The following is a 144179-nucleotide window of genomic DNA, read 5'->3' on the forward strand; positions in this document are numbered from 1 at the left end:
TCTTTCTTTCTTTTTTGAGACAGAATCTTGCTGTGATGTCCAGGCTGGAGTGCAATGGGACGATCTTGGCTCACTGCAACTTCCGCCCTCCCAGGTTCAAGCGATTCTCCTGCCTCAGCCTCCCAAGTAACTGGGATTACAGGCAGATACCATCATGCCTGGCTAATTTTTGTATTTTCAGGTATATTTATAGCAATACCCCACTCCTGCTACCAATTTTCTGTATTAGTCTATTCTCACACTGCTCTAAAGAAATATCTGAGACTGTGTAATTTATAAAGAAAAGAGGCTTAATTCAGTCATGGTTCTGCAGGCTGTACAGGAAGCATGACCTTCTGAGGAGGCCTCAGGAAACTTACAATCATGGTGGAAAATGAAGGGAAAGCAGGAACATCTTACATGGCTGGAACAGGGGGAAGGGAGAGAGGGGAGAGGTGCCACACACTTTTAAACAACCGGATCTCGTGAGAACTCTATCACGAGATAGCACTAGAGGGATGATGCTAAACCATTAGAAACTGCCCCCATGATCTAACCACCTCCTGCCAGGCCCCACCTTTAACACTGGGGACTATAATTCAACATGAGATTTGGGTACAGCCATATATCCAAACCATATCAGACATGAAGAGACATTTCACTAAAGAGGGTATACAGATGGCATATAAACACATGAAACAATGTTTAGCATCATTCCCCATCTAAGAAATACAAATTAAAACCATAATGAGATATTGCTATATGCCTATCAGAATGGCTAAAATTAAAAATGCTAACAATATAAAATGCTGGTGAGTGTGTAGAGAAACTAGATAAATCTTATATTGCTGGCAGAACTGTAAAATGATACTACCACTCTGGAAATCAGTTTGGCGATTTCTAAAACTAAGCATACAACTACTATACGATCCAGGAATCACACTCCTGGGCATCCACCCCAGAGAAATTAAAACTTTTTTTTATACAAAAATCTATAGATGATTGTTTATAGCTGCTTTGCTTACAATAGTCAAAAACTGGAACCAACCCAGATATCCTTCAGTGGGTGAATGGTTGAACACCGGGCGGATCCACACCATAGAAAACTGCTCAGTAATCAAAAGGAATCAGCTATGATACACACAACGACCTGGATGAATCTCAAGACAACTTTGCTGAGTGAAAAAAGTCAATCCCAAAATATTTCATACTGTATGATTCAGTTTATTTGACTTGTCTTCGGAAAAACAAAAATTCTAAATGGAGAACAGTTTGGTGATTGCCAAAGGTTAAGGGATAGTGAGGGTAGGAAGAGAGTGGGTACAGCTATGAAAGAGCATCAGGAGGGATCACCTGGTGATGCAATATTTGTAACTCGACGCACATTTCCATATCCTAGTTCTGATATGATACTATAATTTTGCAAGATGTTACCATTTGAGAAACTAGTTAAAGGGTTCATGGGACCGGGCACGGAGGTTCATGCCTGTAATCCCAGCACTTTGGGAGGCCGACGGGGGCAGATCACAAGGTCAGGAGCTCGAGACCATCCTGGCCAACATGGTGAAACCCCATCTCTACTAAAAATACAAAAAATTAGCCAGGCGTGGTGGCACCTGCCTGTAATCGCAGCTACTTGGGAGGCTGAGGCAGGAGAATCGCTTGAACCCAGGAGGTGGAGGTTGTGGTGAGCAGGGATCATGCCATTGTACTCCAGCCTGGGCAGCAGAGCAAGACTCCATCTCAAAAAAAAAAAAAAAAAAGTACATGGGATCTCTCTGTATTGTTTTTTGCAAGTGAATGTGAATCTACAATTATCTCAGAATAAAAAGTTTAACTAAAAATAATCATATAGTTGTTTGCAGCACTGCTTGTATTTGGGGTGGTGGGAGGACTCGGAAACAGCCTAAATATCCCTCAGCACAGGAAGGGTTGAGTATAATGTTAGTTCCTTAAAATGCAACATTGTGCGGAACCAAAGAAACAAAGCATCTTTGATTTGAAAATCATAAAGAGTTAGCCTTCTTGTGTCTAAAGGATAGATAAAAGTCTTACCCTTCTTGTGTCTGAAGCATAGATATGCACAGAGCACGTCAGCAGATATGCAATGTATCTGTAGTATTACTACACTTACGGTGGGGGAGGATTGGGGGGAAAATGTCTTTAAACTCCTCTTAGGAGAGGGATAGCAGGGGAAAAAACCAGAAACGTTAAGAACCCTTGGCCTGTCCCAGAATTCCTCAACTTCAGCATTGTGGATGCTTTGGACTAGACAATTCTTCACTGCAGGGGCTATCCAGTGCATTGCAGGATGTTTAGCAGCATCCCTAGCCTCTATGCACGAGATGCCAGTGGCACCAACACTCAATTGTGATTATCAACTACGTCTCCCAGGCACTGCCAAATGCCCCTGGAGGACACGGTGGCCCCCGGTTGAGAACTACTAGACAGATGACTGGAAAGCATACAACAAACCCCAGCCAGGGGACATCAGGAGTGATGGATCCATTGCGCTTTCGTTTTTGACAGGAAGAATATATTCAGGGCTTACTCGTGTCATTAAAAATTAATTTTTCAAAAATGGCTCTCACTGGGAAATGCAGTCCTGGAGTAGGGAAGAGGCCCAGACAGGCCCTGGGACCCCAGACTTTAATCCCAGCCCTGCCCCTGCTTGCTCTAGGACCACCAGCCAGCCTCCCCACTATGGGCCCCATTTCCCCCTCTTGCATACGGAGTCCATGCTGACACTTTCCACTACGCCTCCATAGTCCATGCTTCTCTCCCACACCTCCGTGCTCAGGCAGCTGTCAGGAATGCTGTCTGCCTCTCTGCCTCTCCAGGGCCTGGAAAACTCTGGCTCATCCCTGGACTCCAATGCCCTACCCTTGAGGAAATCCTCATTATCTCCCACCAGTGTGCAAGCAGCCCTGGCTATGACCCCACAAGCTCTTGGGCATCCCTACACACAGATGTGTACCCTGCTCACAGCTGTCTACAGAGCATGCTGAGTATTTGCCATTTATCATCTTCCTCATCCATTCCTCTCCACCAGCTCTCAGCCAGACTCCTTTGCCCTCTGACCTCTGGTTGGCTCAACAAATATTGGGCACCGGCAAAGGATCAGGGAGCAGGGAGGACAGGGAGGACAGGGAGGCAGGCATTTAGTCTCCTGCTTCTCCTCTTCCGGGCCCCTCTTGAGCAGTACCTGGGTCCCTCTTCCTGTGGCCATAGCTCTTGCAGGCTTCCAGTAGCTGCTCCTTCTTCTGGTCCCTTGAGACCTAGGGTAGTACAGCTTCCTGCATGCACATTCATCTCCTTAGTTCCTTAACTTGGTCTACATCGTATAAACACTCCCTTCGCTGAATCCTGGTATGCTTCTTAAAGAGTTCCCAACAGGGTTCTATCTGATCCACATACCCTAACTCGAACACAAGCAACTTGAGCAAACATGCATACGAGAGCTGCATATTGCTGCTTCGTTCTGTTTTGGATCTCAGGAACCCCAGGGGCCAATACGGATGGGACCTAGAATGTGGGCAGAGCTCAGTAAATAAGTGAACAAATGAGTGAAGAATGGATGGATGGATGGATGGACCGACAGACAGGCAGACGAAGGGGTGGATGGATTGGTGAATGTTTGCACAGACCCTGCTTCTGCAGACATGAGTAACAGCTGAAATCCCTTAAGTGCTTACTGCTTTTTGGGCACAATGCCAAGTCCTTTATATACATTAACAGTAAAGGTAAAAAGACAAACTGTTTTTCCTTCTACTCACACTCAATACAACACTCAGCACACAAACACTTCTCCTCTAGTCACCAAAAGGTGTGTGAGTTTTCTCTCCACTAACATGTAATTCTCCAGCAGACACTGACTGGGTCCTACAACTTAATTCATTTCTAACACTACCTACCTGAAATTAGCGTCAGATTCTTTTCTGCAGGATGAGGGCTCAGTCCCACAAGACTGCCCCCTACCTCCAGACATCAATCAAAAGTGGTAAGTTGTCATCTATACTTCCGACCAACTGGCTGAAAAATCAACATTTCCACAACCCCCTCCCTGTGTTCAATTAATAAATCAAGGTTCCCACAACCCCCTCCTCGGGTTCAATTAATTTGCTAGAGCAGCTCACAGAACTCAAGGAAACACTCTATATACATTGGCCCATTTATTATAAAGGATATTAGAAAGGTTACAGCTGAACAGCCAGATGGAAGAGATGCAGAGGGCAAGGTATGGGAAGGGGTGCGAGGCTTCCATGCCCTCTACACCATGCCACCCTCCTGGCACCTCTGCATTGAACACGCAGCAATCCAGAAGCTCTCCAAACTTTGTCCTTTGAAGTTTTTATGGAACTTCTAGACATAGGCATGACTGATTAAATCTTTGGCCATTGTTGACCGATTCAGCTTTCAGTTCCCCTGTCCTTGGAGGTCAAAGGTGAGGCTGAAAGTTCCCACCTCTACTGACAGGATTGTTTCCTGGCAACCGAAGCTCTCCAGGAGCCCACCAAGAGTTGCCTCAATAGAACAAAAGAGGCTCCTATCACCCAGAAAATTCCAAGGGATTAGGAGCTCTGTGTCAGGAACTGGGATCAAAGACCAAATATCAGAACCAAAGATCCTCCTATGACCTCTGTCTACAGGGCTTTCAGGAGTTCTATGTCAGGAATAGGCTGGCAGAGACCAATTTATGTATTTAGTAATATATCACAATATCACTTTCACCCAATCTCCATAACCAGTCTGAGGCAGGAATATTATGAAAAAAGAGACACTCATAAGGGTTAGGTCACTTGCTCCAGGTTACAGGAGGCGACAAGGCCAGGACTCAGCCCAGTGCCACTGGCCTCCAGAGCTTGCAGTCCTGATAACACAAAGATGTGACTAAAGGACTGCATGGTCCAGCTTTGCCAGCAGGGATTCCCACCGGGGGCCTCTCCTGTGCCACGCCTGTCCCCGCCCTCCAGGCCCTGGGTGGACTTAGTCCTGGCCACAGTGGCCACAGCTTTGGCACACTTCCCTCTGAGGCCACACTCCACCCCGCCCCACCAACCCAGAGAACGCTGGGTTTGTGAGTGGGAGGCCTAGGGAGGCACCAAGCCCCTCCCGCTCCAAGCCGACACGCCCAGGTTTATGCCTTGAGCAGGTGGGAGCCTCGCAGGTCTGTGGGTTTCTTTCTCAAAAGGAAATTGCTGGGCTCGTGAAGAACAGCCTCGGGCATTTGTTCTCCTTGGACTTTCCTAGGTGGGAAAGGGTGAAGAGCGCGGGCTTTAGACCCCTAGGAGCGCCGCAGTCCCAGCTCTGGGTGTGGCGCGGGACACCTCCTGCCCAGGGTTGGTAAACCGAGACTCCCCGCGCGAGGAGCGAATGGAACCGCACCAGCTGCCTGCAGCCCGCGCCATGGCGCGCTCGTCCGACCTGGTTCACCTTCTCGCACTTTCCCAACACTCCTGCAGATCCCTGTGATTTGGCCGTCTCTGTGAGGACAGCCAGTCTTTCTTCCCATTTTGCAAATTAGGAAATCGAAGCCCTTCAGAGCCGGGTCGAGGTGACGCGGCAGGGCAGAGGCAGAGCTGGGTCCAAACTCTGGCCGTCGCAGCGGCTCCCGGCCCCGCTTCCCCCGCGCCTGGGGCTCTGCGGGGCGGCTTTGTTGGGGCAGCAGCAGGCGGGATTTATTTCCGGCGTTGTTTATGCGCGGCACGTCTGGAACAGGGCCCTTGGTGATTAAAACGCCTCGGGACAGAAAAGCCAAGCTGAAACATTCGTGAAAACACAAAAAGGAAAACAAAACAAACGGCATCAACAGGGACTTCTCAAGGCGGAAGCGCAGGAGTGCCACCAGGGACAGCACCTTGTCCCGAGGCTTGGGGGTGGCCGCTTCACCTTGGGCCTGACCCCCTCCTGGATTCCCGCCACCCCGGGACCAAGCCAATCATCATCATTATTAACAGCAGCAGCGCCATCCCTTGCCATTTGGGGGTCAGGCACACCTGGCTTACACCCCAGGACTGCCGGTTCTGGCTGTGTGACCTTGGGCAGATAAACTAACCTCTCTGAGCTGCAGCCTACTGGGCCCTGCTTCCCAGGGTGGTTGGGGAATATGCGGAATGATACATGGGAAGCTACAGGCTAAAGGTCTGGCACATCGCAGCCGCAATAAACAATAGATATCTGTTCTTTTACATTCTAAAAAGTCCTTTTATATACATTTTAGAGCGGAGCAAGCAGGCAGGCTCTGGCGCTGGCGGCCGGCAGGCAATGCAGCCCAGCTCCAACTCTGACTGTGTTATTCCGACAAAGTTATATAACCCTTTAAAGCCTGGTTTTCCGCAGCTTCTATAATAGATGAGGTTAACGACCCCTACCTCCTACGGTTGTGTGAGGTTTTGTTAGGAGGTTACGCACAAGGGGTTTATCATAGCACCTGTCACAGAACAAGCACTCTGCAACTGTTATGAATAATTTTCATCCCCTGAGACAGGAATAATACAGGGTGGTCCCAGGAGAATAGAAAATTTCAGGCTGCAGTTTCACATGACTAGCAAAAGGAAACTTGAAATCCCTGCAGAAGCTAGTGGCTGGTAGGACCCTGAAAACCAGGGTGTGGACTAAGCTGGTTGAGACCCACTGGACCCAACACGAAGCTGGATTTGACCTAGGTTTCTCCTAGGACCCCATTATCTGCTCATTAACATAATCACACACCCACCAGCATCTTGACAGTTCCAAGATCACCCAAATTTAGTGTAAAAATGGGTGGCACCACAGTTCTGAGAAATAACCTTTTTCCAGGAATCTTCAGGAATATTCCACCCCTTGGGCAGATACCCATAAAAGTAGTAGCCCCGGTCCCCCTTGCGTGACTCTCTGAATACACCTGGGATCTCCTTCCTTGAGGAGGGGAGCTTTCGGCTTTGCAGTAAATCTGCTTTTTGCTTTGCAATAAATCTCCCTACTTTAACTAATTCTTGACTCATCCTTGAATTCCTTCTCCTGATGATATCAAGAGCCTGGACACTAGCCGGGGTTGAGGTTCCACCAGCATTTGGGGACCTGGGCCAGCCCACCAGTATCATTCCCAGCTTGCCTGCTTGTTAGTCAAGATAAGTATCATTGCTCCCATGTTATACATGCTGGAAGTAAGGCTCTGGGAGGTGAAGTGACTTGACTAAGGTCACACTACCAGGAAAGAGCAAAACAGGAACTTCTGCACTGGGCTCCCAGTTCTAAGTCAGCACCCCTTCCATTGCAGGGGCCCCAAGGTTGTACATTTAAAATGGCCCAGCAGCCTTGTCAGCTCTGCCCAACAGAATGGACTGAAAGACCCCTTGTGAAAAAACTCCAGCCCACAGCTTCAGATTGATCTGGTTTCCAATCCTCTTCCTAGCTGTGTGTCCTTGGCCAGGGCACTCAGCTTCTCTGGGCTTCAGTCTCTTACCTTTAGCTCAGTGGGAGTTAGCCCTACTCCTCGGGGTCACTGTGAGCAGGAAATGAGGATGGGTGTAGACATGCCCAGCATTGTGCCAAAAACCCAGCAGGTACCCAGGAAAAATTGTCTCCCTCTGCTGCCCCATCAGTGCATCTGTTGTCATCTCTCTTGGGGCTTCTGGCTCCAGCTTCATTCCCAGCCAGAGGGACCTGAGTGACTGACAGGCCCTGACATTCCAGTTGACAGAGCAGCGTCATCCCCACCAGCCTACCTCAGCCTCCCAGGTATCTGCCATAGCAGCATCCTATCACCTGGGCTCCGAGAGCTAATGAGGCCACCGATGGGTAAGGACAGGCCCATCCAGATGCTCCAGGCCCTGCCTTTCACTCTTCCCCCTTATCCTTCTCTGTCCCCTATCCTTTTCCAAACTCTGTCTCTTTCACTCTCCTTCCCCTCATCCTCCCTGAAACTTTCAAGGAAGCAGCCCAAGGCCTCTAAAAATGATCCAAAAATGACAACCAACATCAAAAAAGTACAAGATGATTTATTCGTGCTACAAACTCTTAGCACATTCTTATACCTATCAAGGGACACTGAGAGGACAAAGCTGAACAAGACACAGTCCAGCCTTGGGATCTCAGGAAGAAAATGATGCATCAGCAGAAATGTACAACCCAATAGGATGCACGTATTAAATAAGAATTCCGACAGCTGCCATTTATTCAGCAGTTTATACATGTTCTGGCTCACTGTTGCAGCTCAGCTTCAGGGAGGTCATGAGTCTTATCCAAGGTCACACAGCCAGGAAGGGACAGTGTTGAGATTCAAACCCAAGTCTGTCTGGTCTCAAAACTTGGGCTCCTTTTGTTTCATCGATCCTTGCCTCTATTGGGAATGTCCAAACAGAGAAAATTAATTACCATGCAATGTGAAACTTGATGTGAAAATACAAACAGCAGAGTGAATTATCTGGGAAGGGATTCTTATGAGCTGGATATTAAAAGATGGTGATCATATATGTACATATCCAAGTCTATGCCTATATTTCTACATCTACGTATTTATGCCTATGTGTATGTCTATATCTACCTCTATAGCTAACTATAACCTGGTCCCCCATCTCCCAGGATCCCTGAACAACACTGTAGCTCCATTCTTCCCTCCAAATAGTAATATAATTGAGTTGGCTAGGCACAAGGTTCACAGCAGTAATCCCAGGTCAAGGAGGGAGGATTGCTTGCATCCAGGAGATCGAGACCAGGCTCGGCAACATAGCGAGATCCTGTCTTTACAAAAAATGAAAAATTATCTGGGCGTGGTGGCACAAGACTGTAGTCCCAGCTACTCAAAAGACTGAGGTGGGAGGATCACTTAAACTGGGAGTTTGAGGCTGCAGTGAGCCATAATCATACCACTGCACTCAGCATGGGTGACAGAGTGAGACCCTATGCCCCTATGTATATATATGTATGTATTTGAGTTCACACAGTTGGGGTCCAGATTTGACTGGTAATTGAAAACGTCTGTTATAGCAGGAAATAATTTAAGTAATAAACTACATACTGCTAAACGTCTCTCTTTAACTTGAAGTATATAAATGTGCATGTATCCAAATAATTTTAGATGAATGCCTCTGATGCCTCTCAGAATAGCTCTGTTGATGGGATTCTGCATTCTCCTTTTTCTGTAAACCATAGCCTTAATACAATTAGCACTCATGCTTCAGGTACTGTTTAAGTAAACAAGAAAATATAATTTGAGTGCAGAATCATGGACAGTGGTTTTTTTTTCCCCCTAATACTTTGTAGGTCTCTAACCCACACGTATTCGTACAGAATTTTTTTTTGTAAGCAACTGACTTTTATGGGGTCTTTTCAAATCATTCAAGTTAGTGCTCATAGAAAACAGAGCTTTTTTTCTGATATATTATAGATACTGAACTCACTATTATAATTATGTTATTTAGTTAAATATATTGTGAACTGCTGAAATATGAGTACAGAAAAGAATGTCTGCTCCTGTGAAAGCTGAGCTGAGTTCTTTAGAAACACTCCACAGAAATGAGTTGCTGCAGGGTAGCAAATACAGCTGATTCCTGCTAAGCAGCAAGTTGACTGACGAAAGCAGAAAGACATGGGTCATCTCAATGGGAGAGAAAGCTAATGGCCTTGGGGCTCCACCTGCCACCAACGTCAGGCAAGAGGGTTGCAGGTGAAAAGCCATTGATCCAGTGAGACAGTTAAGTGGAGGCCAAGTGGACAACTTCCACTGCACCTACTTTATATTTCTGATCCTAACAACGTCCAGGGGGAGTGGAACCCTGTCCACACTCTGGCCCACCCCTCATCCCCCTTCTTGTTCTCCCAAGAGGAGGAATGCAGTTCCAACTAGCAAGATCCCATGACACTGAACACACCTTTTTTCTCTTCTCTTCTTCATCTCACTCTTCAGTACTCACCTCTTGTCTTCTGCCTCATCCTGGTGACAAAAAGTTATAAGGGCCTGCACTTTGAGGGAGTGCCAAGATAAGAGGGTGTGGTGATGAGGCTGGGGATGGGGGCGAGTGTCAGTCTGTGGACGTTGGACTAAGGTATTTGCACGTTACCTTGTATGCAATGAGGAGTAACTGAGATCAGATCTGCGCCAAAGAAAGGTCACTCGTGCAATTGATGTGGAGAATAAATTGGAGGAAAAGGAAGGCAGGAAGGCCAGTGAGGAGCCCACTGCGTTCAGCAGGGAAAGAGATGGTGATACCTAAACTGATATGGAAAGCTGAGGTGGGGATGAGGGTCCGCATAGTACCAGATCTAACAATGAGTTAAACCTGAAGAATAAAAGGGAAAAAGTCTCCGAGAATGCCCAGGCTTTTGTGTCGGCCAACTGACTTCAGCCAGTAAAATCAGGAAGACAGGAATGGGAGTGGGTTTGGAGTCAGAAAGATTAAGCCTTCTGCACTGGCCATTTGAGCTTGTGTTTCCTTTGAGTCATGCAGAAGGAGAAAGCCAGGAGTCGAAATACATTTAAACCTGGACTGGAAGAAATGGAGCTCTCCTAGCTGCTTGAATCAAGTGAAAACTACCAACTGCCTTAAGGATTTTTTTTTTTTTAAGACAAAGTCTCTCTCTGTCTCCCAGGCTGGAGTGCAGTTGTACTATCACGGCTCCCTGCAGCCTGGGCTCAAGTAATTTTCCCACCTCAGCCTCCGAAGCAGCTGGAACTACAGGCATGTACCACCATGCCTGGCTGATTTTTTAATCTGTTTGTACAGGTGAGGTCCCACTTTGGTGCCTAGGCTAATTTTGAACTCCTGAGCTTAAGCAATCCTCCCTCCTTGGCCTTCCAAAGCGCTGGGATTAGAGGTGTGAGCTGCCATGGCCTGCCTGCCTTAGGGACTTCTGATTACTCTTGTTCCATTCAATACTTGGCAACAGAACAGGTAGAGTGGAAAAAGCCATGGCTTTGAGGCCATCCAGTTCTGGGTGGAAATTCCTAGTTCTGCAGATATGCGTTATTTGTGGCTTCAGATATGTGATTTAATGTCCTTGTGCCTCTGTTTCTTCATCTATATATAAAACAAATAATGACACATTCTTCATAGGCTATAACGAGAATCAAATGCAGTCATAAACATAAGGCACTGAGCTAGTGTCTGATACATAATAATTGTTCTGCAAATGGTGATAACTAGTAGTGGGGGTATTTTATTTGTAATCTATAGAATGTCATTTATTAATTTATTAATTATACAAAAATCAAATAATTGTAATTCTGGAGTGGAGAGTCTAGTAACTTGAGGGGATTTGAAAAACAGATATTTGTTCATCTTAATTCAACAAGACATTTTTCGGGCTCCTCTGGGTGTGATAGGCCCTAGAAATTTAGAAGGAGCCTCCAGAATTTTTCATGCTTCCCTCTGCAAACACACACACACATTTAAGCAAACAGTCACCATCACCAAAGGGGGTTCCCTCCAATCGTGTAGGAGCTCTCAAAATCTGAGTTAAACAGACATTCCACGCTGGGCACTGGGCACATAAAGAGAAGTCGTGCCAAACCTTGGCTCTGGAGGCTTGGAGCCCAGTGCTGGGCATCAGTGAGTCTTGAATGAGCTTTTTCTCCAAGAACCAGTGTCCACCCCCGCCTTAGGCTCCCTGCCCAGAGCACAAGGCTGCCAGCCCATCTGTGTCCTTGAGAACATGCTGGGCTCCTGACCCAGGCAGCAGCTGGTCCACTACCTGCTGCCCCCGACCTGGCACCTACCCAATTCTGAGACAGTGAGCACAGAGAGATCAAATCTGAGAGCTGGAAGGGAACATGGAACTCGCCCAGGGCAGGGAATGTGCAACTCACAGAACCCAGAGCCAGAAAAGGGTTTGATTTTTATTGAGTTTGGCCCTTTGCCAGCTGTGTGGGTTGAAGCTGTCACTTTTCACTCTGAGCCTCAGTTTTCTTATCTGCAAAAGAGGGATAATAAATGTCTACCTCATGGGATTATTGTAAGGATTGTAAATGACAGACTGACAGATACCCATCTAATGGCATGTTAAGCAAAAAACTATAAACTAAACCAGAAAGCAATGAGGTGGATGTTTATTGGTCCAAAGTGCTGCTGAAAAGTTTAAGAGTGGATATAATTTCAAACACACCTGAAATTACATGCTCAAACATCATCAGAAATCCCTCTCTCTCTCTCTCTCTCTCTCACACACACACACACACACACACGCGCGCGCGCACACAGAGTTGGCTCTATTTTCATATAAGCCTTCTAATATTGTTTGCATATTTGCCCCCCACCCACCCAATCTCATGTTGAAACTTGATTCCTAAAGTTGAAGGTGGGGCCTAGTGGCAGGTGTGTAGGTCAATGGCTTGGTGTCATCCCCATGGTAACAAGTGAGTTCTTGCTCTATTAGTTCACATGAGAGCTTGGTGCTTAAAAGAGCGTGGCACCTTTCCCCTCTCTTTCGTGCTGCCTCCTCTCTCATCATGTGCCGTGCCTGCTGCCCCTTCATCTTCCACCACGATTAGAAGCTTCCTGAGGCCCTCATCAGAAGTAGATGCTGGCGCCGTGCTTCTTGTACAGCCTGAAGAACCGTGAGCTAAATAAACCTCTTTCTTTACAAATGACTCGGACTCAGATATTCCTTTAGAGCAACACAAAACAGGCTAAGACACCCTCCCTTCAAGGTGACAAACGGACCTCCAGCAGCATTAAGCTTTCTCTAATGCAGAAAGAGTGCTTCTTTCCCAGTAGTCTTAAGACTGGCCCTCAATGACTCTGACTGGACCACTTTTGGTTATATATTTACTCCTCCATCGATCACTGTGCCTGGGGAGATATCATATTACCCTTGGCCAACATTGGGTCATGTGTCCATGTCTGGAATCCTGAGTTCCAAATTGGCTCTACTCTACCTAGATAACAGGGACCGATAGAGGAGAAAGAAGTATCCAGAAAAAATCAAGATGCTTTCACAGATAAAAGGGAGAATGCATACTGGGCATGCCAAGACAGCAGACATCGTGACAAGATAGCAGACATCCATAAATATGTGTAGAGGTTAATTTTCAAAAAATGCTATTATCTTCATCAACATCATCATCATCATTGTTTATCATTGTCACCATAATTAACAACATCATTGTCACCATCATCGTCACAGATGAATAATACATTGTGCCTGTGTGCCTGGGATCTACTGCTTCCTACGCAGCCTCTTCTACATCCATTTTGTACCTAGAAGAGAGGTCTGTTGGCACTCAAGCAGGGTTTCTCAGAGCCTGAGCCTCCCTTGTTGCCTTCCCCTTAAAAATGCCCGGCCCTGCAGCCATCCTTTCTCTGTATTCTGAAATGGATCTACTCCAGGCACGGTCTCTTCTCTCCCCAGCATCAGGCTCCAACCTTTACTCTCCGCTATTTCTCATGGCTGTGGTCTCCTGACCACCACTTTTTGCTGACCCAGTTCTGCTTCAGTCATGGACAAAAGCAAGGGGGGTTGAAAGAACACCAGCCTCATTCTCTAGGGCTCATCAAACACTGTACTACACTTCTGGTCCTGAAATAGGGACCTTTTTTCATCACTGGAATTTACCCTTGGCCCTATATCCTGAGACCCTATGTGGGTACCCATATTGAATATATATTAGCAAACTTTTTATTGAAAATAACAGAGAACCTAATTTAAACTGACTAAAAATTAAAGGAATTCATTAGCTGATGGGCATAAAACCTCAGAAGTAGTTCAGACTTCAGGCAAAGCTAGATCCAGCAGCAGCTCAATGACATCACCAAGGATCTGGTTTCTTTCTCTCTGCTAGCTCTATCTTTATCAGTGTTGACCTCATCTTAAGGCTATTTCCCTGGTATTCCCAAGATAGTTTCAAGTGCATCCTAAGGCTATATGTTTCCAATTTTCTGTCCTGGGGGAAGAATAGCTCTTTATACAAGAATTCCTAGCATAATCTGAACAAATTCACTCTTACTAGACCAGCTTAGGCCCCATCTTTTGTTGGTTCAAGAGAACCATGGTGGGGTTAATTCCAAATAAACCACATGTTGTAAAATGGAGAAGAGATAGTTTCCCAAGGGAAATGTGGGATCCTATTACCCTAAAAGAAGGGGGAAGCTTCCTGGCCAACAGTCAAAAGATGTCCATTATCAGAATTTTGAAAGAGTTACGCTCAAGTTGTACCTGGAGGTGAGCCCAAAATTTGTCTGTATTCTCAGAGACATTCAGCTCTTTCCTTTTACCTAAACTCTTTTTTGGAATTTGGAGGTAATTCATTGAAATTATTCATCTTGAGTCTGGGTAAGGAGTATATTGGAGTTCTTTGTACTATTCTGGCAAATTTTCTGTAACCCTGAAACTATTTCCAATAAAAGAATTTGTTAAAGTAATATGGTAGTGCAGAATCACCATTCTTTCCCCTTAACCATAGGAAAGAGACATGTAATATTGACACTTGCCTCATCTTTGCTTCAGAAATCATGGAAAAGTTTCAGGGGAGAATTCACCCAACTTGGCTGGGATACTGGGAGCACTGGTCTGGAAAAGAACTTCTGAGCTTTAGGCGACTGAATGTGCATAAAGTAACACACATACCAAAGTCTTCCAAAAAAGATTAAGGGATGGGACCTCTCAGATAAACTCCTCCAACTTGGGACCAAATGTTGCAGTTTCAGGATCACATCTCCTGTCCCAGTTACCCCATTGCTTAACATGGGATGTGAGTTGTCAGGGTGAAGTTCTTTTAGCAATTATCCTGTGTTTGCCTCATTATGTAAGGAGGGGACATAACTTACCTGTTTAGTTCCCTGGCCTTTAGATTAAGAGGAATAGTACTCAAAGAACTATACCCAATGCACTGCACCTGAGGACAGCCTCATCGACAGCTAAACCTGATTTAGATGACAAGATTCTAGATCTTGAGCCTGTACCTGATGATGTAATAGATGGGACTTGGGGGAAGCATTAGTAGAAGTGAATATATTTTGCACATGGGAAAACATAAATAATTTATGGCCAGAGGGTGAACTGTAGTTGTTTTAAAACATTGCCCCCCAATTTTTAAAATCCTTCTCATAGAGAAATAGAATCCATTTCCCTTGAATCAGTGATTGGTTGACAAATAGAATAGGGCAAAAGACACTTTGACTTTTTTTTTTTTTTTTGCATTACCTCACGTACTTATTCATTCATGACAAGAACACTTGAAATCTACCCTCCTAGTAATTTTTCATTATACAATTCATTATTACTAACTGTAGTCACTATGTTGTACACTGGGTCTCTTGAGCTCACCCTTTTGTCCATTATTTGACTTTTGGGGCTAGATGAGAAAAAGCCATGTGACTCAGCCTGGTTTCCTTGAGATGCTCATTCTTGGAATCCAGACAAGGAGAAGAATGGCCAGCCTGTGGAGAGGTTTACAGGGAGAGGCCCAAGCTAGAGAGAAACAAGGGCACCCTCCCTTCTCAGCTCCCACTGGGCTCCCAACTGAGAGTCAACACCTACTTGCCCACCATGCAAGTGAGCAATTCTGCAAGTGGACCCTCTAGTCCTATCAAGCATCCCCATGTGGAGCAGAGACTACGCTTCTCTACCAGCCCCTGACTAAATGGCAGATTTGTGAGCTACAAAGATAACTGTTGTTTTTTACAAGCCACTAGGTTTTGGGATGGTTTATTATGTAGCCAAAGTAACTGAAACACCATGCAAATGAATGCAAAAGCACTTGAGAGAGAATACTTGTGATCTCAAAGTATTAAGAGATACCCTTGTGAACAATTTTAAAGTCCATGAATATTTGTGCAAGAATGATTGTTTTGATAAGTGTACTGCAAAAATCGAATGAAAAACACAGGCAGTAGTAACGAGCTGTCCAATAACTTTACCGGAAAAAATATATACTCTCAAGAACATCAACATTTGATTCAATTCTTGTTTGTCCTTAAAATCAGCTCATAGTTTCAATTATGAGCTATGATTTGTTAAATATAGGCTATCATTACTCTTTCCCATTTTTGACTGTTGACAAAGCCCAAGTCAAATCTATGAACCTGCCTTTATGCCAAAATTTTAATCCCTACTCAAAGTGGTTTGTATTGAGTGGGAACTTTTTTTCTAGTTTCCAGTTATTCTTAGGAAACTTTATTAGTCAGGGTTCTCCAGAGAGACAGAACATATTTATATATAAGTGTGTGCATAAATGTGTGTATGTATATATATACATATACATATATATATATAGGTTCTGTTTCTCTGGAAACCACACACACACATATATATATTCATATATATGAAGAGATTTATTATAAGGTTTTGGCTCACACAGTTATGAGGGCTGAGAAGTCCCACTATCTGCCATCTGCAAGCTAGAGACCCAGGAAAGCTGGTGGTGTAGTTTGAATGCCTGAGAACCAGAAAGCTGATGGCATAGATTTGAGTCAGGTCTGAAGGCCTGAGAACTAGGTGTGCAGACAGCAGAAGATTGATGTCTCAGCTCAGGCAGTCAGGCAGAGTTAATATGCCCCTCCTCCCCTTTCTCATTCTATTCAGGTCTTCAATAGATGGGTGATGCCCACACATACTGGGGAGGCCATCTGCTTTACTTGATCAACCAATTCAAATGCTAATCACTTCCAGAAACATCATCCCAGACACACCTAGAAATAATGTTTAACCATTTGTCTGGGCATCCTAAGGCCCAGTCAAGTTGATGGGTTGATAAAATTAGCCATAACAGAAACCAATAACCTCTTCTACATGCCTGGACCACAACCTATTGTTGTGTCTTTGGCTGTGGCGTTTTGCCTGCCAAACTTGTTTTTCCCTAGTACCAGAGGAAAAGGACATTCCCCAACCTCTCAGGATCCTCTTTCAGCCCCAGCTTTCCCATCCTTCAGCAAATGCCCAGCTCCTGCTTGTATTCACTGAGGAAGAGCATCAAAGATGGCTGCCTCACTCCAAAGCTCCAGGAGCACTCTACTCCCCCATCCTGCCTTCCACTCTGCCTCCCACCTGTCTCCACCTGCTTGGTTCATCTTTCTTCATCCTCTTCCCTTGTGCTATCCTTGGCTCTGCTTTTCATTCTGTATGTATACTTGGATTATATCAGCCTCATCCAGGAAATAACCCAGACCAATTCCATCCAGTCCTCAATGCCACAACACAATGCTGAAAATGCTGAAATTTCTGCCAGATGGGTCCCAATTATCACAAAGAGAAGAAAGCAGCAACTTATGATGCCATAGTCAAGGGAACCTGATACAAGTTGAACATCCCTTATCTGAAAATCTTGGGACCAGAAGTGTTTCAGGCTCTTTTGGACTTAGAATGTTTACTTAATACTTATCAGTTGAGCATTCCTAATTTGAAAATCTAAAGTCTGAAATGCTCCAATGAGCATTTTGTTTACTCTAAAAGTTTTCAGATTTTGAAGCATTTTTTATTTCAACTTTTTAGATTTAGAATGCTCAACCTGAATTGACAAATTTCACACTGCCTTGGGGATGGGTCTTTGGGCAGGAAGTTTACGAATACAACTTCACATTAGGAAATTGTAAATCCAAACTTTTTTAAAAATACCAAACTTTGGGGCCTCAGAACCCACTTTATAGCAGTTAGAACTCATTATACTGGAAGTATCAGAAAACCCAACTCAAACTGGTTAAACAATGAAAGAAATTAGGCACTGATAGAATTGCAAAAGACAGAGGTAGATCTACTAGCTTCAGGTAAGGCTTGATCCAGACACTCAATGATGCCACCAAGAATTCAGTACCCTCATCCTAAAGATCTCATCCTAAAGCTGGCTCCCCTCCAGGTCACAGGATTATCTGTCAGTATCTTGAAGAGTTACACAAGTCCACTCCCCAATGACTCAATGCAAGTGTCAGAATTGAGTCTTATTGTCTTGGTTGGCTAATTTGGATGCTATGTCCTTGGTTAATGGGCATGTAATCTCTGTGGTCAGAAGGATGAGAGATACTGGTTGGTTTAAGTTAATTAGGTTTACCCTCTGGAAATGGAATCAATAATAATCAACCTACATGGATGAGAAATGCAAGATACTCTTAGGAAGGGGAAATGAATGTTAGAAAGCTAGAAATTGGGTCCAAACTACAAGCTCCACATGTATCCTGGATGGAGAACACATTAAAATATTAAACTGACCTCAAAATGGTCATCATAATCCATGTTTGAGCAACTCTTAAATATATATATAGTTTAATGTTTACACAGAAAGATTGAGTGAACGTACAGAGATATCTTATATTCCCTCTGTAAGGGTTCTTGGGTTCTTGCCGAGTTTAAAAAGAAGAAACTGAGACCAGCACAAGAAGATCCAATGCGAATTTATTCAGCTCCCTGGCGAGGTTCTGCGGTCCGACAGGAGAGGCCGGAGAAGTCACACAGACTCCTCTCAGACGTGGGGTTTTATAGGGAGTGGAGGCGTTTGATTGGTTGTGGGAGAGCAGGGCGTGGGCAAAGCAAGCTTGCTATTGGCAGGTAGGCAGGGTTTCAATGCTATTGGGTAGATTTACAAGACTCGACTGCTATTGGGTAGCTAAGACTCGAATGCTATTGGGTAGATTTACAAGACTTCTTTTGCATTTTGGCAGGGTTCTTTAAGGGAGAGCTAGGTGCTGTGTGAGGGAGGGGGTGTGTGTCCGAGCTCCCGGCAAGGCGACCGGCCTTACACTCTCTGCACTCACACATGCATTGCCTCCCTAGTTATCAATATTCCCCACCAGAGGGTACATTTGTTCCATTTGATGAGCCTACATTGACACATCATTATCACCCAAAGCCCGTCGTTTACATTTGGGTTCACTCAGTGTTGTTCCTTCTGTGGGTTTGGACATATGTATGATGACATGTATCCACCATTGTAATATCATACAGAGTAGTTTCACTGCCCTAAAAATCCTGTGTTCCACTGATTCATTCCTCCCTCCCCCAACCCCTGGTAGCCTCTGATCTTTTTATTGTCTCCATAGTTTTGCCTTTTCCAGAATGTCATATAGTTGGGATTATACAAAATGTAGCCTTTTCAGACTGGTTTCCTTCACTTAGTATGCATTTAAGTTTCCTTCATGTCTATTCATGGTTTGACAGCTCATTTCTTTTTAGCACTGAATAATATTCATTGTCTGGATGTTCCGTAGTTTATTTAGCCATTCACCTACTGAAGGACATCTTAGCTGCTTCCAAGTTTTTGCAAAATCATGAATAAAGGGGCTGTAAACATCTGTGTTCAGGTTTTTGTATGAAGGTAAGTTTTCATGCACACTTTTGAACAGTTCCTTTTCATCCATTACTTCTTTGGAGCCCCACATTTTCTCTGAAAGGTAGATGCTAGTAACTCCAATGTATAGATTACCAAATGGAGGTTCTGGCCAAGAACACATAGCTGATCAGTGACAGAGATGAGACTTGAACTCCTAAAGTCTATATTTTTTTCCTGGCATTGTCATTGACTTCCTGGGAGATGAGTTTCTAGAAAACCAAACTCAAAGCTGCCCCCAACTGGATAAACACAGGCTGATCCCAAGTTCTTCATCCCCTACTCGGTACACACATTTGCCCACTAGGACAGCCAGTTCCATGCTGCCCTTGGTTCTGGGCACGCTGAATTCCATCATTGGTGAGTCTGGCTGATGGCATGACCCACTCTCAGACCCCATGATAGTATGATTATTTTCCACTAGGCAGATTCCCTGGCTGTATCCAAACCAACTCCAACCATACTCTAAGTCCCTTGCCTCCCTCCTTTCCTCTGTTCTTGCCTCTCATCATCCAGTGTTTATTGAATACCGCCTAAGACCCAATGTCCTTATCACAGCATTTAAGCTCCCTCACTTCCATTCCTCTGACTCTCCCTGCAACCACTTTCCCCTCATTCCCTCCACTCCAGCCATATGCACTCTTCACAGTTCCACAGATGCATGGGGCACACTCCACCTGGTCCCTGCTTCTTACCCACAGGGCCTATTCCCTCATTTCCTTCAAGTTTCTACTTAAATATCACCTTAGAAGCAAGGTCTTCTCTGTACCACACCCCCCCAGGAAAAAAAATCAACATCTCCAGTACTTCCAGCATCATCTCTATTTTAACTTTTCCCATAACAATTATCACAACAAATGTCTTACATATTTATGGATGTATTGTATGTCTCCTGGCTCCATGAGAAGATGAGTGCCTCAAACACAGAGATTTTCATTTGTTTTGTTCATTGATGAATTCTAAGTATCTAGAATTATTCTTGGCCCCCTAGGGTAGTCAGCAAATATTTGTTGAAATAATGAATCCTATCAAGACTGTCATCTAACAGCTACTCTCTTCCAGACAGGGGTGACACCAGCCCAAGGACTCCTCTCCAAGAGCTATCTTTGAACCCCTTTCACTTTTTTCTTGTTTTAAGAAATGGGATCTTGCACCGTCCCCCAGGCTGGTTGCAGTGGCACAATCACAGATCACTGCAACTTTGAACTCTTGGGTTCAAGCAATTCTCCAAATTCAGCCTTCCAAGAAGCTAGGACTGCAGGCATGCACCAAATGTATATACGTATATTTTGTAGAGATGAGGTCTCACTATGTTGTTGAGGCTGGTCTTAAACTCCTGACCTAAAGTGGTCCTCCCGCCTGGGCCCCCCAAAGCACTGGGATTATAGGTGTAAACTACCACTTCCAGCCTCCCTCTCACTCTTGGGGTGCTCCTCTCCCTCCCCGTGTCAGTGATGGGGTGGCATGATGCCCAGCACTCCACTAATTCCAAATAATTCCCCTCTCCTTCTCTCTTTAACTTCAACTTTGTATGCCCTCAAGGCTGGTCAAAATTGTTTCAAAATCAATTCGCATACCCTTCATTGGTAGACTGGCACTTCACTTTGCCTGAGGCTACTTGGCATATACATTTTATTTCTGGTTTCTGTGGCTTCAGCTGACACTGAAATATAAACAGTCCACTAACACCCTGCTACACATACATCATATCACTGAATGTTCACAAGGACCATGCAACACAAATGTCTTTGTTTGGATTTTGCAGATATGGAAACTGAGGCTCAGAGAGCTATTACTCCCTCACTGGATAAATGCTCACAAAGTACTTGTCTCTCAGTTGACAGAGCTATGGATATTACGGTCCTCTGGCCCCTCAATGCCACCCCTAAACTGTGAGTCAGGGTCTGGTTGTCTGCTGTTTCCACTGTAGGGCTCTGCCTCCCAGCCAGTCCTTAGAACATTCCCTATTCCCAGCCAGGCAGAGCCCAGAGAGGCTGTGGACCCTGATCAGCAGACCTCTTATCCACCGCTGCAATAAGCCGCTTGGAGAGGAGATAAATGGATGTGATTATTGGCTTCAAATGAGGTTTAGGGATTATCTGTGGATTTTCTTTATCCTTGTGGCAGACACAGTGGAGAAAGGAGGGGCTGTGATTTCAGAACCCAGGGGAGGGGATCAAGCACCTTCGTGACTTGAATTGTACCAAAACTTGAGAGTCAGACGAATCTGGGCATGAATTCAAGCTCTGTGACCTTGGGTATGTCATTTCACCTCTCTGAACCTGCTACCTTCCTGTGCACAAGGAGTGGAGACATGCTAAGAATGTTCTTCTTTCCCATCGAAAGAGGATCACTCGCTCGAGTACTGGTTTGAAGGAGTTTACATACAACCGTAAACCTGTATTAATTACCTCTAGGTGTCTTATCTCCTATTGCAACTCCTCAGAAACATCTTGAAAGAGCAAACTGAAATTACTGTATACAACACTGACAGTAGTCATAGCAGCCTATGTATACTGAGCTCTTCTTAAATGCCAGCACTTTATAATATTACCATTTAGTCCTCTCAATAATGCTAAGAAGTAGTTTGATTCTATTCCCATTTTACAGAGAGGAAACTGAGTTCCATGTGGCTTGCCCAATGCCACAGAGTTGGTGAGGGGTAAGACCACGCCTAGAACCCAGGTTTAGGGTCCCCAAAGCCAATATTGAAACCCTCTGCTGAAAGCCTCCACTGCGTGTGCCATGATTTCAATAGCATATTCTGAAATGGGTTTGAACCAGCTTCATTAGAGTAATTTTATGTAATCCAACTACTTTTGTGAGCACTAACTATACTTGTCTCTGAATCGTCATTTCTTCATCTGCTAACTGGGGGTGATAACGCCTTCTTTCATATGGCTGTTTTGAGGATTGAATGAGATATAATAAACACTCAAGAAGCATCGGTTTTCCTTCTTTTCACCTCAAAAATAACTAATATAAATTGATTTGCTGAAATTATAACAACGGGGATTTAAGAACATCAATAACAATAGGAAAATTAGTCCAGTGCAAAATTGATGATGTTGGAAATTGTCTACCTACCTGGTCGTGTGGCGCACAATGCTAGAATGCTGTTTATTCCACTGACGCCAGAGCTACATGACATGGAAATTAGAGTGGAAAAAGTGTCATTCTCACTGATTCAACAAACATGCATTGAGCTTCTTTTGCCAGCACTGTGGGCGCTATGGTGTGTATGTGTCCCCAAAATACATGTGCTAGAAATTTAATCCCCAGTGCAGAAGCACTGGGAGGTGGGGCCTTTGAGGAGGGTTTTTAGGTCATGAGGCCTTGCCCTCGTGAACAGATTAAAGCCACTACAAAAAGGGCTTGTGGGAGTGAGTTCTCTCTCTTCTGCCATGTAAGAACAGAATTCATCCCTTTTGTCCTTCCACCTTCTGCCATGTGAGGGTACAGCAAGGGGGCCCTCACCAGATGCTGGTGCCTTCATCTTGCACTTCCCAGCCTCCAAAACTATGAGAAAACAAGCTTCTTTATAAGTTACTCAGTCTCAGGTATTTTGCTGTAGCAACACAAAACGGACTAAGACATTTGGTTCCCATCTAAACAAAACAGATATGGTCCTTGCTCTCATGGACACTACATTCTAGTGAAAGAAACAGAAAAGGAACATAAATAAGATGTTTTGAGGAGTAGCATGTGTTATCAAAATTAAAACAAAGTAATCATATAGTGTAACTTGGGGCAAGAAGAGGCTATTTTAGAGAACTCAAGCAGTTCAACTTTCTCTGAGAAATAAACACTGACACAAAAGCCTGAATATTGAAAAATAGGCACTGCTGGAAGGAGCTGAGTCCCAGAGCTGAGAATAAAAGGTATGTGTTTAAGGTATGCGAAGAAACTGCGGCTAGTGTGGAGTGAGCAACAGGGTAAGTGATGGAATAATAAAATAGGTGACACCAAATTATGCAAAATCTGGAAGGCCATGATATGAAGTTTGGATTTCACTCTAAGTTCAACAGGAAAGACACCATTAGAAATGTTTAGCAAGAGGCTAGTAACTTGATCTGGCTCCTACTTTGAAAAGCCACATTGGATCCACACAGAGGTGCTGCTGCTTGTTTGGATGTGTGGGTGTGCTTTCTCCCTGCCAAAACTCATGATAAAATTTGATCCCCAATGTGGTAGTGTTAGAAGGTGGGGCCTAGTGGGCGGTGTTTGGGTCATTGGGGAGGATGGCTCATGAATAGATTTATGTCCTCCCACAGGGGTGAATGAGTTCCTGCTCTCACAGGAATGGATTCGTTCCCCCAGAGAGTGGGTTGTTAAAAAGAGTCTGGCTTCCTCTGTTTTCCTCTCTTGTCTCCTCTCCTACTATGTGACCTCTTTGCAATGTCCACTCTCTTTTCACTTTGTACCACGAATTGAAGCAGCCTGAGGTCCTCACCAGATGCAGTTGCCCAAGCATGGACTTTTCATCCACCAGAATTGTGGGCCAAATAAACCGCTTTTCTCTATAAATTACCCAGCCTCAGATATCCTGTTACAGCAACACGAAATGGACGAAAACATGTGGGTACTTGATTTATAACAAAGATAGTACGCAGAGCAGAAGTGGGAAATGGTCTTTCTTTCAATAAATGGTGCTGTATCAATAGGGTAGCCATATGGGTAAAAAAAAAATCTTAACCAATACTTTACACCATATACTAAAATAAATTTGATGTGGATTACAAATATAAATATAAAAAGTAAAACAATAAAGATCCCATAAGATAACAAAGAATATTTTCATAATCTGGGATAGGCAAAAATTAAACAGAGCACAAAAAGTGCTTTAAAAATAGATAAATTAAACTTCAATAAATTAGTGACTTTTGATTATCAAAAGACACCACCAACAGAGGGAAAGTGGAAAACCACCTGATGGGAGAAGATATTTACAATACATATAATCTCAAAGGATCCCTATTCAGAATAGGAATAAAAGTCCTACTAATCAAGAAAAAAAAACATGTATCACAATAGAAAAGTTGACAAAAGTCATTAACAGGTACTTTACAAATAATCATCAAACGTGGAAAATTACTTCATTAGTCATTAGGTAAATTAAAATTAGAATCACTAAATATTCATAGAACGGCTAAAATTAAAAACAGACTGATAATATTAAGTGTTGGTGAGGAGATGAGCAACTAGAACTTTCATACCCAGCATATAGGATTAAAACCGGTATCCCTTGGCTGGGCATGGTGGCTCACACCTGTAATCCTAGCACTTTGGGAGGCCAAGGCAGGCATATTGTCTGAGCTCAGGAGTTTGAGACCAGCCTGGGAAACATGACAAAACTCCATCTCTACTAAAAATACAAAAAAAATTAGCCTGGCATGGTGGTGTGTGCCTGTAATCCCAGCTACTCAGGAGGCTAAGGCACTAGAATCACTTGAACCTGGGAGGCAGAGGTTACAGTGAGCCGAGATCACGCCACTGCACTCCAGCCTGGGGGACAGGGTGAGACTCTGTCTCAAAAAACAAACAAACAAACAAACAAAACACTTGCATCTCCACTTTGGGGAACTGTTTGGGAGTATCCACTAAAGCTAAATATATGCATACCTTACCCAGAAATTCCACTTCTGGGAAAACAACTGACAAGAATGCTTGCATATATGTATCAAAAGTTTTATACAAAACTTGGAAACAATGAAAAACTCCGTCAACAAACTGAGGTGTATTCATATAGTGAAATACTACACAGCATGAAAAATAACATTGCTGACACAGGCAACAGCATAGATGAATCTCAGAAACATAATACTAAGCAAAAGAAAGAAGCCAAGTATGAAAGTGTATATACTGTATAGTGGGGTGTATTTTATTTTGCTTTTATTTATTATTTTATTTTATTTTATTTTATTTTATTTTATTTTTTGAGACAGAGTCTTGCTCTGTTGCACAGGCTGGAGTGCAATGGTGCTATCTCAGCTCATTGCAACCTCCGCCTCCCAGGTTGAAATGATTCTCCTGCCTCAGCCTCCCGAGTAGCTGAGACTACAGGCATGTGCCACCCTGACTAGCTAAATTTTTTGTATTTTTAGTAGAGACGGGGTTTCACCATGTTAGCCAGGATGGTCTCAATCTCCTGACCTCAGGCAATCCACCCACCTTGTCCTCCCAAAGTGCTGGGATTACAGGCATGAGCCACTGCGTCCAGTCCAGACTTTCAAATCAAGCAGACAGGTATTGAAGGCTGCCTCTGTCAGAGTACAATCTCGGTCAAATCTCTTGACTTCTTTCTTATTCATCTGCGAAGTGGGGATGAGAGTCATACCTACCTCATAGAGTTAATATATGTCAAGGGCTTTAAAGGTCCCTGATACAATTCAGCCCTCTATAAGTTAGCCATTACCAGGGTCTGTGTGGACTTCCCTGAGGGATGAAGAGACAGAAGGTAGATTTTAGTTCTTGTGCCAAGACTGTTTCATTAGCATGGTGATTGCTCTTTAAATCATGGAAACAAATGATGGCATATAATGTTATTGCCATATAATGGAGTCCATCAGGCCCAAAATCCAGGAGCCAAAGACATAAAGTGCATATATACAACAGAGGAAATCCTGACCTAGCTGGGCGTTGGTTGCCTAGGTGCTAATATGCTTTTCTGTGTATTGGAGAAAATTGTTACAATTATTCCTCAACCATTTGGAGAGCGAAATGCCAGGCTCCCCAAAGTGCTCAGAGATAAGGGGCAATTCACTTCAACTTTCCAGAGTCCGTAGTCCAAAGAGTTGTGCATTCCTGGATTAAGTGATACTTCTCATCCCTTTGAATTATTGCAGCAGCCTCTAAACTAGACTCCCACCTGTGTCCAATTTTTTTCCTCTTCAACAAATACGTCCTGAGCACCTACACTGTGTCAGGTTCTCTACTAGGTGCTAGGGGACAATGAGAACAAGCTCACAGGCATGGTGCACTATTGAAACACTTTGCAAATTATAAAATATTGATCCAGTGCTGTTGCTGTGGGGATGATCAGGTGGTGATGGCAGTTGTTAAAATAGTTGTTGTTCAGGCCGGGCGCGGTAGCTCACGCCTATAATCCCAGCACTTTGGGAGGCCGAGGCGGGTGGATCACGAGGTCAAGAGATCGAGACCATCCTGGTCAACAAAGTGAAACCCAGTCTCTACTGAAAATACAAAAATTAGCTGGGCATGGTGGTGCGCACCTGTAATCCCAGCTACTTGGGAGGCTGAGGCAGGAGAATTGCTTGAACCCAGGAGGCGGAGGTTGCGGCGAGCTGAGATCGCGCCATTGCACTCCAGTTTGGGTAACAACAGCTAAACTCCATCTCAAAAAAAAAAAAAAAGCAGTTGTTCAGCAGTGCTCTGCTGCCTATGGAATAGAGGCATGGCAGCCAAGTCTAAACCAATTCCTGCCTAATTTTCCAACCCCTATTCCCTACATCAGCTTTGCAGTCATCCACACCTAACCTATAGCAGTCCCTTCATTTTCACACCCCAACGCTTTTAAATATTCTATTTCCTCTATCTGACATATTCTCCTCCTTTTGTCTGCCTGTAAAACCCCACTTAATCCTGTAAGGTCCAATTTCACCCTCCTGTAACTCCTCCTAACAGGCAGTGTTCATCCCTTCTGTGAGAATTTCTCAGTAAAGGCAGAGATATATCAGGATGACCTAATAATCATCTTCAAATCCCAGGCCCATTCCTGCTCACCAGAAGTTCAGATTCAATAGGTCTCAGGTGCATAATGATTAAGAGCTCAGGCTTCGAGTCAAAAAAGCTCAGATTAAGCCCCAGCTCAGTTGTTTACCAACTCCATGACCTTGGCCATGTTCTTAACTTCCCTGAGACAGTTTCCTCTGTAAAAAGGGGATAGGAATAAGAAGGAATGACTAGTTGAGACAAAGAACATAAAACAGTACCATACCGGACACCTGGGAAGCACTCAACAACTTATCATTGTTATTGAAAAGACTTCCATTTTATTCTGATTTTGACAGCCTATATCCACCTCTTCCCCACCCTACCCCATCCCTCTCCAGCTTGAGAATCACTGCTGAGCATTTATCAAATTGTATTATAATCCAGTGTTTGTGTGCCTGGGTCTCCTACTACTGGTAAATTCAGAAGTCATGTCATAATTCTAGATCACCAACATGTAGCACTGTATCAAGAACAGTGTCAGTATTTACAAGCTGTGTGACCTTGTTCAAGTCTATCTGCCTCTTCTGGCCTCAGTTGATTTGGCGTAAGATGGGGAGAATAATGCTTACCAGATAATGTTGTCAGAAATATCAAGTGAGATCTTGAATGTGAAATGACTTTAAATGGTGTGTAGGAGTGAATTGCTATGCTTCTGCCATCTGTGGTGTAAAGGGGCTATGGTCCAGGTCTGTCACTTCACAGCCACATATCTATGTAAAAGGGCTCTCTCCTTTCTCTCCTTCCCTCTCTCATGGAGTATCAGTGTGATCCTCTTTGCTTAAACATTCTTGGATGATTTGTACCAAATAGAAGATTTTACAATGACCTGCACAGTAGCTCAAGCCTTTCCAAGGAGAAAGGGACTATTGATACATCGGTGTAAGATCAGTTCCTCTCGGAATGCTAACCACTGAGAACATTGCAGTAAGCTTCACAGACAGGATCCTTGCCCTGGATGAGTTTGAATTCTAGTTGGGGAAAAGTGAATGATAAACAAGTAAACATATAAATACAATAATTTCAGGAAGTAATAAGTACTAAAAGAAGAAACACAACAGGTAATGTTATAGAGTGATTCGGGTAGCAAGTATTAGCTGGGTGACCAGAGAAGGCCTCTTTGACAAGGTAAAATTTCAGCTGAAATTCAAATGACAAGAAGTATTCTGCCATTAAAGACCAAGATGATGAGGGTCCCAAGCAGACAAAACAGCAAATAAAATTAAAAACAAAAACTTTAACATCACCTTGGTACAAAATGAAAGCCATTGTAGGAGGAATTTATAAGTCAGGGGAGAGTTGGTCATAAGGAGGCAGGACGATTGGACACGGATGCTGCATGTGGAGCTTTGCAGGCTGTGATTTAAAAACTAGAAATCGGGCTGGGCACGGTGGCTCATGCCTGTAATCCTAGCACTTTGGGAGACCGAGGCGGGTGGATCATGATGTCAGGAGATCAAGACCATCATGGCTAACATGGTGAAATCCTGTCTGTACTAAAAATACAAAAAAATTAGCTGGGTATTGTGGCACGTGCCTGTAGTCCCAGCTTCTCTGGAGGCTGAGGCAGGAGAATCGCATGAACCTGGGAGGCGGAGGTTGCAGTAAGCTAAGATCGCGCCACTGCACTCCAACTGGGTGACACAGTGAGACTTTATCTTGAAAGGAAGGAAGGAAGGAAGGAGGGAGGGAGGGAGGGAGGGAGGGAAGGAGAGAAGGAAGGAAGGAAGGAAGGAAGGAAGGAAGGAAGGAAGGAAGGAAGGAAGGAAAAAAGAAATCAAATGAGCAATAACATGAAGAAAAGGAAGTTATTTTGACCTCTGCTTCTCATGTGTACATTCATTCAGCAGATATAACTCAACATCTATTGTGTACCAGTCACCACTCTAGGAGATGAAGGTACAGAGAAATATAAAATATGGAAGCAGTTTTTATAAGCCTGGCAACTGAGAGTAGAGGTGCATGAGTAACACAATGTGATGAGAAGTGTGGTGGAGGGATGTAAAGGCTGAGGGATCCTAGAGGAGGGAGTCACTGACTGTGACTTAGGGGGCCAGGAAAATTTGCTTGGAAAATGAGGATGTTTCACTTGCAGATAAAGCAAAAGTAGTAAGGAGGGGAGAAAGTCTCGGCCAAAGGGAAGGGCAGGTGCTTAGGCACTGGGGTGAGCCTGTTCTGAATAAGTGGTCCTCTGTCATGATAGGCAGATAGCTTGTCTTGCTAGTGAAATACTTAAAATACCTCATAAAAAAGTTAGTTTGGAGAGCTTTCCCTGGGACATAGTAAAAGACAGCCTGGAATGAGGTACTAAAGGCAGTCAGCCCAGTGAATGGAGTTTGCAACAGATCAGGTAGGTAGACCTGCATTTAGTTCTTGGTCACAGAAATGGAGGGGGGAAGATATTGCAAAGTCAAGATGCCTTAGCGACAGACCCCTAAGTCATCGGAACTTCAGGGCAGAACTGCCTGTGTGGGAACTCTCCCATGTCTCCTTGATTTCGCGGCCACCTCTGCAGGCGCCCTCTCTCGTCTCCGTCGCCAGCCCCCGCCTCCTTTCTCCGTAAGCTTGGGTCTCCCTGGGAGCGGGTCTGCCCTTGGGGGAAGTCTCTGGGCTCTGTGCCCTACAGCTCTGCCGACATTGGGGGCAGACAGAAGCGGGGTTCGGCGCCCCCCGCGTGCACGTGTGCTAGCCCAGGCAGGAGGGAGCGCCTCGGCGGAGGAGTCAAGGAAGAGGGGGAGGGAGAAACGCGCCAGAACCTCGGTCCCGGGCGCCCTGGTCGGCCGCGGAGGAGCTGCAGCCTCCAACAGGTTCGTAGAACGCGCGCTCGCTCCCTGTGGCTGAGCCACTGTCCTCCGCGGGAGCGGTTGGTGGAGAGACCCCGGCCACAGGCCCCGCGCTCCAGAGCTCCCAGAAGGCGGCTTCCTCCGGCCTCTCCCCCTCCCTGGAGCTCTCAGCCGCGGGCGGCTCTTCCGGGGCGAGGCAGAGGGCGCCTCGGGCTTCTCGCTTCAGCACCACCTCGGGGACAGCTCCCGCGCCGGGCGGGGGTCCCTCCCGGGTCAGCACTGCGGACAGCAGCGGACCTCGGCGGCCTGGAGGGCTCCTCCGCACCCTCCGCCCGGGTTCCGCGCGGCCGCTAAGGACCGTCCCTCGCCCCCGCGAGCCGCTCCCCGCGCCAGCACAGCGGCGGCGGACAGCTCCCTCCGGCTGCACAGCGAACCGCGAACAAAGACGCGGGGCTGGGGCCTGCAGAGCGCCGGGGGGTGGCGTGAGGCCGCACCGATGGGGGATTTCGGCTTCTCCCAGAGCTCTGTCACCGGCGAGCTGGGCAGGGGCCTAGCACAGCCGCGCGTCTCCGGCTTGGGTCTGCCGTCCGCTGAGGCCTGGCCGTGCAATGGCGGGCCCCAGCTAAGAGTGGGCAAGAGGGTGGAGGGGACGCAGGCACAGAAGGGTCTCGGCTCCGCTGGGCGGGCTGGGCCTAGGCTGAGTTCCTGGCGGGAAGGAAGGAGTGCGCCGCCCCTTCTTCCCGCCAGATCCCCACCCCCACCCCAGCTCAGAACCGCAGACTTCCAAGAGCCCAGCACAGAAGCCCGCGGCTGGCAGCTGCAATCACTGACTCCGGCTGTACCCGGAACATCCCTAGAAAGTGTCAGAGTTTCCGTAGGGGGAGGGGGCCGAGAAGCCGCGGGGAAGCCTCACGAACAGGGTAGCTCCGGGCTCCCTCTCTCCCTCACGCCCCGGGTCCCGACCCACCCCCAGAGAAATCCCAGACCGCCGAGGAGGAATGGGGGAGGGGGCGACCCAGACAGCAGGTTGAGAACTCGGCTTAGACCTGAGAGGTTGCAATTAGCAAGAAAAGAGGTTGAGGGCGTCGGTTAAGCCAGGAGGTTCCCAAAAAGGGAAGCCAGTTCTGCGGCAGGAAAGCAAACGTGGAAGAGAAACATTTTCTCTGAGAGCTGAGGCTGGGAGGGCCCTTAGATCACGTGACACTCTAGATCACTGATTGTCTCCGTGGGAGACCAGGCCTAGGGGGCAGGGGTGATTCGCCCAAGGTCACTCAGCAATTTAGTAGCAGAGCTGGGCCTAAAACCCAGGCTTCTTAACTCCTGGGCCTGTTGCATAGCATTCGTAGAGAACTCTTAAAATCCCAGATGCAAGGAGAATAGCAGAGTGGTTTACTTACTAGCATGTGACCTTGGGCAAGTGACCTTCTGAGACTATCTTCAGCTATTAAAGAGGAATGAGAAGATTAATAATGCCCACTTGGATGAGGATTTAATGAGCTTAGTGACGCATAGTAAATGCTTAAAAAACGGTAGATCCCATGGCTGCTAGTATCCTTTCTGTAAACTTGTACTGGGGACCTATTATATACCAGGCACTGGCTGTGCACTGGGGAGGCAAATAAGTAAATTGAGGAGGTCACAGGCCAGAAAAGAAAACAAACACTTGCAATATGTTAAGTATCAAGGCAACAGGGCTGTGGGATCTCAGAAGCAGGAGTCACGAACTGTAAGGAAAGACGAAGAAAAGGACCCCAGGCGGATACAGCTGTGTGTCAAGGTCGAGAGATGTGAAGTTCCAGCCACCAAGGCAATGTTACTGTGCCAGAGAGTCCTCAGGATGTGGTCTGAAAAATGAGAGTGGAGAGAAAGGCTGGAACCAGTCTCCAAAGAGCCTTTTATGATGGAATTCTTCAAACATATTTAGAAAAATAGAAAGAATAGTATAATAACCCCCCACATACCCATCATTCAGCTTCAACAGTTGGCCAATTTTGTTTCATTTATACCCACACCCACTCTCATCACACACACCCAATTCACACACACCCACATTCACTTTCATCGCATGCACACACACACACTGACTTATTTGGAAGCAAACCCAAGACATCACATCATTTCATACAGAGGGATTTTAACATCAGCACAACTTCTGCCATTCAGATACTAGACCATCTTGGAAGTCACTAACTCAAATCATGACCTTCCCTCCTCAATCCGTTCTGAACATTTCTGTCCTTTGCAGAATGAGAAGCCACACTATAGTGATAAGCCACATGCATTAAAAGAAATTGTTTCAGAAATAAACAAGGGATACATCAACCCTCAACAGGTTTTACCATGCCAGAATTGTTCATGTCCACTGCCTACCCTGGGGCGTTAGGCCAATGACTAAAGATGAATCAAACCCCATAGGGAAAAACTGAGAGCTTCCCTTTCAAAGTAATCTGAATCATGAGCTCCTAAGACTAGAAAGATTAACATTATGGAAATCATTGATTTGGAAATCATCAAGCCAACCAGCCACATTTTACAAATGAGGAAGAGAGGGGTCAAAAATGGAGAAGAATTGGCCCAAAGTTCCATGATGCAGAGACCAGAACCAAGATCTTTGAGCTCATAAACTTGGGATGCCATTTTCTTCTCTAGCTCAAAGAGGCTGGAAGGAGGAAAAGGAAAGGGGCAAAAAATACCCTTCTTGGTTCTTAAGAAGATGGCAATGTATGACAATTCGTCTTGGTTTTTGAGGTCCCTTTGCAAGTTTCTCTTCCATATATTTATATATGGCAGATTACACTATATATATATATTACACTATACATATATTACACTATATATAGATTACACTATATATATAGTCTAATCACTATAGCTGTGATAGTGTAATCACAGCTTACTGCATCCTCAAACTCCTAGGCTTAAGGGGTCCTCTCTCCTCAGCTTCCCAAGTAGCTAGCACTACAGGTGTGTACCACCATGTCCAGCTATTTTATTATTATTATATTTTATTTTTGTAGAAATGAAGTCCCATTATGTTGCCCAGGCTGGTCTCAAACTCCTGGGCTCAATTGATCCTCTTCCCTCACTTCCCAAAATGCAGCTGGGATTAAAGGCATGAACCACCCCACCCAGCCCCTCCCATATACTTTCTAAGTAACCTGATCTTGGTGGCACCTTCTTTCTGGCTGCTATGCTAACCTCCCAGCTGGCCCCTTAGTTCTCATTAGCAAAAGGCTGCGCAGTCAGAAGCCCAGATCTCATTTCTGAGGATTTTTGCCAGCCCTGCTTGCCTTAACCAGATGTACATAAAGCCTTCCTTTTCCCATTTGCCCTGAATTTGGCTACACACTCTCCTCAGTTACAGACCTCAGCTCCTTAGAGGTGCTAAATGAGTGGTGTTTGACTCAGGTCCTGGCAGGACTCAGAGCTCTTGTGCCTTTTGGGAACATAAAGTCTCCCTGTTACTAATGAAATGTGATGGCCGTGATGGGTATGTGTGTCCTGACTGGGCTCTGGGACTCTGACTCTGCAAGTCAGCCTTTTCAGTCTTTAAGAAATCCTCTGCTTACCAAATGGGGAGAGCAGTGTCTCACAAGTTTCCCCAAGTCTTAGGCAGACAATTGACAGTACATGCAAGGAGCTCTTAGCATCCTTGGTGAAGGAAAGTCAGCAGAGAACAGCCAATACAAGTGTCTTGCTTCTGGGAGTGTGATTTCAGTCCAGACATAGAAAAGTGACAAAGATAGTATATAGCCCAGCTTATGAAATTATCCCAGCTATCAGATTGGGATGAGACCGACTTAGATGCATTATGTTACCTGGAACTAGTTGAACTGCAATATATAAGATCCCAAAGGGACTTGGTGGACATCTCGTCTTCCTTCAAGATGCTTACTCATTGAATGGCTATTCTGTGACAGGCACGATTCCAAGTAATGGTGATGTAGCAGAACAAGACACTGCTGATCCCTGTTCTCATGGGGCTTACAGACTTACAGTAGGCACAGACATTGATAACCATTGAAAAGCAAATGTTAAAATAGATGGACAGATGGATAGAGAAGGCCTGTGTGAACTGGTGACACTGAATAACAAGAGTCAGTCGTGTGACAACATGGGGCAGCACACTCCAAACAGAGGAAATAGCTCTGGCAGAAGCCCTAATGTGAGCATGGACTGCAGGGGGACAGATGGGAGGTGGAGTGAATGAGGGGAGAACAGCAGCCACCAGGGGCAGAGAGGGGGCAGGGAGGAAATCATGCAGGCCCTTCTAGGCCATGGTCAGGATTGAGGCTTTTATTCTAAATGTAATGGATGGTAGCCAGACGGCTTTAAGCAGAGGGGTGTTAAAAAAAACTGGATGTTTTTAAAAAATGCCTCTGTTGCTGTGTGGAGAGTGGATGATATGGGGGTGCTGAGCTGGCCACTGAGGCCGGAAGGGTGAGACACAGCCTCTCCCATGCGGAGGTGGTCAGCATGCAGCTAAGGAGACAATAGGCAAACAAGACCAACCGTAGCCCAAGCTAAGGGCTGCCATTGTGAGGAGAGACAAGAAGATTTAAGTCAGCCTGGGAAGCATCAGGGAAGGCTTCATGGAGGTGGGCAATGGATGTGGGATCACACCTGGGAAAGGAGAGTAGTAAGGCTGCTGCACAGGTGCACCGAGGGGCAGTGTGTGGTAGCCGTGGAGGACATGGCCCAGGAGCCAGGCTGCCTAGGTTCAAATCCCAGCCCTGCCATTGAGAAGCTGTGTGGGTTTAGGCAAGTTGTTTACCCATGTGTGACTCGATGTCCTCATTCTTAAAGTGGAGATGATGAGTCCAAATACTTATTTCAAGGGATTTCTGTGAGAGTTAAACAAGTTAAAATATGTGCAGCACTCAGACATTCCTGGCACTCAGAATGTGCCGTATGAGTACGAGTATTCTAAATAAAAAAGGAGCAAAATGGAGATGGGCGAGACGGGTGCACATGCCAAGAAGTGTCCACTAGAGCCCAGATTGGGCCTCGAATCCCAGGCCAGAGATGCCCACCTTGCTCTGTAAGCAATGGGGAGCCATTGAAGACTTTTAAGCAGGGGCTTCAGAGAAGAGAGGAAGATAAAATCCAAAGGCCCAGAGAGGGAAGGGAACTAACCCGCAGTCACACAGCCAGTTATTGGCAGGAGTCTCTGTCCTCCGGCTCCTCCACTGAGTTAATATCTGTAGGAGGGCAAAGGCAGTAATATATTTTGGCCCATCATTGCATCCTCGGAGTCTAGAATAATGCCTAGGATGTTCTCAGTAAATATTTGTGGACTACATTGCTGAATCAGTAGCCAAATGGGCCAGGAAACGTCAGAAACCTTGAATCCTCTAGAAGCTCAGTGCTTTCAGTACAATGGAGAAATCACTCTCAGGAAAATAAACCAAACTTCCAGAGGCGTTGACGTGGGGTCTCAAGCCCTTCCAAATCCTAGGCTCTCCTGTGATCAAAGACACCGCTGCCCACGCTTTTCCTGCTGCCCCCTCAATCTGCAACAAGCATTGCTGCATAGGGCTTAGAAGTTAATCTCGGTAAAGTGCCTGGCAGATGCAAACCGTTCCCCAGACATTCAGTATGGTAATTGCCAATGCAGAGAAAATGTGTCTCTATATTTGCAAGAGGCAGGCCTTTGTGTTGCGCAAAAAAACAGCCATTAGAATTCCTGTCTCTGACTCCTGGGAAGCTGCAACAGCCAGGCGGGCAAGCAGAGTCTTGCAGTTCAAGCAGCAAATGGCAAGAGGCTCCGAGGAACTCAGCCCTGGCTCTCATGTCAGGAACACCTCCGCAGAGCAGGGCGTGGGGCCAGACGCTTCTCCAACAGGACAGAGCCTCAGCCCTGGCCCTTCCTAGCTGGAGGATCTTGAGCAAATCTCACCATGACTCTGAGCTTCAAATTCATGATCTGTAAAATGGGGGTAATACCGCCAGGCCTCACTGGGTCATTTTGCACAATGACAGGCACGTAGCAGATGGTCAGCAAATGTGCTTTTTCTTTTTTTTTTTTCTTTTTTTTTTTTTGAGACAAAGTCTCATTCTGTCACCCAGGCTGGAGTGCAGGGTTGTGATCTTGGCTGACCGCAACCTCTGCCTCCTGGGTTCAAGAAATTCTCCTGCCTCAGCCTCCCTAGTAGCTGGGATTACAGGCATGCGCCATCACGCCAGGCTAATTTTTGTATTTTTGATAGAGACGGGGTTTCAGTATGTTGGCCAGGTTGGTCTCGAACTCCTGACCTCAGGTGATCCGCCTGCCTCAGCCACCACACCCGGCCCAAATGTGCTTTCAATTGTGACAATAACACTGTGGGTTGTTAGGGTTATTGTACCATTTCCCAAATGTGAAAACTGAAGCCCAGGGAATGACTCATTGATTCATCAGTACTCACTGGGCAGCCGAATGAGCCAGTGACTGTTTTAAAGCTGGAGAGAGTGAAGAGGAAGACAAGGGCCATGCCTCTATGGAGCTCGCTTTCTAGTGGGGAGACAGAAACCAGGCAAGTAAACAAAGTCATTGCACCAAGTCATATAAATACTAGGAAGTAAAAGCGGGGAGTGTGCTGAGGAGGATGAGGCTATTTAAATCCAGGGAAGGCTTCAAGGAAGAGGCACTGGGGCTGGCATCTGAATGAGAAGAAGCTGCCTGTGAGACAAGTGTGGAGGCAGAAGGAACAGCACATGCAGAGGTCCTAGGGCAAAAACAACCCTGACAAGATTGCAGGACAGAAACCAAGTGAGCAAGGAGAAGAGTAGCAGACGGTGGGAGCAGAAAGGCTGTGAGGGTTGGGGCAGGTGGGGCCTTGCAGGCTGGGGGAGTCTGTCTGTGAGACAGAGGAGTGGCATGATCTAAACTGTGGTGAAGTCACTTCCCTCAGTCACACAGCCAGTAAGGGGTGGATGGGGTGAAGCCCATGTCAGAGTGATCCCCTGGGCCCTCTTTCAGGCCACAGTTCCTGCTGCCATCTCTAGAGCAGGTCAGCCAAGGGGCAGGTCAGGTGATGCAACTGCAGGACTCACCTGCTGGGAAATAAATCCATCGGTGCTGGATGCCGTGTGGGCACCGCAGTGCCTTGCAGGCAGCATCCTAATCCTGGGAAGATGCAGGGGGAGGGAGATGACCCAGGGCCACCAGGACTGGGGTGGAGCCAGTAAGACACCTGCCTCCGGTGCAAAACTTGATCAAGACAAATAACTTTTTATGCAATTAAAAAAAAAATTAATGCAAAAACTGATGAATAAAATACCAAAATTTTAAATAAAGACAGAATACAAAAGAGCAGGGATTAGGGTGGGAAGGTGAAATGAGTTGTGCATAAGCAGGATCTAATCTTGGCCCTAAGACGTTTACTCAACTGCAGGGACAATGCCTGGGCCAAGCCCTGTTCCCACTAGGAGCCAGTATCAGGAGCCAGTCTGCTCACGGCGAACTAAAAATAAGAAAGTGTTCCTGGTAGGGGCCCCAGAGAACACTGCCTGCCTCGGCTGTGGAGACAGAACCCCAGAGAAAGGATCACATGTCAAGGAGGCGGTACTGGGCCTGTACCCGGTGCTGTGTAGGATCACACCCACCCCTTGCACACTTTAGGAGCCTAGTGAGGTGCATTGCATCTCAAGCCTCAATTCCCCATCTTTGAACCCAGAACTAATAAAACTTAGTCACCAGGATTCGGTAAGATACTGGTTGATTTCCTCCAATGCCTGGCTACTCAATGTGTGGTCCACAGACCGGCAGCATCAACATCGCCTGGGAGTTTATTAGAAATGCATGATCTCAGCTGCATCTCAGATGCACTGAATCAGAACCTGCATTTTAACAAGACCTCTCGGTGATTGACACACAGGTTTAGGTCTGAGAACCTGGTCGATTCTTGGCGCATAAAAGATGCTCATTAAAGGTTAGTGCTACTCCCCTGACTACCCAACCCTGTTGAATTCTGACTTCAGACGAGGGGAAAAACCCAAGATATAAGAAGAGATCCTGAGGTGGACACCTCTTGCATTTTAAGCCAGTTTTGAAGCCAGGGACCCTGGCCAAGCTCTTTCTGTACTTAACTGTATAAGCCCTCCATTTCGTTCATATGTAAAGTAAGAATAATAATTGTAGGTAGCGTCTATGGTTGATGTAATATTAGGAAAACACTCAGCACAATGCTTGGCACATGGTAATTGTTCGGTAAACTCTCGCTGCCATGGCTGCTGCTGGTGGTGGGTCAATGAATTTCAACAGAGCACAGAAGACCATCTGATGAAATACAATCAATAACATTCATATTATTATTTGCCATTTGTAAAGCACTTTCGTTGACACAATTTCAGCCAACTCTAACAACCCTTTTGAGTAAACATGAGCTCTATCCATTTCTAGAGAAAAAAAATCTAGACTCAGGGATGAAGTGACTTGTCCAAGTAACTATGATTTAAATCCCTGAAGTCTGACACTAAAATCTGTGTCAGCAACAGAGCATCCAAGCAATAAGCATGGGAAATATCAAAAACGGGATAAGACAACATTAGACTGCAGAGATCCCTTTTTATCTTACAGAAAGGAAAACTGACACCCGCGGAGGGGAAGAAATTTGTGCAAGATCATTCACACAGAGCGTCAGCTCTGGGGTCAGAACCCGGCTCCCAAGGCTTCCCGTGTCCAGACCACCTCCCTTGCCTGGTTGGCCAGCCTCCACATGATGAGCCCAGCAGGCTGCAGGTGGCAGGTTCCCTGGGCGGGTCTAGTGGTCAGGGGACATCCCAGCCCCACCTTCCCTACTAGCGCAGTCAGAGGAAGAGCTCATGTTGCCAAGGGGAGGGCTGCAAGGTTGCTAGGACACGGTATGCAAGCAGTCAGGTGGTAGGGGAAGCCTTTGCTGGAACTGGCACTAGGACCTGCCACAGCGATTTTCTTGCAGCTGGGACAGAACCTCCAACTCCACAGGGTGGGTCAGCCGACAAGAGGGTTGACTGCCACAGATGCCCATGTCACCGCTACACACACATCCAAGCCAGCAGGCTGAGCCCCATTCTCCCTCAGCTCCACACCTCATCAAGCCCTGAGTCTTGCTACCTACTCCTCCTATCTTTGCCACCCCAAGCCACTGCCTTAGCACCATTCCCTGTCCACAGCCTGTTAAGAGCACCCCAGACTCCCCACCCTCATGCTCCCATTCTCATCCCTGAGCCCCTGAGGTGCCCAGAAGGATCTAGAACACAGAGCTGAACCCTGCAATGGCTCCCCATCACCCTCAAGGTGAAGCTCAAGCTTCCTCTAAAGCCCCTTCTAAACTGGATCTGACAAACTGCCAGTCTCTTTTTTTGCCCTGAGGCTCCAGCCAAGCCACCTTCCTCCCAGTGCCCTGAGTAGACCATGCTTCCTCCGTGTCTTTGCAGATGCTCTCCCTTCTACCTGGAAAGCCCTTCCTTTCCCACTGTCCACTTGGCCTCCACAAATCCTCAGGTCCAGACTCACCTTTTGAGAGAAGCCATCCCAAATTCTCTAGGGTGCCAAAGAGAGCAGCACCTTAGAGAAACCTGCGTTAAAGTGGGTGGCACATTGGAGCTTAACTATCTGCTTTCCTGCTCACGTCCCCATTCGGCCGAGAACTTTTTATGTCTCACTCACAGAGTTAGACAAGAGACCTGGGTTTTCCCCATGTGAGATCAAGTCCTCTCTGACCTCCGTGCCTTCCTCTGTGTGGTGGGGGTTATGACATTGGCCTTGCCAGGCTAGTGGGAGCATTAGGGATTACAGATGTGAGGGCTGGGCACACGGTAAATACACTAAAGGAGGTGGCATTGCTCTTTTGTTTACACCAACACCACCAGTGCCCAGCACAGAGGCACAGAGCGCTCACTAGCAAGTGTGCGCTCAACGGGCTCCTCGCCTGCACAGGAGAAGAGCTGGTGTGTGAACGGGCTCTGTGAGGAGTGACACTCCCTTCTAAGTCGTAACGATTCCGGTAGTTGATGCTCTTGACTCTCCCTGCCTCCTAGACATAAGTCATCCCAACGTGTGTTCTACCCACTCTTCATTCATGGAACAAAAGTTTACTAAGCACGTACTATGTGCCAGATGACACACTAGCTGGGGCTAAGCAGTAGGTAGACACTAAACACACAATTGTGCCACCTCTCCATCTTTCCTTCCCTTCTTAAAGGCCAGCCTCCTGTCCCTAAACACAGGTGGCCCCACCTGAGGACAGGGAAGCTGCCATTTGCTCCCAGGTGCTCATTCCATGGGCAGACAGCAGGCTGCAGCTCGCAGGTGCCCACCCCTTCTCCCTCCCCAGCAAGCTGGAAACAGGAACATCTGCTCTGTTTTTAATCCAGTTGCACGTTTTAAATTCAAATACTGTCAGCTCTCTGAGAGCAGGGACCATGCCTGGCCTTTTCACTGCAGTGTCACCAGCATTTAGAACACAGCCTGGTAAAGTCATTCGCCCACTTAGTTATTCATTCACTCAACAGATACTTATCAAGTCCTGCTAAATGCCAGGCTCTGGGGAAACAGCCAGGCTCGGCCCCAAGGAGCTCCTATGCTAGCAATGGGGGAGGTGAGGGAAGTTGGGGTCTGAGGGTTTGTTAGGAAGTAATGTTGCCTGGAGTCGGCTGATCCCTGTGGGAAGCCCTGATTCACTCTATACCGTCTCCGTGATCTGGTTCAACCCTTCATGCCTCTCAGCCTTAGTCCTCACCTCTGCAAATGAGACAATAATATCTGCTCCTGGATCCACTGAGATCAGAGCGACGGTTACTAAAAGAAGAGGAAACCGAGAGTTGGGGGAGGAGGCGACAGGTTGTCCTGGGGTGGACATTGCAGCCCCTTCAGTTGCTGGGGCCTTAGCGCCCCACTGAGGGGGGACCTGGCTGCAGCAGAGAGCAAGAGCAGGAGAGGGAAGAGCCCCAGCTCCACGCCTACCCCCGAGTGATCTTCAGCAGACCATCTACCCCTCTCCACGTCAGTATTCTCATCTATAAAATGAGGATGAAACGTCGACCTCACTCATCCTAAATCTGTGATAGCAAATTGAGCAAACTTGTCACAATGCTCAGTCAACAATGATTTACTGGCATCTGCCATCTGCCTGGCCTTGTGGCAGAGCTCTGGAAACAGTCATGTAACAGCCAACCTTTGCCTTTTACAGAAGGCATGGTGCCCCCCGGAATCAAGCACAGGAAAGTAATTAAAATGTGAGGAGCTACAGTATAAAAACTATCTTCACAGATGTGATCTTATTTAACGACAGTGATAATAACAAGCACTTATATAGCACTGAGTGTATGAGGTCCATGCTATTAGAAGTCCCATTTTACAAATGAGGACACTGAGGTTCAGCGAGGACATCCCCAAAGCTGGAATTCAAAATCAGATATGATTGATGATAAATCCTATCCCTTTACACCAATCAGAAATCACATTTAAGTAAGGGAAGTATGATCAGTGGTAGGATCCAAGTACTGCCTGCACCGTGAACAGATGGGTAACTACTGCCACATTGGGTGAGGTGGGCCAGGAGTTGGGTCTGATGGCAGGCAGGGCCCCATCCTGCCCAGCCCTTTGCTGGAATCAAGAGCAGCAGTGGTGGCCTCAGGAGAGGTAAGGGCATGCCTTCACTGGGGTCTGGGGCTCCAGCAAGGCAACTCCCCAGAAGCTCTCTCTTGAACCCTCAACCTCCTCTCTCCTCCTCCAGGAAGGTGTGGTCCCTGCCATGCTATCTGCTCTGCTCACTGACTGAAGGCACCTGCATCCCAGCTCTGCCAGGAAGCAAAGGTAAGGGCACTGCTCAGTGCCAAACCCTGGATAGTGTTCAGGGCATCCCTCACCGCTGGAGCCCTGATGAAGCGGGCATGTCTTCCCCTCTGTGATTGCCAAGAACAATGCTAAGATGGAGTGAGATGGATCGGTGGGACAATGTGGTGGAATGGTGTTTACCTTGCATTTTCAGAGCCATTTACAACAGAGAAGCACTTTCTTGTGCATCGTCTTATTCAGCGCTCCCCAAAAAACCTGAGGTGGTTAGTATTATCCCCAGTTACAGATGAGAAAGATAAAGCTCAGTGAGGAAAGGGCTTGCCCAAAGACACACAGCTGGTAGGTAGCCAAGGCTGAATTCTAAGCTTGTTCATGTCTGTATCCCAGTGGCCTGTGCACATTGTAGGTGCTTGGTACATGTTTGATGAATGAATGAGTGAACTGATGAACTGCCCAAGATGAATGGAAAGGCAGGGCTGGGCTGGCACTTGGCTCTCTTGTCACTGTCAGATCCTGTGCTCTTTCTGCTGAGCCATGGCTTCCTGCACTGATGAGCTCAACATCCCCCCTGCCACCCCCTCCCCAGCCCAGGATCCAAAGCATCTTGTGGGTGGAGCAGTCAACCTCAGCTCCTCTTCCAGGTGGCCGGCCAAGCTCGGATCACACCCGGCGTCCCTCATCCACCTCTCCTCTTCCCCGCCACCCACACGACCAGTAATCCAGTGTGCAGAGTTGTAAACTTGTTTCTTTAAATAAACAGTCTTGAGTTTCATACCAAATAGTCTCTTAAGAGGAGGAACGTCTCCAGGCCACCTCGTATTTAGCATACAGTGAGCCACATATTTGCACAGAGAGAGTGTATGTGGATATGGAGATCGCTCAATCGCTATAGATATCGTTGCTCATCCAGATGGGAGCTATTTACGATGCTGAGTCATTCGCAGAGAATGCCACTGAGGAATTCCAGGCTGGGCTCTGAGCCCCAGCGTCACAGACCTCATGGCTCTCTGCCTCGGCTTCACTGTTCACAAATGAGAGGTGGGAGGGGGGTCCCCCATCACAGAGCTGGGACAGAAGGGAACATTTTGGCCACAGGAAATGAAGACTTGCTCATAAGCAGTTCCTAGTGTAAGTCATCCTCCTCCATCCAGAGCATTGCACCCTTAGGGATCATCTTGTCCAACTCCTTCACTGTATAGGAGAGAAAACTGAGACCCAGAGCGGGGAGGGACTAGCCCAGTGTCACACAGAGAGTCGGGGACAGAGCTGGTGCTAAAGCCCAGACCTTGTGGCTGCTGTCTGGGGTTTCCACATTCCCAGCAACCTTCTTCAGGCTTTGTTTCCAATGTCTCGGCATTTCCTCTCCCCGAGGAGCTTCTCATCTTCCAAAATGTGGAGTTGTCACTGAGCGCTTGCACCTTTGGGCTCTTCCGGGACAAGGTCTGAATCCGGCTTCTTTGGGTACTCCAGCCCCAGGCTTAGTGCAAGACCCGCACATACTGGGTGCTCGATGCATGTGTACTGAGTGTTATATAAGCCCAAACTCAGTACCAGTTCCCGGGGAACCCACTTGGAAAAGCACCCATCTATCTCCACCCTCTCTTTCTTGTCTCTAAGCCAGTTCCCTATCCATGCAAAAATAGACTCCCTCCCACTCACCACCCACCTCTGCCCAATTCTATAATGAATCAATTTTATTAATAGGCTTTGGGATGGAAACTCGACAAAGGCTTTTTGTGAAAGTCTTGCTTTATCTCCCTATATAGTTCACTTCTCAAAGAATTCTAATAAACTGGTCAGGTGGGATTTCGTCTTACATAAAATATTCATCAATCCACTCTTTCCCTCCGTACAGAATGTGTTGGTTTAAGCATTCAGTGATCTCTATCCTGTGTTATAGATTCTATTCAATTGTTCTAAGAGGCAGTGGGATGAGATGGAAAGAGCACGAGCCTTGGAATGGGCCAGGTTGAAGTCCAGCTGGCCCCTTACTGGTTTTGCATTCATACTGATTACTCTGAGGATTAAATGAGATGATATCTGTAAGGGGGATGGCACATCGTAAGGTCCCGATGCAGGTTTGTGAATAAACGAATGAATGGTTGGCTCAGGACCCATATGAGCCAGATCTTAAAGGTGGAGGAACCAGCTGACTCTGCAATCTCAGTTAATAAAGTCATACTACTCAGGGAGGGTGATTTGAAAAGTCTTGGGAAGCGAACTTCAGGATTCACCTGTTGGTTGTTGGTTGACCTGTCTCCAGTCCAGAAAGGAGAATGTTTCTCCAGCCCCTTGTGCAATGGGTTCCCTCAGCTCAAGAAAAAGTTTGAGTCTGGAATCTGGGTTCAAAACAGAAAACTCCTTGAGAGTCAAGATTGTATCATTTTAATTTCTGGATTTTGCCTTTCTCTCTACTGGAGCCTGGTTCAGGGTGGTATGGAATAGGCAGAGAGGTCCACAGCACATATTCATGGAGTGGAGTTCAGGTGCATTGACTTGAGTTGACCTGAGTTGACTTGGCTTGAATTGACTTGAGTTGTTCTGAGTTCACTAGTGGACTCAACTCTTGGGACCACCAAGAGAGAAGCTTCCTGGAACTTGGACTTAGCTAAGACCTGGCTGGTCTCAGAGCACAGGAGAGATTTCACAGGTGATGTTCTGGGGACATTATACGGGCCTTCCAAAGATGGAGGCCTTCCAGAGAGGACCAGGGCTATGGTTGGCACTGAGGGGCTGGATATCAGTCTTGGCTTGGTCAGGAGGCACCACAAGACTAAATGTCTGAATCTTTAAAACCTATTGGAACTCTACCAGGACTTTTTCATATTTTTAAGGCAACAGATGCTTCCCTTACTGGCCTAGGAGGATCTCTTTGGGGTACCCACATCAACGGGAGGATGGTCTCCAGGTTGGAGGGTCAACTAGACTCAGAAATGAGGAGAGGAGACAGGTTGCGGCTGGAGCCAGGCAGAGTTTCATTCTACCAATCCTGGGACCATTGTAAGTGGGTCCTTCCATGGAAGCGAGGATTTAGGGATCGGAGTGAGATACGATTCTAACTCTAGACTTACATCAGGAAGTGTTCGCTAAAGGGAAAATAACCCAAAAAGTACAGTGGGAAATCAGGCAAGGCCTCTAGCCTCACCATGCGGAGGGCACCCAGCACTGCTCCAGCCCCTTGGCCAGCCCCATCCCAGGCCCTGCTCACCACAGAATGCGGCCAGCACCTGAGGGAGACAGGAATGAGAACACCAGTGAGCTTCAGGGGGGCAGGGGCTGCCCACACCCCTACCGCACTTGACCAGTGTCTGTCTCTCACATGGGTCTGGCAGCCCACCAAAAGAAATATGTTCCATTCCTCTCATCCCCCTTTGTACCCTCTAAAAATCTGCATCCCGATTATAGACATCAGTGTTTGATGAGTGAATAATTAGGTCAGAGTAAGAATTAGAAAGCCAGTGGAAGATTTCAAAATGGCAAAATGGAAAATTTCAGATTTCAAGGTGGCCAAGATCCAAGGTAGAGACACCTGGCCAGAAAAAGTAACAGAGACCCAGAAGCTGCCCCTTAGGAGTTTGGCTCATGGAAAAAATGAACTAAATGGAGTCAAGGGGCAGGGTGGTGCAGTATGGGTTTGAAGTAATGTTCCTCAGCATCCTGAGATTCTCAGAAGGGTTCTCAGGGCCCATTATAGGATGGGTTTGGGGAAGGGAAGGCCTCAAAGAAGCAGCCTTGGATCCTCCAAACCCATTTCAATCACAAAAGCTTAGCTTTTATCTGTTATATATGTTGTATTTCCTCCTATATTTTTACTGTTATAGGGTCCTTTTGATTTTATGAAGTGCATTTGGCAAAGCACTGGCATTGAAAGAGCCTAGGCCTTTGGAGGTGGACTGCGTTCAGATCGCAGCCCCATCCCTTTCCACTAGTGGGACTTGGGGCAAATGTCCCTTTGAGCCTCCACATTCTCAGCCACGAGCCACCCACTCAGGTCTGTGTGAGCACAGCTAAGATCCTCTGGTACCTCCCAGAGGGTGGCACACACGTGATTGATTGATGCTGTACAAGATGACTTTAGGTGGTATACGGATGAACATTTATTATTTTAACAGCTCGCAACGGATGCGCGTTACAAACCAAACAGCACACCAAACTGTGATTTATGGAAACAATATAGCATTTCCTTTGAAAATAAAATTGTGATCTTTTTAAAAAGGTAAATCACCTTTAAGAGAAATACTAAGTGATAGGGTGGAAGGCATGAAGGCGGCACGTGAATGACTGAAATTTGGGGGAAATTGAGAGAATCGATGTGAAACACCAATCACAATGTCTGTCACTTAGGAAGGGCTCAAAAAGTTAGTCCTTATATCCTGCTCTTTAGTTTAGCTCCCTGGGATGGTTGAACCTAGAACCAACCAAAAATAAAAAAATACAAAGCAAAAGCAAAGCTCCTTGGGACAAAGTAGATGCCCAGGCCCAGTCAGCCTGGACCAGTATGGGGTGGGCGTGGGGCAGGTGGCCGTGGATCCAGCCCTGATGGGCAGAAGTGGTCAAGTGTGGCCAGGGAGCTGGTTGCAGACGCACAGAGCAGTCAGAGGCTGCTGAGGTAGCATTTCCCACAAAATGGGCACAGACCATTGGGATCCATGAGCCAATTTGAAGAGTTATTCAGGCACAAATTAAATAGCACTGGGAGAGAGTGACTGCCTTTTCGGTTGATTACATCAAGGAGAGATTCTCAATTGAAGGTTAGCCTCTCCTTAACCATGTTGATTTCCTTTCCAAGGAAGAGGCTTAGCCTTCAGCCGGCAACAGTGTGTAGCTGGAAGTGGATAACGATGTTTTATGTTCCATGAATTTGTGTTTTACCATGGCCTTCTATTTACAGAACAGGATACTGCTTTCCTGTTTATGAGAAGGATCTTATGTTCCCTTTTCAAATATATGTATTAAAGGTCAAAAAAAGAATCTGTTACTTTTGCTAAGCATAAAATGGGTAATAGTAAATGCAAGATGCACACGAGGAAAATAGATGGAGGTGCTGAATGACTGAGGGAAGAGTAACTGGCAAGGGTGTTGCAAGGGGTTCTGTGGCTCCAGAGCCCATGCTGGGCCCAGAGGCAGGGATGTCTCCAGGCCCCACCACAGCCTCTGGGGCAGGCCCCACCTGGGGAGGGCAAAGGAGGCCCCATCCTGAGAAGGAAGGAGATTGTTGGGCAGGTGAGCCAGAGCCTCTGGCCTGAGCCGGGAGTGCAGAGACCAGGACAGCAGCCTGGCCAGCAGTCAATGAGGCCAGGGCTACCACCAGAGGGTGGGTCTCAGACAGGCCCCAGGCCTCTGGTTTCTGACAAGGTTGATTACATTCAGAAGAGAGTCTCAACTGGAGGTTGTGATCCAGTGGTTCATCACGACCCGAATTATCCAGAGGGGCTGGAAGGAGCTGAGGATCAGGAAGACGCAGCCTGTGCCAGCCTGGTGCTCAGGGAATTAGGTGTGAACCTAAACAGTTCACAGCAGTCCTAGAAGGGGCTGGGTGTAAGTTAGGGTACACTGATAGCAAGTAGCAGAGACTATCTGTCATACTCAAACAGAAAACGGGGTTATTGAGGTTCTGAGATGGTTCCCAGAACCAAAGGGAAACCTGGCCACAGGGCTCAGGACAGGACTGGAGCCAAAGCCACACAAGGGGTCTGGAAGCAGGACCTGAGGCTGGTTTTGTACAGATCCCCTCCCCTCTGGGATGCATCAGCCACAGCTGCTGTTTTCCTCCTTGCATCACTGGGCTCATGAGTCACAGCCCCAGGAGGGAGACAACTGGCCTGTCATGGGTCCCATGTCCTCCTCTCGGCCAGCCAGAGCATGGAGGTTTGATGGGACTGCCTCCAAGTTGAATGTGGTGGGAGTGGTTCCCCAAAAGAAAATCAAAGGGCTGTCACCAAAAGGAGGAGGATTGGATTCGGGGCAGCTCAAACCAGCAAATGTCCACCAAGAGGAGCCTAGGGAGTACCAGGCACTGTGGTCTGGTCCCCTGGGCTTGACCTTCTGGGACCGTCCTTGAGGCCTCCTTTCTCCCACCCTGAATGGACCAAGGTCACCATCCCAGTATGGGGCCAGTGGTCAGCTGTACCCAAGTACAGTGGTGAGCTGCTCCAGTGAGGGTCCTCCAATGGGCTGGGGGTCCTAAGGGAAGGGTGCTGGGCAGGCCTGGACCTTGGCCCCAGGGCTGAAAAGGATCTGCTGGGCTGAGGAAGTCTAATGAGAACTGACTCACTCAGGGCTGCAAACCCACCCGTCAGCAGGCCTGGTGGGGAGCACATGCATGGAGGAACTGTGACCTGAACAGACACACTTAGCTATGGGGACAGCTGCTGCCAGCTCCAGCTGAGCATTACCACACAGGCACACGGCCCCAGGGTTGATGGTTACACCTATACTGATTTGTTTAAGTGAAGGTCCAAATCAAGAGTTTTATGTGAAACTCCTCATTTTTTCATATTAACAGAAAAACAGTTAAATATTGTGTTGACCAAACAATATGTACCACCAGTTTGTGACCATAGGGACTTTTATTCATCCACTACAACTCAGCTGAGACATCACTTCCTCCCAGAAGCCTTCTGTGACTTGCTTCTCCCTCTGCCTTGCCACCCATTCTTTGGACTCCCACAGACCCTGTATTTCCTTTTGTCACAGCACTGACCCTCTGTGTTGCTTGGAAGCCATCTAAAGTTAATTTGTTTTTGTCTGCTGCTTTTTGACTGTAAGCGCCTTGAGGAGACCACTGTCTCTTGTTACACCTTTGCACCCCATTGTGCCTGACACACGTGAAGGGCTGTGGCAGTGATGGAAGGGGGCTCTAGGGACTGCAGGTATCAAAGTTATACTGTGGCAACAAGTTAATACTGAAATCCTGTTGTGACTTAATACAACGAAGATTTGTTTCTCCCTTGCATGATGTCTTCTGTGGAGCCAGCAGCTCTCCCAGCAGCTTTCTTCCACGTGGTGACTCAGGGATCCAGGCTGGCTCCATTATTATGCAGCAGGGGAAGAAAGTGAGTGGAGAACTCACAGTCACGCTCAATACCTCAGCCCAGAAGTGACATTGGCTGATTCTTTTCACAGGCTGTTTTGGCCAGAAGTAGTCACATGACCTATCCCACCATCAAGGGCTGAAAAGATGGGTGAGAGCACACAAGAATTCACGGAGTTCATGTTCTTGCAACACAAGCCCTGACCTGCCACTGGCAGCGCTCAGGAGCCAGAGGTCCAAGAGGAGGACTTAGGCTATGGGTGGGACAGAGGCAGCCAGGGCCCAGTGCTCACAGGGAACCAGAGGTGCCTCACGGCTGGTGCAGGGAAGTAGCTCTTAATTTGTATGTTTAACTCAACACATCCTAAAAAGTGGGAAAAGAGTGGGGAGAGAATTTCTTTTTTCTTTTTTTTTTTTTTATTGCATTTTAGGGTTTGGGGTACGTGTGAAAAACATGCAAGGTTGTTGCATAGGTACACACATGGCAGTGTGATTTGCTGCCTTCCTCCCCTTCACCTATATGTGGCATTTCTCCCCATGCTATCTCTCCCCGACTCCCCACCCCCTGCTGTCCCCCCCACTCCCCCCAACAGACCCCAGTGTGTAGTGCTCCCCTCCCTGTGTCCATGTGTTCCCATTGTTCAATACCCGTCTATGAGTGAGAACATGCGATGTTTGATTTTGTGTTCTTGTGTCAGTTTGCTGAGAATGATGGTTTCCAGATTTGTCCATGTCCCTACAAAGGACACGAACTCATCGTTTTTGATGGCTGCATAATATTCTATGGTGTATATGTGCCACATTTTTCCTGTCCAGTCTGTCATCGATGGGCATTTGGGTTGGTTCCAGGTCTTTGCTATTGTAAACTGTGCTGCAATGAACATTCGTGTGCATGTGTCCTTATAGTAGAACGATTTATAATCCTTTGGATATATACCCAGTAATGGGATTGCTGGGTCAAATGGAATTTCTATTTCTAGGTCCTTGAGGAATCGCCACACTGTCTTCCACAATGGTTGAACTAATTTACACTCCCACCAACAGTGTAAAAGTGTTCCTATTTCTCCACATCCTCTCCAGCATCTGTTGTCTCCAGATTTTTTAATGATCGCCATTCTAACTGGCGTGAGATGGTATCTCAATGTAGTTTTGATTTGCATTTCTCTAATAACCAGTGATGATGAGCATTTTTTCATATGCTTGTTGGCCTCATGTATGTCTTCTTTTGTAAAGTATCTGTTCATATCCTTTGCCCATTTTTGAATGGGCTTGCTTGTTTTTTTCTTGTAAATCTGTTTTAGTTTGTTGTAAATTCTGGATATCAGCCCTTTGTCAGATGGGTAGGCTGCAAAAATTTTTTCCCACTCTGTTGGTTGCCGATTCACTCCATTGACTGTTTCTTTCGCCGTGCAGAAGCTGTGGAGTTTGATTAGGTCCCATTTGTCTATTTTGGCTTTTGTTGCCAATGCTTTTGGTGTTTTGTTCATAAAGTCTTTGCCTACGCCGAGTGGGGAGAGAATTTCATTAGCCTGAGCTTTCCACCTGGTCAGTAAACGCTAGCAAATGAAAATCAAGTTGATGGGAAAATAGAGGTCAAATGCCAATAGGCAAACTCTTCAGAAAGAAATCGCCACCTGATCCCTTCAACATCTCACGTGGTGCCCATGATGACCCAGGAATGGTTGCAGCTGTTGGAAGGGCTCAGATGCCAGTGCACTTGGGGATACGGACCATCACTGCTCTGACAGCCTTGGCCAGACCCTGGCCAATGGCAAGTCACTGGGCCCCACTCAGAGGGCTCTAAGACACTTGCCATGCTTTCTTCAGGCCATAGCACAATAGCAGATGTTTCTTTGGGATGGAATCATAGGATCTTAGATAACTCTAGAAAGAGCAGAAGATTAGAAGCCAAAGATCTGGGTTCAAGTTCCAGTACTTTCCTAGTCAGTCAAATTCCTACATAGCAAGACCCTTCACCTCTCTGAGTTTCAGTTTTATCATCTTTCAAGTGGGTACAAGGATAACACCTACCTCCCTCAACAATTGTGCATAGACTCGTCATGACATTATGCATTTAATGGGCCTAATGCACAGTATGACCTCAATGTCATTGTTTTTCCTTTTCCCCCACTGGCGTCAGAGGGACTGAGTCCAACGTCCCCTGACTGCAGCCAGCCAGCCACCTCTGATGACAAGAAGCTCACTACTCTCCCTACTGCCCCCTCCCCCTGCAGGCCCCAAGCCTCTTCCTCCATTTTTTAACTATTCCCATGATGTTTGTGAAGAGAGGGTGTGCTGTCCCTAGGGACTAGGGTTTGAGGGAAAGGTGCCTGGCCCACTTCCCCACCTGGTTGACTAATCACGGCATTGTCCCTCAGGAGTTGTGCGAGGGAACTGAGTACAGTGCAGATGGAGGAGGTGAGGGGGTCAGCGTAGAGGGATGTGTATCCATTTCTGGTTCACAAAAGGGAACAGAGAAATCCATCACACATGGGAGACGGGATCAGGACTGGGGACATTTGTCCCATAGAAGAAGAGTCTCAGGAAGACTGCCACAGGACAATGATGGAGGTTCAAGCTAGGGTTAAGTGTGGGGAGCCACAGAGCCTCAAATAAGAACAAGCTTTCCTTCATTCATTCTGCAGGCAGCCCCTGTTTCTCTACCCTGCCTGGCCCCAGGCTGAGCATAGGGGCAAGAAATGAATCTGGGGCAAGCCCTGAGCTTGGAGGAGTAGGCAGGCATGCAGATGATAATATGAAAACCATATGAACATCACTGAGATAAAGGAAAGTTCGACGGGGACTGTGGGAGCTCAGAGTGGGGGTAGCTGGCCCTCTAGGGAGGGGAAGGATGAGGAGGTGAACAGAAAGTGGGGAGAAAAGGGATGCCAGCTAGAGGGGCACCATGGGCAAAGGCACAGAAGTGAAAATCAGCCTGCCGTGTGGAAGACCCACCCCTTTCTCTAGTGCTTGAGCAGGGAGTGGTGACAGGTGGGCTGATCCAGCAGCAAAGGGCCTTGCATGACAGCCACAGAGCAGAGGCCCTGTCCCAGGCTAGGAGGAAGCCATGGAAGGGTGAGTTGCTCTTCATTTTTGTTTTTTCAGGAAAAAAAATTATTGAACTATCACCTACATTCATAAAGTTTTCCTAACATAAGTTTACAGCTCAGCGAGTTTTCACAAAGTGAACACACCCATGTAACCTTGCCCAGCTCGAGGCAGAGAAACTTGCCAGCATCATAGAAGCTCCCTTTGCTCCCCTTTCCAGTCCCCATCTCCCTACAAAAGGAGCTGCTGTCCCCGCTTGTGATTTCATAGAGTCACTGGCTATTTTTGAACTTCACATAAATGAAATCATGCAGTGTCAGACTCTCGCTCAGCAATAATGGAGGTTCTCTTGAGTTGTTGCACATGGCTGTAATTCATTCTCATTTGCTCCAGTGAATCCCATCGTGGGACTAGACCAAAATGCAGTTCTAGTGTTGATAGTCACTCGGGTTGTTTTCAGCTTGAGCCTCTCGGGAGAAGTGCTGCCATGAAGATTCTTGTATGTGTCTTTGGAAAAACACATGTAGACATTTCCAGGGGTTTATGCCAAGGAGTGGAGTCGCTACATCACAGGAGATGCAGGTTCAGCTCTAGCAGCTACTGTCAAATGTTTCTTCCAGAATGATAGTAGTAATTTACATTCCCTACTGTAGCTGCTTGGTGGAAGTTCCAGGAGCTCCAAACCCTCAGCAACATTTGGCATTTCCCTTCTTTTCCATTTCAGCCATTCTGGTGGATGAGTAGTGGTTGTCGTTGGAATTTTTATTTCCCCAATGACGAGTAGGTTGAACACCTTTTCATATGCTTCCTAGCCATTTGGACATCCTCTTTCCCAAAGTGTCTATACAAGGCCCTGGACGGGGAGGGTCAAGGTCTGCCTTTCATTTTAGAAAGTTATCTCCGGCAGCCAAGTGGAGTGACTGGATTGGAAGCAGGTGTTCTGGGACCTGAGGCTGATACCAAGGGCATCTCTTAGGTACCAGGCTTAATCTGCTTCCTCTGCCTTCTTAACTCCTCACAGCCACCCTTTGACCTCACAGGTCAAAAGTGTTAACAATATTTCACAGAGGAGATGGCCGGGTTTAGAGAGGGGAAGGACCTGTCCAAGGTCTCACAGTAGGGTGCTGAGAGGGGTGCTGAGAGGAGTGCTAAGAGGGGAGCTGGGATTTCCCCACCAATCTCAGCCTGAAACAGGCAGCCCAAGGAAGAATAGAACAGAAGGGAACAAAAAGAAGGTGAAGAAGCAGCTACAAGGATATCTATCTCACTCCTTATTTTGCAGAAAAGGAAATTATCCATCTCTCTACCTAATTCCCTCCTCTTCCTTCCTCTCTCTCTGCATCATATCAAAAGTCCCCACAGAGGTGAGCCGCCATCAGGAGGTGAGTGTCCTCAGCCTGAGACTGTGTTGGAGGCCCAGCGATGTGAAGGGAGCCAGACTGGTCAGCTCCTGTCTCTGCCACCACCCACCACATGGCCCTGGACTGATCACATCACCTCCTTGAACTTTCGGCTCTTTACCTGTTTCAACAATCCCTTCCTCTGGGCCTTGTGGGGAGAAGTCACTGATGTGAACTGATGCAGTGCCCAGCAGGGTGCCTGGCATAAGGCAGCCCTTAGTTTACTTGGCACACACTCGTTCCTTCCCTGGACACTTCTAGGACTGGTGGGGCTCCCTGTCCTGCCCAGGCCCCCTCATCCCTGGGTAGTAGGGTCAGCCTCCTCACATCTCATGCAGCCACAGTGGGCCGCTGATGGGTTCCTTGCTGCCTGAGAGCAGGTGTGGTGGGCCAGGCACGGCATCCCTCCCCCCAGGACCTCTTCTCCCCGCAGCTGCCCGCACTCAGGCTCACAGCCACACAATGAGTCCCGGAAGGGCCTTTCTTCTCTCAAGGGCTCTCATCTCAGAGCCCAGACGACTTTATTTTAGGAGCTGTGGTTGGTAAAGTGCTTCATCAATGCCACCTCCAAGCAGCAGCCCCTGCCCCCTACCACACACAGCACGTGTTACCGTCTCACCCCTCCTGTCCTTCCATTCCTTAATCCAAGCTGCATTTTGTGAGCATCTGCAGGCTCTGTGCTAGGCACCAAGAGGCCTACCAGCTCCCTCCCTTCACGGAGTTTCCTCTGCATCGAGAGAAACAGACAATAAACAAGCAGATGGACACGGTAAACAGGATGACTTTGGATGGTGCTCAGGGCCATGGAAATGATGGAGAAGGCTGTAACAGAGAGGGATGGACAGTAGGCCGCTCAGTCCCAGAGCAGAGTTGGGGAACTCCCAGGCCCGCTGCCTGGGACAGTGTGTTCTTCTCTGGTTTGGGCTCTTCCTGGAGGGAAGAGTCACACTGCAGACCTCCTGGGGTTGGTCTTAGGATTTGGCAAAAGATCCTGGCTGCTCCTGATCCCCAGTACTTCCTCCATCCATCAGCTTTTCTTTACCCACTCCATAGGATTTCTTCCTCCCAACCGTACTGGATCTTGAGCAAACTGAGTCCTTTCCTGATGGTTTCCCCATCCCCAGGGTCAAGGGCAACTGAACCCCAGACAGGGCCAGCAGGGATCCTCAGCTCTGCGCAGGCAGGACTCTCTGTCTCCATTCTCAAGCCTCCACCTTCTCTCCCTCCTTCACCTCCTTGCTGACTCAGTCTCTGTGTCTCTATGCCTCATCTCACTTTTCTCCTTTACTCTCATTCTCCTAAATTTACTTCTTTTTTTTTTTTTTTTTGAGATGGATTTTTGCTGCTGTCACCCAGTCTGGAGTGCAATGGTGCAATCTCGGCTCATTGCAACTTCTGCCTCCTGGGTTCAAGTGATTCTCCTGCCTCAGCCTCCCAAGTAGGTGGGATTACAGGTGCCCACCATCACGCCTGGCTAATTTTTGTATTTTTTAGTAGAGACAGGGTTTCACCATGTTGGTCAGGCTGGTCACAAACTCCTGACCTCCAGCGATCCACCCGCCTCGGCCTCCCAAAGTGCTGGGATTACAGGCATGAGCCACTGTGCCTGGCCCTAAATTTGCTTCTTCTCTGGACACTCATTTCCTGCAAATAAATATATAAATATTTAAATGCACTGAGCCCCTACTGGGTGCAGGTATGAGGTGAGGAGCTTGAGTCTAATCAAAGATGAGTAAGGCATGAACTTCCCTGCAAGAGAGATGAGTCATGCACCTAAATAAGTGAAATGGGGAGGCTGAAAGTGGCCAGTGTGATAAAGGAGACACTGACGGGGGCTGCAGAGTAGGAGGGTTTCTGAGGGCTTCAAGGAAGAGGTGACATTTTTAGTCAGACCTTGAGAACGATCATGCAATGGAACGTGGGCTGACTGTGGGGCCTCTCCTGTGGACATTTGCTCAAGGACCAGCTCATTTGCCCGGAACATAGGGAATGTGAATGTCATCTTTCTTCCACTTTAAAGTTCTCTGATTCTGACTCACTTCCTTACAGATCTCACCACCTTCTCCCTCTCTCTTTCATCCGTACATTTTTTCTCCCCTACCTGTCTCTTCACAGACCACAAGACAGTACTTTCGAGTTTTGCCCTCAATTTCCTTTTCCTTCCATCCTGTTCTCTCAAGTCTGAGTCCCACTCTCCAGCATCCTTCCTTCCTAACCTCCAGGTGCCCTGGCAGACCATGTGGACTTTGGTATCTGACGGACCAAGGTCTCAGCCCAGTGACTCAACTCTCTAAGCCTTCAGTTCATCATCTGGAAACAGCCTCCTAGGGCTCTTGTGTAAACCAAGTAAGATAAAAGATGTGGAAACATTGCTACCGTTAATGAGCGTCTTTACTTTTAATGAAGGCTCTTTAGACGGTGAGGGACAGAAACCCAACTCGAGATGGCCTAAAGGGAAAAGGGAAAGTCTGATGTTGCCGGGTCAGACGCACCTGGCCCCAGGGCTTCGGATGGTGACCACAAGGCTCTATCTTTCTACATCTCTCCACTGCCGTCCCCCGTGTTGTGCGGGCCTTCCTTTGCAGAGTGGGAACACAGCCATCTCCTTCCTATCAGCTGAGCAACTCCAGTGAAAACCGGGCACCTATCCCAGCGGTGTCAGCAAAGCTCTGTGATTGAATGTCAGTGGACTCAGCCCTAGCCCATTCCCATAGCCAGGCCTGGGTCCAACGCTATCACGTGGAGCTGGTAATGATGGGATCCTTCCACCCAACCCGTAAGGACCATGAGTGAGAAAGGGGAACGTCTTCCTGAAGAGGGGCCATTTCACAGTTACAAAAAGAAGAGGAAATGGTTGTTGGGAATCAAACCCCTTGAGCCATGCAGACAAGGAACACAGAGAAAGGAACAGGCTCACACCTTCTTAGTTCTCAGGGGTCATCTTCTCAAAAAAAAGTCTTCTCTAAGGATGTGTTGGGTGCTTCGCCTGTGCTCTAGCAGCATCTTACGCTCCCCTATTATCACCCTTATCGCATTTATTATACTGTTCTCTTTGTTGTCTGTCTCCTTCGCAGGACTTCAAGTATTGTCAGGAAAAAGCCAGCGCCTGTCTTGCCTGTTGCTGTACACCTAATGTTGACAAATGCTAGACCCTTAGTAAATAATGGATGAATGGAGGGATGGATGGATGGATGGATGGATGGATGGGTGACTGGATGGATGGGTGAGTGGATGGATGGATGGATGGATGGATGGATGGATGGATGGGTGAGTGGATGGATGGATGGATGGATGAATGAATGGATGGATGGGTGAGTGGATGGATGGATGGATGGATGGGTGAATGGATGGATGGATGGGTGAATGGATGGATGGATGGATGGATGGATGGATGGATGGGTGAGTGGATGGATGGATGGATGGATGGATGGATGGATGGATGGATGGGTGAGTGGATGGATGGATGGATGGATGGATGAATGGATGGATGGATGGGTGAATGGATGGATGGATGGATGGATGGATGGATGGATGGGTGAATGGATGGATGGAGGGATGGATGGATGGATGGATGAATGGATGAATGGATGGATGGGTGAGTGGATGGATGGATGAGTGGTGAGAGGGATGGATAACAGAGAGCTGGGTGGTGAACGGATGAATGGTAGAATAGATGATGTGTAGGTGAATGAATGAATGAGTGGTTGAACGTATGAATAATAGATGGACGATTGGTTGGATAACGAGTGATAAAGTGATGAATAAATAGGTAGATAGACGGATGGATGAATGGCTCAGAGATAACTGGTGAGATCCATTTGGAAGGTGCTTAGCCTGAACTTGCTGTAAACACTAACAGAGCTGCCCCTCAAGTTGTTGGTAGATGAACCCCAAGTTCAGGAGAGAGGTTAGGCTGGAAACAGAGGTTTAGCACCTCATGGAAACTCTAATGGAGTGGATCAAGGTCACAGGGGAGGGGCAAAGTGGTGCAACTAAGGTCAGGTGGCACCTAAGTGACACTTGAGCCTGGGGCTGTGTGATGTCAGAGCTTGCTTTCCTTCCTTCTTCATTTTATGGCAGCCTGGCCACTACTTGAGGTGACAGCACAGAGTTAACGTCTCTCCCTCTCCCCTCCCTCCCCTTCCTCAAACCACTCAGCCAGAAGGGAGCAGCTGCCTGGGAGGACAGAGAGACAGATTATGTAAACTGTGATTGCCACCCACAGGAGGAGGAGGAGAGTGAATAGGTATTGAAATGCGCTTTCAATAATGCATGTCCTCCTCCGCACAGGCCTGGGGCTTGGTGGGGAGGAGAGGATCCTTAAAGGGACCAGGCCTCCTGTCCCCAACACCCACAGGCCCCCCGCCAGACATACAGGTCTTCTGTGCACAATTGGAGGGTTCTGTGCACATCCACCCCAGGTGTCCCCAACCTTTCACCTTCAAGGATGCCTTTTTTTCCCTCCTGGCTTCAGTGGATTTGACTTTTTAAAGATTCTGTTTCCCAAACATGCTGCATTTAAGTCATGATTAATTCATTTTTCCCATTTTTTATTAATCAAAGACACTTAACTGCCAGTCAGAGCTTTGATCAGCAAGAGGTAAGCCACGAGGTGATGTCATTCCAACCCAAAGCTAAGAAATATAACAATTTGTTAGGCAGGCCGACCTTGCTGCCAGAAAATGCTCTCTCTTCTTCTAACCCCAGAGATAGAAGAACCCCAGGCTGGGGACAAGGGATCCTGCCCAAGTCTCTCTCATTTCCCAAAGGAGGAAACCAAGGCCCAGAAAGGTGAATGAACTCGCCTGAGGCCACAGGATCAGTGGGACCTAACGGCCAAAGCCTGGCCTCTGCAGTTTTAACTGACCTAGAACTTGGCAGTGAAATAGGCCAACCAGCGGACCTGAAAGTCAAGAGCAGGGCAGGAAGAAGGAGAAGTCACGAGAGCCAGCACCTTCATTGTGCACTATGCACCATAGCCACTAGAAAGGGTCTACCACCTTGTTCTCACACAGCAACCGGAGGGCTGAGATTGACATTCCCGTTGCGCAGAGGAAGAAATTGAGCATCAAAGAGTCTCCATGGTTTTACATAATCCACTCAGCTGGGAAGTGAAGGATCAGGATTCCAGTAGGTTTGTCCAACCGACCGTGAAACTCTTTCCACCTCACTGGCCTGGCTGGGACAGAGGCAAGAAGATAATACAGACCAGATTGGCATTTCTGCTTGCCACTCACCACCTGTGTGAATTCGGCTAATGATCTTACCCCTCTGAGCCTCCATTCCCCCCGCTGAGGAACTGGGATAGCATCTGATGCCTTGAGTGATGGTGGAGGATAAGAAAATGGGGTTAAAGAAAATGGGCCACAATATTTAGAAACGGCATCCTCTTGCCCCATTCCCTCCTTTTCTAGTGAAAAAGCTTCCAAGCTGGCAGAACTCAGAGTGTGGTATCTGATTGCTCCTGCCTCTGGGGATCTCCTGGGCTGTAGCTCAGGAAAACTTTGCCCTGTTCTTCCTCTGCTTTCAGTTAAAGGGACTGTTTTCCTCTGGTCCAGAAATTCTAAGTGTTGAGAGTGGGACAAGGGTCTCCCTGCAGCTTGAATGCTCTCCTGGTCACCACCATCTGCTTCCACATCTGGTTTTGCTGCTGGGTGGGAGACGGCTTGACCATTCCCACCACACTCCTGGGAACCCCACTGATTTCCCCAATGCAGCCTAATGGAGCTGTAATGGAACTCAGCGCTCAGCAGCTAGGGAGGGTGACCCTGCTGGACTTGCCACAGTTGATCCTCCTGGACCAGGTGGAGGTCGAGTAATTGACTCTCCGGTTTCCCCTGGAAGTGGTTTTAAATGAAAAAGTGAAAAAAAAAAAAAAACTGGTAACTGGAGTGGGGCACTAAGCAATTTCTTGGGCAGGAATTGAGTGCATTAGAGACTTGTGCCAGCGGCATGGGCCGGGCTGAGGACTCAGGGATGCACAGAGCTTGGTGAAGATGGGATGGAAGCACTGACTAGGAGCCCCACGCGGTTAGAGAGCTGCGATAAAGGTGTGTGCAGGGCGCTGCAAGAGCCCAGGGTGGGCACACTGACCGAGTGGGGAGGGAAGTACGGGTGAGGTGAGCTTCACAGAAGACGGACCTGTGAGCTGAGCCTGGTAAGAAATAGGCAGTTTCAGATAGTGTAGACAGAGGCAAAGACGGGACCATGTGAAAACATTCTAAGGAGGAGTCCGAGTTGTTTGAATATGAGGGATGGACAAAAGGTAGGGCAGGAGCGCGGGGCTGGGCCAGATGGTAAAAGGCCTTGAATGCCATTCCCAGCGCAAAAGGACTCCAGGCTTTGGTCATGGCCACAGCACGAGAGTGCCTGGGGTGAGACTGGTGTTTAAGAAAGAGCTCTATGAGGACCAAACTGGAAGCAGATGTTCCCAAGCAAAAGCGACAGGCCATGCATGGATTCCTGCATGGTTGGAGAGATGTTTGTGGAGGGTGAATGGGTTGGATTTGGTGGCTGATTGGATGTGGGAATCAGACGAAGAAAGGAATCTCCCAGGATGGCGCCTGCTTCGGGGCCCCTACCGGCCCCTCTGCCCTGCTCAGGGTGGGCAGAGAGGACCCACCAATGTCCAGGCCAACCCAGGCTCCCAGGGAAGCTTGGACAGGGAGGGTTTCCTGGAGGAGTAGGCATCACCTACTCCCTCAAAGCTGAAGAGAAAGCTTCCTACTTGTATTCTTGAGCTGGTCAAGACACTCAGTTGCAAGTCAGCAAAATCCAACTTAAAGTGACTTCCACAAAATGGGGAATGTGTTGGTGTGTGTAATGAGAAGCTGGACGGATGCTGCTTTCCCCTACAGTTGGATCAGGCAGCTCAAATGAGGAGAGCAAACCTTGTCTTGGCTTGGCTTTCCTCCATGCTGGCCTCATGTCCAGGCAGGTTCTCTTTACAGGGTGGCCCCTGCTACTCCAGACTTACAACCCCACAGCTCAGCAGCCCCAGAAACAGGAGGCTCCAACAGCCCCATCAGAAGTTCCAGAACTGAGTCTCACTGGCAGCTCTTGGGTCACATGTCCTTCCCTGCACCAATCACTGTAGCCACAGGGTGGATCCCACTGTTTGGCCAAACCCTGGTCATGTGCCCTCTATGGACCCCACTGGTTGGCCAAACCCTGGTCATGTGCCCTCTATGGGAGACCAGGCTGGGGCCTCAAAGTCAAGTAAACCACACTGAAGGAGACTAGGGGAGGAGCAGCTTCCCCAGAGGAAATGGGGGCGCCCTTTCTAAAATGAAGGGAAATGGTTGATTGCTTTTCTGTAGCAGCTGGGGGCAAGGCAGAGTGGCCCCTATTCTTTCCAGCATCTGACACCTATATCGTGGTTTCATACCCAGGCCTCTTTAGCACACCTTTAAAATCCAAGAGATGATGGTCGAGTGCAGTGGCTTATGCCTGTAATCCCAAGCACTCTGGGAGCCCGGGGCGGGTGGATCACCTGAGGTCAGGCATTTGAGACCAGCCTAGCCAACATGGCAAAATCCAGTCTCTACTCAAAATACAAAATTAGCCATGTGTGGTGGTGGATGAGTGCCGGGCGCCTGTAATCCCAGCTACTCGGGAGGCTGAGGCAGGAGAATTGCTTGAACCCGAGAGGTGGAGGTTGCAGTGAGTTGAGATCGTGCCATTGCGCTCCAGCCTGAGTGCCAGTGAGACTCTGCCTCAAAAAATAAATAATAAATAAATAAATAAATAAATAAATAAATAAATAAATAAAGCTTAAGAGATGAACCAGAAGGGAGACGCACTTGACCTTGTGCACATCCACAATAAAACCAACTGCAGCTACTCATTCATAGACCCATTTGCCTCCTGCATGCCCTGGCCAGCCCTGCCTGTCATGGGTGATAGAAAGACGCAGACTCTGCTCCCAAGGAGTTGACAGTCAGTGGAGTCTATTTTAGGTATAATTCCCTGGTAATTTAGTAGAGTCAGACTTACTCTCCAAAAAATACACTTCGCTGCATATTTTTTCTAGTATTTGGATGTTTTATTTGCTTTTAGATTAACTGCCTCACATGAAAATCACGAATTGAAAAGACCTTTAAAAATTCACTGCTTACTTCTGAGTCAATTTGGTCTTCACTGATAAAAATACCCAATTGTGATCACATCTATTGCGCATCCTCACTGAGGCAGCCTCTGGGAGTTTCATGGTTTATTCTCTGGAAATCTGGATCTGAGTCCTGAGAAAGCCTGGTGGTCCCTTCACAGACTAAGAGCACGGGGGTGTGGAAACAGTTCTATTGGAACAGGGGCCTGCAGAATGACGGTCTGGACAAAAGAAGACTCAGGGGCATGTGATCTCTATTGTCCAGCATCTGTATGTGGAAGCAATGCATGTTGCTCCTGGGGGTAGAAACTGAAGTGACCGGGAATAGATTTTTAGCTCAATATGAAAGAGAAATATCTAGGGACCAGAGCTATTGCAAACGAATAGACTGCCATATAGGCTTTAGTGAGCTCCTCATTCCTGGAAGTGCGTAAACAGGGACTCTTAGGCGGGAAGTTAGACCAAATGACCTCAGTCTCTTCCAACAAGAAGATTCCTGAACTATGGGCTGAACAGTGTTTGCGTCCTGGCTCAAACACTGTTTTGCTCTGTGGCCTTGGGTGAGGTCCGCTCCCTCTCTGAGCCTCAGTGACCTAGATAACCCTCATAACTTCTTCCTCTTCTAAATACTTTGCCTTGCTTATGTCAGATATTCACACCTGCCTCTGCACACTCAGACAATTTCTGCCCCGTGCATATTTTGAGGCTCCAGAGCCTGAGCAAACCAGCCCACCAAACCCACAGGTATAAGGCAGCTTCTGTCTGCGCCTTCTGTTCCTAGAGAGGCTGTGATTCATGGCCATGGGGGACACCTCCCCCATCTGACAGGTGGAGAAGTGAGGTCTGGGGGAGGAAAAACAACCACTGGAGCAGGACGCACTCCCCCCAAACACACCTGACTGGGCCTCTCCCTCCTCACCATCTCCCTGTCCCCATTATTGGCCCTCAGTCCACAAAGGACCCTGGGAAGAGCCTCTCCCTGCCACATCAGGTGAAGGGCAGCCACAGAGGCAAATGCAGATCCCAACATCTTGGACCTGGGAGGTGTATTTCCCACAGGTCTCTCCATAAGCGGCCTTAAGACTTCTTGCATTTGATTTTACAGCAACCCTGCAAGGGAGGCATTACGGTCCCCAACTTCTGGGGAGGAAACTGTGGCTCAGCGAGGCCAGCAATTGCCTGAGGGCAGCTGGCAAATAAGCTGCAGAGAGGGCACTGGACAAGGCCCACCTGCTCAGCCATGCTCCCTTCCTGGGGATTCGGAGAAGCTCATGTAGGGAAGAAGGCCCCGCTCCCCCAGGCAGGGTCCTCTTGTCAGGACAGTCAGCCAGAGTTACACCTGACTCCAGCTCCCACTGTCACTGTTTGCCAAAGGACGGAGGGGACTAGGTGCGCCTCGAGCTCCACCTTCCCTCTGACCTCCGCTGGGTCTTTTAGAGAAGCCACTTGCCCTCTCCGAGCCTCCATTTCCTACCTAAGGATTCCATCGATGTAAGTCTCCGCACCCCTGTGTCTCCATCTGGGCGGGAAAGAAAACTTCAGCTACGCAGAGAGTCACAAAGCATCTTCTACCCCTTGTCTGCCCTGATGTGACCCTGTAATGTGGAGAGCAGAAGACGCACTGCACAGATGAAGAAACTGAGAGGCTTTAACTCGTGCCCAAGATCACATTGCTAGGAAGGCACAAAGCCAGAGATGCAGGCTCGACCCTCACTACTTGGGGAGTGCCTGCCCAGGACTCTTCTGCAGACCTAGCTAGGGCCGCAGGACTCACAGGGACGCGGGGTCAGCTGATGACACGCTTGTCAGTGGGCCCCACCAGCCGCCAGATCCTCCCTCCTTCCCAGGGCCTCACCGAAGCCAATTTCTGCACCGTCAGAGCTGCTGAAGCTTCTGCTGTTGGTGGAAGCCGGTCACAAGTCACTGCCTAGCGGTCCCTCTCATCCACCAGCATGGCTGTGGCCCTCTGTGCTCTCTGGGGCTCCGAAAACAGAACTGTGTGGCGCCAGGTGATCCAGAAGAGAGGCTGTGAGAGCTGGAAGGGCACGTGAAGGGCAGTGTGGGCAGAGGGACAGGCAGGGAGGGCACCGCTGCTGCAGAGCTGCTGGTGAGAACCAGCAGGGTACCTGCCCCCAGGGGAAGCACAGCCCAGCAGGAGGGAGACGATGGGACCTTTTGTGGCTGAATTTTCACAACTCATGAGAGAGGAAGGGATGACTAGCCCCATTTTTCAGCTGAAATCACTGATGCTCAGACATGAAGCAGCTTGCCCAGGGTTACACAGCCAGGGAGCGGCAGAGCCCAGGTGTGAACCATCATGCCTGCCTCCCTCCCCGCCTCCGGAGGTGCGTGATGCCCCCACACCAGAGAGCTAAGCAAGGCAGCCCTCCTCTAGGAGGGAAGTTTTAGGGTGAGGCACCCCACCCCCAGCTGTCGAGCCACCCTTAGCCTCTTCCTCTTTGCCACAGGCCATGGGGCGCTAACAAGGACTCCGGTGGCTTCTTCAAGGGACCCTCATACGTAGTTCTGCAGGCAGGCAAGGATGAGCACAATCCAGCCTCTGGAGTCCTCACTCCCCAGAGCTTTCCTGGAAACAGCAGGAAGCTATTTTTAAAAGCAGCATCCACAGGCAGTAACCTGGGAGATGAGTCTCCCTCCCGATCCTCACCCCTGTGGGCTGGGGGCAGTGTTCACCCTGTTCACAGCTCAGCCAAGAAGCCCAGGTCTGGGAAGGAGAGCAGGGACCACGACACCTGCCAGGGGAAGCAGGTGGATCTGCTCCAAATGAGCCTCGACCCTGCCAACTGGAAGGGGCCTTAGAGCCCAAGGGGAACATGCATGCGCTCATGCTCACACACTTGTGAGTGTCAGTGCGATTGTGAACATGGCTGGGGGTGCACGTGTGAGTTCACGGCAGCTGAGTGTCTCCATATCCTATGCAGGCATGACATGTAGGCATAAGTGCGTCTCTGTGTCTGTGAAAGCCAGTGTGCTGATGTCAGCTTGCCTCTGTGCGTGTGTGTATGTCTGGGTACATCTGAATCTATTTGTTCCTGTGTGCATGCGTGTGGGTGTGAGTATGCATCAGTGTTTACGTGTGTCTGTCAGTCTCCCAGAAACCCAGGAAATAAATGGGCAGAATTTTAGAAGTAGGAAGAGCATTTGCTCTCTCAAGCTCCCTCCCTTCTCTCCCCACTGCTCAAGTCACAGAAAGGGAAATCGTAGCTCAGAGAGGAGAAGGGACTTGCTCAAGTCCAGTTAGTTGCAGAGAGAACTGGAACCAAGATTTGCTTTCTGGCTCCCAGGGCCCATCTTCTCAGTCACCCCATTCAGGCTCCATTCCCAAGGCCAATAGCTGCTCCCTCCTGCCCCTATGCAGGTGAGAACCAACGGGGCCCATCTTCTCCCTTGGCTTTGAATTGGCTGCTGAGAGGGGAAAGGTGTCTGACACAAGTGTCCCTGTTATGGGTTCTGAGCAGAACATTGCCTGTGGTTCAACAAACCATAGTCTATTGTGGGGCAGAGCATGAACAAAGCCTACCAGCTGCCCGGGCCTGCAAAGATCCCAAGAGAGGCCAGGCATGGCCCCTGCCCTCAAGATACCCACAGCTCAGCAGGAGGTCAGATAGGTCAACCAAAATCTATGACATGGGATTAAACATGCCTAACCGAGGCAGAGACAGAGAGGGTCAAACAAAGCTAGTGAGGAGGTGGGCAACATTTGAGTTGGCATTTAAGAGACAAAAAGGTATGTCAGACACTGAAAGCGAATGAGCCCTCTAAGCTGGGGACACAAGTTATGCCAAGGCAACTTGTCCACTTCTGACACTTTGTTCTAAAGAGATGCAGCTCCTCCCTGGTCTACCCTAGGATTCTGCTGGCTCTGCCCTCCATGTCTCTTGTCTGTGCTCCTATTACTCCCACCATCTGGAATTTATTTATTTCTTTAGCAAATATGTCCTAGCCACAAAAAGGTTCCTGGCCCTGAAAGTGGTACGGGAGATAAAGCCGTAATTTTGAGCATAGTCTCCATGTCTGAAGGAGACATGGGGGAGGAAACCAATCTGTTAGCTCCTCATTTCCTATGTGCCTGGCCCTGTGCTCAGTGTCATGAGGGATGGGGAAGCCCATGAAAGCTCACTGAGCACCACACTTGCAACCACACAGAAAGTTAAGTCTTGAAGGCCCCATTTCTGGAAAAGAAAGCTGAGGCTCAGAGAGATGACCTGACTTACCTGAGGTTGTACACAGTGCTGCAAGCCGAATCAGCTCTGTGTGATGAATGTGGGTTCTTTCTGCCAGTCTGGGCTGCCTGCCTTCACAACCAGAAACATGGGCGTTAGAAACTGCTGCTTCTGCTGTTCTTTTGCCTATAATTGTCTCCTTAGTGGGCCTGTGACGCTTTCAGTTATGTTCCTTTGTAAATGCCAGACAAGCTTGGGGACCCAAGGTAGTAGGGAGCTTGTCTGCCAAAGAAAGTAGAATCAGAGCTCCCCTTCCAAGGAGTCTTCCAAACCCAGCAGGTTTGAGGTCAGAGTTGGAGAGGGCAGGAAACTCAGGACATGAGACTGGGCCCCTCAGTCATCTGCGCCTTCCAGGAAAGCACCTCTTCCTGGAACTCTGATGCTCAGGGAAAGTGCACAAAGAGGACCCAGGCAGGCGCTACACGTGAAGCTCTTAGTGCTCTGCTTGCCTCTTTAACTTGAGCTAAGAAAAAAGGATTAGACCGGGCACATTGGCTCACGCCTGTGATCCCAGCACTTCCGGCAGCAGAGGTGGGCAGATTTACCTGAGGTCAGGAGTTCAAGACCAGTCTGGCCAACATGGTGAAACCCCATCTCTACCCAAAATACAAAATTTAGCCAGGTATAGTGGCAGGTGCCCATAATCCCAGCTACTGGGGAGGCGGAGGCATGAGAATCACTTTGAACCCAGGAGGTGGAGGTTGCAGTGAGCCGAGACTGTGCCACTGCACTCCCATCTGGATGACAAGAGCGAAACTCCATCTCAAAAATCAAAAGAAAAAGAAAAAAAGGATTAATCTGCATTGTATGGCTGCTACAAAGCTTTGGGGTTTTTTGAAATCTCTTTTGTTACTCAAGCCTCATAATCCACCTTGTGACTGGGAATTGCCACTCTCATTTTGCAGATGAGAAGGGCTGGCTGCCCGGGCTGTAGAGATGAAGAAAGCACAGTCCCCGACCTCAAAGAACTGGTGGTGAACACACAGAGGGCCTCTAGGGTGCTCAAGCCTGTAATACAAATAAGCGTGGGGGGCTGTACAAGGGACTCGTTTCCAAGATGGAGGGTCAAGAAAAGCTTCCTGGAGGAGCAGACATCTAAGCTGACACCAGAGGAAGAGTTAATGTTAGCCAGGCAAATGGAAATGGGGAGGACTGATATGCGATAGGTCAAAGGCTCCAGCCCAAAGCCCAGATCCCACCCCAGGACTCTTTGAGAAACACTGTTTGACACATCTATTGGACATGGATGGTTTGGAAGAATTTAGCAGTAAGGATCTGGGGTAGGGATGGGAGGCTGGAGAGGGTATAACTGATTCCACTGCCAAAATCAGTTAGTCCCCAGACTGAGGGGACTCTCTCCACCCCTTCCTGCCATACCCAGGCCCCTTCTTTGGAAACTTTGCCCAGACCGTGGGCTAGGCTGCTACCCACCTTCTGTTGCCGGCCTCTGGTTTTCCTGCCTCACATTCCCTTTCCTGGTGAGCTGGGGACTCATCTAACCTGGAGGCCCAGGATCCTGCAGGGTACTTGGCTCCCATTCATGGCTCCAGCCCCCACGGGTTAGGGGTTCCTCCCTAAAGCACCCTCTCTGGCTGCTGTTTTAGTGCAAGATTTTGCTTCAGGGTAAATCCTGCAACATTTCCCAAACCACCAGCATCTTGGCATGTAACTGAGATGCACAGGGAATCCCTGGATTTGAAGTCAGGCAGGCCTGCCTCTAGATGCCAGCTCTGCCATTGATGTAGCTTGGCAAGTCCCTGTGTCTCTCTGGGCCTTGGTGTTCACAAATATAAAATGGGGTAATGATACCAGCTGCACAGAAGTACTGTGAAGATTCAAACAGAACCCTGTATGTGAACACAGCTCAGAAACGGTCCAGAGATGTGTAGACACAGGCGGGTACTATTGCTGTGACCTTGGTCATGCATAGCCAGAAACGTCTATTCACTCAGCACGTGTTTTTCCAGGGCCTGAGTGCCAGGCTCTGTGCTCAGAGCTGCAATCTAACAATGAACTAAGTAGACACAGGGTCTGCCTCTGGAACTTCACAGTCTGGGAAAGAGACAGACATGGACAACTTCAACGTAATGCAATTCATGCTTGGCTGGGAGGAGGCACAGTGGGCGGGTAGGAGGGGGAGTCGCTCTAGGCCAGCCTGGGAAATGCAGAAAAGTTTTGTGGAAGCAAAATCCCAGTGGAGTCAGCCAAGGCAGGGTCGGGGGAGAGTGCTCCAGAGAGGGACAACGGGAGGGCCAAAGGTCCGGGGCAGGACCACAGGGTCAGTGGGGACACCGCAAAGAGAAGGAGCTGAGGCTGCGAAGGCAAGCAGGACACGGCAACTTTAAGATATGTTTGAAGTTCACGGTATTTTGTTAATTTCTCTTAAACAGATTGCAAACAATGTGTTGATTTTTTTGAAAAAGTGAAAACTGCCACACCATCACATAGGAGCCTGGAGCAGCCGACACCAGAAAAAGGTTGGGAAACATAACGTTGGGAAATAGTTCAGTCAATGCATAAGACAGGAATAGTGAGCAAAACAGCTCCCTTTTTAAAAAAGGAATTTATAGCATCAGAATTCTGAATCATGCTTCACTGGTAAATTCTACCAAACATTTAAGGAAGAAATAATACCAATTCTACACAAAATATTTTTAGAAAATAGGAGGGAACCTTGCAACTCATTTTAAGAGGCCAGCATTAGCTTGATACCAAAACCACACACAGGCGTTACAAGAAAACCACAAGCCAATACCCCTCATGAAGACAGATGCAAAAATCCTCGCAAAATATTAGCAAACTGAATCCAGCCATCTGCACCTTATTTCCAGATGATCACAGCTGAGCTCTTCCCAGTGCTGAAATCAAAGGTTTTGTCAGAATCAAATTATTTATTTAGGTGAGTTAGTAAGAGAAGTCTCAGTTCCAAGTAGTTTTTATTCATTTATTTTGATTTATTTACCTTTTTTTTTTTTTTTTTGAGACAGGGTCTCACTCTGTCGCCCAGGCTGGAGGGCAGTAGCATGATCTTGGCTCACTGCAGACCCTGCCTCCTGGGTTCAAACGATTCTCCTGCCTTAGCCTCTTGAGTAGCCGGGACTACAGGTGTGCACCACCACACCCAGCTAAGTTTGGTATTTTTAGTAGAGATGGAGTTTCACCTTGTTGCCCAGGCTGGTCTCAAACTCCAAACCTCAAGTGATCCATCTGCCTCGGCTTCCCAAAGTTCTGGGATTACAGGCGTGAGCCACCACACCCAGCTGCAGGTGGTTTTTAAAATTTCAAACTGACTTAAGTAAAAAGAATAAGGTGAAGCACTGGTTTGTGCTCCTGGCCCCTCAAGCGCCTGGAATGAGGGTCTTAATCAAGTCCACAAGGAACCAGCTCCCTGCACCCCTCAGCTCTGCCCTCCTTGGTTGTCCCATTGTCTCAGGCAGGTTCTCCAATGCGGTGATGAGATGTTGCTATTAGCACCAGGTGTTTGTCCAACCAGCTGCAAGTCATCTGGAAAGAGGGGCCTTCATTCTGGGGAAGCCCAGAATTGGGGTTTAGCCAGGGTGGGTTATGCGAGGGTTTTGCATAAGCATTCCATCTTTGACTACCCACTCTTCAGCCCAAAAGACAGAGGTCCTGGCACAAAAAACAGGATAAAAACAATAGTAATCATTCCCATCCATGCCTCCCTTTACAGTCTATAAAGCTCCAGCAGCCATTGTCCCAGCTGATCCTTGCCCCACAAAGCAGGCAGAGCAGGTGCCAATGTCACAACCACTTTACAGATAAGCAGCATGAGACCCAGAGTGCAGGAGGTCGCACAAGTGGTAGAGCCAAAGCTGTGTTCAGAGCTGCAAGATTTCACATCCCGGGGCAGTTTCAACTCTCAAGAAAACCTCTCTAGAGGAAACTAGATCCTAACTGGGTATCCCGAAGGAGTCAGGAGGAAAGGAAGCACAGGGCCAAGGCTTGGCCGCCATTGGTCTCATTCACTCCCTTCTCCAAGCCTGCAAGGTGATCTCACTGACCTGAGACCCTGAGAGGAGCCATGACCTGGTCAAGGGCACAGGGCTAGGAAGGGAAATTCAGATCCCAAGCTGTGCTTCCCCTGCCCTTCACTCAGCTCTGAAGAAAGGCCTTGGGGCAACCCCACAGGGCGTCTCTGCTGGGCTCCCACAGCAGGCAGCAGGGGCTAATTGGAAAACGGAGCCTTGAAAACTTCCCGCCCTCCCCTCTCCACCTGGAGCCAAGGCCATCTGTTCCCTTTTGTCTTCGGGCTGCAGGGGAAGATGAAACTAAATTTAAATACTAATAATACTTAACATTTGTCTGGAAAGTGTTTTGCACACTAATTGCTGATTAATCCTCCCCAGGCCCCAGAGAGATCTCGCTGTCTTTGTGTCCCCATTCTGCAGGCAGACTGGTGGCTTTCAAACAGAAAGGAGCTGGACCAGAAGGCTGGAGGATGGATTCGGGGTGTACTGTGCAAGACCTTTGCCAGAGCCTGAGCAATTTCCATCTCTTACTCAGCTGGATGGGCATGGGGTGAATAAATTCATTCAGTTCATTGTTGCTCCACAGCTAACAATAAAACTGGGAGCTGGGTCCAAATGGTGACTTGGCTGTCTACCAGCTGCTTGGCCATGGGCAACCCCAAGCCCCTCTGAGCCTTGGTTTCCTTATCTCTGTTGATTGGGTCAGCCTTACCAATGTTACCAAGCACCCTCCACAGGCCAGCCACGGGGCCAGACACTGGGATGCTACATTGAACAAAACAGACAAGGTCCCAGCTTCCATGCTACTTGCAGTCTAGTCAGAGAGAGAGATGATAGTTAAAAATAAACAAATAAGCAAGGTAATTATAGCTCATGATAGTAAGACTGTTAGAAAACAATCTTGTAAATGTATTTTTTAAACCATAATATACCTCAAAGAATCTTCTGGGTGGTATTAAAACATGCGTTCTGAATGAAGAGACTCCCCCAAAACAGGCTTTGTGCGAACAACACGGCTGTTTATTCACCAGGGTGCAGGTGGGCTGAGTCCGAAAAGAGAGTCAGCGGAGGGCGGAGGAATAGGAGTTGTTTTATAGGTTTGGGGTAAGTAGTGGAAAGTTACAGAAGTTACAGTTTAGGACGGTTTTTTTGCAAGCTGGGAAGAGGTCGTAGGGTCTGGAGTCATGAGGTTGACCAAGGTTAGTTACAAAGTCCAATAGCCTTGTCAGTTGAGGCCAGAATAAGAAACAATAGAAGTATGTCTCAGGTTAGTTAGGCGCCGCAGAGGTTGATCATTTCTTCTATCAGCTTCTTCAGTTCTTTGAAGCCCTCACATCAGGGAATGAGGAGAGGTGGGGGTCTCCAGGCCCCCTACCACCTTCTCAGCCAGCAAAGCTTCACTCTAACTTTCTTACCCATTTGGCTTCCAAATCAAATTCAACTGAAAATAGGATCCCTCAGGGAGATGACTTGGAGTTAGGACACCAAGATTTAAATCCTGACTCTGTCTCCTAAGAGCAAGTAACCCACCTGGAGCAGGCCGGGCACTGTGAAATGAGGCTGCTGTCTGATGAAAGAGCACAAGGAAGCTCGCTTGGGCAGCAAACCCAGTGCAATGCTTGGGGCACTCCATAAGCATTTTTAAAAATTGTTTTTAGAGACAAGAGTCACACGATGTTGCCCAGGGCAGTTTTGAACTTCTGGACTCAAGCATTCCTCCTACCTAAGCTCCCGAGTAGCTGGGATTATAGCACAAGCCACCACACCAAGCCGTAAGCATGTTTTTAATTTTTCCTCAAAAAAGAACAATACAACTTTCATTTACCATGAATTTTAAAGATACTTTTGTTACAGAGTTTAGGTATTTTTATGAGTTTTTTTTTCATTTGTGTGAAATCCAACCTTAAACAATTTTTCTTTTTCCTTTTTCTTTTTCTTTCTGAGATGGAGTCTTGCTCTGTCACCCAGGCTGGAGTGCAGTGGCACGATCTCAGCTCACTGCAACCTCTGTCTCCCAGATTCAAGCAATTCTCCTGCCTCAGCCTCCTGAGTAGCTGGGATTATAGGCATGCACCACCACACCTGGCTAATGCTTGCATTTTAGTAGAGACAGTGTTTCACCAAGTTGTCCAAGCTGGTCTCAAACTGCTGACTTCAAGTGATCTGCCCATCTTGGCCTCCCAGAGTGCTGGGGTTACAGGTGTGAGCCACCTCACTCAGCCTTAACCTTAAACAACTTTAAGGTGATATGTTTGGTAATATATCTGTGATCTTTAAAAAGTTTAGAGTTTTGGGAATGAACAATGTATGAGATAAAATCAAGATTCCATTAAACATTATTTTCTCCTCTGCACTAATTTTGCAGTGAGACACAAATGGCAAGTACACTATTAAATGACACTTACTGTCAAAAATAGGAAGTTCACTGGAGTTACTATGAAAAACATAAGCCACTGTAACTTGACACAGTGGCACATTTTTCCATTTTAGGACATTCAATTATATATAAATCTCTGGACTATTACATTCAAACTCATTTGCACTGCCAAACGTGGCACTTTAAAAAAATTTCTAGAAAACAATGGCAACCACTGTTGTTTGTAGGGAAGATTATCACCCTGTACATAACAGATTAAATGTAAATAAAATGTAAACATGCAGTATGTTATAGTGACAGGTCATTCTTACCACTCAGAAAGGCCAAATTTATCTATTTCTGTTTTGAACAAAGGTGATTGTTTTTTATTTTTCTACGGCACACATCCTTTGACATAAAACAATTACAATACATGTCCATTCTTTTACAAGGGAAATTTTTCAGAGATCTTCAAAGCATAAAATACACGTTCTTTTTTCAGACTGACAGAAGTGCTTAATCACTAAAATGCCAACTTCAGCAATTAAAAATTAGTGATTCACTGTCCTAAAATTAAAATAGCTTTAAAAAGCTAGTTATAGGTGTTTTACAGATAATAGATGTGATAAAACAAGAGTTGGAGAAGTTTTAATCATCTGCATCTTTTCTCAAGGTATTTAACAAGATATAATAGAGCTGGGTTGCAATATCTTAACTTCACCACCAGGTGGACCCTGCCTGAAATGGCCAAAAGAAGGCAAAACAAAGTCACAACTTAGGCTTCCAAGCCTATGGCTTCTAAAAGTCAGTGCATTCCATTCATTTTAAAACAGTAGATGTCTCCTTCTTTCGTTTAAGAACTCGGTGTCAAGTCTTCCTTTCATGGAGGATGAGAAATCAGCACCATCCATCTCAGGGAAAAATCGAAAAAGCCACTCAAGCACTGTTTTCCTAATGCAAAGGCATGAAGTTCTTGTGAGTTACCCAGCAGGACTGAGAGGGTCTCACCTCCTCTGTATTAGCTGGTACCAGGGAAAAGGGCAGGCATGGAGAGGAAGCAAGGAGATTGTCTTGCAAGAATCTCAAAGGAACATCTCCTGTTTGGACACATGTGGGAAAGTGAATGGGCCAGCACGTAGTGCGACAAGACTTCTTTTTATAGTATACTCAGCTCAAAGAGCTCCCTCTGTGCTGGACACACAGGTGCCCTCTGCAAGCCACACAGCAGCCTGACTATCCTTATCTCACAGAGAAAACCATGGCCCAGGAAAGTGGATCACTCACCAGCCTCCTGCACAACAGTTGGCGAAGCTGAGATTTGAACTGAGAACTCTTTCACTATGAAGGGCTGTGCCAGGAATGTTTTAAGGTAGAAATGAGGAAAGCATTGATCTTCATGCTTCAATCCAAGAAGCAGAGACCTTGAGATGAGTCTAAGGCAGCGGCTGCTGGAGGCTCCAGTTCCCATACATACCCTCTAGTGAGCTTCTCAGCATACATCTCAGCCCATCCCAGCTCCCCACACCACCACACACATCCCGCCAAAACCTGCAAATCTGACACGAAGACAGACACTCAGATGCATAGTCAGAAGTCATGGTCACACAGAAGGGCACTTTGTGCACACTCCCAGCAGGTGCACACACAGGCTTCCACACGTGCTTCATGGGCACCAGCACACAGCAAAGCACAAAGGTGCACCTGGGAGAGTCACACTCGTGGAGAGGGCATTACACACAGGAGAAGCGCACATCAGAAACACACAGCCTGAAGCTAGAACAGAGGCAACCAGGGTACACCTGACGTGGGGTAAACCTGCCCCACACCCCAACTACCCGGCAACCCGCACTCCTGCTGCTAGCAAGAACCCTATGTCTAAGCCCTAGATTCCAGGGAACCCACCCCCCACCCCCGTCAGCCTCCTCTACACTGCAGGCTCAGAGGATCGAAGTCCCTTACCAGCAGGGACACATGAGTGCCTCTCACACAGAGGCATTCTCTGAAGTGGCTCTCAGATGGGTGAGAGGGCCACGGTGCCCCAGGCATGGGGCTGGGACAGCGGGTCTCCCTTCTTTCCCTTAGACCAGATAGGTACAGTGGTTAGAAGCAGAGACTGAATGGGAATCCCAGCTCTCCTCCTGCCTGGCTGGGAGTGACCTTGGACAAGTCTTTTTTCTATAAGCCTCAAATTTCTCATTAACAAAATGAAGGTATGATACTTACCTTGTAAGTTTTCAGTAAGAAGTGAGATACAGTGTAACCATCCAGTAAGAACTGAACAGATGTTGATTACCTTTTCCTTGACCCCAGTCTTCTAGTACTCACTGCTCAATGCAGCAGACAGACAGACACCATTCAATCAGCCACAAACATTCCTCCTGTAGGCCCTCCCCTCCAGGAGCTAAGAATTGCAGTGAAGACAGAGATCTAAGCAGATGACAACTGTCCAGCATGGAGGGCCTTGAAGGAGGCCACACTGCTGGCATGGTGGGAGCCTAGAGAAGGAGATGGCAGAGCGGTGGCACAGCAGGCTGCCCAGAGCTGTGGGTGCCGGCAAGATTGGGGCTACAAGGCCACATTTCAACCAAAAGCACCAGGTGATAATCATTTCCTCAACAACTCCCACAATTGACACTTACTGAGCACTTACTCTGTACTAGAAATCTTACATGTCCCTGTTTAGTGAACCACTGCTCTAATCATATAGTAAAGGAGCTGTTATTATCTCTTCCTAAAGAAGAGGAAGCCAGGGGAGTACGCATGACCTGCCCAAGGTTACAGAGATCAGGACCAAGGCTGACTGCAAACCCCACACCCTTCCCTGACATTCCCAGCTCTCAGCTCTTGCAGCAACCAGCCTGCTTCCTGATCGTGCCTTCCTCCCCTAGTTCACTGGGAAGACACACGGTACTGTGGTGACCCTCATCACCATCTCTGCAGAGCCCAGCGCCCTGTGGAAGGATGGCCATGGGGGCTGCGTTCCTGGGCTCCCCTCACCCTCCTCCCTTGGCCCCGGCCAGGCCCTCCACCTCCAAGGACCTGCTCACCCACCCGCACTTGCAGGGCAGCTGCTCAGTGGCCCCAGCACAGGCCTGCACCTCCGGGTATTAGGCAGCCTCCCTTGAGCCCTGATATCTGCCAACTCTGCCCTTCTTAAACTCTCTGGCTAAACACCCAATTCGTGACAACCATTTCACAAAGGAGGAAACTGAGGAAAGAGAGACCAGAGCCTAGAGGTGAGGGCCAGAGCCCACGCTCTGAAGAGCACATCCCACCAATGTTCCTTTCTAGGCCCCGGGGCAACTGTGAGTCTAGAGACCCCTCTCCCTACCTCATCCTTGGGAATCAGGAGCCACATCTTTAAACAGCTCATCCCCCTAGGCTGAGCTAGGATTATAGCAGGCTTTCCAGCGAATGAGGTACCTGGTGAGATGAGTCAGCCAGCCGGTCAGGGTCAGCGGGTTCGGGGAGGGCCAGTCGGTCAGGCAGACAGCAGCAGCCACCCAGGGTCCAGAGCCAGTGTCTGAGGCAGCCAGACAGGGTCACCTAGTCAGACAACAGGCTGGCCTGGCTCACAGCCTCCTCCAGCCCCTCTACAGCTCTGCCTTCCCCACAAGCCTTTGATGGGGCCTCAAAGCAGCAACCAGGAAGCCCTGAGCTGTAAACACCGGCCCCCAAGGAGCACACACTGTGCTCTCGCACGTGCACACACCTGCGTGTGCTTGTTGTGTAAATGTCCCCCCAACACACACACTCAGCACTGTGCACATCTGGGCATGCACACACCAGGCACACATGCGTGCATGCTCACTATGGCATGTTGCCCACATCACATGCTCACAGAGTCATGCACACCGGCACGCGCACACTCACCAAGGCACACTCACAACCTCCTTCCTGCTCACATCTTAGTAAACGAAGACAGGATTTTCCCTGCTGATGGGGCCCCTGAACAAGGGAACTCCAATCCCCACCATCACCTAAAGCTGAGAAAGCCTTGGGTCAGGGGAGGCCACTCCTTACCAGCAAGGGGTGTGAGGGAGCAGGCGAGTGAGGTCAGGCCCAGGGTCTCACTCCATGTGAGCTGGTCCGTAAGCCAAGTGGGCCCCTTCAAAATTAGGTGCTGGCTCCTTTCACCTGGGTTCTTCCAACTGACGGGAAAGCCTCGGGAGAGAAGGTCGTTGTTACCTGCTTGAGCCCCATGCCAGGTGGCTGGGCAAGCCAGCAGTGGGGAGGGTTCCCAGAAGCACAGACCTCTAGGCAGGCCCCAGTCCCGCCTCTGAGACCTCCTTTTGTCCCCCCTCGTCCCCACAGTGTTCTCTGATTCACTGCCTCTTCATTTGGGGTCTTGCCTCGTGTGGGGCAGATTTGAGGGCAGAAGACCTGTGCGCCTCCCCAGAAATGACCCTCGAGTCCACCCTGGCATCTCTTAATGATCTTCATTAAAAGGGGTGGGGTTTCTGTGCCATGCTATCTAGGGACTGTCTTGCAGGCAGAAGGCACTGCCCAGATGGGAATCACCAGTGCCCAGCCAGAGGCCAAGTAACAGGCCAAGAAGAACAGCCAGAGGCTGCCTGGCAGTTTTGAATGTTAGCCACGGGGTGGGGACAGGGGCTCATTCACAGAAATGGGGGCACCCAGAAAGGCAAGAAGCTTCTGTTTCTTCATCCTGTAGACAGGAAATGTGTGTCTACCACACAGCATTGGTCATGCATTCACTCAACAAATCTTTACTGAGCTGCTACTGTGTGCCAGGCACTGGGGTTAAAGAGGCCAACAGGGATGGACAAGAGCCTGCTCTCTTGAGGCTTCCATATGGCGGGAGAAGACAGTCAACAAGTGAACAAATGGAAAAAATAAAACAAAGATTACCAGCTGTGACTAGGAGGGTGGCTTGTTGTATAAGCAAAGTCAGAGAAGCCCTCTCTTGGGCGGCAGCCTGAATTTGTCTGGCCACCTGAAAAAGAAGCCACCAGCCATATGGAGAACAGGGAGGGCAGCTGCGGGCCCGAGGGAGCAGCAAGTGCAAAGGGCCTGAGGCTGGCGGAGCTTGCCGTAACCCCAGGACAGAGGGACCCTGTGAAGCCGAAATAATGTGAATGAATTTTAAAAAGCAGGGCGTGGATTTAAAAAGTGCCTTTGCAGGGGCAGGTAGGGACCAGATGATGTAGGACATTGTGAGGACCACCAAACAGCACACTTGTAAATTCTAAGGGCTGGGAAGATGAGTCTTTGTTGAGGGCTGGACTGTATTTCAGGAAAGCAGATTTCAATGCAGGATCCCCCTAGGGTGGATGGAAGACACCAGAATAGCTACAGGACTGAGGCTGTCTGAGCTCGTGACTGCCCCTCTGCCCAGAACATTCCCCAACAAGGATCAGTTCTTAGAAGGGAAAGCCCCAGGCAGGCCCACATGGTGACCAAGAGAGCCTTCTGTGCCCACGGAGGCACTTGCCTGCAGCTTCTGCGGCCAGCAGATCACTCTCCTGTGTGTTTTCTCATTTTATCTTCACAACCACCCTGTGTGGGAGTCAACAGCAGACACCTTTTCCAAACCAGAAAGCTCCTTAAAAGGGAATCACACATGTCCCTCCCCTACTTACAACCCTACAAGGATCCACTATTCTTGGACTAAAACCCACAGCTCACTCTGGGGCCCTCAAGGCGCCACACCGCCTGCCTCCTGCGGCCTCTCCAGCCTCGTTTCCTGAACTCTGCCTCTGCTCCCACACTCCAGCCACGTGGACTTTGGTCTCTTGCTCCAAAGCGCTGGTTTCTTTCCTGCCCCAGGGTCTTCGCACCTGCTTTTGCCTCTCTTTAGCAGGTTATCCCATCAGGCAAAGGTCACCTTCTCACGAGGGCCGCTCCCCCAGAGTAAATGCCCCCAACACTTTCCCACGTGTTATTTTCCTCGGAGCATTGCCTGAAATTATCTTTTCTTTGATTGCTTAGGTAGTGTCTTTGCTTCTACTGGGCTGTGAGTCTCTTAAGGGCAGGGACTCGGTGGTGCTTGTTCCACGGGCCTGGTACACTGCTTGGCACAGAGAAAGAGCCCAAGGGATATTTGTGGGATAAATGGATGAGTGATGTGCCCAAGGCTGCATGACTGTCAGATAACAGAAACACAAGTTACACCCGGGACTCTGGGTTGCTAAGGGCAAAGTTTTCTCCTAGAATTCCAGGACTTTGAGGGAAACCCAGGATGAGTGGGCCTGGGTCCCAAAGAAAGGGGAGTCACTTGTGTTCCTCCCAGGTTCCACCCCTCTGGCTTCATCCCCAGCAGTCTGCAAGATGCAGATGGCCTGTCCCCTTACCTCCTGAAATCTACCGGGGCTAGACCTTAGTGAGGGCACTAAGGTCTGACCCTCCTGCCCACACTGCTCCTGTGGTCTTTTCCTTCCTTCATTTTGAGACTTGGCTGGAAGCTCTCCACTTATGGCCATGCACACACACAAACACCCACATGCACCCTTACCCCAGTGCCTGGCCAAGTCCTCCCCAAGGGTGGGGGTGGGGCCCAGCACTAGCCATTATACACCCACACAGGACATGCGTGGCACATCAGTTCTCCCTGCCTTGCAGGTTCCCAGGGCTCAGGGGCACCTGTGGTCAGCCCTGCAGTGGGATGAAGCATCAAGAGGGCTGTGTGGAGCGTCAGAGCACCCAGACTCTAGCTCTCTCCACCTCCCTCTGCCTGCATGACCTTGAGCAGGTCACTTCCATCCTCTGAGGCTCAATATCCTCATCTGCAAAATGAAAACAGGGTGGACTTGATGGTCTCTGAGGAATCTTCTAGCTTGAAAGAGAAAGAAAGATTTTTTTGGGACGCTGGGCATTTATTGAACACCAACTGCATACCAACCCCAGATACCGGACATGTATCAAACACCTACTGTATGCCACAGCAAACCCATGACTACACCTGGGCTCAGAGGGACAAAGAGACTTGCTCAAATTGTCACGGCTAGCAGGTGGGAGAACTGGGGCTTGACCCAGGCCTGCCTAATTTCTCTTCCCCAACTGTTCTAGGAGATTTTGCTGCCTCAGCGCCCCTCCCCCAACTCAGTGTCACCTCCCCAGGCCTGTAAGTCGGCCTTCTGTTTTCTCTGTCTGAAAAGCGTGCTTTTGCACTGAATCCCTCCAGGGCTGCTCGAGTGTGATTTGCTGCCTGACAGCCGGAAGTCAAAGCAGCAAGGCTGACTCCGAAGTTCAGGGGCTCTGAAGGTCTCTAGGGGCGGTTAGACCAAGCTGGGCAACCCTGGGCAAATTGATCAAGCTCTCTGAGCCTCGGCTTCCTCATATGTAGTGCAGGGAGGCTACTTCTTATATTTAGGAGGTGCTGAGATGAATCAACGAGGTTGTAGCACCAAGGAAGTAAAAGGGAGACCCCTTTGGGGGCCTCATCCCAGGCGACGTGAGGCCACTGCAGGAAGTTTCTGAGCAGGGGAGTGCTATGATGCGAGGAGTATTTTAAGAAGATTCTTCTGGCAGCACAGGCCAGGTTGAGTTGGAGGAGCCGCGTGGGGGAGTGTGAGCGGCGCCCATGCCTGGAAAACTTTGCAAATGAGGCCCCCTCTCGGAGCCCTTCAGGATCCAAGGCAATCTGAGAAGCAGGGGCTGGGTCCAAGGTCTCCTCGCCCCCGACACAGGTTGCATGGACAACCCCAGGGCCATCAGCATCCCCAGAGCAACTCAAACAGGTCCCTGGTCCATCACAAGGTGCCTTCGCTCACAGCATGCTTGCCCCACCCAGAGCCGCCGCCAAAGCTGGGATTTGAACCCAAGTCTCTAGGACACCAAGTCCAGCGCTCTTCCATCAGAATTAGATACTCCAGGAACCTTGCCTGAGCCTCAGATGGCCATCTTACTGCCCTCACCTCAGCCCAGCACAGGATTAGAGAGAATAGGAGGTCCTGTTCAGCTGGAGACTCACAACTCCTGCAGGGGGCGTGAGCAGGCGGCCGCAGAACTTGTCCAGACCACACACAGTCACAACGGAGTTAACTCTGGCATCCCTGATTCTGCTAGTCAGACAACCACCATGGCAGAGCCACCAACAGACACTGCCTGGGACCCCCAGCCCCTCTCCTCCAATCCCTATATCTGGCAGTGCCCCTGTGAGGTTCAAGCCTTCTCAGCTGCCAGCGAGTTTTATGGCCTCTGATGCCGATGGTGCTGTCCCAAGTCCCTCACCTGGCAGCTTCATCACAGGGGTAATGGTCACTGCTATTCATTCAACAAACAGTCTGTGATGCTTGCTTTGTGCCAGGCCTTGGGGCCAAAGAAATGTTTAGACACAACCCTGCTTCCACAGCCCCAGGCTGGCAACAGAGACACTGCAGGAGATAGGAGACAAGGTTTGTCCAGCCAGGAAACTCCTAGAAGTCTCCCCAGAGCCCACCATACCTACAGGGAGATCTGAGGGGGTGGGCAGGACAGCCAGACATAGAGGCTGGCAGGGGAAAGGAAGAAGTGTCCCCAGCACGTACAAAGGCTGAGGCATAATGAAGGGCCCTCAAAAAGAGGGACAGACTGCTACACGGGGGCCCATCTACCCAAGGGGGTCAGGAACATCCTCGGACCAAGCGATGCTGAGCCGAGCCTTGTTCAGGAGTACAAGTCAAGGGGAGCGGAGAAGGCCAAGGCGCTCCAGGAAAGGGAGAAGCAGGTGCAGCACAGGCAAGGGAGAGCAGGGTGTCTTCTGGCAATTGCAAGGTGTTGTTCAGCATGGCTAGAGGAGAGGGCACAAGGGAGGCGTGGGCAGAGTGAGACTCAGAGGACTCGGGGGCTGTTTCAGATGCTGGGACAGAGCCACAGGCAGGGTGGCTGAGGGACCTACCCCTAGGGAAAATTCATTCTAGTTGGGGAGATGAAATACACACATTTAAAGGAATAAACAATGTTTTATTTAATAAATAAACAAATTTGTTTTATTTAAACAAATAAATAATATTTATTAAACAAATAAAGATAAAATAATTCCAGACAGTGGCAAGTACTACAAAAACCATTAAACAGAGTAGTACAATGGAAAATGATATTCTGTTTTAAATGTAGTGATCAGAGGGGCTGCTTTGGGGAAGGGACATTCGAGCCAGAGTGTGAATACCAGGATGGAACCAGCCAGGCAGAGACGAGAGTATTCCAGGCAGCAGAGAGCATGTGCAAAGATCCTGAGGCAGTAACAAGCTTGGCAGCCCAGGGAAGGCAGGGAGTCCATGTGGCTGGAGCGGAATGAGTGAGGAGAGCAGGAGGAAAGGAGGGCAAAGAGGAGACGGCTCAGCTTGCGTGGGCCTCAGAGACCCAGGGAGTGACTTTGGACTGCATTCTACCTATGCTGGATTCTTCTAAGCCAATGGAGACTTTCAAAAAGAGGCGGGTCGCAATCTAATTTACACTTCTCAGGATCCCTCCTCTGCCGCGGGAGGCCGTGTTGGTGTGCGTTTTAACACCAGCCAGTGCTGCCATGTGTGCAGGACCGACGCTTCACAGATGGAAACAGCACAAAACAGTCCATTTGCTTGTCTGGGTGGCACTGACCTGTCCATTATCACCAGCCAGCAGCTCGAAGGGTGTTCTTTGAGTGAGGACTAGCACGCCGGCTACCTTTGGGTGAGGACAGCGGAGTGCGCTCTCTGATTCCATAGGGATGCCTGATGGTGAGTTCCTCAACACCGGGCCTCCATGTGCACCTTCATGGGACTGATGTCACAAAGGCCTAGAATCTTCCTTAGGCAGAGAAATATGGACCCCTCATCTCACGCACAGGACCTCATGCATGCACCCAAACCCCACAGTGGACGTTAGAGGCACAAAGACTTGACCTTGAGGGGATCTCAGCGTGGCTGGGGAGATAACACACAAGCAGAGACTCTCCCTGAGCACGTGGGTGCTACTGTGCTGGACAGGGGACCACACTGACTGTGGGAAGCCTCGTCAGGGAGAGAAGGGGAGAGGCTCCTGGAGTGAAGCCCTCTGCCACAGGTCCTGTTTGGGGTCATTATGGGAAAAGCCAGGCTTTGGAGCTGGACTCACCTGAGCATGCCTCTCGACGTTATAACTCCCCGGCTGTATGAGCTTGTATGTCCCCCACCTGACTCCATCTCCCCATGGAAGCACCTTCCTTGCCTTGCTTCCGCCATTGGGGTCATGGCATGTGTAAAGCACCAGATGGGCTCTCAGCAATTAATATTTGAGGAAGGGTGAGTCCCTTCCTCAAATATTAATGGAATTGTCCCTTTGGGGGGATGACCGTGTGGCAGTGAGCACGAGAAGCATGGTTTTGCATACCATCTGTTTCCCACTGAATCAGGGGATCCCTGTGCTCCAGAGGGGTCGCATACACAGATGTCATCTTTGGGAATGACACAGCGGGCCACACTACTGCATCGAGGCACATCAGTGCAATGGTGTGGCCGAGTCAGGAACCTGCTGTTGATGCTGATTAAAATACCGGAGTTCTTTTTCACCAAAGTGACAGGGTTTTTTTAAAAATTTTGTTTTGTTTTTTAGCAAATTAGAGTTAATTCAAAGATTTCCCTGTAACCACGTCACACTCAGAATGATCTAGCCTCAGCCAGATATGGGGCCCTCGGGTGAGAGGTCTCCCATGCAGGGGGCGAGCGAGGGGGTGGTATTTGGGCTGTGCCTTGAAGAAAAGGAAGGGCTGGATGTATGGAAAATGCAAGTCTGGCAGGAGGAAGTGTGGGTGGGAGACAGAGGCAGGCAAGCTGCAGCAGGCGCAGGGAGCCTCCAGAGGTTCTTTCTGGCTGGCCAGAGCAGACAAGGGCCTCAGTGGAAAGGACCTTGACCTTAGCAGTCAAGGTCTAGTCTAGACTCTGACCAACGCTCCGGCACTTCCTCAGAACACCCCCTTGATGTTCCACATCAAAAGGTGCATGATCAAATACGTTCTAGAAATGCCACATGCTGTGTGGCCTCTCAGAGGAAATCATTATCCTCAATAGCACAGTAAAGGCCCTGAGAAGTCCTGCAGGGGGGGAAATCTGTTTGATTTCATTTAGCCCAGGAATCCCCACTCATCTGACTAAGGGCACCCTTATTCCCAGAACCCCCAGTGATATGTGCAACATCCACTTTGGAAAGCGCCGCTATAGAAAGGGGTGAATCGCTGAGCAGGGCCAGAGCGATGTGCTCAGAGCTGAGCTCACAGAGGAGGTGTGAGTCAGAACCAGGTGAAGATGGGGCTGAGGGAGCCAGGCTGAGGCAGAGACACAGCTAGGAGGCTGTTGTGGTGCAGAGTGAGGCTGGGAAGGCCCCAGGAACCAGAGGCAGGAGGGAGGTGGTGGGGCAGAGAAGCAAGAGATTGCATTGGGGTGAGTAGTCGGACTTGGCATCCGAGCAGACCAGGGATTTAAGCTTGAGAAACCACAGAGACGGTAGAGCCGCTGCCTAAGGCAGTTCTGGTGGGAGATGAGAGAGTGAGTTCGGGGCGTTTTGCATGTGAGGAGCCTGTGGGCAGGTGGCTGTACCTTGCTGGAGACAAAAGTCACTTTCCTGTCTCTTCAAAGGTACCCTCAGGTTGAAAGGTGGCCCCCTTTGGTTTGAGCTGGGAAACCCTTAATGAAACACACCAGCACCATTCATTCGTTCCTCCAGTAAACAGCTGTCAGGTCCAGCCGGGGCCAGGTTGAAGTGTCAGGACACTGGCATGGAAATGAGGGCCATGGCGAAGCCTGCACAAAGGCCCAGTGAGGCTGCGACTGACTGCCCACGGCAGGTGCCGTGTGTCTTGGGTCACAAATAGTCACACAAGGAGAAAGGGTATCCCAGGCAGAGGCACGTGCAGCTTGAGGTGTTGAAAAGGGTGTGGAGAAGAAACACGTGACTGGAGGAAGATTCCATCACAAGAAATCACTTTATGGCCCGGGCCTCAGCTTTCCCGTCTGTGAAATGGGTGTAATAATCCCCACTGCAAGGCCCACAGAGGAATGGCTGAAGAAGCTCCCTCACCCACACTCCGGGCCCCACCAGGCCTTGTGCCAACCACGGGGGCCACCAAGATGAATGAGTCTCTAGACGAAGATGGGCTTCTGCGTGCCACTGGCACAGGATATCTGCTTTTTGCCCTCCAGGGTTTAGGAGGCGGTTATAGCTGGGATCAGTGCCAGGACTGGCCTCAGCTCCCAGGAACTGGGCTCCAGATGTGTGCATCTGGCAGCCGCGCTTCGGTCCTGGCTTGAGTGTGAGGATCCGTGGGCTGCTCGAGAAGAGGCAGATGTATTTTGACAAGCCTGCCACAGCTTCTGCAGCATCCTGAGTCAAAATAAGCCCTTCTCTTGGGCAGCCCCTGGGACGGGCTATTTCTGCACCGTGTTTCTTTTTTCCACACAGGGGGCTGAGCGGCAATGATTCCAGCTAAAAACAGAAGCTGCCCCAGCTGGAGCCCACAATACTCCCCTCAATGACAGAAACCTCAGCGCGCAGCCTGTCATGAACTCAGAAAGTCTTTCGTGTGGGCTCGAACTCAGATAATTTCCCCTGAAGGTAGGCAGTCCAACCCCAGGAACACTCTGATAGCCTTCCAACCCAGGTGGTTACGAATAATAAAAATAAGTCCTTACATGAATATGAAACTTTACCGATGACGAACTATTTTCTTGCCCCTACAGTCACTCGTTGAGGGGGTTCTATTATTCTCATTTTAACGATGAGCAAACTGAGGTTTAGAGAGTTGCCCTGCCTCTGGAGGGATGGAAGAGGGAAGACTTGAGCCCATACCTGTCAAACTGTCTTGGTAGAAAGAAAGAGTCTGCAAGAGAGAAAACGGAATTGAGGCAGAGGTGGCTTCAAACAGTTTCCCAATTTGACCAGATCAGCACCCAAGGGCTGGCGTTCTTGCTTTCTGTGCCGGGCACCACGCAAAGGCACGTTCACACATTGCATCTCGCTTAATCTCTGAACAGCCCTGGAAATGGTGATTGCTGTCACTTTTTTCTGGATAGGGAAACTGAGGATCAGAGAGACAAAGTGTCTTCTTCCCATTTGGCTACAATAAACGCAGGTTTAACCTGGGGTCTTGTGCATCTGGCAACCAAGCAGAAGAGTCCTTTGCCTCCCTGGCTGAAAGAGCTGAGGCCAAGGACCAGCTAGGTGGGACGGGAAGTAAGGCTGGCCCCAGAGAAAGCAGCGCAGGCAGGCGAAGGTGTCTCCCGGGGTTTTCCTGGGAAGCTTCGGCATCTCTGTGACTGCAGGTGGTTCTGTAGGCACGACTCTCAACAGTAAGTCATATAGCGAGGAACTGAGGCCTGTTTTTCAGTTCTCCTTCAATACTTCAGTTGTGTCTGTGAGAAAGTCTCAGTGTACCCTCAACACCCTCTAGTGTTAGCCCCTCCCTGCCCATGACCAGAGGGCTAGCCTCGGACTGAGGGCCCAGGCCCCACCGCGTGGAGCGAGACAGTACACGGGTTTCCTTTTCACTGCGTTTACGTGCATTATTACCTTCTGTTAATAGCAAGTGGTACTGGTTTTCTGGTCTGAAGTGCCCACGTGAGGTTTCTTTTTTAAATAAATGCAACGAAGGGTTTTATTTCTGCAAGGGTATGAATGAGAGAGAAATGTTAAGTAAATAGCATCGGTGGTTTGGAGATGTGGCCAATGCCCTGGAGGTGCTATTCTACCAGTCAAGCCGGGACACGCTGGCTCCTCACCCCTGGGCCAGCCTCACATGGTGCCCCTGGAAACAGCTGTGAGGACCCCTGAGAAATTGGCCCCAGTGCCCCTCGTCAGAGAGCCGCCCAGCCGCTAGTCTTTCAGGCTTGTACAGAAGCTGTCCGGAGCTCCAGGCCTCAGCACCTACCCCGCCACCTGCCGAACAAGCTGGGCATGGGGTCTTCGTTGTCTCTGAGCCCCAGTGCCAGGGCAGGCCCCCACAGCCTTGCTGACAAATGTCTGTATACTGTGGCCTGAGATACGCTGGGGAGAAGCGGGAGGAGAGTCTCTCGGAGGTCAAGTTATGAGAATAACAACTTGAATCCATAAGAGGAGATAGTACAAAGTCAGCAAATGTCTGCACCAGCCCCTTCTCTCATGGACATCCTAATTCAAGCTCTTCTTGTGACATATGGAAAAGGAAGCTTCTGGAACCACACAGCCAGATCACAGATCTCAGCGGCCTCTGACGACTGATGGCCTCGAGAGAGCAGCTGCCCTTTCCTCCCCTGCTTCCCCCGCTGTGGAGTGCACTGTGGATCCCCACTTCCTAGGTCTGTTGAGAAGTCCCCTGAGTTCATGCGGGTAAAGAACTTACAGCAGCCCTGACCCACGGCTTGCACCCATGCGTGGTACCTGTTCCTCCATGTCAGGCACTGGCTAGCAATTCCCAGGTGTTATCTCAAGCCTGGCATCAGCCTGGCAAAGTGGGCTCAGAGAGGTGCAGTGCCTTGCCTCATATCACACAGCCAGGAAGTGCTGAGGCTGGATAGGAGCCCAAGGCTCTCCAGCTTCATGCCTGATGCCCTGTCCCCAGCACCCCCGAGCTCCTACCCACGTGTCCTTGCCCTGAGGCCTCCACTTCTCACAGCTCCTCCTTCCCTTGACCAGCTCTTTTCTCCTTTTATCTTCCACAGTGAGAATTCTTTTCCTTTTGACCAGGAACAGCCAGGCCGTCATTTGCTGGATCAGTCTTAAAGCGCCCCGCTGATCCCAGCCTTTCTGCCACCCTTGCTGCCTTCCATCCCAGCCTAGTTTCCTCCATAAAGTCACTGCGGAAGCAAGGACCCTTGATGGCATGAGACAGGACCCTAACTCAAACTGGGGAAGCACAGAGGGTCCACATAAACTCTCTGAGCCTCAGTTTGCCCTTAAGTGTAATGGGGTCATAAAGGTATATGGAGCACAGTTGATGTCAGGATGAAAGGAGGCAGAGGTGCATGTCAAAGCCGTAAGAACTGTGCCTGGCAGGTGATAAGCACTCGTGATCAGCATACTATTTGTATTGTTATCATTGTTATTACCGCTACTCAAGGGATGAGGGTCAGAGACACTGCCCCATGTTCAAAGAACTCACTGTTAGGAAGGAAAAGCATAAATATGGATACAAAGATAAGTAAACACCCCACGATCACAGTAGCCTACGATACAGCACAGCCAGAGTGAATTCTGCAGTGTCAGAGTGACACAACACTGCAGTCAAACAGGTGTACCATGATCCAGCACCACAGTGGGAGCGAAAAATTACACAACCCCTTCATTCTGCAAACATTTACCAGGTGCCCACCACGGGCCAGGCGCCGTGCCAAGGCATCGGGGCTGCAACAATGGCTAGACAGACGTCATCTCTGCCCCCGGGGGACTCCCACCCAGCAGAAGAGATAAACCCAAAACAAATAATTATTGAAGTTCAGTGGAGCTCAGAAGAAAAATTATATTAGGCCATAAAATGTCTGCCAGAAAACAGAGCTTAGTCTGAGGGTGTAGCCAGCAAGGCTTCTTTCCCGAAGAAGTGGAGATTGAAGGGCATGAGGGTCGGCAGGGAGAGCAGCCGGATGAGACCCGGAGAGTATTACACATGGAGTTTAGGGGTGACATCTGCCTTCTACCATAAGGCAGAGCAGTCGAGGCTCAGTCCAGAGTTGAAATGTGTAAGGTCTAATCCCAGCTCCACCGCGTGCTAGCTGTGACCTCTCAGCCAATATAATACACCTCTCTTAGACCTAGTTGTTTCATCTGCATAATGATCACGATGTCAGTACCTCACTGGATTAGGTGAAATAACAAATGTGAACTACTTAGCACAATACCAGTCAATCCTATTTTAGATGCAAGTAATAGAAAAACAAATATAAGTGGTTTAAAGGCAAAGGAGTTGTATTTGTTTACGTAACTGAAAAATTCAAGGGTAGATCTTTGGATTTCAGGAAGGGCTTGATCCAGGAGCTCACACAATGTCACCAAGGTTCAGTCTCTAGTGCCTCTTCTGGTGTGGCTTTCCTTTGGGGCGGGCTTTTTCCACACTGTGACCCTGCAGCTCCAGGCTCACGCTTTCCTGACTCAGTAAGTCCAACAGAGAGAGAGGTTCTCTAGTATTTCCAGGATGAGCCCCCCAGGATTGGTTCTCACTGGGCCATCTTGGATCACATGTTCATCCCTAAATCCTAGGCCCATGGCTTACACTCCATGCATGGTACCTGTTCCTCCATGTCAGTCACTGACAAGCAATTCCCAACTGTTATCTCAAGCCTGGCATCAGCCTGGCCAAGTGGGTTCAGAGAGGTGCAGTGCCTTGCCCTAGATCACACAGCCAGGAAGTGCTGAGGCTGGGTAGGAGGCCAGGCTCTCCAGCTTCATGCCTGGTGCTCTGAGTTACATGCCAATCTCTAGAGCTTGAGGGAAAGAAGATTTAATTCCATCCAAACCACAGGCCAGAGAATGAGGAAGAGTGGTTTCCCAAGGGAATGTTAAGACGCTATACAGAAGAAAGGCTACCAGAGAAAACAGGACAACCTATGTCTACCATAGCAACCACACAGAGACACAGGGTGACCATGGACAGTGCAGAATAATCCCTCAGTGCCACCTCATCCTACCCCCAGCCATGGAGTGAGCCTCATCTCCCATTCAGACATCCTGGTGCCCGAAGGACAGAGAGGTTAAGAGAGCAAATTCTGGGACTAGACAGCCTAGCTGCAAACCCGCGATAGCGCCTTCTAGCTGTGTGACCTTGGCAAGTTTCCTGAGCTCTCTCTGCCTCTCTCCTTCTCTATAAAATGGGCATAACAATAGTACTTACCTCGTAAGGTGGTGGTGTGGCTGAGATGAGGTAATATAAATAAAACTCATGTAAACTCATTTTCATTAAGCACTCAACTGTGTGCCTCACCCTCAGCTGAGACTTCCGTATAGTCCCATCTAATCTTCAGCACAGACATGAGTTTTTGGATCCCTGCACTTCTGATGAGGAAACTGAGGCTCAGAGAGGTGCAGTGACTTACCTACAGTCACCCAGCTAGTGAATGGCTGAGCTGAAGCCCAGTCCCAGGCTTTCAAATGCAACATCTGAGCTCCCGCCACGCTCCACACGGAGCCAAGCCGGGGAATCTGACAACCCAGCAGCCCAAGTGGAAAGAGAGAGCAGGTTTCCAAGGAGAAGGAGGAGAGGTGTTGGGAACATGCAGTTATTTACAGGATGCCGTGTGGGCTGCTGCATGCGAGAGGGAGCTGTCCTGAGGTGAGGAGGGAGCGGGAGAGGCTGGGTCCTCAGTTTCCTCATCTAGAGCCAGAGATGATGATGGCAGCCTCTCACCAAGAGTGGCAAATGTGCAGGGCCTGTGCACAGTGGATTCTCAGGAAGGTGAGGGAGTGGGGGAGGGGAGGGCCAGCTGGGGTGTGATTAGGTGGCTGTTGTCTTCTTCAGGAGAACCAGAGCCTGACCCAGGCACCGTGGGCCTCAACTTTCCCAGAAGTGAGGAAGGAACCTGCCTGGATCCTTCACTGCAGGCCTCAGTTCTCCAAAAATGGCGATTCACTAAGGAAACTGAGCTGGCAAACACAGTCAGAGAATTTAGGACTGGGGACCCGAGAACTGAACTAGGGACTCACGGCAGATTCTACCTGCTTCTAAAAACCTCTCAAGGGCCCCATCTGAGTCTGATGGCATCCAGGCCTCTGACCAGGGCTGATGAGGCCCCAAACAATCTGGGACTCAGTTCCTATCACATTCCCTGCCGCCTGGGCTCTATTCCATCCTGGGAATAAGCCGAGCTCCATCCCAGCTCAGGAGAGCGTCCTTCAGGCCACACTTTCTACCCCAGATCTTCAGCATGGGTCTCATCCAATTGTTCAGGTCCAGCTCAGATGTCACCTCCAGGAGCCTTTCTGGGACATCTCTTCCCTATCTTTCTTTCTCAGAAATAAAACCGGTTTTATTTCTGCACAGCACTCACCACTCGGAATTATCTTTCCATTCACATATACTCCTTGACTTACAACGGGGTTGTGTCCCAGTAAACCCATCAAAAGTTGATAATATTGTAAGTTGAAAATGCATTTAATACACTGAAACTTCTGAGCATCACAGCTGAACCTAGCCTACCTTAAACATGCTCAGACACGCACGTTAGCTTAGTTGTGCAAAATAGACTACCACAAAGCTACTTTATAGTAAAGCGCTGGCTAGCTCATGTAATGTACTGAATGCTGTACTGAAAGTGACAAACAGAAAGGTTGTATGGGTACTCGAGGTGTGGATTCCACTGAATGTGTATCGCTTTCACACCGTTATAAACTCAAAAAAGTCATAAGTTGAACCATTGTAAGCCGCTGTAACTGTTAATTGCCTGTCCACTCCCACCAGAAACATCACATTAGGCAGGGCCCTCCCCTGCCTTATTCGCCCTGTATTCCAGCTCAGAGACATGCCTGGCCCAGGGCAGGTGCTCAGGGAGCAGTGTTAAGTGAATACGCAGGTGCTGGTCTCTGCTGGGCAAGGGCGCGATGGTTGATTCCAGCCGCTGCTTGCTGCGTGCCTCCCAGTGCCACGGCCTGTGTATACACTGTCTCAGCCCAGCAATGTGCCTGTAAGGAAAGTGTCAATATCCCACTTTGCCAATGAGGAAACTTAGGCTCAGAGAGGAAAGTTGACTTGCACAGAGTCACACAGTGAGGGCGTGGCAAAGTCTGGATACAAACCCAATGCCCCTTCCTGCCATTCCCTGGGGAAAAAAGCTCTGAAGAACAGTACGTAATAAGAAGTGAGAGAACTCCTTTGGGGAGACCTTCCTGGAGCCCCAAAGTGCTCAATACTGAGAACCAGGAGTCGTGAGCTGGTACCTGTGGTGGAGATGACCAGAGCACACCCATACCTGGCTTACCTCTCTTCTGAGCACAGATGACACCACTCTTCCCAGCTTCTTGCAGCAGGCAGACCCAAGGCACTAGGCCGGCCAATGAATGGTGAACAGAAGTGTGGCTCTCTGTGAATCCACGAAGATCCTGGCAGGGAGCATGGACCACTCCATCTGGCCTGTTGGAGGAGAGCTACATCAAGGCATGGGCAGGGTGAACGGATCCCACAAGTATGGCGCAGCTCTTGGGGGCCAGTGTCAGTGGGGAGCCTGAGGGGTGAGGACAGAGCAGTTGCCAAGCCTAGAGAGGGCACAAGCAGGAAATGTACACAGTAAGTTACACCAAAAACATCCCAATGACAAAATGACACCCTGATGGGGCCGAAGCATGGAAGGAACCTGTGAAGTTACAGGTTCTTCACAAGTGGGCTGCAAAATGCAAAAAAGCTTCCGACTTCAGCTGAGAGGCACTCCGTGACGGTGCTCTTTTCCTTACCTCTAATCCCTGCCAGTACCTCTTTGATAAAACCCAGGAAAGCCAAAGCCTGTTGATTGATCTATGTGCAGCAGCCTCCTGGGCATGGCAGTGGGGGAAGGCGGAGGGCGGAACTGGAGGAAGAAACAGAAGCTAGCCTGAAGCATCACTCTCCAGCATGGAAACCTTGGTGGCACACAGCTCCCTCTTGCTACCACAGAAGCCACATGTTGTGATGGCATCACAAAATGATGGAGCCTCCATGAGCCTCACCAGCCTGGCACAGTGTCCCTCCTCCAACTAGAGCCTGGCATACTCTGATCATCAGAGTGGGAACCAAAGCAGAGCATAGCAAAATCAACAACAAGCTAAGGAGACACATCTGAGAGGCTACTGCAAAGAAAAAAAGCATCTCTGGAAAATATCTGAAACTTGATGACTTGGAATCAAAAGGCATAGCCAGAGCAGAGAGGTCTTGAAATTATGCAGTCCAAAAAACGCCCTGAAAGTCACCTTGGGAAGGCCTGTGGGACCAAGAATAAGAGGTCTTTCGAATGCATCAAATGGAAAGAGGCCAGATAAAGAACCGGCAAGATGCTTAATGATCACAGCTCTGAGATGAAGAAGAGACATCCAGAAGATCTGAGGAAGCCTCAGCCCCAGTCCCAGCTGAGGAGGACCTCAGGGAAATCCCCGCTCCCAAACGGTCTCTTGGAAGTGGGGGCGCCAAAGGCACTGCTCTTGCAGGCAAATGTTCCAACTCCAGCTGACAAACTAGATGCAGACAAATTGCCAGGAACAGATGGCACCCGCCCAAGAATGCCGATGCCACTCAAGGGTGAAATTGCAGAGCTGTTGGCCAAAAATATGTGCATCTTTGAGGGGGTGTGGAGATAAGAACTGGGATCTGTGGATATGATGTTTGGACTTTGGCAAATCTTTCAGCAATCACTACCATTGTGAGCTCCCTCTCTTTCAGCCAACGTGACCGTGGGGACCAGCTTGTAGTAGGTCAAGATGCAGCTTAGAGATAAAGCATAATCAGCTTCTTCTTGGAATGTGAGAATATTAAATGGTGAGGCTTCCCAGGATCCAGACCTGCCTGATGAGAAGTTTTCTGAAGTAGGGAACAGACACACAGCTCCAAAGTTACAGATTCCAGCAGGTCCCTTCCAGGTGGCTGAGACAGAAACCTAACTCAGAGCAAGTGAAGTAGAAAGGCAGCATTTACTGGCTCACGTAACTGAAAAATGCATGAGCAGAAAAAGCTTCAAGGCACATCAGGACCTGGGCCCTCAAACACTGTCATCAGGAATTTGTCTCCTGCCCTTCTCTCAGCTGTGTGCTTCTGTGCATTGGCATTGCCCTCGGGCAGGCCCTTCCCGGGTGGTGGCAAACCAGTCACCAGCTGCTCAGGCCCACATTCTGCCAGCCCTGCTAATCTCATAGAAAGGGCCTCCTTTTGTTAGGCACTGTGGCTCATGCCTGTAATCTCAGCACTTTGGGAGGCCAAGGCAGGAGGATCACTTGAGCCCTGGAGTTTAAGACCAGGCTGTAGCCCCAGCTACTGGGGACGCTGAAGCAGAGGCTCTCTTGAGCCCAGGAGGTTGAGGCTACAGTGAGCCATGATTGCACCATTGCTCTCCAGCTTCTGTCTCTTTAAAAAAAGAAAGAAAAGGAAAGAAAAGAAAGAACAGTCTTTTTCCCATTGGCTCCAGCTAAAGTCCCAGGGCTGACTCTCATTGGCTTAGCTTATGTCACTTGCCATCCTAGAGCCAATCACCATGGCCAGGCAGCTATCTAGCACTCTAATTAGCTGGCTATAGATCTAATGCCCACTCATGGCAGTGGGGCATAGAGTTACCCCATCCAAACCACAAAGACTGAGGGTAGAAGAAGAAAGAAACTCCAGGCAACACCAGACAGGTCAAAAATGTATTATCACCACAGTAAATTACACCAGAAACATCCCAATGACGAAATGCCATAGTTATAGGGCCAGTGCATGGAAGGAACTCATGGCGTTATATGTGTGGGTAAGAAATTAGAAAAAAAAAAAAAAGGCTTCAGAAGGGGCAAGTACAAGATTTAAATAAGGATGCCAGAGCTATTATTACTCTCTGTGGTTCAGAAAGTGGCCTCAGTCTGCAAATCCTGCTCCTGAGAAGGGAGGCCTCAAAGCCCATGGGCCAGGACGAGCTATTTCAACCCCAAGCAGGTAGGGGCAATGCCAGGCCTGTATTCTACCTCTGGAAATATTCATTGACACTCCACAATCAAAAAAGCCTTGAACTTGATGTTGGGGATTCAGGGACGAGCAAGGCATGCCCTTGCCCTCAGGCAGCTTAAGATCCAGCTTCAGGAGACAACCAAAGAGAAAAAAGGAAAAACAGGTGCACCCAAGGTGTGCAGGGCTCTGCAGCAGGGAGCTCTATGTGGGAAAGAGTCGGGGTAAACAGGTTGACAGAGGAAGCGGAAGTCAGATCAAGAGGGGCCCTAGTGGGTTTGAACTCAATGCTGCAGGTCATGGTGAGTCATCAAAGGCCTTTTAGCACAGGAGTGACCAAGCAGGGTGAAGCTTCACCACCTTAACGGAGCCAGATAAAGGCCCAGTGGAGAGTCACAGAGAGGATCAAAAGGCTGGCAACAGGCCTGGGAGGGAGATGGCAGAGGGAAGACTGGGAAGCTGAAGGTGGGGGGAGCCTTGATCAAAGTCAGGCAGGGGAGCACAGCTGCTTGCTGATGCTGGACCCAGGTGGGGACAGAGAGGCCCTGTGAAGTCAAAGAGAACGTTGCTTTGTTCAGCTTCCACCGAGAAAGGTGAATGTGGCACACATGCACCACAATGTCATTTATATAACCATGACCCCCTCAAGAAGGAGTGTAGGCTGGAAACCGGAACTAAGTCACTAATAAAGAGGTTTCGGTACAGTCCTGAGTAACAATCACAAAGGAAGGCAGACGGTCACCTGGGTGTCTGGGGATGCTCCTTAATCATTAATTAAACAACCACTTCCTGAGGGCCTGTTTTGGGCCTGGCCTTTCTCTGGGCTCTGGGCTCTGAGCCCTGAAGCCGGCATGCCCCTGCCTTATTCTGCCATAGCCCAGCGCCTGCTGAGAGCACCCTGCCCCTGAGTGTGTTTGCTCGAGCAGTGTCCACATCTCCTACTGGAAGAGACAGAAATTTGTGTATTTTCTCACCATGTATCCCCAGCAACAAGAAGAGTCCTGGCATACAGTAGATGCTCAGTGTATGTTTGCTAAGTAAAGGACTCCCTCCTCTTCAGTGAGTCCCATCCTCCAAGGGCTCACAATCCAGTAGGGAATCAGCCAAGAAAGCGACCTTAGGTATAAAGCTTAGCACTACAATGAAGGGGTCCACATGGACGCATGAAATAAACCCTGGTTCCGTCCTATTTCCCAAATTCGATTTTTTTAATGCTCTAGCTGAGCCATGATGGTCAAAGCACAGGCTTGCCAAGTGCACACAGCAGACAAAGGCAATCCACCCAGAGCAAACAGCACAGGCAAAAGCTCTGAAACATGGCCGAGGTTGTGGCGTGTCCAAGAACTGTAAGTCATTTGGTGTTGATGGGGCACAAGTGGCTACTATGAGACTGCAGAAAGCAGTCAGGGTCTGATCACAGAGGGCCTTCAAGGCCAGTTTAAAGGGCTTGGATTTTATACTGAAGACAATGGGAAGACATTAAAGGATTTTATGTTAGTGAGGATCTTTTTGATTGCAAGTAAATAAACAAACAAAAAACAAAACTTCAAGCGGCTTTAAACAACAAACAAAGAGAAGAGACAAAAGTAGAAGCCCCAGAACGGAGTCTCTCTGGCCCTCTCAGCTAGACTGATCTCCGGGGCCAGGGGGACCAGATGTGCTGATCAGTCCAGCCCAGGTCATGTGATCCACCACCCATGGATCCAAATGAAATACACAGGTGGGCTCCTCCCAAGCCGACTCCACATGAGGGAGGAGTTGGCCAAAAAGCTGTGACCACAGCGTGTTTTAAGGAGAGGAGTGATGCAGTCAGATCTGTGTTTTAGAAAGCTTCGATTCTCCTACAGGTCTGGAAGCCAGTTCGAAAGTAAAGGAGAAGGCGAGAGCAGAGGCAGGTGTGGTGGTCGGAGGCTGGTGGTGAGAGCATGGCTGAGCCAAGCTGATTGGAAGTGAGCAAAGGCCTGCCCCAGAGGGAATTTCTTATGCAAGTCCTTAGGGCGCAGCTCTGAGTCCTGACCTTCAGCTCCATCACTTCTGATCACCTTGAGACCTAGAACACCCAGCCCAATCAAGGACCAGCCTGTGACGAGGTCCCCATAAAGGGTGCCCTAGCAGGATGACCCAAACTCTGGGACCAGTTGCCCTGAAGCTGCAGACCCAGGCTCAGCTTCTAGAAACCCCCAATCTCCCTCAGGAAATGTGGCCACCTGCAGAGACACACCAAGTTCAGATGCTGTTGCTGCTGCTTCTTGGCGGTGTTACCCTGAACAAGGGCTTAACCTCTCTGAGTCTGAATATCCTTATCTGAATATAAAGCGGAGGTAATGATATTTAAGGTAACGGAGGCGAGAGCCTCGGGATTAAATCAGATAAAGATTATGAATCACCTTCCCCTGTGAGACGCTCAGTCGATGAAAATCCCTTCCTCTTCTGCCCTTTAAGCTTCTCCCTGGCTTCATCTTCCCAAGACCTCTCCAACCCTTTGCTTGTTTGCCAAATAAAAGGGGGTTTTGTTTTATTTTGTTTTTCTGCCAGAAAGAAACAACTGGAGGTGGAGTGGCCCAGAGCAGCCATTTTTAGATCTGTGGGTGGAAAATTCTTCCTGTTCTCGGGCCTGAAGTCTATGTCCCCTCTTGACTCTCATCAGACAGTTCCCATTTGGGGACACAAACATCCTAGGCCCCTATGTGCAGGAGAGGAAGGGAGGAAGCCAAGAAAAGGGGCAAAAGAAGAACCATCTCCCCCATTTTCCTCTAAGCTTTAAATTCTTTCTTTTTCATTCCAACTTAAATACATGCAGGGAGATTATGAGGCATAGTTCTTTGACCAAGATGATCATAAAAGGAGGTTTTGTCTAATGGTCACTGTGCCCTGAACTCCAGAAGAAAATACTATGCCTTGCCTGGGTGTTGGAGAGAAAGAGAGAATTAACATTTGCTGAGGCTATGCTGCTGTTTCCTAAGCAGTGTTTGATTAGAGCCACACAACCACCCTAGGAGGTACAAATCACTCCCCCATTTCACCAATGGGGACACAGTCTCAGGGAGAAGTCACACACCAGCGTCACATGGGAAGGGGCAGAGGACTAGCGAGATTTAACTCCCTGTCTCTGCGTGGCCAGTGCCTGTGGCTGCCACCACCATGAAACCCCTGAGATGACTTGGATGGCCCCAGAGCTTTCGTGCATCAGGAGCAGGGGGTGCCAGCCACCCCTGCCCCTTCCCTGCTTTCAGCCTCCAACTCCATCTGGCTTGCAAGCTGTGTGTGTTTGATTCTCCTCCTCAGAGCTCTCTCTTCACTGAGACTGCACTCAACATGTTGTATGGTCATCGACTATTTGCCAGCATCTGTCTCCTGCTTGCTTCTGAGTGCTTCGAATCAGAGTCTAGGATCTGGAGAGTGTGAACCGGTCCGTGTGTTAGCGCTCACTTTGTTCCACAGTGACAGCATTTGCATCTCTCACTGTGGAGCAAAGTGGGGGACAGAAACTCGAAAACTTCTTGTACACTTCTGCCTGGGAGAGCTCTCGGGGTGCTGAAGGCCCTCTGTACATGTTAGATAAGAGAATGAGTGAGTGAAAAATACCTGCTACATAGGGTTGTCGGGATTATGTCATGGGTATCAACCTTTTAAGCATATGTCTTAAAGGGTTGATATTCATGACATAAGCCCGACAACCCTGTGTAAGTATACCGCTTAAAGGGTTGATATCCATAACGTTCCTAAAGCCATGCTTGGCACACAGAGTGTTTAGGATGTGTGGAGCTGGGTGCTGAATTACACCTAAAAAAGAATACTTACCTAGGAGTGAGAAGTTTCATTAACTTGTGTGACCTTGAGAAAATCCTTTCTCCTTTCTCAGCCTCTGTTTCCCCATCTGTAAATTGAGGACACTGGGTTAGATGACCAGAAAGTTACCTTTTCATTACTGGTTTTTTAATGTGTGTCCCATTGTCTCCCTCATCCGGCCCTCCCCCAACCACACACACACAAACACACACACTCGTCTATTAATCTCCACTACCCCTTGGCACTCTCTCTCTCTCTCATTTCCTTGACCAGAGGCCCCATAAGCTTATTAACCTCTGTTGTCCATGTTCCTTCAATATTCCTGCTTTAACAAAACAGCAACAATGTCCTTTTGAATTCACTTTTATCAACGAGCAAGATCTGTTTTGTGGGCCAGAGTGTGCTGGTTCTAAATGGAAAGTAGAAGTCATTTCCACCTCACTTACTCCATAAATGCAGGGTTCTGCCGGCTGCCTCTGCACCAAGATGGAAAGAACATCTATCTTCACAAATGTAGGCGACACCATAGAGGCAGCCCTTCAAGGGACAAGGGAAAAAAGCTTTCCATTCCAAAAGGAACAGGAAGGCTGGAAACTAAAAATTCCTCCTAGAACAGGAACAAAATCACACTCTAGGGTCACTTCCAACTTCACAATTCTTGACACTGAGATTCATAGAATTTAAGATGCTAAAGTTGTGAGTGAATGTATAATTAGTTGATCTGAAGCTTCTATGAATCCTCAAATATTCTACAGTTCCATGATCTAGTTTTTCTATAAGATGAGGGTCCAGGATCTTATGATTCTCTGACTCTATTGACCCAGGGTAAGGTTTTTTCAACCAGTGGATGAGTCAGAAACACCTGGGGAGCTGGGCAAAAGAAGCAAATCCTTGGGCTTTCATAGCAGAGATTTTGGTTTGCGCCACGTGGGATGAAGCACAAGAATCTGCAATTTTTAAACAAGTCCTCCACTCCAGTGGTTCTGAGTAGGAGTGGGCTACTCTTTGACATATAGTGTTGTAGGGAGCCTATAATTCTGCAATTCTAAATGTGATTCTAAAATGGTCTTTCACATGATTCTAGTATCCTGCAATAACTGTTTTTCTATTTCCCTATGGCTAAGAAGATTCTAATGTGTAAAAACTGTCTTTCCAAGCATGAGTTTTACAGGTGGAGAGGAAAAGGGACCAAGCTTCCTGAGGGTGGACAGACACTCAGGAAGGTCACCCCCTTGAGAGCAAGGAAAGCAAACTTTGATGCTACACAGATTGTCCCTGGGCAAGTCCAGAGCTGGGACTCAGAAATGAGGATGCTTGGCCAGGGTCATTGGCTGGCTCTAGCGAGAGGCCATCAGAGAAGAGTTCTTGATGGACAGGGACACCCAAACACATCTTAAAGAGTTGAAAGGACTGAGGTTGGAGGAAGGTAGATAGAAGTCATAAATGAGAGCTAGAAAAAGAACCAGATGCAAGAGGGGAAAGATTTGTTACCAGAACATTCTTCCTTTGATAGGATGGGGGGCAAGGGGACCGCAGACTGGTGTGCAGACATGAAAATGCAAGGTTTCAGGAAAGCACCAGATGAGAAGGAGCTAACCGTGTGAAGATATCTAGGGGTACAGTGTGGGCTGGAAGAGGACTGCTTTGACATGCTAATGAGTGCCTGAATCTGGAATGGTGGGACAGGATGAAGGCTCACACAGAGGACCTCTGAGGAGGTGCTGGGCAGATGCTGGGTTGGGAGAGAGGCTCTGAGTTAGGGACAGGGCTTTGGGATACGGAAGAGCTCTCCAAGGGAATTTTCACAAGGACTCTATGCACCACCAATGAGTCAGAGTTCAGATGTTGAGCCTGGTATCCTCTTTCTGTGAAACAAAAGTGAAGAATGAACCCAGGTGGCATGGCTTCTGCCTGCAATCCCAGAGCTTTGAGACGCTGAGGCAGGATTGCTTGAAGCCAGGAGTTCGAGACTAGCCTGGGCAACATAGTGAGACCTTGTCTCCACTGAAAATGAAAAATAAAAATCAGCAGGCTTGGTGGTGCACTCCTGCAGTCCCAACTACTCAAGAGGCTGAGGTGGATCACTTGAGCTCAGGATTTTAGGGCTATGATTGTACCGCTGCATTCTAGCCTGGGCAACAGAACAAGATCTTGTATCTAAAAAAATAAAATAAGAATGAAGGGTGCTGGGGCTTCTGCGGCTTCCCAGGTGGGATAGGAGCCAGCAAGTTGGAATAATCAGGGTCCCTCTGGTGGGGGCAGAATATATAAGGAGGGGTCAGTCACTCTCTGTGACATATTTTGCCTGCATACCTGCCCAGTGGTAATGACACATTCCTGGCTGTACACACACACCCTTACTGCCCTACACAGTAGCAGTGACACATGTTCCAGCCCATTATGACACACTCATACCTGCAACCTTACCACTGATTGTTACACAGGACTACACCATTTCATACTGACGGTGACACCCTGTCACCTGGGGCATCCCTGGTTGACAGCAGCACTTAGACATACACCAACATACAGAAATGGTGACACGTCTCCAGAGTCTTTGTGCCTGGCACAGTCTATGTAAATGGTGCCCCCTGTGGTTCTGCAGTACACAACCTGCACAGCTGTATGTGGTGCTCTTGCCTTACAGCTAAATGCTCAAGCAATGCCACTGACTTATTCTCCTCTAACAACACCACACTTAGGTCTATACCATCACACACCAACAACACACTCACACCAGTCAGTTCCCATCGGGAGGGAAACACCACCACACACTGAGAGTCACAGACCCACGCCTGCCCTGACACACACTGATGATGACACACAGTGCCTGTGTCACTGCACAAGAGTGCTGCCACTCTCCCACACTGCGGGACACTCAAATACACAATTGCACACTTATGGGTTCACTTTCACACTGTGCCATTCCATGTTGAAGGAGGCAGACTGGGACCCTCACAGTGATGGCATCTGGCCATTGTCAGTGACAAGAGGGAAGGCACTCATCGGATGAGCGAGGTGGCCTAGAGCCCTTCTCTGTGTACCACCCCCGCAGTTCTGTTTCCTCGGGTACATGGCCAACCTCCTAAATCAAGACCAACTCTGCCCCTTCAGGCTCACACTAGAATGACAGGATGTGAAGTCAGTGTCTGGAGTATTTGAATGTCTCCCTGCACCCACCAGTGTAACTCCCGGCAAGCTCAGGACCAGTCAGCGAGCTCCAGATCAGAGCTGGTGCCTGGCATTTCCTAGACACCCCCTCACCTCCCGCATGGCATCCAGGATGCCCTCTGGTCTGAGGCAATTGCAGGGAAGAAATGGACTGACCTTTGGACAGGTGCTTTATGCAAGTTTTCTCACTGATCACTGCATTTGTGGTCTGTAACAGTTGTCATTCCTCACACATTGTTCCTCAGTCCTCACACAAAGTACTAACATCAGCTCTCTTGATTGGCTTCCTACTGAACATTCAAGGCATATACATATCATCTTACAAATCTGTTCAAATCTGGACCCCTCCTCCTGCCCCAAGAGCTCATAAATAAAAGTGGAAATTCAGCTCCAGCCAGGATAAGTCACCTGAAGCAGAGCCATGTCTATATTTTACCAGGTGACTCTTAGAAGCTGTCTACAGAGCAGGCTCGGCAAGGACCTACACTGGGCCTGTTTGCACTCCCACGGGATTAGAGATGCGGGAGATAAAGGAAATGCTGGCAACCCACATGACATAGGACCCCAATTTGGGTGTGAATTCGTGGCAGGTTTTTTTTTTTCTTTTAGTGAGAAACTGGAAAACAGGGAAGACTATAAATGCCAACGCAAAAAAAAAAAAAAAAAACTGCAGAGCAAAAGTTACATTTCCATAGGCTGTGGGATGTGTCAGGAGAGAAGCAGCCCCAAGTGCTGGAAGGACCACAGAACTCAGTGTCAGGCAAGCCTGGTCTGGAACCCTAGCTCTGCCAAATACTCATTTTATCTCCCTGGGCCTCAACTTTCCCATCTTGAACATAAGCACTTGTGTAAATTAAATGAGAAAATGTAAATTATATAAAGCACCAAGATTGACACCTGAGATACAATAAAAACTCAAATATTCACTATTATTAGTAGTGTTTTAATCATTAGGAAATGGTTGTCATATTCAGCAACTTTTTCAATAACAGTAGGGCATTTGGGTAGCATGTCAAGGCTGGTAACACTGAATAGGGAGCAGGTGCTCATCTGTTCATTATCTTTCTTTAATGTTTAAAGTGTCATGATTTACCCCCTCATTGCTCAACAAAATGAAGTCACCAAAACTTGGCTGAGCTGTCTTCCTATTCACCAATAAGATTTTCTGTAGTGAGACACAGTTCATGTCAGCTTAGGCAGTTTTTTATAGACTCAAAGATGCTTGGGTTCAAAAAGGGCTTTAGCCATCAGCTGGACCATCCTCCCACCCACCTGCCATCTTCCAGAGGCGGAGAACCCACAACCCCACATGGGGCAGTCCATGCTATGGCTGGACAGCTCCGATGGAGAGCAGATTCTTCCTCTCAGAGCTTCTGCCTGCTTCCTTTACCTTTCCCCCATTGCCCTAATTCTATCGCCAGCAATTGAAAAAGCAATAGTACTACTCTTCCCCTGCAACAGTTATTCATCCATTCAAGCACTTCCTTAGCACCTACTTTGCCAAGCACGTTACTAAGTGGGGGAACTATAAATTAAGCAGGAATTGCCAGCCCTTAAGGGCTAATGCCCACTCAGTGTTCTTTCTGCCAGGTGAAAGGTCCTCGAATCCTTCAGCTTCCCCTCATTTGACCTGATTTCCAGATGCCCACCAAAAAACAAAGCCCCTTCTCGAGCCTGACATACTCAAGCTTGTCAAAGTCCATCTTAATGTGTGGTTCCCAGAACTGAGCTCAGTATTTTCCTTAACCCTCAGCTGAATTTGTAGCCCAGCTCAGTTGACTTCCATGTCAAAAGCAGTATTAGTTGTGGAAAAACCCCAATTGTAACCAGAGTGCTGCCAGCCAGGTCTATTTACTGAGCATGTTCTTGAAGCGCATGAAGAAAGAGGGGACGAGGAGGACTGTGACTCTTGAAACGACATGATGTCAGATTTCTATGCTCAGAACTCCCCTCAGGCATTAGTGGAAAGTCTAAGTCACTCTAATCAAAGAGCCTCCCTGCCACTGCCATCCTCCTCTTAGTATCTGCCCTAGGAAAGGGAAGAAAAATAAAGAATAAGCATTCTATGCTGATGGCCCAACACAGTGCTAACCATGGAACTCAGCCCTAAAGGAGGGGCCTTCCTTATACAAAGCCTATAAGGGGAGAACAGACATAGGCTTCAAAAGGTGATTCTCCAGGTGCCAAGGATGGGTTTACCAATGGCCTCTGACTTTCAGGGGCTCTCTCGCTTTAAGGCCTCTGCTGTGATCATGTGTGAAGGGATGAGTTCCCTGTCATTGGAACAAAATCACGTCTCTGCAGCTCTTGTTGCCCCTTCCTTGGAAGGAAGACATCCTCTTAGAAGCAGAAATCATCTCCACCCTGACATACCCTGATGAATGTAGAAACTCCTGCAGATCTTTCAAAGGCCTTGTGCAAGGCCCCTCCTTTCTGAAGCCATTTTCCTACACATCGGGCTGGATTAAAGGGAGCAATTGGGAGTCAAAAGATGGCAGGCAGAATAAAGAGGCTCATTAGGAGAGAGTAACAAAACAAAAAAATGAGTGCAAGGGGAAGAGGAAAGGCTGGGGCTGGGAGCAGATGTTGCCCTGCCTTTTGGAAGTCCTTTTTCTTTCCTGGGCATAGGAGGAAAAGAAATGACCTTCTAGAATAAATTTTGCCAGAGGAGTCCTTATTTTTCACAGGATATCAGATCTCAGAGGGATTGGTGAATGGCTTGCCTAAGGCCCACTGCAGTTTTGCAGCAGTCTTCTCTCTCTGGGTGCACAGTGAAGGTTCCTGACCCACTGTGAGGGTCTTGCCCACACACTCCATCAGTGTTTCCTGAGTGCTTCTGTGGCCGGGCACTGTGCTGGGGGGCTGCAAAGATTACCTTGCCATGGTCCAGTCCTGAAGTTGCGCACGGGCAAGAGGCAAGCCAACAGGTGGAATGGAGGTCGCTGAGGCAAGGGCTTGTCTAGGTGGTGGGAGCCCCAAGGAGTGCGGCCACTCTGCCTGGAGAAACCAAGGAGGGCTTTCCCAAGGAGGCAAACTTTGAGCTTTGCTTTAAAAACCCTTCTTCCACTCCCTGCCCCAACCACTCCTCAGGAGCAGCAAGCCTGTGGGCCTGGAGCTGTGACCGGGATGTCTGGCTGCAGGGAGACGGCAGGGGCGTCTGCAAGGGGGAGGAGAACCGTGTAAGGTCGGGGAGGGAAGGGTGGAGAGAGAGAAAAGGCGGGGAGAAGGAGGGAGAAAGGAGAGAGAAGGAAATGGGGAGGGAGGGGGAGAGGAAGAGAAGGAGGGGACAAGGGGGGAGGGAGGGAGGGAGGGGGGGGAAGAGAAAGAGAGAGAGAGAGAGAGAGAGAGAGAGAGAGAGAGAGAGAGAGATTTGAATTTCCCATCTGGAAGGGGAGCGGTAGCACGTCAGGGCCCGGCTGAGGGGCGTGATTGGAGGGCGCCTTCGGCAGCCGCCCGCGGCAGGAGCCGCGGCCCCAGCTCGCCTGGCGGAGTTGCACGCGGCGGCAGGAGCTGGAATAGCAGAAGGAACCGCCTCGTGGAGTCGGGCCGGAGCCCTGCAGTGGCTCAGACTGTTGCAGGGACCTCCAGGTCGGTGCTGGCCGAGGGCCGGGAGGGCGGAGCCGGGCTGTGGGCAACAGGGTCCCAGTTCTCGCCTCGGGGCATCGGGGCAGCTCGGGAAGCTGGGAAGCACGGCTTTCGTGGGGACAGCTCCCCAAGGCTGCCTGGGAGCCGGATGGGAACTGAGTGGCGGTAGCGGGGACACTCCCGAGCGCGCTCTCCGTGGTGCTGAAAGGACAGCTCCCTGCGAGGGGCGGCGAGCAGGCGGCAGCGAACCGAGGGAAGGCGTGGGCCCGAAACGGAGACCCCGGGCAGAGCCCTAACGGCAGGGCTCCCGGAGCCAGGACCGCCCAGGCTGCGGCGGGAGACTTAAGTCTGAACCCAGAGAACAACTTTGAGCTCGCGGGGGTGGGGGACGTCGATCTAAGCTACTTCTGGCTGTGCTTCACCCGGAGCCCGCCGGAGCACGCTTCGCCCCGGAGGAGGGAGCCGCCCCCGAGGGGTACAGCTCGTGCTCCCGGAGTGAGTCAGAGGGCGGCGGCAGGGGGGTGGACAGACCGCAGGTGGAGGGGAGGAGAACGTAAACGTCCACAGGGGATGGGGGCCAAGGAGACTATTCGTCCCTTCTCGGAGGAGCCGCAGCTTGGGCAGCGCACGTTCGCGGCCTGGGGTCTTCGGGAACGGTCCCTTCTGTGCTCTCGCTCTCGTCGGCCCCACTCTGCCCCCTCCCCCAGCAAAGTTTGAAACCGAGCCGGGTCTTGGGGTTGAAGGTGTGTGTGTTCGGGGAAGGGACGCTCTCCGTAGCCCACCGGGAGCTCCCGGGCAGAGCTGCTGGGTGTGTGGGTCTCCGCGGGGGTCGAGAGAGGGGCGCAGGGGTTCCTGTCCTCTCTTCTGACTGGGAAACGGGAACCCCCGGCCACTTTCGCTTTTCAGCCGGAGCTGGCTCCCTACCTCCTCCCATCCTCCACTGCCCCTCCCCCCGCCCCATCCCCACCCCACGGCCCGGGATGGGAGAAGCATGGGGGAGGGGATGGAGTGACATCCCCTGTCTCTGCCACCGCCTTTGGCGTAGGGTCCCCAGCCAGAAGCAAATGAGTGTTGAATTGAGTTGCAGTGAATATAGCCCAGACTTGAGCCATAAAAAAAAAAAAGAAGAAAAAAAAAAAGAAAAACAGCCACAAGGACAACCACTGCAGGTGCCTGAGTCGGCTTGTCAGACGGCGGGGCCCAGTCCCGAAAGCCTCCTGCGGCTCAGATGGTCGAGCCCCAGCCAGTGCCTCCGCTGCCTTTGGGCCGGGACGGGCTCGGAGGGAGTCGGAGAGGGGAAGCTGAAGGCGTGCCTTGGGTCCCCGGAGCGCTAAAGGCACGGAAACCTGTACAGCAGGCTCCCTCCCTCGCCTCCCGCCTCCCCTCCCCCCGCGCAGCAACACCCACCCACCCCCACCCCCCCCACCCCCACTCCCACCCCCCTTCCCGCGCAGGGATAGACCAAGGCTTCCCGCAGAACCGCTAAGGAGCGCCTCCTGGCGGCCCGGACAAAATCCTCAACTGCTGGCAACCTGCTGGACCTCAGCATTCCTGCAGGCATGTGGCAAAACATCCACACACACGCCTGCACACACGCGCGCACTCATACGGTGTCTAGGTCCAGAGCTGCACACACGGGGTTATACTTTCAACGCATACACCGTCACGCACTCGTTGACATGTTAAATTCAACCCAGCACACACGTCCTCAGGATCTACCATGTACCAAGAGATGTAGCATATTCTGGGGTCAGAAGAAATGAACAAGATACTGGTCCTGTCCTGAGAAGAGTTCAGAGTGACCAGGAAGGGAAAGACACACAGAAAGAGAGAGCATGTGCTGCAGGCAGGCAATACTGCCCTAGAAATTGCCACGGGTCTCCAAAGGGGAAGATGCCCTTACATCTCGCCAAGGAGATATGGGCAATTGGATGAAGGGAGGCCTATTTGAGAAGGATCTTTGAAAATCAGCGCTGACGATGATGATAATGATGACAGCGATGATGTTAAATAATGTGTACGCAGCACCTACTCTGTGCCAACACTGGGCTGAGCACTTTATTTGCAGCCCCCCATTCAGTGCTGACTACAAGCCTTGGAAATAGGTGTTGTTGTCTCCATTTCACAGATGAGAAAACATTGAGTCACTTGCTCAAGTTTACTTAGTAAGTGATGGAGCCAGGATTTGAACTGGCAGAGATGAGGGTAAGAGTTTCCAAGGCTGTGGGAATAGCATGCACAAATGCCCAGACATTTTCTGAAAGAGTACCTGTTGGGAAATATGTGCTGAAGCAGAGCCCTGTGCAAGAAGTGGCACACGAGCAGCAAGGAGGACGGGTGCTAGGCTGTGCAGGCCTTGAAGGTCAGCACAAGGACTCACATCAGTTTAACAAGGCCATGGGGAGCCATTGCAGGGTATGTATGCATGAGCAAATCTGCCCTTTACAAAGATTAATTGGACAGCCATGTGGAGGGTAGATGAGAGCTGGGGGAGAGACAATTAGAGGTTACAGACAAATCCAGAATCTCTAGGACCTGAACCAAGGCATTAGCAGCAGTTGGAGAGTGGAGGGTGGGGATGCAGGCAGCATTGCAAAGCTACAGTGTCTGGACTTCTCCCTCGGCACTCCCATCCCAGTCGTACTCACCAATTCCTTGTGTGATCTGTTATCCAGCTTCTACCTCCCCAGCCCAACTGAATGCTGTGAAACCACGTGCTGGGACTCCCTTGTTCCCTGCCACAGCCCACCCAAACAGTGTCTGGCAGAAAGTAGGTACTCAAGGAATATTTGTAGTATGAGCAAGTGAGTGAATAAATAAATGAATGAATGAGGAATCAGTTGACGTGATTGAACGAGGCATGCTAGAGGAAAAGATGGGTGTGTGGGGAAAGCCAGGATAAGACTGATCTTTGGACAGTTAGAATTTGAGATTATCCATGTGACAACATCCAGCAGAGAGTTAAATGTGCAGGTTTTGGGGAGGGGAGGAAGAGAGAGGGAGGTATCTGTGGCTAAAGAAGTACACTAAACCTATAGGGGGTAGATGAGATTCCCAAGGGAGACAGAGGAGCAGTGGGAGTGGCAGGAGGGGAGTTTGTTTGGAGATCATCTTTGCTTTAAAGGAAAGAAAAGGAGTCAGCAAAGAAGAGAGAGAAGACCTAACTGAACAGTAGGATGAAGACCACAAGAGTGCTGTGTCATGGAATTCAGGAGGAGATTCCAAAAGGCTGACAAAGTTTGGGGGAGGGAGTCAGCAGCAGCATGTGATTCAGCAGAGAGATGGAGGAGGATGAGACCTGTGAAGACCCTCTTGGATCTGGCAATGGGAAGGTTTCTGGTGACTGATTATGGCAGTTTCAGGACTCATAGGGAGGCAGCAGAGCTCTGGTCTCACAGAGAGGTAGAGCTTGACTGGGAGGTGAGGACGTGGAGATGACAGGTGGAGACCACTTCAGCACAAAGTGAGAGGGCTGGGATTAAGGGAAACGCAGAATTTAGGGAAGGAGTTAGAGAAGGGAGGGAATAAAAGCAACCTATGGAGAGGGGATGGAAGATATGAGGAAGAGGGAGTGATGAGGTATAAAGAGAGGGAATCCAGGGCACAAGTGAATGAATTGGCTTCAGCCTAAAGGAGAGGGCTTCTTCCTCAGGAGCTAGAAGGAGGGGAGGTTATGGGAGCTCCCACTCACTGACATTAATTGTTTTGATTATTACAGCCACCATTTACTGAGCACCCAGCACGTGCAAATACATCCCATAGAGTAGTTCTAAAATTTCAAAGTGGCATTATAATTCTCATTTTATAGAGAAGATCAAGTACCAATGAAGTTAAGTCAATTACTCACTACTGCACAGTTTAAAAAGTGGCAGATTCAAGATCTGAGTTAAGCATGCCTAACCTCAGAGCTTATACCCCTTATGCTTTGCCCATGAAGTAGGGGGAAAGTCACCTGCTGAGAGGGAGGAGGCATTAGTAGTTTGGGCCTTGAGAAAAGGAGAGTCGGTTAGGGGAGCATAGACAGAGTGAATGGGAGACTGCTTAACACCTCAGAGGTCCATGCTGGGATGGGGGCAGCAGGATTTTTGGGCAGACTCAGGAGTTTCAGATAAAGAATCCCAGCAGGCTGAAGAGGAGCTACTTAGAGTCACAGGGATGTGAGCATTTAGAAGACTCAGTGGTGAGTAGAGTTACTTTGCAAACTGGGGGAGGGATGGCAGTAGTGAACAAGGTCTGATGAATGCACGCATGCAGAGGTGGCTGGAGAAGGTGATAGTTCGGTTGTACAGAAATAGCATGCTGAGTTTGAGAGGTGCCCACAGACATCCATGAAAGGGTATCCAGGAGAAGGTAAATGTGTTTTTTAACTTGTTTATTGCCTATTTCTCTACACATGTGTGCATGTACCCCCACACTCACACACATACATACCTCAGAATGTAATCAGCATGAGGGCAAGGCTTTGTCTGTCCTGTTTCCTGTACATCCCCAGTGCCTAACACATTGACTGGCATATAGTAAGTAGGTGCTCAATTAATACTTACTGGGTGAGTGAATACAGTGATCTAGGTGTCATCAGTGTCAGTGGTCATTAAAGCCCCTAGAATGGATGAGTTATCCCAGAGAAAGGTTAGAAAGAAAGAAGAGGCAGGGGCTGAGGTCAGAGTCATGGGGAAAAAGCTTATGTAAGAGACAGGAGGAAGAAGAGGAGTCAGAAAAGGCAAAGGAAGAGAAGGGGAGAAAAGAGGAGAGGAAACAGTAAGGGAAGCAGGGACAGGAAAGAACTGAGTCACAAAACCAAGAGAGAAGATTTGAGGGTACAGTGGGGTTGTCAGCAGTTCAAATGCTGCAGACTGCTTCAACAGAGGCACTGGAGGAATGACCTGGAAGATCGTCTGATCCAGGAGAGAGACGTGTCAGAATCACCCAGCAACTTAGGGATGAGGCTGCAACTAAAGCCTGGGTGCCCTGCCCACCAATTTGGAACATCTCAAATTAGGGCCCTGCATCTCCCACCGCCACCTGGTAATTCCTTGAGCTCTATGTAAACACAGAGTAGGAACCTAAGAGTTTCTAAAATCACTTAATTATTAAATTGTTTATTTCCTGTTCTTAGAAATGAAGTCTTTTCACAATGTCTTAAACAAAAATATCTTGACTGAGCTGAGCAACCCTCAAACTCAGAATTCTGGGTCAGGTGGTGGGTTTTCCTACATTGCTTAGAAAGCATGGAAAGCCTGTTCCTTTTTGGCTTGTTCCACAAACACATAGTCAGCAATGGCTGACGTTTTATGAGCTCCTGTGACACCCAGGCACTTGAGCGGTATCATTCATTCTCCTTCAAACATCCATAAAAGGGAGGCCTTAATACTCCCCCATTTTGCAGAGAGCAAACTGAAGCTTGCCCAGGGACCCACAGCCAGTAAGTATAGGTGCCTGGATTTTGAACCAGGTGTGTCTGATGCCAAAGCTCCTGGGTTGTATTTTCGTTTTGCTTTTTTTTTTTTTTCTGCTACATCATGACTTTCTCTTCCCTAAACAACCTATCAGATGAGATGGCCTGATCACGTAGATAAGCTCTTGGGCCCCATATCATGAAATAATCTCAGTCTACTGATATGACTTCTCATCTTGAGAGAAATGAAGAAAATCTATCAAAGAACAACCAGCGACCCTGAACTCAGCCAGGTTGCAATATCAGCCACGCTTTCCCAGGAACCCTTTTTCTTCCTTGCAAGGCTGTGGGGGAACAAAAGGCCTTGGGGAGCAGGCCTGGCCTCAGCTTGCTATGAAGCTACTTCACACATTGGATAGCTCACAGATGTCTCCTCCGCACTTGAAGAGATCTGTGTCTGTTAAAGATCCAGTGGAACTGAATGGTCGAAATACAAAGACAATCCCAAGTTAGAGCACTGGGCTTCAGCTTCTGGGGATGTCGGGGAGAGGGTAAGGAGGCCGAAGGGGAAGCCTCTTCCTCCCCCAGTGCTACCATTGGAAGAGTTCCACTTTTACATAGTTTTCATATTGAGATTCCCATTAAGATTTTATTTGGAGAACACTTCGAAGGCAAAAAACATAATGATAAAAAATACAATAAAAACTGAAAGTTGGTGATTTAGCAAGAGGAGTAAGGTACTAATGTTTGCCGAGCGCCTGCAAGGCCCGTGCTAGGTAGTTTAAAAGCCCTAAGCTCCCAAAAGTTGATAATGTCTCCAACACTCCCATGTGTAATTCAAAATACAAATCTATATTAAGCTACAAAACATAAAAATGGCATGTACACTACAATAAAAAGAACTTATTTTCCATTTGTCTAATTTCAAAAGTCAGGATCCGTTTATCCGAGCCGGCTGTTCTCATTTGCTCAGTTGCCTCCGACTGGCTGGGGCCGTAACACAGGCTGGTGTTTTGATGGGATGATACTGTGGTCCGGGCTGGGTCCTCGCCAATCTCCGTGGGAGCCCTGGGAAAGGGCATTGCCATTTCTCTCTTAGGAGGAAACTGGGGACTCGAGAAGGTTAAGTGTCTTGCTGAAGTTCCCATGGCAAATAAGGAAATAACTGTGGCATTGGAACCCAGTTCTGCCGGACTCCAAGTTTCAGGCTCTTTCCAATGCTCCTGGCTTCAATCAAATTTGAACAATAGGGTCAAGATGAAGGCATTAAAATAGGAATCAAACCGCTTTCAAAACGCTATTTGGCAGCACCTTCGTGTCTGCCCAGTAAATCGTTCTCTTCCGTCTCCCTTTCCCTCTTCCAGGGCATTGGGTCTTGACCTCAGAGCGACAGGTGCCTCATGTCTGAACCAGGGTGAGGCTGCTGTCTGTCTAGCTTCACCGCCCTGCCTGTGAAGAGGCCTCTCCCGTCTGACTCCCAATTCTCTTTTGCAGGTTGTCACATCTTCCTGGGCCAGGCCAGCCAGCAGCGCTGCATGCGAATTCTGCCGTGGGCTAGGACACGCTAACCAGAGCCGGCGGCATGGACTTCGTCATGAAGCAGGCCCTTGGAGGTGAGGTCCAGCTCCCCACCGCGCGCCCTCAGTGGGTCGGACCCTGCAGGGAGGGTGCCTCCGCTCGCCCGGCCCCTCTCTCCCCCGCCCTGACCCTTAGCTGATCCCGCCCCCTTCTTCCCACCCCTTCCCCGTAGGGGCCACCAAGGACATGGGGAAGATGCTGGGGGGAGAGGAGGAGAAGGACCCCGATGCGCAGAAGAAGGAGGAGGAGCGGCAGGAGGCACTGAGGCAGCAGGAGGAGGAGCGCAAGGCCAAGCACGCGCGCATGGAGGCCGAGCGGGAGAAGGTCCGGCAGCAGATCCGAGACAAGGTCAGCTCCGCCCGCCCGCCCTGGGGAGGGCCACAAGCGGGTAAAACCGGTTCCGCGAAACGCTGAATCCCAGCTCGCACCTTCGCCTTAGCTCTCTCTGAGCCTCACTCTTCTCATCAGCAAAATGGGTGTCACAAGGACACCTCCCTCAAGGGATCCTTTTGGGGATTAAGTAAGAGAATGCGCGCAGTAGGTACTCCAAGAGGGCGGAACCTGCTACTGTCCACCATCTCGCACTGCAGATCCTTGGGACCAAAAATGAGTGCAGCTCCGAATTTGGGAATGTTTGAAAAAATACCACAGCGTCCTAAGCACCTTGTGCTGTTAGGTGTCACTCCCGGGGCGGGGGGGGGGGGGTCTGGGGCTGCTACCCTATGCCAGACAGTTCCGTGCATGTCTGTCAGTGCAGGGCAATAAATCAAGGCTAGAAGTAGTCTTTCATTGGTTCAAGTCAGGTTTCATCACCAAAATTTGGCTCCAAATATATGAGCAAACACCCCGTGTTCAGACCTTTGGGGATTTCAACACAGCAGCAAGTTCTGATGGGCAAGTATTAATTTTAAAGGAAACTCCACGCATGATCTCGCCCATTGAGGACTAGTCACCATCCCACAGGGAAACATCCTTATCCCCACTTTACCGATGAGAAGACTGAGGCTTGGGAAGTTCTCCCGGCCACCTCAGCCAGGGCTGCATGACCGTGAGACCCCGCTGTCTACTTGCCCACCCGGCTTCATGATCCTCTCTGCCCTTCCCCTCCCCAGTATGGGCTGAAGAAGAAGGAGGAGAAGGAGGCGGAGGAGAAAGCAGCCCTGGAGCAGCCCTGCGAGGGGAGCCTGACCCGGCCCAAGAAGGCCATCCCTGCGGGCTGCGGGGACGAGGAGGAGGAGGAAGAGGAGAGCATCCTGGACACGGTGCTCAAATACCTGCCCGGGCCGCTGCAGGACATGTTCAAGAAGTAACCAGGCCTCCACCCCAGCCCACTCCACCTGTTACTACTTCTTTTTGGTTCTTTTCTTTTTATTTGGTTAAGTCTCAATTCTGAAGGGGAAAACCTCAGTTGGCCTCTGCCCCCATTCCCTGGCCAGGGGCTCCTCCCCCTCAGCTCCCCCTCACACCTCCTTTCATTCCAGGGCATACATCTGCACCCGACTCCCAAGTAGCTTGAAAAAGGGAAGACAGTCTTTCCCCAGTGGGGGTGAGGGGGGCGTTGAACCCAAGGCCAAAGGTACTGTGGGGCCCCCTCAGGAAGCCTAAGGTCATGCTAGTATGATGACCCCATACATTCCTTCCTGCTCCCCACTGCCAGGAGGACCACTGTCCCCAGCCAGCCAAAGTAATGACACATTCCAGCCCTGCCCAGCATGTTGACCTTTGGCCTCTGACCCTCAGTGGGCCCCCAGGTCAGGGCAAGGGCACCGAGTGGCCTGGCTCTGAGGAAGGGAGTCAGGGGAAGGCCCAGAGTGAGAGACCCTGGGTCTGACCAGGCTGGGATCTGGGCAGGAGGCTGGGACTCTCCTTCTTCCCTCTCGCTGGTGACAACCAACCCAGGGGCACCCCCTCCCCGAGCCCCCACCTGGAGAGACATGGCCCCTGCCAAGCTGGTCCCTCCAAATGGATCATTTGTGGACTTTAGCTCATTTATGGAGGAACCCAGGTAGGGAGGCCCCTTGTTCCTCACCCCCCCCACTTAGGTCCTGGGCCCCCACTGCCAGGCTGGGTCCAGCTTGCTCAGTCAAGGGGCTGCTCAGGCCCCCCAGAAAACACTTGGAGCCATCGGGCAGCGATGGTCTATGCCATGGGGAACCCCCCAACTGGTGTGGCCATGCTGCCCCCATTCCTATCCACCCCTCTCCCCACCATGTCCTGTCCACGCACTTCCAGGGCCCATGATCCCCAGGAGGACCCTTCCTGGCCAAAGCCCCAAGCCTTCGGTGAGAAACCAATTTCCACTTGACGAAGGCTTCCCTCCCTTCATCTCATTGGCCAAGGACAAACTCTCCTCTGGGATGTCTGGGACCGGCATTTGTCTCCCACTCAAATTATCAAGGCTTTCCACTCAGTCAGTTGTGTGGGAATGGTGGGGGAAGAGGGGTCAAATGAGGGAGGAAACTGTATCCGTGCATGCTTGATAGTGGCAGAGACTGCGTCAGAGATTGTGTGTCCAGAGATCATATGCGTATATGTAGGGTTAGAGTGTGTGTGTGTCTTGAGATTGTGTGTGTGGCAGTTATATCTGTGTGTTACAGATTGCGTATTTAGTCTTGTCTATGTGTGCCTGATTGAGATGTGTATTTGAGCTGAAATTGTATCATATGTGTGTGCCATCCATCTCATGTGTTTCGAGACTATATATGTTAGCTTGTGTATGCATGTGTTTTCAAAACAGCATGTGTATTGGAGTGATGGGTATGTGTTAGGTGTTAGGTGTGGTGGAAGCATGTGTTTGAGAGAACTATGAGATATTTGAAGGCTGTTGTGTGCACATTTGGGGGTCTGAAAAGATAGTTGCGTGTATGGATGTGTGGCTGGGGAGAAAGAACGTGGTTAGATGCTCCCTCCCAGCCCTGAGACTATTGGTCACAGTTGACCACCTCCAACAGGAGACCTTGTCCTTGGCCTAGAGTCCTCCCACCCTTGGGGGGTTCCTGCCTGAGGTCCTCAGAATCCCACTGCAACAGACCCAGGCAGTGCCCCAGGAAGCCATGCTGGGCCCCCACCAGGGCCCATCCCCAAAGCAGGGGCCAGGGAGGGGGCGACTTGCCTGCCCCTGAAGCCCCTGTTCCCATTGGCCCCAGTTTGCATTCTGCAGGTTTTCCATTTTAGTGGATTCTGCTTTTATTTCAGAGACAGACATGAGTCTTCTCTGTCCGTTTCCAATAGTTAAAGCCATATCAGTTAGACTGCAATACTTTAAAGACGAGACAAAACAATCCATATGTTTAGGGAACCGGAAAAGTCCCCTGGTCTGTCCCTTCTTTGGGGAGCAGGGCCTCAGCAGCTCCAGCTCCCTGGACTTACCTTCCTCCCTGCACCCCTACCCCCACCTTGTGCTCCTGTGTCCAGCCCCCCAGGGGGCCTGTGTCCGTGTCTGTGATGGGGAGCCACCTCGCACCCCTGTTGTCTGCTTGTCTGTTTGTGTCTGTTATCCTGGGCAGGATGGTCATTCTCAAGAACCCAGGGGTCCTGGGCCAGAGACAGGCAGGGCCAAGTCCAGGGGCCACAGGCCTCCCCAGCCCCTGTGCATGAGCCCCACTTGGACACAGGTATTCAGAGAGGTCCCTTGCCCCTGCCATTTGACAGGGGTCTTCAAACCTCGATGGTGATGCCAGGACACAGAGGGTACCAGATGGGTAGCAGAGACCAAGGCACAGGGTGCTTCAGATGAGCAAGAGAACCCAGTCAAACCAGATATACAGCTGGGCCAGAGGGACCCCAGACCCTCAGAGGGCTGCCCTGGTGGTCTCCACAGTGCAGTCCCTCTGTACTCCCAGAGTGGGATCGGGGCTTTTCAGCCCCACTCTGATGCCTGCCCTCCAGGATGGCTGCTTAGTCTAGGTTCATGTCCCAGACCCCTCTATTCTGCTCCGGGACCGCAGGACTTGAGGTCTTCCTGGGGGTGGGCACGGGGGAGAATTTCTGCCTGGCACACACCTGCCTCTGACCACTGCCAAGTGATCACTCTTAGGCCCAGGGGAACACAATGATGATCATTACTGATGCAGACCTGGCTGTGGAGAGCAGCTGATGCGTGGCCCAGAGAGCATGTCTGCATGCAGCACGTTGGTAGTGCACAGAATATGTGAGGGGTGCTCTAGGAGGATCGGGATGCTCACAGGGTCGCCTGGGAGGTGAGGTGTGTATCAACCCACTGGACGGGAGGGAAATGAGTGTGCACACACAAACGGGGCAATGTGCATGCGACAGACTTAGGGGAGAAGAGGCCCCGGAATTCAGCACACATACAACACACAAGGGAGAGAATCCCAGATAGGAAAATAGGAAGGAGCAATCATTTGGGGGTGGGTGAGAAAACAATGAGGTGCAAGGGATGTGCACCAGGTGAGGTGGGCGTGCAAGCTCTTGGGGAAGGCCCCAGACTCTGTGCCTGAGAGGCGCTGCCAGAGAGAAGGAAAAAGGCGGCTGCAGATCGCCCTGTGCTGGGGACGGCGACAGGTCAGGATCTCCCAACATGGACGTCCTCCACTGCAAGTCCAGAAGCTCCCGGAAGGTATCCTTAACTGCAAAGCTGTGCGGGGTACTCCTCCAGATGGAATCAGGATGTCGATACACCATCCCAGGTGTATGTAAAAGAGAGGACAGGAGAGCGACAGAAGTATTGCAGCCCAGGGCCCCTATCAGGGGGACAGCTGGTGGGCAAAGCAGCCACCCCACAGGCTTGTGGCTAGAGTACAGTGGGGCGGACCCCCCAGCCCTAGAGCCCTGGCACCCAGCTGGCAGGGTTGCACCCCCGCTGTCCACCTGCTCCATCCTCTAGGGTCCCACGGGCCCTGGACCGCACAGGGAGGCTGGGGTCAGCCTGGGCTCCCAGGCCTGAGGACATGCCTCCCACCAAATGTCCCCTGATCTAGTCCCACTCCTGTCACCCCACGCTCTTCACTGGGGAGAGAATGGGAGGTGCTCGTGCTGGCCCTGGGTGAGAGCAGGGAGTCCTAGTGAGACCCAGATGAGATCGACCATCCTGCTCACATAGGGGAACCTTTCCCACATTTGTGCTGTGTCACTGTTGCTCTGCTTCCTTTCAATGTGTCAGTGCCTGGGGGGAGGGGAGGAACACCCCCTCAGCCCCCCTGAACCTGACCAAAAGCCATGGCTGTTGCTCCCCCCTTTGTATGATGCAAATGCTGAGATGTACAAAATCAACCATGACGACAAAGAAAAAGACCTTGTACAGCAGCGGTCTGTCTGTTCTCTTCTGTCCATCGGCATCAGCAGGGACAAACAGGGGCAGCAACTCACCAGGGGGGAGGCAACTCACAAAGCTCAAGAAGCCCCAAAAATCTTCAGTGTTACCCTGGCTTCTGGCCAGGACCCCATGAAATGACTCCAGAAATCAACCGTGGCCAGAGTCGGGACTGGGCTCGGGGTTCCAGGATCACTCTGCCTCCCTGGCTTCCAGAACCAATTCTTCAGCCTCAGGAGCTGAGTGGTCCTCAAGGACCACCCCCTCCACCCACATGCACACACCATCTCTGACCACTCTTTCCCCCAAGCCCTTCAGGGTGCCGCTTCCTGAGAATGCTGCCAAGTCACATGGTGGACAGCGACCTGTCCTCATTCATTCCCCAAACACTAAGGGAGACCTGCTCTCCACAGGCCACATGCAGAAGGCTGGGGTCCCAGAGGAAGGACACCACTCAGCATTCCTCCCTGACACAAACACTTCCCAGGTCTTGGTGAGGAGTCAGGACTATTCCAGAACCCCCTCTGCCCTTACCCTCACCCTAATACCCTTCCTTAAGTTAGACCCCACTCGTCTCAGCTTGGCTGGGCCCTTCCCATGGCCACACAATGGTCTCCCAGTCTCCACCCCTCTCCTTCCATGCACCCTTTGCTGACACCCTACCCCTGCCTCCAAGGTGCATCTAAAATGCAGACTTCACCATGTCACTCCTGCCCAGGCCTCCAAAGGCCTGTACGATGGCACCTACCTGTAGAATAACATACAAATTGTCCAAATGGCCCTGTGCGATGTGGCCTCGACCTGCTGATCAGACCCACACCCACCTCTGTGCACCAAGTGCCCCAGTCCCCAATCCATACCATCTTCTTGGTATTTGCATATCAGCCCCCAGTGCCTGAGATGAATGGTGCCCTTCCCCTCCTTGGTGCTCCAGGGAGCTTGGAGCTCTCTGAAGCTCCAACTCAAACATCACTTCCTCTGTGAAGCCCACCCTGATCCAGTTCCTGTCCCCCTGACCAGAGCAGAGGCTGTCGTTGTGCTCACAGCCACAGAGCATCATGTCTGAGTGTTCAGACAGCGCTGAATGTGCTTACGGCTCTGTCACCCAGCCGAGTGATCTTGAGCAAGCCACTTAACCCCTCTGAGTGTTTGCTCACAAGTGAAATGGGATGATAAGCATTGCTCTGATCTCCGCGCTTGTTATGAAGAGTAAATGGGGTCCTGTACACGCTTTGAGCACCACATGCCAAGCGTTCAGTGAAAGGAGCTCTGCAAATTCTGTTGAAAGAGACATTGCTGCACTGGTCTCCCTCACTGACTTGGGAGTTTTATAGGGGCAGGGCTGGCCTGTGCTCTGATCCCTCTCAAGCACCCAGCATAGGGTCTGCCCCACAACATGTTCTCAGGGACCCCACTGCTGATTCAGGCTCCAAGATATCAATCTCTGTACCATCTACTTGGTAGCCACAGTCACTCTTCTTTTGGCTCTTTGTAGGGAGGGGTGCAGACCCTGATCTCCCACATTCTATGTCCTGATGTCACCCTCCTGCCTGTTCTCCCAGATCTACCCACACCCCTGGGTTAGTGCACTGTGGGTAGCAGGGCTTTGGACTCTCTGAGTCAGAGGGAGCTCAGTGTGCAATGGGAAGCTGTGCTAGTGATTGATGGCTAAATAACAAATTATTACAAACTTAGCAGTTTCAAACAACACATGCGAATTATCTCCATTTTTGTGGGCCAGTAGTCCTGGCACAGGTTACCAGGGTCCTCTGCTTCAGGACCTCTCACAGGGCTGCAGTCAAGGTGCAGGCCAGGGCTGGGGTCTCATCAGAAGGCTCAGCTGGGCACAGCTCACTTCCAAGCTCACGTGGTTTCTGGCAGGATTCAGTTCCTGTTGGATGGAGGGCTCCAGTTCTTGGCTGACTGACTGTTAGCTGGGGGCCATCCCCTGGCCCTTGCCATGTGGGCCTCTCCCCTGGGGCAGCTCACAACAGGGCAGTTTGCTTCACCAAAGCGTGCAAGCCACAAAGGCAACAGAGAGAATCTGCTAGCAAAATGTAAGCCATGTTGTTATATAAGCTAATCATGGAGGTGACCCCTGTCACCCTTGCCATCTTCTATTGGCTAGAGATAAATCACAGAACTCAACCACACTCATGGGCAGGGGATTACACAGGGTATGAATACCAGGACAGGGGATTTTTGGAGACATCTTAGAGGCTGCCTACCATAAAGACTGAGGCAAAACTCCCCCTTTCCTACAAAGCACTGGAGTAGAGCAGGGCGTTGGAGGAGCCAGAGCTCCAAACCTCTTCAGCCACGGGGTCCCAGGGCGTAGAGGAAACGTCTCAGAGCAGGAGCAGCGGCCAACGGCAGGTTCTCCTGGAGTCTCTACAATACTGAGGTCATTCCTAGAGCCCCAGACTGGGCTCTGGGGGCCTTCCAAGGCTGAGGACTGGAGAGAAAGAGAACAAATGGGCTTGTAGCTTCCCTGAGAGTCCATCTGTCTGCTCTGCCCAGCACCCCAGTCACTGTCCTCCTAAGTCCCAGGCCCACCTCCAGAAACAACCCAGCCCAGGACACTCAGACACTTACCCTCAGCTTCTCACCTCTCTGCTCAGTGGATCACAAGGGTCAGTAAATGCCAGTATCCTCTCATTTTCAGTCCCACATATATTCTCCTAAAAGTCTTAATCTTCTCAGGTAAAATGAGTATTCACGGGGCTTCTACCATGTGCTAGGCACCAAGCATACCAATCACACAGCCTTCCCTTCAGGAACCTACGTGCGGAAGGAGGAGACAATGGAGAACAGACCAGCTGCCCACCACAGCATGAGCAGTGCTGTGGGTGAACTCGGGATCATGGTGCAGGCTCCCTGGAGGGGTTTACATCTGAGATGAGTCTTAAATGAGGCGGAATCAGCCCGGTGGAGAAGGAGGGCACCTCCAGGAGAGGGACTGGCATGAACAAAGGCATGGATCAGACAAAAGGAGTTCAACGTGGGCGGTGGGAGTTGAGGAGACAGAAACAGAAGGCGTCCGCATGAATTCATTGAGCTCTCAGTGAAAGGCTGAGAGGTCCGGGACTTCAACCCAGGTGCCAGGAAGTGGAGCTTGGACCCAACCTGCAGGCAATGGGAAGTCACTGAAGGGCATTGAGCAGAGGTGTGACATGCTCAGATGTGCAGACTGAGGACGATCAGCTGGGGCTGTGAAGAAGGTGAACCCCAAAATGTAGCCATGTCTTGACTATTGACTTCACTGCAGGATCAAAGCACAAGAAATCAGGAAACCTGGGATGGGAAGGGGGTTTAAAGTCAAATCCATCCTCCCATGCAATTCAGGAAAACCTCCTGCGCCATCTTTGGTAGAGGGCACAATCCTGCTTACATTCCCCACAGCGTCGGGAAGCTCATTCTAGGCAGGCAGCTCCCCTCTATCTCCTAAACCAAAAACTGCCAGGAAGCAGGGGGTTAATGAAGCCTCCTCCAGCATCTCTTAATTGACTGCAAAATCCTGCTTCCAGACCACTCACTTAGCACTTGTAATTAATTGGGGCTTCTTGCCTGATCTGAGAGATGATGCGATACCCTCCAGGACAACGTTTTCTCAGCTGGGATTCTCCAGCTGGAGATGAGCCGCTACACACCCAGCCTCTCCACAGGCACTGGCCGGGGTATGAATGCAGGCTTCAGCCCTTCCCTTCCGTGTGAGCTCAGGCAGGGCCCTTCCCCGTCAGAGCACAGAGCCAGGACATTGCACAGATTCAGTGGGTGGGCCAGAGCTGGTGTCACCATCTCCGTGGGCTCCAGACCCAGGACATCCACTGTATCCTGGGGCAGGACCAGGGGTCTGCAGCTCTTGGCCACATCAACTCCCTGCTGCTCTCATTGTGAGAGGCACTTAGCATGGCCCTGTCTGCATGAGAGTCAAGACAGCCTGTGTCAAAGTACATAAGACGGGGGAGAAAAAGGGGGGCAAGGGAGCCCCCACTTACCAAGCACCTGCTGTAAGCCACACACCAGGGCTGAGTACTGTAAAGCTGCCTGCTGTCCTCATCCCAACAGGAATCTGTGAAGTCAGTCTTCTCCCCACTTTACACATGAGAAAGCTGAGGCTCACAAGTAAAAGCATAAAATGAAATGAGCACAGGATTTGGACTCAGACAAACCCGACTTGCAATCCTGATTCCTTCCATCTGATCCTGGGTAAGTGCCTCAACAGCCCTGAGCCTGGGTTTTACCTATTTTTAAAAATTATCACGTATAATAATACATAATAAAAATTACTATATATAATAATGTCCACCACGACCACCAGGGCCACTGAGGAAATGAAATAGAATAATGCCCACAGATCCCCGAGCACAGTGCCAGGTACCCAGTACCTACAACATGACAGCCATTGCTACTAAATGCTACTATTACTAAAGCAAGACTGATGAAGAAAAGTGACTAGAGGAGGAAAGGAAAGGAGGGAGAAGAAATAAAAAGGAGGAGGAGAAGAATTTGTTATGAGAAAAATCCTACAGTCATCCAAATAGTAAACTGGGAAGCCTGGATTTAAAAACAAATCTGTCTTGTGCCTTTTCATGTAACCCAAGACAGATGAGAGGCAGGCGTTAAAGTGAGTTAGGGGACAGAGGGAATAACTGACTCCTTAAGGAAGCTCTCGACTTTTTAGCTCAAAAGAGACCTAGCAATGTGCAGTAGTTGTCTGTTACTGCATAATAAATTACCCAAATTATTAGCTGAGTGTGGTGGTGCACACCTGTAGTCCTAGCTACTCAGGAGGCTGAGGTGGGAGCATTGCTTCGGGAGGTTGAGCTGCAGTGAGCTATGATCACGCCACTGCACTTTAACCTGTGCAACAGAGTGAGACCCTATTTCTATAAAAATAAATAAATAAATAACCCCAAAACTTAGTGGCTTCAAGCAATAAACATTTATTTTCTGTCCATTTCTGTGGGTCAGGAATTCTGGAGTGGCCCAAGTAGTTCTGGACTGGGGTCTGTCATGAAGCTGCGGTCACCGGGTCAGCCAGCTCTACAGTCTCATCGAAAGGCTCGACTGGGCTGGAGGATCCACCTCCAAGGTGTCTCAGTCACAGGACTGGCAGCTGGTGCTGACTATCGGCAGGAGGTCTCCTTTCCAGAGCCTCTTCATAGAACTTCTTCAGCAACCTCACAATACGGCAGCTAGCCTCCCCCTGAGTTAGTAATCCAGAGAGCACGGGGGAAGCTGCAATGTCTTTTGTGACCCAGCCTCAGACATGTACCATGCTTCTGCAGTATTCTATTAGCCATACCAACCAGCTGTGATTCAGCGGGAGAGGATGCTATACAGGGCACGAATACTGGGGGGAAGAATCTCCCTGGGAAGTGGACCCCTCCCCTTTCAGGCTGCCTAGCTCACAACGCAGACCTCAGCACACCGGCAGCTCTTTCTTCAGCCCTTAGTTAGCAAACACTCCTTCGTTCATCCATCCATTGAGGAAACATCTCCTCATTCCTTTCTGCCATCGGCAAGTGCTGTCCTCCCAAGGGCCTCATCGTGGCCAAATTCAGGCTAAGCACTGCCTTTCAGACCCAAATCTGACATGGTCACCGGAGCCTGTAGTCCGGACATCAAAACCAACACATAGCAAGCAGTCTATCATGAGAAAACACTTGGAACCTGGTTCCAAGCCAGGCTTCCTTATTTATTATTTATTTATTTATTTATTTTATTGCATTTTAGGTTTTGGGGTACATGTGAAGAACATGCAAGATTGTTGCATAGGTACACACATGGCAGTGTGATTTGCTGCCTTCCCATCACCTATATCTGGCATTTCTCCCCATGCTCTCTCTCCCCAACTCCCCACCCCCGGCTATCTCTCCCCTATTTCCCCCCTACAGACCCCAGTGTGTGATGCTCGCCTCCCTGTGTCCATGCGTTCTCATTGTTCAACACCCACCACCAGGCTTCCTTTGACCTTGATCACATTCTCTCACCTCTCAGGGCCTCCGTGAAAAGAGAAAAGACTTGCACCGCCCAGTCATGGAAACAAATGTGTTAAAGTGCCCAGCACAAGGCAAGTTCTCAATAAATGATGACCAAGACTGTCAATATTACTATTCTAAATAAACAGAACTTGCACCCCCAAACCCGGACAGCCACCCACCTAGGCTTCCTCTGCCCTTCAAGAGAAGGCTGGGCTCTTGGATGCCAAAGCTGGACCCCAGCTCCTGCCAGCCATCTTCTGCAAGGCCTACCTGAGCCTTGCCTTGACTCTGCCAGTCAGAGGCTCCCCAGCTGCCAGCCCTAATCAGCTGCTCCAGCCAAGACCTCAAATTGATTTGCCATCGTTTAGCTGGGAAGCAAGAGCTCTTCTTGACTTGCAGCCAAAATCCATTCTGTGATAGCAAAGTAGTCACCTCCATGGCGGTGTCCAGAGAATGTGATAGAGATCTAGGACACAAGATCTCCATCCTAACGCCCAGAACCCCAGGCTCGCTGCAGCACAGCTCTGGTCCCACTCCCTCCTCCTGCACCTGTGCAGCCACCACGTGTGTACTCTGCAATAGCATGTCCCCTCCTGCACTTTACACGGTCTAATTTGGTGGCTCTAAAACTTTGCAGCACAGGAGACTAGCCTGGGGAAGCCTGGCTCTGGCCCCCCAACAATCTGATTCAATTGATATGGGGTGCATCCTGGGAATGAAGGTGCTTCTTAGTTTGTCAGAGACCGGGTCTTGCTCTGTCACCAAGGCTGGAAGGTCATGGTGTCACCATAGCTCAGTGCAGCCTTGATCTTTTGGACTCAAGTGATCCTCTTGCCTCAGCCTCCCTAGTAGCTGGGACTCCAGGCATGTGCTAACAAACCCACCTAATTTTTGTTTTGTTTTAAGAGATGAGGCCTTGTGTTGTCCAGGCAGGTCTTGAACTCCTGGCTTCAAATTATCCTCCTGCCTCAGCCACCCAGGCATTGGGATTTTCAGTTAAGAGCTCTCTAGGTGGTTCTGACGGGCAGCAAAGTTGGGGAAGTGCTGACTGCTAGTCTAAAGCACACGGCGCTGCCACCCCTGGATGCGTGCACTCAGCATGACTCATTTAGTCACTTGACAATTATTTATTGGGCGCCTACAATGGCTGAGCACTGTTCTAAAGGCTGGAAATGCCTCCGAGAACAAAGTCATGGCCTGCATAAACCCAACATGCTAGTCAAAGGCAGTGGCCAAGAAACAAGATAAGCAAAATTTATAAACTATTAAATAATAATAAATGCTGGCCAGGCACAGTGGCTCACGCCTGTAATCCCAGCACTTTGGGAGGCTGAAGTGGGCAGATCATCTGAGGTCAGGAGTCCAAGACCAGCCTGGCCAACATGGTGAAATCCCATCTCTACTAAAAACACAAAAATTAGCCAAACGTGGTGGTACGCACCTGTAATCCCAGCTACTCGGGAGGCTGAGGCAGGAGAATTGCTTCAACCCGGGAGGCGAAGGTTGCAGTGAGCCGAGATCGTGCCACTGCACTCCAGCCTGGGTTACAGAGCAAAACTCCATCTGAAATAATAATAAAATAAGTGCTTCAGAAGTCACGTGTGGCCAAAGTGGCTTTTGAATGACACCTGAGACCCCCACATACCAGCTTACGGCAATCTGCCCTGTCTACTGCTGAACAGCTCCAATCCCTCACCCCAGGCCTAGACTGAGTCTCCACCTCAGCCATATAGTGACCCCAACTCACATGGTACCCTCAACCCTAGCCACACACTCAGTCTTGACACCAAGCAAAGCACAGAGTGAGGCTTAACCCTAGTGGCAGACCCAGCCTGAGGTCGTGATCGTCTCTGACCATTTGCCTGGGCCCCAAATTCCCCCATGAACCCAGGTCTTGCCCCCTCGCAGCACTGCATGCAGAGAACAAAGCTCCCTAACGCCTGTCTAGCCCTGCTGCCAATCCCAAACTTAGCTCTACTCTCTACAACTTTCCCTACAGAAAACCCACTGGGTTTTCTAAGGATTTTTACTACTGGTGTCTACAGGCACAAGAAAACATATGGGCTAAACAGATGGGAAAAGCCTCCAAGTGGTAAGGTTTTTGAAGCTGGAAGGTCCCTTAGAGAGCATCCAACCTCACCCCCTTACTTTACAGTGAGGCCCAGAGAAGTTCATAAGTAACTTGCTCAAGGTCATGCAGCAAACCAGCAGCAGAACCAGAAATGGAGCCCAGGTCGCCTCTCAGCCCAGTGTTCCTTTTCCTGCCTCCCTAAGACAGAGTAGGGGATATCACCCATCTGGTAAAACAGTGCCCAGGATTTCCTCTGGGAAACCACTTCTCTATTCTCTACCCATGATTTGGGCGAAATCCAATTCAATCATCGCCAAGTGCTCCCCTGGTCCCGTGACTGGTTGACTCAGCACCCAGTTGGGCGAGGTGGGTCAGTGAGATGTGCTGAAACCTCAGTTCCTCCTCCCCGGTGAGCTCAAAGCTGGGGACCGGGAGGCACAAGTGCCGCCTGCCTCACTGCCATCTCACGTGGGCTGGGGATGACGCCAATCCCGGATGAGGAGGAAACTGTGAGATGAAGAGAAATGGAATTGTGGGGGCATTATCTGAACATCCATCAAGCTGAACCTGGAAGAGTTTCTACCTCTGACTTTTTTAGTTCCATGAGTCAATAAAATCCCCTTGTACCTGAAGCCATCTGGGTTGGGTCTGTGTCACGTGCAGGCCTGACGCTTTCTGGCTCTCCCAGAACTGCGCTTCCTACATCAAACCCTCCTGCTCTCAGATCTCAACCATCATCTTGCCCTTGGTTTCTCCCAATTCCTGGAGCTCCACGGGGCATGGTCCCTCCCCCAGCAAGGCTCTGTCTTCTCCAGTGTCCTCCACGTTGTGGCAGGCAGAACCACGTCCCCCACCCCCACAAATATGTCCACTTCCTAACGCCTGGAACCTGTGAATATGTTCTTATGCAGCAAAGAAGAATTAACGCTGCAGATGAAATTAAGCTTTCTAATCATCTGACCTTAAAATAGTAGATTATCCCGGATTATCTGATTGGGTGCAATATAAATACCAATGTCCTTAAAAGTGCAAGAAGGTGGCAGAAGAGCGAGCCAGGGTGATGGGAGTGTGAGGACACAGCCCAACATTTCCGGCTTTAAAGACAGAGAAAGGGCCCATGAGCCGAGGAAAGTGGGCGGCCTTTAGAAGCCAGAATAGGCAAGGAAACAGACTCCCTCCGAGAGCCTCCAGGAGGAACACAGCCCTAACTCACACCTTGACTTTAGCCCAGTGAGATTGAGTCCCATCAGATTTCCGACCTCCAGAACCCTAAGAAAATAACTGTGTTGGTTTAGGCACTGTGTTTGTTACCGCAGCGATGGGAAACCGATATGATATTGGCACTCAAAAGGGTGGTTGACAAACACTACCCCTGAGGCCCTGGATCCGCACTAAGCACAGGCCTGACTCTGAGACGGGCTCTTGCAGACAGCTGGGGCAGGGGCCAGATCTGCAGTCCACTGTGACACAGCACGCTCAGTGCTGCAACGCACGACCTCACAGGATGCTGCCGGAGCCCAGGGTAGGGACACCCAGACCTGCTGGAGGCATTTCCTAGAGGATGCAGAAGCTGAGCTGACTCGAGTTAGCTGGGAGTGCACACCAAAAGCCAGGGTGTGGGGGTCGGAGGCAGGCATTCCAGGCAGAAGGAACTGCAGGAGCAGAGGCTCAGAGGTGGAGGGAGCCTGGCCCCCTGTGGGAACTGGAGGGTGCAAAGAGCTGCAGGGGGATGCGGAAGCAGAGGCTGCGGCGGGGGCCAGGCTGTGCGGGCCTGGAACGCCAAAATAAGATGGGTGAACTTCATCCACAGGGCCGGGGGCCACTGGAAGTTTCAGGCAAGACAGAGACGTAGATGGACAGCCGGACCAAAGTGAAGACTGTGAAATGGTCCAGCAGGGAAGGGAAGGTGTGAAATCTAGGGCTGTGGGGAAGGGAGTGGAGGGAGACACTGGAGAGCTGATCTCCCTGCAGGGGGTCAGAGGAAAGAAACAGAGCTGAGGATGAGTCCAGTTTTCTGTCCTGGGCTAGTACCCTCCCTGAAGACAGGCACCACAGAGGCAGAGCAGATTTGAGGAAAAGATGAGAATGCGGGAGTGTGTGGAGCCCGGAAGCACCCCAGGAGACATCCATGAGGCAGCTGCTCAGCAGAGAGGTCTGAGCTGGAGGTAGGAACTCGAGTCACCACCAATGGCCAGGGAGCACATGGTAACGGGGAGAGAAGAGGCACGGGGAACTGAACCACCTAACAGATGTCTTTCCACATGGAACAAGGGAAAATGCTATGGTCTGCAATATGGGAGCAGGAAGAGGCCCCAAGACTGCAAATAGAAATGGCAGAATTCTCAGAGACAGACAAGGTGGGGTGTGAGGGTCCAATGGATCCCCAGCTCCCAAGCCAAGGAGCCCTCAGGATGGGGGTGCCCTGGGGACCAGCTCTGACATTGATCCAGCTCTCTGCCTGCATCCAAGGATGCCCAAGACATCTCTGCTGCCAGGGAGTAGCTATGGTGATGGTGTAGGCCCTGGAGAAGCCCCAATATCAGTCCTTCCCTAATCAAATGAGACCAAGGGGTTTCCTGGTCCAGGCAGAGCCAATCCCCCCTCCCCCACACAACACACAACTTCCACAGTTGGTTTTTCCCTTCCCACCAAGCACTTCAACGTTGGGAGCATTTAATAACTGGCTGCCAAATCCCCTGGGGACAGGCTAATGAAGCTGCCTCCCTGCCTCCCGCCTTGTCTGGGGCCTTGGCCCCTCCCCACCTCTCCCTGCGTATTCCACGCCTCCCAGGGCCCTCTCCTAAACCTCCCGCCCCCTCCCCTCTGAGCAGTGGGGGCCCAAATTGCTTTAGATGAGAAAGGGAGGCAGGAGACTCAGGCCAGAAAGTGAAGTCTCCCTCTGTGCCTCCTGTTCCAGTGTCCTCAGAATATTTGCTGAGTGACTGTGGGACACAGGCGCACCACCCACCTGCCACATTTTTGGGGTGCTGGATCTCTGGCCTCCAGCAGCAAAGGGGTCCTAGCATGGAAGAAATGGTGTTTGTATGTCAGACGGACTGGTGGGGGTGGAATCTGGCTTCTCTACCTTCCAGTGTGTGACCATGGTGGAAGTTTCCTCGTCTGTGAAATGGGAACGATACCCCCTCAAGCGGAGAGTCTGGAAGGAGACCATGTATGGATGGCACCTGACACAGGGCCTGGTACACAGAATGTTTGCAATAAATTATATGTCAGAATGTTTTCAATTGCACTCCTTGGCAAGGTGAGGTATCCAATCAGGGTGTGGTGGTTGCCCTGGAAACACAGGTTTCTCTACACAAAGGGTCAGCAGATGCCATGGGGACTAAGCTCACCTCTCCGGCTTCCTCTAGGCTGGTTTTATCCCCCAGGGGTTGGTACTAATTTCTAAAACCCCTTTCTTCCTCTTACTTAATCACTGCTAATCCCTGGAGGGCTTGGTCAGGCGGAGTCCCTGGTTCAAGCCAGTGACTCATGGAAGCTCACCCATACTTCCTCCAGATGGCAGTCAGAACAGTGCGGGGAGGGGAAAGGAATGTCCCCGCCCCATCTGAGCAGCTCGCACAGCAACCATGCCTGTTCCCTGACACAAGTTTCCACCCTCAGGGTGGTCATTCTGCCTCTCAGGAGGGCTCCTTGGGCTGTGTGCCCTTCCCCACTTCCCTCCGCTCAGGGGCCCGGTGGCTTTCTCAGCCCAGGCTCAAAGGAGATCTCTGGGCAGCTCTGTCTCCTGCAGACCAGGCTGCAAACTCCTCTGGGGTTCTGTGAAGAACACCAGCTGAGCGTGTTGGCCATCTCTCTTTCTTCTAAGAGCAGAACCCCAACATTACTTTGAGGGACCACCCTTCCCTAATCTCAACCCCTGTAGTTCTAGCTCCCCTGGCCAACTTCAAAGGCGAACCAGAATGGGTTAAAGGATGATCCCATGAAGCGAGTATAACCGGCGAGAACCCCATCTGAAACTTTCACAAGAACCACTGGAAAAGCAGCGCCCCTCCCTCCCTTCCCCTCCCCTCCCAGCCCTCCTCTTCCCTCTCCTTTAGCTGAATGGCCAAATACAGGTCAGGAGCTGCCAGTGTTCCTCCTGCCACCTTCTAAGAAGGGCCCACCTGGGAAGGACAGTCACACAGGGGAAAGCAGAGCTGATGCTGGTGGCAGTCATATGTTTGGGTCTTTGAGTACCAGAGCTGCAGCAGGAGTGAGTCTTGGGAACAGGAGCGCTCATTTTGCTCATTTTGAGGTGAGCTTTGACCGCCAGGCTCAGAGTCACACAGAACTGGGTGTGAGTCCCAGCTCTGCATTCGGCATGCCCGACCTGTGTGACGTTCAGTTACATCCTCTTTGAAATGAGGGTAATGCCTGAAAGCAAGCAGGAGATCCAACATTATTTCCCTTGAGGGAATGTACTACTCCAGCTTCTCCACCTTGCAAACCCCTACCTGGCCCTCAAAACCGTCCTCGAGTGTACAGTTCCGGGGCATTGGGTACATTCTCATTGCTGTACAACCATCAGCACCAACCCCCTCCAGAACTCTTCTCATCTTGATAAGCCAAAACCCTGCACCGCTTAAGCACTCACTTCCCAAGCACCCCAGCCCCGGCACCCACCATTCTGCTTTCTGCCTTTGTGATTCTGACTCCTCCAAAGACCTCATGCAAGTGGAGTCATACAGTATTCGTCCTTTCGCGTCTGGCTTGTTTCACACAGCGTCATGTCCTCAAGGTCCATCCAGGCTGCAGCACGTATCAGGATTTTCCTCCTTCCTAAGGCGGAATCATAGTCCACGTGTGTATGTGCACATTTGGTGCCCGTCGCGAACACTCCGGTTGCCTCTATGCTTTAACTATTGTGAATCGTGCTGCCGTGAACGTGGCAGACAAATGTCTCCTCGAGTCTCTGCTTTTATTTTATTATTTATTTTTGAGACAGAGTCTCGCTCAGTCACCCAGGCTGGAGTGCAGTGGTGCAATCTCAGCTCACTGCAACCTCTGACTCCCTAATTCAAGCGATTCTCCTTCATCAGCCTCCTGAGTAGCTGGGATTACAGGCACCCACCACCACACCCAGCTAATTTTTGTATTTTTAGTGGAGACGGGGTTTCACCATGTTGGTCAGGCTGGTCTTGAGCTCCTGACCTCAAGTGATCCGCCCACCTCGGCCTCCCAAAGTGCTGGGATTACAGGCGTGAGCCACTGTGCCTAGCCAAGTCTCTGCTTTTAATTCTTTTGGGTATATCCCCAGAAGTGGAATGCTGCCTCATATGGTATTTCTATTTTTAACTTTCTGAGAGACTGACATGCTGTTTCCCCAATGTTTCAATGGTGATAATTACTGTATTTCACCAATACTAAGCAGTACATATTTCCACATATTAAAATCACTGAAGTTGGGGGCCATCTTACAATTTGCTGGATGTCAGAGTTTGTGAGCTTTATTTTCTTGGTGGTAGCTAAAATGGAGGCTTACCCCGCAATCAGTGCCATAGTAGATTTGATGAAGTAGTACAGTAATGGTAACGTAGAGAAATGTTTTTAAACATTTGCAGGCCAAAGACAGCACGCCTGAGGGTCAGTCAGACCCAGGGACTGCAGGCTCAGGCTGGAGCTGGCTTCCCCTCATTCCCCCAGCTCTCTGCTGCCTCACCCCATAGAGTGCTGTGTGACCCAGTCCTCAGCCATCTGCCGTTCGCTGAGGAGAGGACCTCAGACACCACCACGGGGGCCTCACACTGGTGCCAGCAAAAGTAGGTGCCAATAATGCGTATTGAATGGAGGAAGCCAGGCAGAGGAATGATTTCAAGACAAATTAGAGTCAAAGGTGGCCTCGTCGTCCACCTGGACTCAGTCTCAGGGCCAGGGATGAGGGTTCACTCCCCAGGGCTGACCCAGCAAAGGATCTGTAGCCAAGAAGTCATTCAAAAAACCAGCTTTCCAGAACCCATGGGCCAAAAGATAGTGACTGTCAGACGGGGCTTTGAGAGATCAACAGTTTAAGCCAAAAAAGGAAGATTTTTGACACAGACCAAAAATCCTGGGGGTCTTGCCCCGGGGAAAGTCAGAGAAGGAAGCCCAGTCCTTAGGGGTCCCAGACCCTTTGTGCAGAGAAACCCACGTTTCCAAGGCAACCACCTCCTCCCAGGCAGGCGATCTCCTCTGCCAAGGAATGCATCTTAAAATATTCTCATGTTTAATATATTAAGAACAAACAGTGTACCAGGCCCCGTGCCAGGGGCTTCATGAGCACGCTCTCACTTAATTCTCACAGGGAGAATCCAGTCCCCGCTTCAGATCGGACGACAGCGGGATGCTCAGGCTCAGCAAGAATAGAAGCCTGACCCCAAGGTCACACACAATTTCATGCAAATCTGTCTGACCCCTGATTTTTTCCCATTTCCCTGGGAAGCTGGGGCCCCTTTGATGCTGGACCCACTTTGATGGACCCCAGAAACATGGCCGGTGGGCCATGCAGTGTGTCTCCAGGCAGCCACACAGACACGTGTCACATGCGGTCACATGAGCCACATTCCTGAATTTAGCACAAGCCCCCACACAGGCCAACCAGTCCGATGCCCCTTGACCCTCTCGATGGAATGACAGGGGCTCCCAGGTAGAGGGAAGTGGGTATCTGGTTTTTTCTAGCATCTGCCCTCCTTTATTTTGCTCACAGCATCTCAGTTTCCCTTCAGGAAACCTCTTTTCCCCAAGTTCCCATGGAGAGGGGCTGCCCTTATCCCCCCAGGTCTAGGGATGACCCCATGTCCCAGGCCTGGACTATGGGTGTCTGCCCCTGGGGTTTATCCTACAGCTATTACTTGCTGGGTGTGGGGCTCAATCTTTCTGCCAGTGTTGTTGAGCTGGCAGGCTGTGGGCCTGGAGCTGCTGGGGGCAATCTTTAACCTCAGTAGGGAGATTGCCTGAGAGTGAGGCCAATGCAGAGGAATTAGAGATGGAGACAGGTGTGTGTGTGTGGAGAGGGAGATGCTACCCACCCTGAGGATGTCTCTCCCTTCCTTTCCACAGGTGTTGATCCCAAAATTAACTCTCCATAAATATACTGCATGCCGAACTTCACCACAGTCTTTTTTCCAGGAACCCAACCTGTTACAGTTGGTGCTGAACATGAGTCAGGAAAGCAGACACTGGGGTGGGAGTTTGGAGCTGAACCACCTGCTCCTCAGCTGGCAATGAGATGCCTGGCATAGAGTGCCCCTGGCCCAGGTGATGAAGGATGCTGGACTTGTGAAAGAAATTCATTAACTGGTGTGATGTATAAGTGTAATAGACTTGAGAAAGACAGGGGTGGAGAGTCGGCAGGGAAGGAATATAACAGTTGAACTGGGTGGCTATTGTTCAACCCACTTGATCTGAAAAACAATAACAAAAAGCTGAACCTGATAAATCAGCAATTAAAGGCTAATGTGAAAGTCAGAGGCCCTTTTGTTGGCATTTAAAGAGGGTCTCATCTGCAGCAAGAGGGCAGAGAAAGCAGAAACCAGGCTCGGGATCCACAGAAGATGTAACTCCAGTCAAGGTGGGTCCACCGTGCCAAGGCCAGGGCCCTGGTTAGAAGAGAGCGCACCCCTGTGGCCAGGCGCAGTGGCTCATGGTTGTAATCCCAGCACTTTGCGAGGCTGAGGTGGGTGGCTCACGAGGTCAGGAGTTTGAGACCAGCCAGGTCAACATGGTGAATCCCTGTCTCTTCTAAAAATACGAAAATTAGCCGGGCGTGGTGGCACACGCCTGTAATCCCAGCTACTCAGGAGGCTGAGGCAGGAGAATTGCTTGAATTTGGGAGGCAGAGGTTGCAGTGAGCTGAGATTACTCCACATGCCACTGCACTCCAGCATGGGCGACATAGCAAGCCTCTGTCCACTCCCCCCCAAAAAAATAAATAAATAAAGAGAGTACAACCCTGACACACAGGCTGGGGACACGTAGGTTGAGGTGCCTACAAACGATGGACTCTAGATCCCCCTGAGCCCTCTGAGCCTGCAGGAATGCCAACCCTGCTGCTGAGGGCTGGCACTCCCTCCCTCCTTGCCTGGACACTGTGCAGAGGCTTCTCCCCAGCCAGGCAACACGTCCCTGGCTCAGGCTCTGCCTCATCTGTCCTCCCGATCACTAGGACAATAACTAGGATGAAGTCACAATAGCAACCCGCTGTGGGCATGTTGGGCCTGATGAGGAAAGATGAGGCTATATCCCAAAGGAGTGGGAGGACCTGGCCAGCACAGGTCTGTGGGAACATGGGACTGGAATCCAAGGGTGCCTGCTCAAGAAGGGGTCAGAAGGTAAGATTGGATAAAGGAGCATTTATCAACTTGGGAGAACTCTCCCAGGATACAGGATTTATTACTCTCACCAGTGGCCCAGGAGATGGTGCAAACTCACTACAGATGGTTCCTAGAAACATGGGAAAAGCAGCAACCAACATGAAGTGAGAAATGACAGGACAGACGGTGAGAAAAGGCACTTGGAGGCCCAGACAGGTGGACCCACCAGAGGAGGTGTGCCATGTAAGGCTGGAACTCCCAGAGGCCTATGCTGTACACAGGACCCAGATGACATCCCACCCCCGACCCAAGGCTGTTAGGAATGCACCACTTAGAAGTTCAGTGATGGCTCCTCTCTGGGGACCAGGGCTGGCAGAAGGAGTTGACATGGTAGAGCCAAGCTCACTCACAGCAATTATCCCAAGGACCTTGGAAAACCAGAAACCATCTGCCTTAGTGCTGCTGTCACAAAATATCATAGGCTGGGTGGCTTATAAAGGAATTTACTTCTAACAGTTCTGTAGGCTGGGAAGTCCAAGATCAAAGTAGGTTTGGTGTCTGCTGAGGGCCCACTTTCTGGCTCCTAGATGGTACCTTCTCACCATGTCCTGAGAGAGTAGAACAGGCAGGGCAGCACGCTGGGGCATCTTTTCATTAGGGCACTAGTCCCATTCATGAGGCTCCACCCTTATGACCCAATCGCCTTCCAAAGCCCCCACCTCCTAATACCCTCACATTGGTGATTAGATTTCAACCCATGAATTTTGGGGAGACACCAACATAGAGACTATGGCACCATCAGAAGGCAGGAAGATGTCATTGTGGTGAGTGGTAGGGTGAGGAGAAGGCCAGGGGAGCCTGACATGCAGAGACCTGTGGAGTGAATACAACTTGGCATCCCTAGGGGCCACATAGATGTGCAGCCAGCAAGGGTACTGCTGTATCTGCATAATCGAAAACAGCAAGGATGAATGGCTGGGAAGCTAAGGACAGTCACCTTAATAAAAAGAAACAATCCCTCCCCCAGCGTACATCCTAAGCGAGTTCTTGGACCTGGAAACTTGATTGACAGAAAGCCCATGTCCCCAGGAGGAAGACCCTCATGATTGCCCACAGCAAGGATTCCCCTATTTCTTCCCAACATTACTCAGGTAACTGTGTACTGGGGAAGGGGAAACCCAGAGCATTAGCATGGCCCCTGCTAAGAGGGCCAGGTGATAAATGGAGTTCTAGCCTAGGTCCAGCTCACAGTGGGTCCACCATCCCATCCTCAGTGGTCTCCAAATGTATAATTGTAATTGACATACTTAGTAATTGACACAAGCCCCCTTATCCTGTGAGGTAAGAGCTATTATAGTGGGGAAATCCAAGTGGAAGCCTCTGAAACTGTCCCTTCTGGCCAAGATGATAAATAAAAAGCAGTATTATATCCCAGGGGATGGCAAAGATGAGTGCTGTTCTCAAAGATGTAAAAGATGCGTGGATGGTCATTCCTATTATAGTCCCATTGAATTCACTAGTCTGTTCCACATGAAAACTACCAGAAGTGCAGCACGTAGTAGCCCAATTGCAGCTTCCTTGCTAGGTGTGGTATTGCTGCTAGAGAAGATTAATATTAATTCAGGGGACCAGGCGCAGTGGCTCATGCCTGTAATCCCAGCACCTTGGGAGGCCAAGGCTAGTGGATCATCTGAAGTCAGGAGTTCAAGACCAGCTTGGTCAGCATGGTAAACCCTATCTCTATTAAAAATACAAAAATTGGCCAGGCATGGTGGTTCATGCCTGTAATCCCAGCTACTTGGGAGGCTGAGGCAGGAGGATCACTTGAACCTGGGAGGCAAAGGTTGCAGTGAGCCACTATACTCCAGCCTGGGTGACAGAGCGAGATTCTGTCTCAAAAAAAAAATTGACTTCAGGTACATGTTATGAAGCCATTAATCTGGTGAATATGTTCTTTTCCATCTCAATCAAGAAAGAGTGAGAAAGAGTGCACATTCACATGAAAGGGACAACAGTATACGTTCACTTTTCACCAGGGCTCTGTTATGACCATTCCAAAAGATCTAGATCGTCAGACACCCTGCAGAACATCACCCTGATCCAGTACACTGATGTCAACATGCTGATCAGGCAGATAGGCAAAGGTACCTAGCATGCTGGAGGCCAAAGGGTGAGAGAGAAAACTACTAAAGATTGAGAGGCCACCACATCAGTAACATTTCTAGGAATTCAATGGTCTGGTGAATACTGGGACATATCTACAAAGTAAAGACAAATTATTTCATCTTTTACCTCCCACCAGTCGTAACAGCTGATAGGTAGGTCTGGAGACAACATATTCCATAGCTGAGAATACTGCTCCAACCCTGTATGGCAGTGCTCTGAAAGGCTGCCAAGACCCAGAGCAAGAAAGGACTCTGCAGAAGCGTCAGGCTGCTGGGGCCGTCAGCCCTACCCCTTAAGCCATACAGCTCAGCAGACCCTATGGTGTCAGCCATGTGAGTGATAGGAAGAGATGCCAGTGACGGACCCAAGCTCCAGTGGAAGAATCCCTTAGGATCTCGAGACTCCCTAGGATTTGGGAGCAAATCCTTACAATTAGCAGCAAAGGATTATACACTTTTGAAAACAGGTCCTGGTGTGTTTGTGCTACCAGCCCTGGTATGACACAGAACACCTAGACTTGAGACACCGAGTGATCAGGCAGCCAGAACTGCCTGTCATGAGCTGGGTCTGCCAGACCCAATCAGTCTAACATGGTGGGGGCATCCCGGATCAAACATGAGCAGGCCTTGAGGACACCAGCAAGCTACGTGGCAGGCAAGTAGCCTAGCCCCCACGTCATCCACACTGTGGTACCAGCACCCTCAGCTCATACAAATGGCCACATGGGGGATTCCCATGCCACCAGCTGAAGAGGATGAAACTGAGATTGTTTTGGCTTGGCATGTGGCAGATGACTGCATTGGTCCCCTCCTGAAAAGACCAGGAAGAGAGACCTGTTCCAGATAGACATGTGCCTTTCCTGCCTTCTCTACTCAGGGTTTTATGAAGTGTGTGATTCACTGGCACAGGATGCCACATAACATCACTTCTGACTCAACAGCCCATCTTATAGCAATAACCCTGGAGGGGCAGGAGTGGGCTGGCCCATGACCAGGGATCCACTGGTAATACTGCCCACCACATGACCCCAAAGCTGCCGGCCCAATGGTGCATTGTGATGGCCTGTTGAAGACAGAGCTGCAATGTCAGTTCAGAAACAAGCCTTCACAAGGTTTCAGTACCATCTTCCAAGACGCAGTATCACTCCAAGTGAAATACTACATATGGCACTGCATCCCCACTGGGCAGAATACACGGGTCTAGGAACCTAAGGGTAGAAGCTTAAGTGGCCCAGTGGCCCATTTAGAGAATTTGTGCTTTCTGTCCCTCAACTCTGGGTTCTGTAGGTCTAGAAGTCCTTGTTTCCAAAGACACAATATTTCTGCAAGGTGACAAAGCCAGAGTCCCTCAAAGACAAAGCACTGCTGCCTCCTTGGCACTCTGGGTTTCTTGTCCTTGCATCAGGGACCAGCGGTAAGAAGAGGAGTCACATCCTGGCATCCAGAAGGGGTTGCACTTGGGGACTGGGAGGAATATGTCTGACATCCAGGTGATGTCCTTGGGTGCTTCTTGGTACTCCCTTGCCCAGTTTTGATGGTAAGTTGCCAAGTGTAGGAACCTTGGCCTGAAAATGGCATGGTGACCAGGGTCTTAGTTCCCTCAGGTAATCGGAAGACCAACAGAGATGTCGTCTGAGAGTTAGGTGATCTATAATGGGCAGTGGAGTGGGCAGCTAAGGATGTCAACTGCAGCCCTGAGACCCCAAAACTTCAGAGGCAGAGGCTGGAGTTCATCTAATTTTCCTCTTCAAGTTTCCTCCTGGAAGAGCTTCTCACAGAACTTACAGGAAGTGGATCCAAGAGGTGGACTGTGAAGGACTCTGTAAGGTGCCACCAAGGTCCCTCTGCAGGAATAAAGAACTTATGACCCCAGCTGCTGGGAGTACCACCTGCAGAAAGTTAACAGCCCTAATACTCTACTCCCAGGGCGGCTTACATCCAGTGACCTGACCAATGTGGGGTGCCAAGTACCTGACCTTTTGCCTTGACTCAGGACAGTCCTGAGGCATCATCACATCCTCAGGCCAGCTGAGGCTTCTGCTGAAATAGCATCATAGGTGGGCCTTCTGCTTTGCCCACGCCTGCTTCTCCCTGCTCCCTTCCAGTGGTATTGGCTTCAGGAGCACTGACTAAAGAGCCCCTACACGCTTCATCTCAGAGACCTGCCCAAGCTCATACTCAGACCCGGAGTGGCAGAAACAAACCTCAGACTCATTGTTACTGTCCAAAGCCCAGAAACTGGGAAAATCAGCATGTGCAGGACTCAGAAGTGAGAAACAGAGCAGATACCTTGGATGCAATGAAGATTTGAACCCCATATAAGGAATGAGTCTAATTACCTTAGGCTGCTCGTGGTGATGTTGCTAAGTTTCTGCTCAGAGGATGTGGAAAAGGAGATATTCCAGAAAAACAGAGCAGTCCCCTCACCCATCTCAGGCTTTGGGGTTATTGAGATCAGAGGATATCAGAGCTTTAACTTCCTAGCTGTGGGGCCTTAGCAAACCACTCCACCTCCCCAAGCCTGTTTCCCCCACTCCAATCTGGAGCCAATAAGATGCACCTGTGATTCTTTCGTAGATGACATTGGGGTTCCCAGTGCACAGAAATCTCTCAGTAAATGTGGCCATTATTATTCAAGAGCCGAGGAGGCTAATTAGCCTCACTGCTGATGCAACAGGAATTCACAGCGCGGGGACTGGCCTGCCGAAGGGAGGACAAGGCTGGAACATCTCATTTTGACAAATGGCTTTTGTTTACCCACGACTGGCAAACAAACGCTCCACAACGTGCAGCTAATCACCTAAAAATAACAGCACATATGTTCCCTCTGAGGAGTGTTCCTTGCTAACAAGCACAGCGGCCGTGGGCTGCTGGGGGTGGGGTGGGGACACTCTGCACTCCTCTCTCCCTCCCTGCCCCCAGCCGTCCTCCCGCACCCGCATCCATCCTGCCGCCCAGCCCTGTCTGCAGCACCACGCACAAACCAGTCTCCCTTCTGCTTCCCTGCCCCGCCACCAAGTCTCCGCTGCTGTCCTGGGGCAGGGCTTGTGCCACAGTCCCCTCTCCACCCTCCTGGCCTCGCTCCACCCCCCTCCACCCTGCCGCAGAGGCAGCTTTCTAACACACATATCTGACTCTGTCATTCCCCTGCTGGGAACTCTGCATGTCTCTCTGCCTCGAGGCCATGCCAGTCTCATTTCCCACACCGCCTGGACCTGACCATCAGCGTTCACCAGGGCCTTCCAGCCTCCAGGCCTCTGCAGATGTTGGAGTAGGGCTGCTTCTCCACCTACACACCTCCTCCGCTCTCGGGCAGGTGCTCCGCTCTAAGTGACATCCCAGCTGATGACGAATGAATGAGCTCTCTCTGCACTCCAGGTCCATGTGCCCAGCTGCCCACTGCACATCTCCTCCTGTTGTCCAGTAGGCATCTCTGATCCATGTGTTCAGAACCACATGCAAACACACACACACACACAGGATCCTCATCTCTAAACCATGTGTCCAGAACCACATGCAAACACACACACATGCACACACACACACACACACAGGATCCTTATCTCTGAACCATGTGTCCAGAACCATATGCCCAGAACCATATGCGCGCGCGCGCGCACACACACACATACACACATACAGGATCCTCATCTCTGAACCATGTGTCCAGAACCACACACAAACACACACACATGCGCACACACACACACGGGATCCTCATCTCTGAACCATGTGTCCAGAACCACACACAAACACACACACACGCGCACACACACACACGGGATCCTCATCTCTGAACAATGTGTCCAGAACCACACGCAAACACACACACACACACACACACATACGGGATCCTCATCTCTGAACAATGTGTCCAGAACCACACGCAAACACACATACACACAGGGGATCCTCCTGCAATCTTTCTGGTTGCTCAGACTCAAAGCCCTGGAATCCTCCATGTCCCCCTCCTCTCCCATCCCACAACCAACCCATTAGCAAATGGGGTCAGCTCTGTCTTCAAAACACACACAGACTCCCCTCAGCACCTGTACATTACCTCCTGGCGCCTCTGTCCCACCTCCCACCTCCAGCGCACGCCCCCCACTTCAGCCTTTGCCAGCCACACTCTGCTCACAACCCAGGACCCTTTAAAACTGGTCACACCCAGTCTCTTCTGCACCCCAAAGCCTTCAGTGGCTTCCATCTCAGAATCAAGCCAAAGCCCTAGAGAGACCACAACGAGGGTGGCCAGATCTCAGAAACAAAAAGGCAGGATGCCCTTTAGGTTTGAATTTCAAGGACATGCTAAGTGAAATAAGCCAGACACAGAAAAACAAATACCACGTGATGTCACATGGACATGTGAAATCTGAAAAAGTCAAATTCATCGAAGCAGAAAGTAGAGTGGTGGGTACCAGAGGCTGAGGGCAGGGTGAGGACTGGGGAGCTGTGGGTCAAAGGACACAAAGTTCCAGTTAGTCAGGAAGAAAGAGCACAAGCTCTCCATGGTACACCGTGGTGACAGAATGACAGCGTACTGTATTCTTGAAAATCGCTAAGAGTAGATTTTAAGTGTTCTCACCACAGGAAAAAAAAATGATGTGGGAAGTAATGCATATGTTAATTAGCTCAATTTAGTCATCCCATAAATGAATACATCTTCCAAAACATCGTGTTGTAGGCCACAAGTATATACAATTTTTATTGGTCAATTAAAACAATGTTTTACAAAGAAGAAAGGGATATTAGGAAATAAAAATCTTTTTTTGAATTTCAGGGAAAGGCAAACTTGCGTGGCACACATTTATACTAAAAAACGACTTGTTGTTTATCTGAGATGCCAGTGTAATCGGGCATCCTGTATTTTTCCAGCAGCCAGACCTACAAAGCCTGAGATGACCCGGGCCACCCCAAACCCTGTTGTACCTCACAGCCCCCCACTTCCTCTGCGGCTTGGGTATCCTGCTTTTCCTGGGGATCCAGAAAGAGTCCCTCCACTTCAGGAATGCACCTGCCATCCCCTCTGCTCCCGATGTCCCTGTGGCCCACTCCCCTGGCCCCTGCAGGTCTCTGCCCAGATGCCGCCTCTCGCCGAGGCCTGCCCTGACCAGCCCGTACAAAGCAGCCCTGTCATTACTCCACTCACTGCTCCGTGGCTTTTATGACCTTCCACAGAAAGCTGTCTCCTTGAAGGCAGAGTTTCATCTCTGCTGTCCACAGCTGTGTCCCCACACTGCAGACAGTGCCCGGCATGTAGTAGGCAGTCAATAAATTTTTCCCAAATAAATGATGTCCCTACTGCCCCACCCCGGCCACCTGGCAAACTCCTTAAACCACAAGGACAGCTCTATGGCCTCTCCTCTGCAAAGCTCTCCCTGACCACACATGTGTCCTGCAGGCAGGGAGAGCCTCCTCACTAGACGAAGAGTCCCTCTGAGGTGGCACTGGTGTCCCATCCACCTTTTTATCCCCAGTGCCACATCGATGCCAGTGTGGGAGGTGCTCGGTACACCTGCAAGTGGATGAACCAGTGAATGAATATCTGAGTGAGCAAAGAAATAAACAACATAGGAGCCAAGGAGAATTCTGTCTCTAAGGCTCCCTGCGGGGGCTGATTTGATTCCTGTTGCTCCTAAAGGAAGACTTTCGATGTTTATCCCCACTGGGTAGAGAACAATGAAGAAGGAGATGGTGATGCCCTTCCCTCCTCTCTAGTCCACATTCTACAAAGTGTGTCCACCTCATTCCGTGATCCTCTCACCAGCCTGAGAGGCAGCTATCACTACCCCATGATTCAGATGAAGAGACACAGGTCCCAGAACATGAAGCAAGTTACTGGAGCCATACCGGGAGAGGCAGGAGGAGATGCAGCTGGGACCCGGCCCCAGCCCATCTAACCCTGAAGGCCTCCATGCCCCGCTGCCTCTCCAGCTTGCCCAGGGTTACAGTGACCCATGCAGGCCTCCCGAGCAGAGAGGAGAGAGAAGTCAGGCTGCACAAGAGGACAGGGACCCTGCCCAAGGCAGAGCTGCTTTGCCCGCTCTTCCCCTCGGGCATCCTGGGGACCCGACCCTGTTGTCCACCCACGTATGCACTGTTGTAACTCTGTCTTTGATCACGGTTCCATTGCCCACACCAGCTTCGGAGCCAGTCCTCCATAGGCATCTGCCCTGAATCATTTCATTTGTCTCAAAAGATTTTTGATATTAATGTCATTCTGCACTAATGAGTCCAGCCCACTTGGTCCCAGCTGGAGCCTCCATTTTCTGCTGATTAATTGGTACAGAACTCTTGGGGGGAGCAAGGGGAGGGGAGGGGAAGAAAGAGGTGGGGGAAGAGAAACGGAGAGAAGAGCCATTTCCAGAGCAGAAATAGGTTTCCTCTGCTCACCAGTGATTATTCTCCCTAACCGGAAGCCTTCAGCTAGTTATGGGGCAGAAACCAGAGGGCCACACCCTCCTCAGCCACTTAACTGTCCCCACTTCAGGAAAACTGAGACCTGTGGATACTGTCCCAGGGTTTAAAGCAGGGTCTGGAGGAAAGCACAGGTTAAGAACTGGTAGACTTGGGCCAGTGCAGTGGCTCACACCTGTAATCCTAGCACTTTGGGAGGCCAAGGCAAGTGGATTACTTGAGGTCAGGATTTCAAGCCCAGCCTGGCCAACATGGTGAAACCCCACCACTACTGAAAATATAAAAATTAGCCAGGTATCATGGCAAGTGCCTGTAATCCCAGCTACTTGGGAGGCTGAGACAGGAGAATTGCTTGAACCCAGGAGGAGGAGGTTGCAGTGAGCCGAGATTGTGCCTGCACTCCAGCCTGGATGACAGAGACTCTGTCTCAAAAAAAAAAAAAAAAAAATCGGTAGACTTGGGTTCTGACTCATCCCAGCTCTGCTCGGTATTGCCCTGGGCAAGTCACTGGCCTCCCTATGCCTCATTTTACATCTGTAAAATGGGGACAGCAATCCCACCAAAGCACAGAGTTGAAAGCTCTTGGATTTGACAACTTGGCTTTCAATTCCATATCTTCCATTTAGCAGGGCTGTGTGGCCGTGGGCAAGCTGCTTCACCTCATATGCAAAATGGAAATATTAACAGCAGCCACCTGATGGGGCTGCATCGAGGACCGAAGGAGAGATAAGGGAGGTGCAGTGCCCTGCCTGGCGCCCAGCAGGATCAGTAAATGGAGGCTACTGTTACCACATCTGGAAATAGCCACCTGATTAAGCAAAGCATGTGACTCTACTCGGTGGAATATTATGCAGGCACCAAAATGGATACACAGTAGATGGTGCAGCCCAGGAAATGCCTTTGTCCAAATGCCTCCCTCACTAGAGCTATTCAAGGGAATAATCATCTCCATTTTACAGAAGGGATAGCTGAGGCTCATAGAAGGGGCTTGAGCGGTCCCAGGTCACAGAGTAAGTAAATGGCTGAGCTGGGAATTGAATACAGAGAAAACCTGCCTCAAAATGCAGACTGTGTCCTCTTAGTCACAATTCCTGCACACCATATTTTAGAAACTGATTTGCTGAAGTCATGAGCCTGCAGGCATTTCATTTTGGTTTCTGTCCTGGTGATCATGATGTTGCTGTGCCATTGATAATCATTTTTTAAGGCGGATAATAATGCCTGACCTGCACTCCCCACCTGGCTGATGTGCAGAGCAAAGGAGCTAAAGGTTTGTGTGGGCTCTGGCAATAGGACAGAGCATGTGAGCGACAGGTAGCATCATTCCAGCACCGGGGTGGCTTGGCTTCAAACTACACAGGCATTCATTCATTTATTCTACAAGCACTTATTGAGCCTAAAGTTATATGTTCTAGCCTCAGAGGACACAGCAGGGAACAAGAGAAATTACATAGTCCTGACTTCTTAGAGCTGACATCTCTGGGGAGAAGACAGACAATAGACAAATAAACAGATACAAATATTAGAGAGGAAAATAAAGCAGGATCAGGGCATTTCGGGGTGTAGCTCCTTTGTTCATGATGTCATGGAAGGCCTCTCTGGTAAGGGGCCATAGGAGGCTGAGGTTTAAACAAAGGAGATAAACCATGATATCCAAGGGAAAAGCATCTGGGCCTAGAAACAGCAAGTGCAAAGGTCCATAGTCCGTTGGGGCTGCTATAACAAAATGCCATAAAATGGGATGCTTATAAACAACATAATTGGCTTCTAACCATTCTGGAAGCTGGGAAGATCAGGGCATCAGCAGATTCAGCGTCTAATGACAGACAGCCTGCTTTCTGGTTCATAGATGGCACTTTCTCACCATGTCCCCACACAGTGGAAAGGACAGTGCAGGTCTCTGGGACCTCTTGGATGAGGGCACTAATTCCATTTGTGAGGGCCCCACCCTCATGACCTACTCATCTCCCAAAGTCCCCACCTTCCTAACACCCTCACACTGGGGGTTAGGTTTCAACATACAGATTCACAAGGACACAGTTGGACCCCAGCAGGCCCTGAGGCTGAATTATACCTGCGAAGTTCAGGAAACAACCAGGAGGCCAGTGTGGCTGCGGCAAGTAGGGGAAGGAGATGGAGAAGACGTTTGGTGGGCCGCAGATGCTGCAGGGCCTCACAGGCCACCGTAGGAACTTCAGCATTTACCATCTAGCGTGAAGGATCTGGCTTGTCATTCTCTCATTGGCTGTATTGTTTGCATTTCAAAGGATATGAAATTTCCCAACAATTTCCCATTTCTGACCAGATAAAACCTGAACTCCCAGATGTGGCATTCAAAGGCTTTCAGATTAAGGGGAGGACAGGGAGGTGTGCGGTACCCCACTTTACTTTCCAGCCTCCAATCCCCCAACTCCCCACCATACAGCGTCACCCCTGCCCCTCCCTCACCACCCTCCATCGCACCTCTGTGCCTTTGCCCGTGCAGGGCTCTCTGCCTGCCTTCACTCAGGCTGACACTCAAATACTTGGGGAGCACCTCCCGAGTGCCAGGCCCTGTGGGAGGGGCTGGGGAAACAGTGGTGAGCAAAACTAACCCCATCTCTGCTCATCTGGCTTCTAGCACAGAAGACAAACACTAACCTGGTTAAGTGCAGGAAATAAGTAATTACCATGATGGGGAACTGTGGGCCGCGGCAATGCTCACTGGGTGCCTGACTGCTCTGGAGTGAGGGTAATCAGGGAGCCCTGATGAGGGAGCATTGAAGCTGAGACACAGAATGAGCAGCAGTCAGCCCAGGAAAGAGGTGGGAAGAACAACTAGCCCCCTGGAACAGCACAGTGAAGGGAGGAGGGAAGGAGGGAGGAAGAGGGCAGAGCTCGCCCAACCTTCTGAGCCAGGCCAGGAAGGGAGCTCAGCAAACAGGCAGCACCCGCCTGGCTCAGCACTAGGTAAACAGGACTCTGCCCCGCACCTGCTGCCTCCTCACAGCCCGCAGCTGCAAGGGATAAATATTTGCCTACAGACCTGTCTAACCTAATGAGTGTTTGGGCATCTGCCAGGCAGGCCTGGCTGGAGGGGAGCTGGCAGGAAGGGGGACAGTCCTGGCGGATTCCAGCGCCTCACGGCCTGAAGCCGTGAGACGTAGGACCCGAACCTAGAAAGAAACCACAGCCAGGAACCACGGGCAGCATATCACCAAAGGCCTTCCCTAGTGCTTCAGAGGGGTTAGGAAGGCCTGACACCAGGAAACCAAGGACAGAGTGACCCCAAAAAGGGCAGCCCACCCCCACACC

General features: G+C 49.6%; 1 protein-coding gene across 2 annotated transcripts; it reads left to right on the forward strand.

Moving 5' to 3' along the window:
- The first annotated feature begins 29640 nt into the window (after positions 1 to 29640).
- Positions 29641 to 112089, forward strand: CPLX2 (complexin 2). 2 transcript variants are annotated; one of them, XM_012466341.3, is made up of 5 exons: positions 29641 to 29745; positions 41421 to 41500; positions 110599 to 110717; positions 110855 to 111030; positions 111795 to 112089. In XM_012466341.3, exons 3-5 carry the CDS (start codon positions 110687 to 110689, stop codon positions 111990 to 111992), a joined length of 405 nt encoding a protein of 134 aa, XP_012321764.1. In that variant the 5' UTR covers positions 29641 to 29745; positions 41421 to 41500; positions 110599 to 110686; the 3' UTR covers positions 111993 to 112089. The 2 variants fall into 2 exon arrangements, with proteins under 2 accessions (XP_012321764.1, XP_012321763.1); XM_012466340.2 differs by lacking the exons at positions 29641 to 29745; positions 41421 to 41500 and adding an exon at positions 103609 to 103712.
- The last annotated feature ends 32090 nt before the right edge of the window (positions 112090 to 144179 follow it).

The sequence above is a fragment of the Aotus nancymaae genome, unplaced genomic scaffold (assembly GCF_030222135.1).
Source record: "Aotus nancymaae isolate 86718 unplaced genomic scaffold, 86718_ANA_hifiasm-v0.15.2.pri h1tg000015l_1, whole genome shotgun sequence".
In the NCBI taxonomy this organism is placed as follows: Eukaryota; Metazoa; Chordata; class Mammalia; order Primates; family Aotidae; genus Aotus; species Aotus nancymaae.

Bases quoted from the DNA above. Each gene is read 5' to 3' on its own strand.
- CPLX2 (XM_012466341.3), top strand. From the start codon at position 110,687: ATGGACTTCGTCATGAAGCAGGCCCTTGGAG. The intron at 110,718-110,854 runs GTGAGGTCCAGC...CCTTCCCCGTAG, and splicing joins CATGAAGCAGGCCCTTGGAG to GGGCCACCAAGGACATGGGG. The intron at 111,031-111,794 runs GTCAGCTCCGCC...TCCCCTCCCCAG, and splicing joins GGCAGCAGATCCGAGACAAG to TATGGGCTGAAGAAGAAGGA.